We start from the raw sequence: 144179 nt of genomic DNA, 5'->3' as shown, positions 1-144179 counted from the left end.
GCGAACAAGAACAAAACCCTGTACCACCACCATCCTCCTCATAAACCTGGGCACTATATACCGATGGTGCATCCAATAAGGATGGTGTAGGTGCGGGTCTGCGACTCGTCAGCCCCGACGGCCAAGAGCTTACCTATGCGATCCGCCTTGACTTTAAAAGCACAAATAACGAGGCAGAATATGAGGCTCTACTGGCAGGGCTACGTCTGGCAGTCAAGCTCGGCGTGCAGCATTTGGAAGCACGCGTTGATTCATTGCTAGTGGCAGGGCAAGTGCGCGATGACTATGCCGCAAAAGGGGATATCATGATCCTCTACCTCGAACAAGCCTTGCAACTAAAGTCAAAATTTACTTCCTTCAATATCCGACATATCAACAGGAGTGAAAACAAACCTGCGGATGCACTATCAAAAATTGCATCCACCAGCTTCCAACACCTGGCAAAGGTGATACGCATTGAGATTCTGCAAAATCCCTCGGTACCCCTGCGCCAAGTCAATGTCATCCAGTACGGTACAACATCCTAGATGACACCAATCATTGCATACTTGCAATCAGGTGTTACTCCCGAAAGCAAATCAGAGGCACGTAAGTTGCAATACAAAGCGTGCCATTATCAAATGGGAGACGGTATCCTATACCGCAAATCATACATGGGCCCACTCCTACGCTGTGTTGATCCCCAAGATGCTACACACCTTATCAGAGAGATACACGAGGGAATATGTGGCATACACGCGGGTCCACGCATGGTAGTGGCCAAAATTATGAATGCTGGGTATTACTGGCCCGGCATGCACCTGGATGCAGTCAAAGTCTTGCGCAAGTGCTTCAATTGTCAGCGACATGCTCCCAAGACCTTGCGCCCCAAGAACAACTTGGTCCCTGTCACCACTGCATGGCCCTTCTAGAAATGGGCAATTGACGTGGTGGGACCATTTCCAGACGCACCAGGTGCGGTGAAATTTATCATAGTGGCCATGGATTACTTCACAAAATGGGTAGAGGAAAAACCACTCGCCTCGACCACCGCTATGATAACAAGGAAATTCATTTGGGAACATATCATCTGCCGTTTCGGTCTACCAATGTGCATCGTTACTGACAACAGCACCAACTTTGCTGCCGACGAGTTTCAAAAATGGCTAGAGGAACTACACATTGAACACATATTCTCCTCAGTGGCGTATCCGCAAGGGAATGGCCAAGTTGAGAGTATCAATAAAAGTTTAGTCGAAGGCATCAAAGCACGGTTGGGAACAGCCAGACGCGGCTGGGTCGATGAACTCCCAAGCATCTTATGGGCCCATAGGACAAGCCCAAAGACAAGTCACGGTGAAACACCCTTCAGCTTGGTGTATGGCTCAAAAGCGGTGATCCCCGCGGAAGTAGGTCTCCCCTCACCCAGAATGTTGGCTATCGACAAGATAGAAAACAATGCGGAACGCAGGGTTGACTTGGACCCCTTGGAAGAAAGGCGTGAAAACGCTTCCATCAACGAGGCCAAGTATAAATCCAAGCTTGAAAAGTACTACAATTCACGCGTCTGCGTTTGTACTTTCAACCCGGGAGACTACGTCCTCCGCGATAACGAAGCATCTAACGCTGAGCGCCCAGGGAAACTTGCCCCCAAGTGGGAAGGACCTTACCTCATCCAAGAAGTCCTGGGCAAAGGCGCGTATAAGCTGCAAACGTTAGAAGAAGAACCTATCGCACGCACATGGAATGCACAACAGCTTCGACGCTGTTACATGTAAGCCATGTTTTTGCATTTTCCATGTAACTGATCGGGCCGCATGCCATTTGCAAATAAATAAATGAACGATTTAATGCAATATTGTTGATTTCCTTCTATTACAAATGCATGTTCTACTTTGCGGTATCTGCAAAAACATATTGGCAAATCTTCATTCGCGATACCCACACAAAGTGGTAACCACACACAAATATTGTAATAGATTAACAACGGCAAAACGTTAAATGTCTATCTGGCTAGGTACATACATACGGTTTTCGCAAAACTTACACAATTCCTAAAAACCTTAAATGGAAGGAAAATAGGAATTGACTAATACTCATACGACAAAAGTATAGAGTATACTCAACTGCGTTTACAACGCGTAGAGTTCTGCATATACACGTTCAAACATGCAAGTAGTAAAAACACTTGTACAAATTGAACAAAAACAGTTAAACTTTATATTCAAAAAATTCTTACACCTACGCGGTGTACAAGGGGTTTACATAAAGTTCTAACATTTACATTGAGGAAACAAAAAGGCACGCAGGCCAACCTAGTCCTTCTTTGTACCGCTGGTACCAGCACCACTCGTTCCATCACCACCGGTCTCTTCCCCCTCTTCTTCATCATCATCACCGTACAACAACCGCAAACGGTCCACATAGTCTTCTACGTCCAAGCATTTTCCAAGTTCCTCAAGGGCGGAAATGGTCATATCATTGTATGTTGCAAGAGCAGCAGCAAGACGCCCTTCGGTATCCACGTCATGGAACCCGGACCTTTCATCGGTGTATTTTCCTTGGGCCAGAATATTCATATGACCGATGCAGCGGTTGTAGCCAGCTTTAAAACCAGCATCCCGAGCGCGCAGCCTAATCAGATCTACTCCAGCTGCGTTCTCAGGTGCGTCGAGAATAGCCTTAACAATCTGCAAAGCACAAGTAATAAGGTTATCACAGGCAAACCTAAACACAAGCAAAGGCATCGGATACTTACATGCCCAATACCGTGATCACGCATCCAATCGCGATCATGTTTGAGCTGATTGAATGTAGAAACAAGGCCATCTCTAGCCTCAGCAGCCTCCCTTGCCCGCACTTCAGCTTCAGTTGCGCGGGTAGTGACCTCCGCAAGCATGGTCACACGGTTCTGCACTTCAGCCTTTTGAAAACATAGAACACAAGCATCTAACGATAAACATACTTGTGAAAAGAAATCTACAAATTCAACAGCAACGGTAACTCATACCTCGAGGCCCATAACAGTCTGGCTTAAGTGGGTGCGATCAGCATTTGCTTCTTCAAGAGCCTTTGCAGCCTGGGCCCCCACCTCCTTGGCCTCTTCAAGAGCCTTTGCAGTCGCGGCCTTCTCCTTAACCAAAGCAGCATTCGCTGCCTTGACATTGTTCAGCTCCTGACGAACACGAAACAGCGTTTCATTCTGTTTGGCCCAAGATTCTTTCCAAGTCTTGCGCTCATTAGAAAGTGATTCTTTCCAACTCTTGCGCTCATCAGAAAGCAGTTTGGAAAGAGTACGAACTTGTTTAAGGCCAGCAGTTGCAGCCCACTCTTCAGTTTGCTTATACTGCTCAAAGGCAACCTTCTCCCTCTTCAGCTGCTCCGCACCCTCACGAGCAACCTTCACCAACTCTTCAGCCTCAGCCCGCAAGCGAGCAGTTTCCTCCTCGCGTCCCAGCACCTTGTAGTCTTCCATAATGGCATTCGCCATTATGGAACTCCCCACAAGCATGGAGGAGAGTTGGTTGATCCGGAGCTCACGAGGCAAAGCGCGGGCTCGATTAACTTCACACGGGGTGCCCAGACAACCCAAAATCTCCTTACAAGCAGAAGGATCAGTTGAAATATCATCCCCTTGCATAATACTCCAAGGGAAACGATGATAATTCATAGCCCGGTCCTCCGTATAGGTGTGGAAGTAGTGTTCCAATTCAGACTCTTCAGGCTGAATGGGGGGTCCTTCAAAACCCGTACCCCCAGAAGCAGAACCAGAAGCCTTCTCGGCAGCAGGAGTCTTGTGCTTTTCCGCATCAGATTTTTGCTTTTCAGCATAAGAAAACTTTAAGTTCAGATCATAAGTATCTTGCGGAGAGGTCAGATTATCAGAGGAATCAACTGTGTCAAAAATGAGCCGCAGTCTTCTTCCCAGTATCCTCTGCCTGCACAGAGGGCTCAGACACCACCTTGACAAAAGGACTGGAAAATTCTTTATTTACCCCAGCATCCGTAGCCGCGTCATGCGTGGGGGAATGAGGAGCATCAAATAAAAAAGGAGAAGTCTTGTGGTTTTGTGAACAAAGCAATAACAAACATCAATTCCAAGTTACAACAGCAAAAACGTACAAGGTTATAAGGCACTTACCAGCTGCAACCGCAGGTTTCGCCTGAGAGACAGCAGTTGTCCGTTTTATCTGTATCCTCGAACGTTTCTTCCCACCGGCTTCATCAGCCTTCTCCTCTGGTTTTCTCTTCTTCTCACCAACAGGCTTGGAACCCGCGGAGGTCCTAACTGCAGCCGCACTACCACCTAGAACACCCAAACCCTCAAGGGTGTCAGACACAACCACGTAATCGGTGTATCTGCGGAAACAAGAACGAGAGATACCTGCCGCCTGCGGCACCAAAGGACGAACAATAGTAGCCTTAGGTTTTTTTCTTCTGGCGACCCCGCACAATTTTTTCTGCATGCTTTTTCTCCGCATGCTTCTTGGGGGCACCCTTCGCCTCAAATTTGCCCAGGGCCCCAAGAATACCTGTGTTCAAATCATCAAAAGATCAAATAAGAAAGAAGAATCTCCTTTAAAAAGCGATTACGAAGGTTATGGATTATACCTTTGCCTTGCGGCAGGGGTGCATTCAGCGCCTCGCGCTTAGGAACGCGAAAGTTGTCAACAATGTCCGGGTTAAAACCTTCACCTTCCGCGCACGGAAGTAACTCAACCTTACCCGTGAAAGTCGGATCAAATATCCTCCACAGGGCAGCGTCCTCTGATAGTACACTTGCAAATTCAGTAACATACAAGGAAGTAAGGAAACCGCATAAGAGTAAAATACTTACCACCACTCTTTTCCCGCACAACGGGCCTTGCCCTCCTATCAGGCCTGGTCAACATCATCTGCAGCACCCATAGTTCCGAGTTGTCCAGTTTTTTGAATTCAATGGGTTTCAGCCTGGGAAACCACTCCACCGTCTTCGCGCTAGGAAGAGCAATATCCTCCGTAGGAATGACCTCATTCACATTCCGCAAGGTCATGTTAGCAACGACCGGGGTAGCCTTAACGTAGAAGAACTTCTTCTTCCACTTTGTGATACCCTTGGGAGGGGTCATCAGCTTGGTGCTCCCATACCGTTAACTGAAGGAAAAGAACCCGGTGTTCACCGTCAACTGGTAGAACCGCCGGAAATTTTCAACGGTAATCTCCAAACCAAGAGCACGAAAAGTGTACTCAAAATTCCTGATTCGAAACATCCCGAACGGACTCAATTGGGAGATATGAATCTGATAGTACTCCAACACTTCGGCAATGAACACCGTCAATGGCAGTCGGAGGTTGCCATCATAAAAGAAGTCAGCCCACAGGGTGAGGCATCCCGCCGGAGCGTCGGCACCGGTGTCACCTTCTTGTGGGTATGTAGCCCCAAACTCTTTGGGCATTTGAACACTAGTCATCAGGGTCTCAAACTGACCCTTTGACCACTTTAGTACTGTTAGGCCACCGCCAGGGGCACCACCATCATCTTCATTTTCTTCCGCCGCCACCGGCGACGAATGTTCAGGGTTGTCACCCTCATCATGGTGGGAATTGGATGGTTCAGCCATCAGGGAGTGTAATAAAGCAGACAGCAAACTACGTTCACAACTTGGAAACCTCACCGGAAAAGTCAAACAAATAATCGGAGAAGATGAAGAAACCCTTTTTCTCTCACCAGGAAAATTTTTTGAAATTTTTGAACAAGCGAGGGAAACCACAAACAGTTTCCCCTGATATACTCATCGCAATTAATGCGGAGGGGTAACCGAATCATCATGATCAAAAAGAACGAGTTACGCGGCGACACGTGTCCAGCGACAGTCCCGCTGACGATTACCACGTGTGCGTGGCCGCCCACGCGCCTGACAAAGGAGACGTTTACACTCCTGCTACAGTGCATTAATGACCTTGGGCAGTGCAAACGTCCTTTCCTATCAGCACATGCAGAAAATCCTACCAACCTTCACCAACTCACACGTGCGTCCAGCCACGTACGCAACAAAAAGCGACCACACTATCCAAATATAAGCGGCATGCGGTTTCTCTGGTATTCCGCACCATAACCCATACCGCATGTCATTTTTTACACACCCTCAAAAAATTGGAAAAATATATTTACACTAAGGAAAGGGGATAAATCAATATCCACATATACCCACGAGCACACGTGGAATATGCGGAGATGACACACACGAGCCCGTACATGTGTGTCAGATACTCAGAACCAGCGTTGTTCTTTAGACTGCGAAAGCCGCATCTCAGGAACAGGTAAACCGCATCACCTTGAAGTTCTTCAAGCTTCAAATCCCTCGTGTCCGGTTCACAACCACGGAGGGTACGCAAACAGTTTCTCCGTAGGGAAAAGGATAAGAATGATGCGCGACCGCACATCAGCAACCCTGACTCCTGATCCTTCAAGAGCTACATCAAAGAGAAACCTTCCTTCAAAGCGAGTCTTCTGAAAGAAACCGCAGACACTCACGAGTAGCTACGGCGGAACGCAACCCCGCAAATGGTTGCTACGGAAGAGCCACGACTAAGTCATCACGCGGATGAACAAAGCTACTTCAAGGAAAACTACTTCCCATTGAAGCGTGAAGGAAAGTGGCTACAGAACGAGTGCGAACTAGATTCCCAAACAATTAAAGAGATCTCGTAGAGCAACAAGCGAAGGAACAGTGGTAACAAGTCTGCTTATGACTTTGTTTGCCCACTTATAAGCTGGATAGAATAAACAATGGTGGGCACAGCCATGCCTATGACCATGTTTATTTTACCATTATCCAGATTCACATTGTTCGACCAAACACGGCCAACAATGACGCAAGTATTTCACATTGTTCGGCCAAACACGGCCAACAATGCCAAGCAACGAGGTAACCGCAAAGAACGTGCGGTTACTTGAGAGCTAATTGCAAGAACATGAACACCCCACAAAAAAGGGATCATCATTACATGTCTAATTGCTGAACATTGAGCTTTAGCAAAGGCACTCACAGCATTGCATCAGCTACCGCAGAGGTTACAACTAGAGTTGCGGCTACGGATATCGTCCGTCATCATTACAAAGGTTGGTTCGAAGCCTACTCTCTTCTTCATTCACCACCTCAAAGGTTGGTTCGAAGTTTATGGACATCTTCAACCACGATCTCAGAGGTTGGTTCGCCACACCAACAGGTGGCACCCAACCCTGATGACATCAGAAAAAGGTAGCCCATGCTACCAGATCAAAACCCTAGGCTGAGAATTTCGTATCAGACAAAACTTACTCACCGGTACGGAAGAGGCGTCACACGACTCTACCAGATCCCCGGCTTGATTTTCTAGAAGCAGGAGCCATCTACATGGCCTAGAATCTTCTACAACATATGCACTACCTTCTAGACACCATAGTCCAGTACTCCTCCCACATGCAACTTGCATACGGAAACAACACTAGACTGGGGGGACTTGAAGGGGTATGGTCCCAGATCTCGCGTCAACATGACCGCGAGTGACCATTACCCTTATCAAAACCCTCACTAGCTAAAGACTTATCTGTGTCCGTGCAGGCACGCGCGAACACAGAGGTCGAATCCAATCTGCCCAATGATGGAAGAGGACTTACCTGGAGTATGAGAACGGTATAACAATGCGGTGTGACACCGCATCTAGTGTATGAAAACGGTGTACGCATAGCGATGCGGCCTAGCACCGCATCCTGTGAACACTTCTATCAATACAAGGGATCTGGATAACAGCAACAGTCACCACAAGTGGCAATGCGGCCTGGCACCGCATCCCACAGTCTTTGCCAGAAGGACAACACGGGAACAACGGCAGTTACCGCAGGTAGCGATGCGGCGCGACACCGCATCCTGCCCACAAGGCAAGTGGGACTGATAGTACAGAGCAAGTGGCACCAATGACAGTCGCCTGTTAGACCACACGTAAGCAACAGACTGACACTGCAGTAGGACGTGGCTTCACCTCCATAACCGACAAGCCTGACACACCTGCATAAGGGCAGCACGTCGTCAATCTGTCCTTTCAGCTCCTCCTTCCCTCCTCGGCTATAAATACCAACCCCAAACCAGGTTTGAGGTATCTCTTCACAACTCTCTCACTACTACTACTATCACACTTTGCTTCCCAAGCAAATTACTGATTCTCACGCCGGAGAGTGGTAACAAGAGTACCCCCCACCCCATCCTCCTTGTTACGAGTCACGGTTTGTTTCCTTGTGTAGGAGATCAACCGGTGGACGATCTAGCCAGCGATCCTCGAGAGGAAGGGATTAACCCTTCTTGACGAGACCAGTGAGTTAACCCTGCCTGGTTAACCATTGTTTCATCAAGTCTCTTTCTTCTTTTGGTTATGCGAAGTTCATCAACCATTTCTTTCATCTCCCTCATCCAATACCTGACTATAACTAGATGATCAAAATCTCTCATCAAGTTACCAATAAGATACTCTCCGGTCTGCATTATCTCATATGCAACCTCTTTGGCCTTTTTATGCCCATCATTATCATCAACACTTAAATCAAATGTGTTATTTAGATCATTCGGTACCACATCTTTGGTCCATCTTCTCATAACGTACTTTTTGGGAATTTCTTTAACTTTGAACATCTTGAACACAAAGTATATATGTTTGCACAACAATCCATATTGTTCAAACCTGCGACAACTGCATGATGCAATTACATCCTCCCCCTTCTTGAAACAAACCTACATAAAAAATTGAAAACTAAAAATCAAGGAAAAAACGCACGTTGTTATGTAATAACGCATGTTATCTAGTATAGATAGTGTTACCTCTAATAAATCGTCACCGTGGGCTTTCCAATCCTTCATACTTATCTTCAAGAACGGTTCCTCGATTTTAGTCTCCATAGGAAGACACTCAGACAGTGTTCCATATAACTCTGCCTGTTGATCAGCAAAGATGGACCTGGTGTAAATTTTCATAGCATCATCCTCTAAGGAAGTTTCAGACCAGTTATCTGGGGTTGTATTTCTAGAAATATGGTCATTTTTTCGATGGTTGAATCTTTGCACGTCCATTGCACCATCAAAATGGTTAAAAAACTCGACAAGGGTAAGTTGAGAATTCGCCACCTGACAGAAAAAATGGTTTTCGCTCTCTGATCTGGAGGTGGTCCGCATGAGCCCATACATAGGCTCATGACGATAGAAAGCTAGAATCCACGAAGATCTCATGCCAAACATATCGTCAATCCATTTATTTTCGGTTAGACCGAATTCAATCATTATCAGTTTCCATTCTGTCTCAAAAGTTTCTGGCGCAATCGAATCAGTCCATACAATTTCACACATACGTCTTTTGAAGTCTTCATTGTTACACAACTCATGTCCCACCTATTAAAACAAAGGATTGGAATGAACAAAAATCATAAATCTTAATAATTATTCACGCTTAAAAAAAACCGAGTGTAGGAAATAATAACGCATGGTGAACTTTTTGTACAAGTGCATATAAAAATCAGAAATCTTTATAGTTATTACGCCGGTTGTAATAGTAATAACTCAAGTTGTAGTTGTGTCTAACCTTATCAGCAACTTTCTTCATTATGTGCCACATACATAATCTGTGCCTACTTTTATCGAACACTGCCTCGATAGCTTGTTTCATCGATGGGTCCTGATCAGTGACGACCACCTTCGGCTGCTTACCAAACGAGTCCAAAAATGATTGTAACAGCCATTTGTATGATTCAATGCTTTCGGATGCTAGCAACCCGACTCCAAGCGTCACATTCCGATAGTGGTTATCAATACCAGTAAAGGGTACAAAAACCATTTTATACATTCAAAATGATCAAATAAATTGAACCTAAAAACAACAAAATTATACAAAAAAAAAGAAGTTAAAACATTAAAGTGAATACTAACTTGATGGTTTTGAATGTAACATCAAACGATATGACGTCTCCAAACTCAGCATAGTTACGTTTGCACAAACCATCGGCCCAGAACAGGCCAGTTAATTGCTTGTTTTCATTGACTGAATGTACAAATGAATAATCAACCATAAACTGCTTTTTATCAGTCAACCTATTTATAACCATATCTGCATCATACTCTCCTATATAGCTATGTATCCTAGCTCTAAAATTCTTGCAGTCGTCTTTAGTTGCGCCAACATTTTCAAAACCTCCGTATCTTTGTCTCATTATATTGAACGCTTTCACTGGCCCAAGATTCAATGTACCAAGATCCCATATCATCTCTTCTTGTGTTTCGGACAGATGCCTATAAGCCGGTAATAAATGCATATCTTTGGGGCACACGAATGAATGATTATGCGCTTGAACAAACTTATCAACCTTATATAACACCCCATCCGTCGAACAAAGCTTAATTTAAGCTTTACACCCGGTTTGAATAGTCGGCCTCTTCCTACTTTTATATGGCTTAGACAACTTCGAATAAGGATCATCAAAAGCCATAGGTTTATACCCCTCCTTTGAACACATAAAGTATTTAGTCTTGATAATACCACCACTATGGTGTTCACCTCCTTTTCGAGCAGAGAACCCTGACTTCTTGGCATATGTCTGATAAAAAACATATGCTTGCTCTAGGGAAGTGAATTCCATTCCTATAACAGGAACACATGATGAAGCTACCTCAGGAATATACAATCTTTCATCTGCACATTTTGAAAATGACAAAAAAACACGAGCTCTAAACCAAAACACACAGACACTCATCTAGGAAATAAAAAAAATCACGCAAACAAGAAAAATCATGCATGATACCTCAAAATAATAACGCATGTAGAAAAAAACAGCCAGTACTGTATACTTCATAATAACAACGCTTGTTTGATGGAATTACACAGGTCTCATACACTATATAGCATATAAACAGGCGTGATTTATGACGCATTCATTTCAAAAAACTAATTATCAAATAATGATTCACGATCAAATACAAAACATCAGATAACAATAATTTCGTTGATTTCTGGAAAATTAAAATGATTAATTGACAACTTACTGGTCTGATCCTCTAATAGAACGTGGTTGTCTGATGTCGGATTCCTCAAATGCTCAGCAGCATCAGGAACGGCATGGAATTCAGCATCTTCAAATTCAATATCATCTGTGTTTCGTGTGTTACTGCTTTGTGGATCCATTTCAAACAATAAGTGATAGTAACCCTAATCGCACACTTATAACCACTAATTTGATACTTTGAAAATGGAAAATATTTGAAACTGATTCGAATCGTAATTATCGAGATGCAGGAGATAACGAACTCACATAATTCTCTTGATGTTAGTAAATGTCTGGATTACCTTGCCTCAAGGACGAAAAATGTCTAATTTGCCCTTAATGAGAAATCTAAATCTGTGCCACACGTTAAGATCTCGTTGTCGCGTACATGAAGTATGATTAGGGCTTTTGTACATTAGAGTGGGGTTCGGCTACAAAGTCTATTTTTCCTACAAAGTGTACAAAGTCATAAAAATCACAATTTCAGCCATAAAACACACTCAAAACCCACAAATAACAGAGTGAAGATCACTAAAACACAATATCCAAACCTTAACAGTCCATAAAAACATCAAACACACCATCATAGAACTATGAATATAAAACACAACATGATAATCAACATAAAACACACTAATATTTGTCATTCAATAATCAAAGCCTTATCATCCAAAACACAACACAACACAAAACCAACACATATGGTGTTTTAGTAATCTCCACTTTGTTATTTATGGATTTTGAGTGTGTTTTATGGCTGAAATTGTGGTGTTTTATGACTTTTTACACTTTGTAGGAAAAATGAACTTTGTAGCCAACTCTCACCCTTGTACATTATACTTTATATATATATATATATATATATATATATATATAGTGAATTGCAAATTTTGTCCTTTATCTTTATACCATTTTGCAGGCGGTGTCCTTTATCTTTAAAATTGACGAGTTTTGTACTTTAGGTTTTAAAATCCTGCACGTTATGTCCTTTGAGCCAAACTCAGTTAATTTTTTTCTGTTAAATCTGATCACTCAAGGGCAACTTAGTCTTTTTACCAATTACTTTAAAATATGTTAATAAATAAAACAAAAACAAATTTAAAAATATTACAATATATGTATATACATTTATATATAAAGAAACAACACCCTCTTTCTAGCTCTCTCTCTCTCTACCTCTCTCTAGCCACCACCAACAACCACCTCCGACCACCACCCTCAACCACCTCCGATTCCCTCTACTTCTCTCAACCGTCGCCGCCAACCATCACCACCACCCACTAACCAAATCATCTCATTTGAACAAATAAAAAATCCCCAAATCCTCAATCTTTTATTCCCACTCCAGGGGTCCGGTAACAGGGGTACGACTCAAATCGGTAGCGGGCTTAACCGGATCGCTGAGGATGTGGGCTGGTTCGGGTGTGTAGTAACACGAGACACTATAGAGGAGAGATTAGAACATACCTGATTAAAGGCGACCGCCGGTTGGATATCCGACGGCGAGAGGTAGGGGTGGGCGGTGGTAATTCAGGGCGGCGAGAAGGGTTTCCGGTATTGGAGGTGATTTGAAGGCGGAGAAGTTGGGCTGCGGAGTAGGCGGTAGTCGACGGCCGATTCCGGTGCGGATGAGGGTGCACCGACGGCTGTTGTTCAGAGTGGTGAAGAAGGCTGAGGGTGATGGTGGTGACAGGCGGCTGTTGAAGAAGTCGAAAGTGTACTCTTCAGGCAATTCCATTAGCAACTCTGTATCAGGTGTTAAATCCCACATATTCTACAAACAAAAATAAAACATTACAGTTGAATAAACTTCATCACTGTAAGAAAACCAGGCACATATATATAAAATCAGCCCTAACAAACCTCGTAGATTGTTGCTGGTGGAGACCCATCCTGTTGATTACAAGATCATTACACATTAATAATCAGAAACAAATTTTAACACATCAATGAAGCAAAATCCAAAATAAAAAACCGAAAACAGGGGACTCACATCAAGCCTGAGATTATAAACTCTGTTCATCTCTAATTTTGTTAACTTAAGACAATTTCTAAAAACACGATCATAATCATCAATAAAGCACAAATCAGCATCCCACTTTACACTTTTTTTAGGGTTAGATGTCTTTTCAGCTTGTATAGATCTATGACACTGCTCTTTCACTCTATTAGCCAACCAGAGACGGGGTGACTCGGCGGAGATGGAGGGTTGGAGAAGTGTGGTGTCGGTACGATGAAGGAGGTGCTGTGGTGTCGATGGGGTAGAAGATGGCCATTTTTTAGGGCTTGCTGAATTGAAGACTGCATTTGTTTTTTTTTTTTTGAGAGAGAGAGAGAAGAGAGAAGAGAGAGAGATTTGTTTAATTAAATATTATTATTTGTTTTTACAAAGTAGTCCTTGTATATAACTTTTTTACACAATAATCCCTGAAAAGGTGAAAAGACAAGGATACCCTCACGTGCAAAGCACATGACAATAGTTAACTGAAAAAACTAACTAGGTTAGGCCTAAAGGACATAACGTGCAGGATTTTAAAACCTAAAGTACAAAACTTGTCAATTTTAAAGATAAAGGACACCGCCTGCAAAATGGTAGAAAGATAAAGGACAAAATTTGCAATTCACTCTATATATATATATAAACGTATGAAAAAAGTTATAGGCATTTAAAAATCGTGAGTAAGTTAGATCTATGAGTCACCAATATTGGCTTTTGCTATTTTGCTATTCCCATTTGTTTCACTTGTTTTCTCTTACATTTTCTCTTACATGATTGATAGATTTGTGACCATTCAATCTCAACCATTGAATTTGCTTGATCCCAAAACTTTCTCCTATGAATTATGCCTCTTATACATATACTCACATATATAACAAAAGTAAAAATTATATGTATAATTCATATACGAATAATCGAAAATTTCAATTCTGATGAAGCGAATCGGTTGCAAATGCAAATTAGAAATTCAAAATTAATATTGGAATATAATCATCATTCCAAAAAGAAAAAAACGAATATAATCAAATCGAACTTCCAGTTTTTCCGTCCTTTAAACAATATACTTTATTTAGTCACAAACCTCCACATTGATTGGGTAGTATTTCATATACACCATACATTATACGCACGTTTTTATTTGAGTATATTTTATTCTAAATTTATATATACGTTAAATGTAGTAATTATAGAATATAACTAGTAATTTAAATATATTAGTTTTATTAGTTTATTCATTGAATAATATAATTTTAAAAAATAATATCTATAAACAGATAGAGGATCATGTACATTAATCCAGAAGTGTGAGAAGTGTATTATAACACTATATATAACACTATATAACACCATATAAACACCGTATAACTCTATGTAACACTATATAACACCATATAACACTATGTAATACTATATAACACTATATAACAAATATAACACTATATTTTGTCTGATAGCATGTCTACGATAGATGTATAGTGTTATATCTAACTTATAATAAAAGACTCCAAATAATGCCATATGGCATTCTCTTCTTCATCCTCATAAATTTTATTTATAATTATTTAATAAATTTCATATTAATATTAATAACTAATGTAGATATCATTTATTTTTATCCTTATCTTTATCTAAGATTAATAAATAACTTCAAGTTTGCAATTTAGATCCTTTATATTTTTACTTTTAACCTAAAGTTTTTCATCTTTTGTAATTTAATTCCAACTCTTTCTTATTTTCAATTTTGGTCCACCATATTTATCATCTTTCCCAAGTTTTTCGTTTCATTCTAAATTTTGTGAGTTAATGCACCGCAACGTGCGTGTGGGGTTCAACATTTTTTTCGTATATTTTTTTCCGTTTGACTGGCCCGTCGCAGCACATCTATTTTTCTCCGTTTAACAAGTTCGACCAACGCGCGTGTCCTGGATTGACTTGGTAATCTTTTTCTATGTTTTACGTTTCGGTTTAATTTCTCTGCAACGAGCGTTCGTGATTCAAAGATTTTACGTCTGTTTTTCGCTCGGCGTTATTTTTTTCGTTTTCATTTAATTTGTTTTTATGAGGTTTTCCGGTGTTGGTGGTCGTTGAGAGTAGTATAGCATTGATACTACTTGATACAGTTTTACAACAACCGCTGTAACACAGGGGCTTAATACTAGTATTGTTATAAAGTGTTACATGGTGTTACATAGTGTTATACGGTGTTTATATGGTGTTATATAGTGTTATAATACACTTCTCACACTTCTGGATTAATATACAGGATCCCTATCCTCTATAAACATATTTGATTAGGTACACATTTATAATTCAAATTAAAAAGAAGTCCCTCATGTATATATAATTTATGAGGTTGCCCCAATACTCAATATTCACACTTTGTTTTTATTATATTGTAAATCATTTCAAACTTTCAAGTCATCGGAAATTTTTGGTTTAGCGTGGAAGCCACCTCCACTTGTTCGAACGTGGTAGGGAGAGGCATAATTCATTGGTTGCTAAAGTTCACGGGTTCAAATTTGGGATGTTTTCATCTTGTGGGAATGTCGGTATTGTGATTTGGAATGATGGTTGTTTAAATGCATGGTGACGTTGGGGTAGACTGTGGCGGAGTAGGCGACCTCACAAACAAAACAAGATAGGGACTAAATTTTATTTATTTATTATTTTATTTGGGGGGGGGGGGGGAGGGGTTAACTTAGGTCTTATTTTCTAAGCTGTGAGTAGTATTATTAAGAGATTTTTTTAACCTTTGTTGGTAAAAAAGATCATTTGTACCTACAAGCAAACAATGCGGACCACATTTACAACTTTTTAAACCCACGGGACCAAAACTGTAATATATTAAAGTATAAAATAAACCCTAAAAAGTATCACCCCAAAACATATACCTATTTATCCCAAGTATATACACGATTTTTTTTAATTTCTAACCTTACTTTTTATTAACTCTAATCTATTAATGGTTCATTCCAATAGTTTAACTACGTGAAAAACATTTTTTTTCTCTTGGTTATATTTTTTTACATAATATTATTTATAATTTTTACATAAGTATTCACTTATATTTTGAGATTTATATTATCATGACTTTTACACATTATATATATTTCAAACTTTTTATCGTAATAATGATATGTATGTAACTAATCATATTTTGGATCGTAATAATGACATGTATGTAACTAATCATATTTTGGTTTATAGTTGTTGCTAAGGAAAAATAAGTGTTGTTAAGAACATAAAATTATATAAACATTAAAATAGTAGAAAAATATGTGTTTCAAAATCCTAACTGGTATCTTTGAAGAAACTAACGAATATAACTCATACCCTCGGGTATCCCTTGATACCCAACGGATAGTAACCTGACATATACTTGACGAGTGTTATGTCGCGTATGTGATAAGATTTTACAACCGGTATGAGACTAGGAGTATCAATATTCGTCCTATTGTCATCCCTAACTAGAGAAATAAGAAATAGGTGGAGCTACAAACATCATATATTTGATTCAACTTCATATTCTGTTGTTATCCAATTTGTGGCTTTGAATTGGAGAAGTACGTAAACCGTTATCATAGAAGTAAATTATCTTGGTAACTGAGTTGTGCACTTGTGCACCTCAGACCATTAGTTTGTTGACTAGAGAAGCACACACAGCTTATCCAGTTGTAGTTGATTGTCGAACTGTCGTATTAAGTTCTTGTTGATAGAAGAAGAACTGTCGCAATATTTTAAAATCCGGTTTTTATACCGTACCGGATTGAGCTCAGAAGCGGTTTAACGATGTATCAGATGGTTCAACCGGGTGTACCAGATGGTTTATCTGGTTCTACCGGACGATTCAACTGGTACTATTGGCCGGTTTGAACTGGTTTTTAAAACATTACTTCCTGAAGTTCTCTCTTTAACCGTTAAGATTAACTTTTATGTTATTATCGCAACTTGTACCGGAAAACCAATGATTCAATGGCCCTTTTCAGTTCAGTAACCAATTTTTTTTTCTATAAATATAATTAAAGCTATTTTCCTTTCGAAAAGCGAAAATTGTTATTTTCTAAAAATAACAAAATATGATTTCCAAAAAAGCCAAATTTACAACATTGCTTTATTAGAGGATTATTTGTTTAGTTTTATTTTATATTTCTATGAAATTAAAGGAGTCCACACACTTTTAGACAAATTTATGTTTGGATACAAGGAGTAATGCACACTTTTGGATAAAAGGAGTAATGCATGTACGCATCAACCACGTGCACATAACTTTAAATATCTAGAGCCATCTTGGACTTACGTTACTTGTTTTTAGAGAAAGGTTTAAAGGCCTAGAAATGTTATCAAATGAATTCTTAGGCTATAGGTTATGGTCATAACCCTTATAACTATTATGACCTTACACGTCAGTGTCATGTAACCCACCTCTAATCCACCATCCAAAATCACTACCCTAAAGGTGCGATCATGACCCAAACCACTAGCCCCTTATTTATTTTAATTTATCTTTGTCTAAAGAAAAAGGAAATGATTTGTTGAAAAATGTAAAGAAGGACCATGGTTGCCACGGTTTAATCCATGCAAACCATGGTAGATCAAGCAAGGAGGTGGTGTAGCCTTCTATTCATATTCCTAGGTATAGCCTTATTGAGCTTCTTTTAGTGGTACTAAAACTGTCTCGTGGAATTCTATGATATTAGATTTTATATTTTCGATTTTGGGATTTTAAGTATCTTTTATTATTTGCGCCATTGAGCTTTTTTTACGATTTATTGTGTCATTTTTCCTCAGTGTTGTGTTATATTTCTCGGTACTGTGTTATATTTTGCAATTTATTGTCTCTTTGACGTTTCCTAAATTTAGGAGACTTTTTAGGATAACTTTACTCTTGTTTATAATACTAGTCTTAATTTGATTTCATTGGAATAACTAAATATAGATTCTAATAATCTAAACTATGATTTAATGATCGATAGTAATTTATACTTACATTTTTTATGACACTTGTAACTTTAACTTTCGTTGCTAAGAACAACACAAATAAAATAATCATCATAAATTTACACTTTACTATTAGTAACACATTTGTTGAAAAATAAGTAAAATTGATATGAAATTAATATATTATCAGTTTAACTATAAGTTAAACTAGGTTATATGCCCGCGCGTTGCGGCGGTACTTTATTGCGGGCATTCGATCAATCTCAGTTTGGTTCGTTACACTACTGGTACGATCCATGCACTCGGTATAGAAATCAATACGTGTTTTACATCGACCGAAAACGATAAAAACGAACACCGGTGCTGACACCGATGTTGTTCGAATGGTATCGATCGGTTCATCGTCAGGTACTCGTATTGATATTCGTTTATGGTCGCATATAGAGTTGCATAAATGAAAATTATCAAAACGGGAAACAATAAAAATGAATACAGATACCGGTATCGATGTTGTTCGTTAGGGTACGATAGTGACATGGTGTTAGTTTTTCAAAAACAAAAATAACATATATAAATACAATATTAATACATATATTGTTCGGTCGATTACCGATCGGTGTGGCACGATAGCCGTCTTCAATGAAATTTATATCACAATGTTGAAAAAAAAAACAGTTTCAATTTGGTTTGGTACGATATGACACAATATACGTTATTAATAAAAATTTATATCGCGAAATTGAGTAAAAAATAAACATAGAATGCAATTTACTAAAATAATCAAATTACATGGTAAATAAAATATAATTAAAAAGTTAAAAAATTCTTTAAAAATATATTTACTATTCATGACCACTTTGAATTTGAATTAATGTTCGGATGATATTGGTTCGGTTCATCATGGTATCGGTATGGATATCGGTTTTTATTATCGCATATGAAGTTTTATAATAATTATCAAAACCGATACAATAAAAAATATGAGTTCGGTGTTAATGTATATAGAACAACTAAATATTTATAAACCATATTACATTAATTATTTTAAAATATTGTATTCATGGAGTTATGATGAATTTATCTTTTTACGTTTGAAAGGTTAAATATATATATATAATAAAAGTTGACCATCTGGTGTTAGCACAATCTATTGTGCTATAATGTTTTATTATTAAATTAGAATTAGAAATATCATTAATGGAGACTTCAAATTACAATCTATATTGTGCAATAATTGTTTATTATTAAATTCAAATTAAAAATACTGTTTATGGAGACTTCATATTAATATGTATAATAAGTAGTGTCACGGGTAGTTCATGCGGTGTGTTTATATCATGGTTTGATTCTTAGTTTAAACAAATTACACATTCGTTCATTGTTTACTCACAAGACATTTGGTCCTTGACGTCAACACATATTGGTATTTGGTCAATTATATATATATATATATATATATATATATATATATGGTTAACGAAGGACGATAAATAGTAACTTTATTTTTAAAATAATATGTAGTTTTTTTCTATTTTTATTGAATATACTATAATAGTTTATTATTATATTTACTTTTAATAACATATTTTATTTTTTTTTCTTTTTTAAAACCATATATTTCCCTTACCATTTGAAAAATTACACCGTTGGTATTTGTGGTTTCCGCCAAATTTCAATGTTGGGTACTAATAGTTTTTTGTTGCAAAATCAGGTATTAATTTTCTAATTTGTTACAATGTTGAGTACTAAAGCCAAATCTTGTCAGAATTTTGAGTACTAAGGCCAAACCTTGTTAATTTTTTTGTTAAGTCTTGCTAAAATGACTAAAATGGCCTTTAATATCTAGAGAGTCTGTTTTAATTAATTATATTTGACTAAAATAATTTAAAGTTTTATTTATATTTATATTTTTATATTTTTCTGTTTTATTTATATTTTTTTTGTAAAATTAAATTGATTTGAACTTTATTATTTATAAACTTTGAGTTTATATATAATAATATGCTAGTAAAATAAACTTTTTAACTTAATCTAAATAATATTATATATAAACTCAAAGTTTATAACTAATAAACTTCAAATCCATATAATTTTATAAAAAATATAAATAAAACGAACAAAATATAAAAAATATAAATATAAATATAAATAAAACTTCAAATTATTTTAGTCAAATATAATTAATTAAAAATAGACTCTCTATTTATTAAAGGGCATTTTAGTTATTTTATTAAGACTTAACAAAAAAAAGTTAACAAGGTTTGGCCTTAGTACTCAATATTGTGACAAATTAGAAAGTTAATACCTGATTTTGCAACAAAAAAAACTATTAGTATCCTATATTGAAATTTGACAGAAACCATAAGGACCAACGGTGTAAATTTTTTCTTAATATTTTTTTATAATTTAATTTTTTTCCTTTTTTTAAACTATATATTCCTTTACCATTTTTGGATAATTCTTTTTTTAGAACATATGTTAATTTATCAAATAATTTGATACTTCTTTAATAATTTACATTTTTAACTTTTTTTCTAAAAACTTAAGTACGTAGTTGTGCTTGATTTTTCCCTCAACATTTTTTGTTAAAAACGAAATTGTAGTCAGAATTAAATATTTATTTGGTATTATAAAACGGTACAATAATAAACTAAACCATTCTAATGGTTTGGCTTTGTAAAAAACATGCTTTATTTTCAAATCACGTTTGTTTTATATTATCATTTGTTAGGTTACGCCGCAACGCGCGACATAAAAAAACTAATATATATATATATATATATATATATATATATATATATATATATATATATATATAGTTAACGTTGGGCGATGAATAGTAACTTTATTTTTAAAATAATATATAGCTTTTTTCTATTTTTATCAAATATATTATTATAGTTTATTATTAGATTTACTTTTAATAATATATTTTAAATTTTTTTCCTTTTTTAAAACCATATATTTCCTTTACCATTTTTTAATAATTCTCTTTTTGGAGCATATATTAATTTATCAAATAATTTGATACTTCTTTAATAATTTACAATTATAACTTTTTTCTAAAAATTTAAGTACGTAGTTGTGCTTGATTTTTCTCTTAACATTCCGTTATAAGTTTTGTTAAAAAGAAGTTATACTCAAAATACAATATTTATTCGGTATCATAAGACGGTACAATGATGAACTAAACCGTTCTAATGATTTGGCTTTCTAAACAACATGCTTTATTTTCAAATCACGTTTGTTTTACATGATAATTTGCTCGATTTCATCGCAACGTGCAACGTAAAAAAAAACTACTTAATACTAAATGACTAAGATGCCTCCCTTGATGAAAAAAGAAAAAAGTTTAAAGATTTTTATACCCATCAGAGCTTACATTCATGGTATTTTTCCATTTGTTTTCTTAAGATAAATTATCCTACAAAGAATTGCATATACATACAATTAATATATAACATACGAGTGGAACCTTAGCCCGGTTGAGTTTGAGCTTAACAATTACTAACGAATAGAACTTATCTTTGGATGGATATAGAGATTTAAATAAGTTGATTTCAAACCCTATTAAGCTAAACGAATCATGTTCGAGCATAGACGAGATCGACTTTGGTTTCTAGCGTTTACAATCCAACTTCAAATGATGTATTTAGATAGCTACACCACATTGATATTTACACGATAATTCAAATGTTATATATGAGTACCAACCTCTACGTTGATGTTTGCTTCTCTTCTTAGTATGGGTGTTCAGTGAATTGAATTTGGAGTTACTCTGGTTACCTAAATCAGGTTATTCGAATATTTAACTTTTGATGCTGAATTATATATTAGATTTCGAAAAACCAGTTTTAGTTTGAAATTCGAATTCGAGTTGATTCGATTCATATATTAATTTATCGTATATACTGTTGATGAAGTACGATGAATAGTAACTTTACATTTAGAATAATATATAGCTTTTTATTATTTTTTATTTAATATATTATAATAGTTTATTATTATATTTACTTTTAATAACATATTTGAATTTTTTTCCTTTTTTAAAACCACATATTTCCTCTATCACTGTTTTAATAATTCTTTTTTTCTTTTTTCAGAATATATATTACTTTATCGATTAATTTGATACTTCTTTAATAATTACGTTTATAACTTTTTTCTAAAACCTTAAGTATATAGTTGTGCTTGATTTTTTCCTTGACATTCCGTTATAAGTTTTGTTTAAAACGAAATTGTACACAAAATAAAGTATTTATTTGGTATCATAAAACGGTACCATGATAAACTAAACCGTTTTAATGGTTTGACTTTCTAAACAACATACTTTATTTTTAAATCACGTTTCTTCTACATTATTATTTGCTCCGTTTCGCCGCAACGCGCGACGTTAAAAAAAACTAGTTCATATTAATTTTGATCGAAATTACAATAATTTGTTGTTAAATTGAAATAAAACCTAAAAATAGAATTATGATTTAAATAAATTCGGTTTTTCGAGTTTTTTCGTCCCATTTGAATATCAAACATCAATGATTTCTTTCGGCACCTACCTCCATATTGATGGGTACTTGCCATTTCATATACACCATATATAATATGCACGTTTTCTAATTGAAGAGATTTTTCTTGAGCCTAATATGCATTTATATATATTTCTTAAAAGTTGTGGGTACAAAATATGTGATCCTCCACTAACCTTTAATTATTTATTTATTTATTTTTTGTTTTTAGATGTGAAAACAATGAAATCATTAATGATAGTTTACATTCAGAAATTTTCTTAGTGTAATTCGTATATTCGTCTGAAATCTTAATTTGATCATGAATGTTTGCTTCAAATATGAAGTTTGAGAATGACCCTAGTCTCTTAGATTTTCTGTTTAATGGAAAAAAATATACATTAATCTATGACCAAGGAAACTAACATTTTAGAATAGCTCCAACTTTAAATGGATATAATTTTAATATTTTAATATTTTATTTATGAGTAAAGTCCTTTTTGAGTCTCTGTGGCTTGTGCATTTTAACTATTTTAGTCCAAAAACTAAACATTTCTTGATTTGAGTCCCTGTGGTTTGTATTTTTAACCCTTTGAATCCAAAACGCAAACCTCATCCAAATCATAGACTAAAAGGGTTGGATTCAAAGGGTTAAAAATACAAACCACAGGGACTCAAATCAAGACAAGTTTGATTTTTGGATTCAAATAGTTAAAATGCACAAACCACAGAGACTCAAAAAGGACTTTACTCTTTATTTATAAAATAAAGAAATAGTATCACAAATAGTTAGTTCATTTAGGATGGATTGGGTGGTGCGTGATATCTAACGGTGTTAACAAGCCTAGAGGCTCGAGAGCTACTCGTGAGCTTTAACGAGCCCGAGTCCAGCTCGAGCCTAAAATAGAGCTTGTTTTGTTATCGAGCCCGAGCTTGAGCATTGAATACAAAGCTCGTTTAGGCTCGCAAGCCTAAAAGGGCACAAACAAAATTTTATTTTTTTGTATATAGTACAAAGCTCATTGGCGAGCCGAACTCGAGCCGAGTTTTGGCTCGTTTAAGCGATATTGAAACGAGCTCAAGCCGAGCTTTTAGCTCGTTTAAGGATTGATGAAACAATGGTTAACCGGGCAGGATTAACACACTGGTCTCGTCAAGAAGGGTTAATCCCTTCCTCTCGAGGATCGCTGGCTAAGTCGTCCGCTGGTTGATCTACTGCACAAGGAAACAAACCGTGACTCGCAACAAGGAGGATGGGGTGTGGTGTGCTCCTTGTTACCACTCTCCGGCGTGAGAATCAGTAGTCTGCTTGGGAAGCAAAGTATGATAGTAGTAGTAGTGAGAGAGTTGTGAAGAGATACCTCAAACCTGGTTGGGGGTTGGTATTTATATCCGAGGAGTGAAGGAGGGGGTCGATGGATAGACTGACGACATGTTGCACCTTTGCAGGTGTGTCAGGCATGTCGGCTGTGGAGGTGAAGCCACGTCAGTTCAGGTGTGTCAGGCATGTCGGCTGTGGAGGTGAAGCCACGTCAGTCTGTCTCTTACGTAGACCTGACAGGCAGCTGCCATTGGTGCTACTTGCTCTGTGGTGTCAGTCCCACTTGTTGAGTGCACAGGATGAGGTGCGGGCCTCATCGCTGTTTGCGGTAACTGTAGATGTTCCCGCGTCTCACTCTTTGATCAAGAAATACGCGAGATGCGGTGCTAAGTCGCATCGTCGTCTGTGGTGACTGTTTCTGTTATCCAGCTCCCTTGTATTGATAGAAGTGTTCACTGGATGCGGTGCTAGGCCGCATCGCTGTGAATACTTCCGTTTTCATACACCAGATGCGGTGCCATGCCGCATCACTATACCGTTCTCATATTCCAGGTAAGTCCTCCTCCCTCATAAGGTTAATTGGATTCAACCACTGTGTTTGCGCGTTCCCGCACGGACACAGGTAGGTTGTTAGCTAGTGGGAGTTTTAATAAGGGTAATGGTCGCTCGCGGTCGTGCTGACGCGAGATCTGGGACCATACCCCTTCATGTCCCCCCCAGTCTAGTGTTGCTGCCATATACAAGTTGCATGTGGGAGGAGTACTGGACTATGGTGTCTAGAAGGTAGTTTGGAGTCTGGAGAAGATTCTAGACCATGTAGATGGGTTTTGCACTTCGTAAATCAAGCTGGAGAGCCGGAAGAGTCATGTGACGCCTCTTCCGTACCGGTGAAAAAGTTTCGTCTGATGCGAAATTCTCAGCCTCGGGTTTTGATATGGTAGCATAGGCTACCTGCTTCTGAGCTCATCAGGGTTGGGTGCCACCTGTTGGTGTGTTTTTTTTTGGGTAAAGGGTTTTACCCCGGTGATTCTATATATCAACAAACAAACAAGCACAAGTAGCGTGGAAATGCCCACACTAGTTCTCTCATGGGACAGCCCCCACGAGAGTAAAGTCCAGAAAAACACAAGAACTAAACCAACAAAGCAAAAGACCACTAGGCGTCGAACCAACCTTTGAGATCTTGCTGGGGGTGTCCACAAACTTCGAACCAACCTCTGAGACGGTGGTTGAAGATGTGCACAAGCTTCGAACCAACCTTTGAGGTGGTGAATTAAGAAGAGAGTGGTCTTCAGTAGTAATTGGACCTGTGATCATGATCCCTTTTGTGGGGTGTTCATGTTCTTCCAATTAGCTCTCAAGTAACCGCACGTCCTTTGCGGTTACCTCGTTGCTTGCCATTGTTGGCAACGTTTGGCTGAACAATGTTGGATACTTGCGTCATTGTTGGCCGTGTTTGGTCGAACAATGTGAATCTGGATAATGGTCAAATAAACATGGTCATAGGCATAGTTGTGCCCACCATTGTTTATTCTATCCGTCTTATAAATAGGTTAACAAAGTCATAAGCAGACTTGTTACCGCTGTTCGGTCGCTTATTGTTCGACGAGACCTCTTTATGTGAGTGGGGATCTTGTCCGCATCTGTTTCTTAGCCACTTACCTTCACGCTACAATGCCGAGGAGCTTTCCTTGAAGTAGCTTCATTCATCTGTGTGATAACTTAGCTGTGGCTCTTCCGTAGCAACCATTTGCGGAGCTATGGGTGTGTCCGCAGCGACTCATGAGTGTCTGTGGTTTTGTCACCTCATACTCGCTTGAAACGAGTGTGTTGGTCGGATGTGGCTCTTGAAGGATCAGGAGTCAGGGTTGCTGATGTGCGTTCGTGTACATTCCCCTCTTTCTTTTTGTTGAAGAAGTTGTTTATGCACCCTCTGTGGTTGTGAACCGGACAGGAGGGATTTGAAGCTTGAAGAGAATGAAGGCAATGCGGTTTACCTGTTCCTGAGATGCGGTTCAGTCCAAAGAACAACACTGGTTCTGAGTATCTGACACACCTGTATGGGCTCGTGTGTGTCATCTCCGCATATTCCACGTGTGCTCGTGGGTATGTGCGGACATGTTTATACCCCCTTAACCATGGAAAGATATAATTTTTGGCTATTTTGAGGGGTATGTAAAAAAACGACATGCGGTATGGGTTATGGTGCGGTATACCAGAGAAACCGCATGCCGCTTGTGTTTGGATAATGTTATCGCTTTTTGTTGTATACGTGGCTGAGCGCACGTGTGAGTTGGTGGAAGTTGGTGAGATTTCCTGGCATGTGCTGAAATGAAAGGACATTTGCACTGCCCGAGGTCATAAATGCACTGTAGCAGGAGTGTAAACGTCTCCTATGTCTGGCGCGTGTGCGGCCATGCGCGCGTGGTAACCGTCAGCGGAAACGTCGCTTGGCACATGATGCCGCATAATTCGCTCTTTTGGACGTGATGATTCAGTTTCCATATCGCATTTATTGCGATGAGTATATAAGGGGAAACCGTTCGTGGTTTCCCCTCACTTCGTTCAAAATTTCAAAATTTCCGGTGAGATAAAAAAGATTTCTCCGTCTTCTCCGTTAAGGTTTTCTGAAATTCCGGTGAGATTGTGTTGAGTTTTAGTACTCAGTTTCTTTTCTTTTACATCTCTTATGGCTGAACCATCAAATCCACACAATGTGGAGGGTGAAAACTCTGAACAGCAGCCGTTGGCGGGGGCTGACGAAGATGAAGATCATGATGGTGCAACCGGTGGTGGTCTACCGGTACTGAAGTGGTCAAAGGGTCCGTTTAATACCCTGATGACCAGCATACAAATGGCGGATGAGTGGGCTGCCACCTACCTACAAGAGGGTGACACTGGTGCCGATGCTCCGGCGGGATATCACTCTGTGGGCTGATTTTTTTAACGATGGCAACCTCCGATTGCCGGTGACGGTGTTTGTTGCTGAGGTGTTAGAGCACTATCATCTTCATATTTCCCAACTGAGTCCATTTGGGATGTTCCGAATCAGGAACTTCGAGTACACTTTCCGTGCCCTTGGCTTAGATGTTACTGTTGAGAATTTCCGGCGGTTCTACCAGTTGACGGTAAACACCGGCTTTTTCTCTTTCAACCAGAGGTATGGGAGCCCCAAGCTGATGACCCGTCCGAAGGGTCTTACCAAGTGGAAAAAGAGATTTTTCTACGGTAAAGCCTGTGCGGTGTATGCCAACATGACCTTTAGGAACGTGAATGTGGGTGTTACTGCGGAAGATATTGCTCTCCCTACCGCGAAGATTGTAGATTGGTTCTCTAGGCTGTGGCCTATTGAACTTAAGAAATTGGACAACAACCAGTTGTGGGTGTTGCGAATGATGCTTACCAGGCCGGATAGGAAAGCAAGGCGCGCTTTGCGGGAAAAAGAGTGGTGGTAAGCCTGTTATTCTTGTGTGTTTTCCTTGCTTCTTTATGCTTTTATTAATCTGCATGTGTTTTTTCAAAGAATGCGGTCGGCCTGTGGAGGATGTTTGAGCCAGATTTCAAGGGCAAGGTTAAGTTGGTTCCGTGCGGGGAACGGGAAGGTTTTAATTTGGAGATTGTTGGCAATTTCCGCGTTCCCCCATGTAGTGTGTTGAACGCCCCGATGCCAGAAGGCCAAGGTATCTTCTAAGATTTTCCTTTTTTCTTAAAGTTCACCCCTTGATTTGCTTGTTTGATTTTGTCGAACGTAGGTAATCTTGGGGACTTAGGGAAGTTTGAGGTGAAAACTGGCCCTAAGAAACATGTGGAGAGGAAGCAAGCCAAGAAACCCGCGCAGGGTCGCGGTAAGTGAAAGCCTGAGGGTTCTGTTACCCCTCCTTTGGTAACACAAGCCGCAGGTATCTCTCGTTCTTGTTACCGCAGATATACCGATTAGGTGGTAGTATTTGATACCCTTGAGGGTTTGGGTGTTCCAGGTGGTGGTGCGGCTGCGGGTGGGACTGCTGCGGGTTCCACACTTGCTGGTGAAAAGAGGAAAACCGAGCAGAAAGTTGTTGGTGCTACTGAGGTGAAACGTCGGAGGCTACAGGCCAAAAGGTCCACTGGTCCGATGCAAAAGAAGCCTGCGGTTATTTCTAGTAAGTGATTTATACCCTTCGCAAGTATTTGCCGTTGTGACCTGTTTAATGGTTATTGTTGCTTTGTTCGCAGAGCCGCAAGATGAAGATTTCTCTGTCTTTGACGCTCCTTCATCTCCCCTGCGTACTACGGCCGTGGATGCGGGGGTTACCAAGGAATCTTCGGAACCTTTTGTCAAGGTGGTGCCTGATCCGTCCGTGCAGGCGGAGAAGACAGTGGAGAAGGTTGCGGCCCAGATTTTTGATACTGTTGATTCTTCTAACAACCTGATCTCTCCAAATGATGCTGATGATTTGGATTTGAGGTTTTCTGATGCTGGGAAACAAAAATCTGGTGTTGAGCCGCAGAAGTCTCCCGCTGCTGAGAAGGTTTCTGGTTCTGCTTCTGGTGGTGCGAGTTATGATGGGCCTCCGATTCAGCCTGGGGAGTCTGAACTGGAGTATTATTACCGCACTTACACACAGGATCGGAGTACGAGTTATCACCGACCCCCTGGACTGTTATGCAGGGGGATGATATTTCAAACGATCCTTCTGCTTGTAGGGAGATTCTGGGTGGCCTGGGCACCCCATTTGAAGCTGATCGTGCCCGTTCCGCACCCCATGAACTTCGCATCAACCAACTTTCCACCATGCTTGTGGGAAGTTCCATAGTGGCGAATGCCATCCTGGAAGACTACATGGTGTTGGGCCGCAGGGAGGAGGAAGCTGCGCGCTTGCGAGCCGAGGCGGAGGTGTTGGTGAAGGCTGCTCGTGCGGGTGCGGAGCAGCTTGAAAAGGATAGGGCTGCTTTTGAAAAGTATAAGCAGACCGAGGAGTGGGCTGCAACTGCTGAGCTTAAACATGTTCGTACTCTTGCTAAGTTACTTTCTGATGAACGCAAGAGTTGGAAAGTATCTTGGGCCAAACAGAATGAAACATTGTTTCGCGTTCGTCAGGAGTTGACGAATGCCAAGGCAGCGAATGTTGCTTTGGGCAAGGAGAAGGCTGCGGCCGAAGCGATTGCTGTTAAAGCCGTGGAGGCAGAGGCCCGGTTGGCAAAGGCGCTTGAAGAGGCCAAAGAGGCGGGGGCCCGTGCTGCAAAGGCTCTTGAAGAGGCCAAGGAGAGGGAGGGCCGCGTTTCTAAGGCTCTTGAAGGAGCGAATGCTGATCGCACCCGTTTGAATCAGGTCGTTGGGAGCCTTCAGGTATGAGTTGCCTTTTCTGTTTGAACTTTCCTTCTGTCTTTCGTGTAGGATCGCGTTCGGCCCTGTTTGAGTCGATCAGAGAAATTCCTATCCAAATCAAGAGGCGGAAACTAATGATTTGGTGCTATTCTAGCTGGATTCACTTTAATCTTGCTGTTTTATTGATTAATAACTCGATTATACGTTCAGACAGCACTTCGACAGCACTTCGTGGCTTGTCGGAAGAAAAACACCGTAACTATGTGTTTTTAGGTTCGCTCTAAGGACCACTATATATAGACAAGGAGATCCGCTTATGTGGTCAAGACCATATAAGCGAACCTGCACTCAACCATAAAAGCGAACCTGACAAGACAAATAAGCGAACCTGACCTATACAAGGACACATGAGCGAACCTAGAACTTGTATACATGAGCGAACCTATACAAACTACTATTTCTAGGTTTCTGTGTCATGTCTGATCTGTCCAACTCTAAGACTCGATGAAAGACGTAGTCGACAGACGTAAGTGCACTAACAAACTCCCCCTCGGATGTTGACGGAGTCTTCAGTGAGAGTCTTCGAGTCTTCACAAAACGTCAATCTTCAGTCTTTATCTGTCTTCGATCTTCCTTTGAAGTATCTGTCATTTCAAGAATCCTTGTTCTCTTTCTTCATCATCACCAAACTCCTCTCTCTCAACTGTTGACACGGTGTCTTCAGACTCCCCCTCTCACACAGCTGGGATCGTAGTCTGGAATTCACAATTTCATTCTTAGATCGTAACCTGGCACTTCAGTACAGAATTGTCACCTGGCTCAAGTCCTGCACAATCTCTTCCCAACCATAAGTTTCTATTAAAAGATTAAACCTTCAAACTTTTAGAAACTTGTACCAGAAACTATATTAATGATTTTACATTCAGGATCTTTTACTGGCTCTTATCAAATACATTTACCAGCTTCACATATATTCTCCCAAACCAGTTCTTCAAGTTTAGCACTTTGAATTTCAAAAATCAGTATCTCAACACCAGTTGTCGAAAATCTTTTTGACTTTTCAAAATTTATGCTAAAACACACCAAAAATCTTTTTGAATTTTTTAATAAAAGTAAATGCATAAATGAAATATTTACAGGCAATATTTTTGTGAGTTCGTGCAAGAGGATCATATCAGTTTTGAGACAAATCACAAACACCGTTAAGCTTTAAACATATTAAGTTCTAAACAATTTACCTAGATTGTCAGTATGTTTGTCCACTGAAATTTTCACACAAATTTCAACTGATTCGAGATACGATATTAATGTTTTAGAAACTAAAACTTAATTGTGTATCACTCCACTCGAATATACTCCCGTATCCAGATCCCAAAATTCAGTCTTACAGGTGAGTATACCACAGCTGATATCTGTAAAGGGGTAATGTGCGAGGGCCGTGAGAGCTCAGGTCGATACTTCCGTATACGCAGAGAGATGACGGCTTCGACTTTAGGTGGGTCCCCTTTAGAGGATCTTTTATTACAACAGCAAAGATTATCAATTTTATTGTTTAATCAGATTGCTGAGGGCGAGCTTATGTTTCAAAGCTTTTTGCAGAAAGTATTATTCGGGGACTAGGTCAGTATTTCCATACAGCAGAAGTCCCGGGATAATACCCCAGATATCACTGAGCATAAAGACCTAGTATCTCAGAATACGGGACCTTTCAAACAATATTTCGGGGGTTACCCATATATTCAAGAATAGTTACCCACGAATTAAGTAAGTTTTAATTTAGATTTATATCTCGTTTCAATTTACTAAATGTGCGAAAATCTACTGACACATCCACAGTAAGATTGTTTATCACTTTTAAACATTACATTTCTTTAGCATGTTGTGATAGTTCACTGATGTACTATCATTTCCTCTTTTATGCAACAAAACTCATTTTTCAGTTTTATCATGTTTTTGGCTTTTTCAAATTTTCTGATGTTTTTGGATTTTCTAAAATTTCTTACTCCCCCTAAAATTCAAATACATCTAATGAAAATAGAAAACAAACTGTACAGAACATGACAACTGATATCGAAACACTTCAATTCTCCATCCGTTTGGCTTAAACAATCAGAACTCCCCCTCACAACAAACTATTTTCCCATAATGATCTCAAAACACTTAAGTTTGTTTTAATCAAAATGGTTTTTCCGGAAAATAAGTTTAGTTGTTTTTACCACTTGTAAAATTGGGGTTCAAATCATCATATTGTTTTACCAATCTTATGAATGATAGTTAATTCAAGTCCAATTCAATGACCTTGATTTAACCACTTGTAAGAGCAACTGGTTCACATTCTGAATCACTTGTAACAATCTCAAACAAATCATCATTTGTAAGATAAATTGTTAAGCATTTCAAACCTGTTTTTCAACCAATTACCAACTGTTGGTTGAATTCTCAAGGTGCCGATTCCTACTCCTCACTTACAAACCTGGGAGTTCTGGCAAGTCCTGCAAAACCTCAAACACAGATTTAGAAGGATGCCGATTCATGATCCACGATTACTAACTTGGGATCTCCGGCAAGTCAGGTTTTTTATTATTTGAAAAATATATCCACCCAAGCCTGACCTTCCTTGGGTGTAACAACATCTTCTTCATCTTCTCTTTCAACAGGCTTGTAAATACGTCCTTTGGAAGCATAAAAATCTTTGATACTTTTGGCCTTACCGTTGACCATTTGTCCAAAGATACGTTTCACATTTCCGTTGAAAGTTTTTTCAACATCAAATTTCTTCTTGTCAGAATAAAATTGATTTGAAATTTCAACTTTTCCAACTTTCTTCATAAAATTTTCAGCACGCAATGGTGGAAAATTTTCATAGTTCATTGTTGGAACTTTCCTTTCAATCTTTTTCTCAACACGTGGCTCCTCTGATTTTATGGAATCAGATTCATCACCAGAACTATTACCTGAACCTTTCACAACCCATTTTTGATTTGGCACATTATCTATTCTTCTTGAAGCACTCTTTGAACATTCTCCTTTCTTAACAGTTGAATTTTCAAAGCCAGTAAACTTCCGGGTTGACAGTTCAGTCTTCTCCACAATCTTCTCTTTCATTTTACCAGAGATTTCCTGTTTTGGCTTGAATGTCTTCGGACAATCCTTTGCCACATGACCAGCAATCTTGCACTGAAAACAGGTTCTCTTCTCAATCTTCTTCGGAACTTCATTCTTCTTCAGTTCTTCTTGCTTCTTGGCAAGGAATTCCTGATTAGACTGCTTTCTGAATGATTGTTCTTTTTCAGCTTCTGACGTTTTTCCTGAAACAAACACAGTTTTTGGTTTATACATTTTTTCATTTTTATAGTTTTTCGGTGGAACAAAACCAAGACCTTTCTTTTTGAAATTACGATTATGGTTTGGTTTCTTTTGGAAACTATAACCACAATTGTAACCCATTTTCTTGTTTATTCTCTATTGATCTCTTGAAGTGTACTGTTTAGGTTTTCAGGAAAGATGTAAATCTTTTATTTCAGAAATATTAATTTCTGTTATTTTGAATACCTTTTGAATCATTTCAAGTTTGACACTTCTTATTGGAAAACTCTCATCAGAATATAATTTGTCAGAACCTTTCAAAGTATATGCCACTTTGAATGATTCATCATTCAAATTAGATTTTGACATTAAAAATTCTTTATCATAAACCCGTTTGTCCTTTTTCAATGTTGACTTTGACGCATTGGACCCTGACTTTGACTCGGGTTTGGACTCCTTGTTTGACTCCTCATAATCATCTTTATCTAACAGCTGATCAACCACACTCTTTATTAACTTTGACTCATGATCAGTGTCGGATGATGTATACGTGACATCAATACTTTCTGGCAAGTTATCCAATGGCCCTGACTCCCATTGTAAATTGATTGCTTTATTGACTCTTTCGGAATTTGGATTTCGAGGTGAATATCCATTTTCGACCGGGGGCGGACATCTATTGTAGACCACACTTGATTTCTTACCAGAAGTTTTCATTTTTTCTTCATCTTTTGTCACAGATTTCTCTTCTTCAGACGTCTTCACTTCTTCAAACGTCTTCAAATTTTCCACTACCAGATAAATCCTGTCAACAACAAAAGAAGAACATGAGTAACTTTCTAATAACTTTTTAACTTTCTCAGTTTCTATCTTTTGTGTTGCTAGTTCCAACTCAAGATCAGCACATTTCTTGATATGAAAGTTCGCATCATCAAGCTGTCTAAGGTACGCTACTTTCAATGTATTCATAGCCACAACTTGTTCACCACTCGAATCTGTATACTTGTTGATCTCTCTGTTCATCGTATCATACAATTCTCTCAACTTGTGAATATTGTGCAACAACTCATTGTTTTGTTTGATTAACGAATCACAGTTCATGCACTTTTCTGGAACTTCAACTTGTTCTGCATCAATTTTCAGTTCAAATTCAGGAACCTCTTTGACAATTCTGCTTGATTGTAAGAACTCAGCTCTTCTCTTTTTCTCAGCTTTGGCTTCAGCTTTCAATCTCTCTTCCTCTTCTTCAAGCTTTCTTCGTCTAGCTTCAGCAGCTTCAATGACTTTCCTGGTTCTTTCTGCACATTTCAAATCATAAGCATTAGCAAAGAAAGCATTTGGAGTGTTTTTGGACATCTTTTTGGCCATAAGATCTTTATCTGGGCAAAAATCATCCCAATTGAAACCTTCAGCCAACTTCTCATCATCTTGTTCAGCAAAGTACACCTTACTGTCTTTTGGAAGATACTTTTCCTAGGTAAAATTATCATATTTGCCCTGACTAACTACACATGCTCTTTTTGAATTATCAACCACATCTCTCCCATGAGCCGTTTGTGCCTGATTCTGTGCTGGTGGTGTAATTTGATGATAAATCGCCTTTTTGTGATAATCGTTGTTTCCGAAAGGATTCTGGGCTCCGGTAGCTTCACGATTTTTGCACTCCCTCTTGAAATGCCCCTTCTCTCTGCAACGAAAACACGTAACTTTAGATTTATCAAAACCCAAAGTTGAAACGTTTGCATCACGAAAATCATCTCGGCCTGTAATTTGTTTAAACTTTTCAGCACGTCTCATCACACTAGCCATGCACCATTTTATGTCCATTAATTCCATTTCCTCAGCATCGATTTGATCGTAATCCTCTTTTGTGAGCATTGGATTACCGATCTTCCCGGCCACAAAACAACTATATGACTCTAAAATCATCCCTAACAAAGACATTTGATTTTTAGCAATCTCTTCAGTGTAATCTTGATCATTTTCAAGACTAAGCACAATGTTGCACTGAAGTTTCTACTATTCTTTGTTACAGAAATGTTCGGATCGTAAGATGAAAATCTTGTGTTGCTTGATCCTTGGGATGGCTTCTTCTCAGGAGAATCTTTAACACTGTAAGCAGTTTCGATCTTTGGAGAATATTTTGTTGAATCAGTAACACCACTTTTGTAGTACAGACTGATATCCTGTTCTCCATCGTAATTCTTCATCCTGGCTATCTTTCTCTGCTCCATCTCTTGAGCTTCCAGGTGTTTGATGAACTCTCCCAGTGTCTTATTCTTGTAATACTTTCTGTTTGATCTTAGCATCATCAGAAATGTTCCCCATGTTTCATGTGGAAGCGCATCTGCAAGTTTTTCAACCAATTCATCAGTATCTTTCTTAACACCAAGTTTTGTCATATTTCTCACCAAGTTACAATATCTATCGATAATCTGCTTGGTGTTTTCAGATTTTAAACCACGAAACAAATCAAACTCCTTTTTCATGAGAGACATCTTATTCTTGAGCATATCATCACTTCCAATAAATTTTGCTTCCAGTTCTGTCCAAATTGAATGTGCAGTTCCGTCATGTTGAAGCAGTATCAAGATATCTTCTTTTATAGCTTGCTGAAGCAGACTCACCATAAGTTTCTCGTCTCGATACTTATTTTTGTCTTCAGTACTCATCTCTCTAAGTGTTAACGGAGTACCATTTTCAACATTGTTTTTTGTGGGCCTAACATATGGCTCTTCAGTGTGTTCCCATGCATCTAGATGATAAGCCTCGACCCAGTTAGCAAACCGTTCAGACCACACATTATAGTCATCAATATCCATGAGGTTAGGTGGTTTCTGAGATGTTCCAGTTTCATTTTCAATCAAAGCACTTTGAGTCACTGACATCGGTGTTGCAAAAGCGTTATAAAATTCAGTGTCCATTGGTCAACTATCCAAAGTTCACAACAATTTTCAAACTTAGTCAAACTGTTCAAATAAGCGAAGCTGTCACAAAAGCGAACCAACCAAGTGTCTTGGAGCGAACCAGATGTATGGACCAATGAGCGAACCAGAAGAACTAATCAATGAGCGGACCAGATAAACGAACCAGTCGAGCGAATCCTGATCTAAAAATGTTGTTGGAGCGGATCTATCAGGTAGCTTGGAGCGAACCTATCAGGTAGCTTGGAATGGACCTGATTGATGATTTCGAGCGAATCTACTCAAAATCTGGAGCGGACCTATCAAAATCTGTCACTAAAAGCGAACCAAGTTTAAACTTTCGAGCGAACCTGTCTCAAATATGTAACTAAAAGCGAACCTGTCAACTTGCTGATGTCACTGTTTGAACAAATACATACGAGCGAACCCCCTAAAAATCTACTTTCTAGGTCGATTTTAGATCTGAAAACTTCAAGGGTTTACTAGTCCATGATTCCGAGTGCAGTGTGTGATTTTGAGCCGATTTTACCGTGAAAAATTTTGAAAAAGTGAAGAAAGTGTAGAAAAAGAGATGAAAGGTAGCTAAAATGGCAAGAACTCCTCTTCCTATGCTCTGATACCACTTGTAGGATCGCGTTCGGCCCTGTTTGAGTCGATCAAAGAAATTCCTATCCAGATCAAGAGGCGGAAACTAATGATTTGGTGCTATTCTAGCTGGATTCACTTTAATCTTGCTGATTTATTGATTAATAACTCGATTACACGTTCAGACAGCACTTCGACAGCACTTCGTGGCTTGTCGGAAGAAAAACACCATAACTATGTGTTTTTAGGTTCGCTCTAAGGACCACTATATATAGACAAGGAGATCCGCTTATATGGTCAAGACCATATAAACGAACCTGCACTCAACCATAAAAGCGAACCTGACAAGACAAATAAGCGAACCTGACCTATACAAGGACACATGAGCGAACCTAGAACTTGTATACATGAGAGAACCTATACAAACTATTATTTCTAGGTTTCCGTGTCATGTCTGATCTGTCCAACTCTAAGACTCGATGAAAGACGTAGTCAACAGACGTAAGTGCACTAACATTTCGAATATGTTTAGTGATTTTGTACATACTGTGTTTCTTGCTTTTGAAAGGCTGAGGTGCAGACACGCGAGGCCCAGCTTGCGGAGATTACTGCCCGCGTGACTGTAGCTGAAAAGCGGGCTAACGAGGCTGTCGAGGCTAGAGATGGGCTTACCTCTTCGTTTAACCAGCTTGAGGCCGTCTGTGAGTGGATGCGGTGTCATGGTATTGCACATGTAAGTATCTGGTGCCTTTGTATTTATTTGGGTTAGCACGTGATAATCTTATTGCTTTTTTGTTGCAGATTGTTAAAGCTATCATGGATGCCCCTGAGACCGCAACTGGTATCGACTTGATTAAGCAGCGTGTCCGGGATGCTGGTTTTAAAGCTGGTTATAACCGCTGCATCGGCCATATAAACATCTTGTCTAAAGGCGGCTACACTAATGAACGGTCCAGGTTTCGTGATGTGGACACCAAAGCGCTTCTCGAGGCGCCTTGTGCATCGTTTTATGACATGTCTATCTCTGCTGTTGAGAAGCTTGATGAATGCTTTGTTGGTGCATTCATCTGTCGTCTTCGTCTTATATCGAGTCTCAGTTTCGTTGCAATTCGAATCAAGGATTATGTCATCATCTTTGATGATGACATCACTAGAGTGACATCATCATTGCATCATGTTCACAAGAAGTCAAAATAGAATGTGAAAATATTGAATATCGTTTGAGATGATGACCGTTTGAAAGGTCCAATTAGATGGTTCCGTTTGAAGTGACTTCCATTTGAATATGTCATTCATTTGAAGATGTTGACCGTTTAAGGGGTTTCAAACGGAAGGGATTGTAGTATAAATAACTTTCAAAAGATGTCATTTTTAACGAACAGGCCAAGTGACACCTAGGTGCTGCCGGTATTTCCTCTGATTGTAAACATTGTTATTTCAATATACAAGAGGTTTAAAGTGAATTTCTAGCTGTTTTCACATCCGTTTCTTAGTTTCCGCCTCTGAAACGGACTAGAGCTCTTCCGACCGACTCATTCAGGTCGAAATCGATCCTACAATCAATATTGCAAAATCTCATTTTTCTCTTGAAAGTTTTCATTTCTATTTTGCAGATCGCTTGGAGAAACTGAAGGAGAAAAGAGCTGCTAAAGAACAACAAAAGAAATCTGAAGACGATGTTCAGAATGTTGAAAGTGTTGCTGAGAAGATGGCTGAAGATGAGAAAGTAATTGAAGCTGAGGAAGTGAAAGAAGAAGAAAAAGTGATAGAAGTGGTGAAAACAATCGAGGTTGAGAAGATTGTTGAAGTCGTCAAGCCTTGCATGAAATGTTTGGAAGGTTGCAAGGAATGTGTAGCAAAAGACGACATCATTGCTGAGTATGAGAATAAGAAGAAGGAGCAGTTATTGTTCAACCTCAACTATGTGAAAGAATCATATGATGTCTTGAACAAAACAGTAACTAGCCTCCAAAAGACAAATTCTGAGAGAGAACAAGCTCTTACGATGATGAATGCTGTAATGATGACAAAGCAAAAAGCAATCAACTTTTACATCGAAGAGAGTGCTAAATGGAAGCAAGAGTTGGAGACAGAAAAGATCGAGAATGAGAGAATTAGACGTTTATTACAGAGTTATTCTAGTTCTGATTATCTCATTGATCGTATTTACCCAACTGTTGCAGGAATGGAAGCTTTTCAAGACGAGAAGCCAAAGAAGAAGAAAGATTGTGGTAAGAAACCGACTGTTAGCTATAACAAATGTCCGCCGCCAATTTGGGAAGGGTATTCTCCTAGAAAACCAAATGAGGAGCAACTTGAGAAAGCAGTCAATATAAAGCTAAAAACCGACACAACTGACGTTTTACCAGATAACATTGATGTCACGTTTACCTCGTCCGATATCGATCATGAGTCTGAGTTAATTAAAAAGATGGTCGATCAGGTGTTGGATACTGATGAGGAGTCCGAGTCAAAATCTGGGTCTGAAGGGTCAAATTCGTCAGTCAACAGTGAAAATTCGTCGGTTATCAAAAGCGAGTTTGAATGATGAAACATTCGAAGTAGTTTATACTTTGAATGATTCTGACAAATTATATTACAACAAAGAGTTTCCAATAAGAAGTGTTCGTTTTGACATGATCAAAAAGGTTTTCAAAATGACAGAAATCAATATTTCTGAAATAAAAGATTTAAATCAAAAAGGTAACAACTTCTTGGATATATAGGTAACCCCTGAAATCTTGTTTGAAAGATCCCTTATTCTGAGATACTAGGTCTTTATGCTTAGTGATATCTGGGGTATTATCCCGGGACTTCTGCTGTATGGAAGTACTGACCTAGTCCCCGGATAATGCTTTCCGCAAAAGCTTGAAACATAGCTTCGCCCTCAGCATGCCGATGAAACAATAAAATTGATAGTCGCTGCTGTTGTAACAAAAGATCCTCTAAAGGGGACACACCAAAATTCGAAGCCGTCATCTCTCTGCGTATATGGAAGTATCGACCTGAGCTCCACGGCCCTCACATCTAACCCCTTTACAGATATCATCTGTGGTATACTCACCTGTAAGACTGAATATTGGGATCTGGATACGGGAGTATATTCAAGTGGTGGGACACGCGGATAAGTTCAAGTGTTTAAGACATTAATATCGTATCTCGGATCAGTTGAACGTTGTATGAAAATTTAAGTGGACCAGTATACTGACAATCTAGGTAAATTGTTTAGAACTTAAAATGAAATCAAGCTTAACGGTGTTGGTGATTTGTCTCATAAACTGATATGATCCTCTTACACAAACTCACAAAAATAGTGTATGTAAATATTTCTTCTCTGCATTTCATTTCTTTACATTGAAAAATCCAAAAAGATTTTAGTGTGTTTTAGCATAAATTTTTTGAAAAATTAAAAAAGGATTTTCGATAACTGATATTGAAAAGTTGATATTCAAAATTCCGGGTGCTAAACATGATGAACAGATGGTTTGGGAGAGTGTGTTGTTTTAAAAAAATGATATATCTTCAAGTGGTTCATCAAAGATTAACATTGTAAAATCATTCTTTGAATGTATAATGTCTGCGAGTGATTCATTAGATGATGAGATTATTTTTACATGTTATCATCAGAAAATTTATTGTGAGGTAGAGGATGTGCAGATTTCTAAGAGATAGAAAGCCAGATTCCGATACCTGGAGACTTTGTGATTACAACATGCCAGACTGCGATCCCAGCATATCGAAAGGGGGAGTCTGAAGACATCCGATTAGAGATTGTTCGTGAGGAGTCTGTTGATGCTGATAAAAAGAGAAGAGAAAGATTTGAGGGTTCAGACTGATAAAGACTGAAGACGTTGAAGACTCGACACTTAAGACTCGTCAACATCTGAGGGGGAGTCTGTTGGTGCATTCATCTATTGTCTTCGTCTTATATCGAGTCTCCGTTTCGTTGCGGTCCGAATCAAGGATTATGTCATCATCTTTGATGATGACATCACTAGAGTGACATCATCATTGCATCATGTTCACAAGAAGTCAAAATAGAATGTGAAAATATTGAATATCGTTTGAGATGATGACCGTTTGAAAGGTCCAATTAGATGGTTCCGTTTGAAGTGACTTCCGTTTGAATATGTCATTCATTTGAAGATGTTGACCGTTTGAGGGGTTTCAAATGGAAGGGATTGTAGTATAAATAGCTTTCAAACGATGTCATTTGTAACGAACAGGCCAAGTGATACTGAGGTGCTGCTGGTATTTCCTCTGATTGTAAACATTGTTATTTCAATATACAAGAGGTTTAAAGTGAATTTCTAGCTGTTTTCACATCCGTTTCTTAGTTTCCGCCTCTGAAACGGACTAGAGCTCTTCCGACCGACTCATTCAGGTCGAAATCGATCCTACATGCTTAGAGGCGGCAGACTATGTATAGCGCTTGCGGGTGTTATATGCTGATGCAGAAGAGTTGGAAGAGGAAAATACTGCTGGTGACGGCCAAGATGGCGCGGGTACCAGTGGTACAAAATAGGACTAGGTTGGCCTGCGTGCCCTTTTTTGTTTTCCTCTTTGTAGATGTTGGAACTTTATGTAAATCCGTTGTGCACCACGTGGGTGCATGAATTTTTTGAATATAAAGTTTAACTATTCTTGCTCAATCTGTACAAGTGTTTTTACTTCTTGCATGTTTGAACGTGTGTATGCAGAACTCTACCCGTTGTGAACGGGGTTGAGTATACTCTATACCTCTGTCGTATGAGTATTAGTCAATTCCATTGTTTGCCCTGTTAGGGTTTAGGAATTGTGTAAGTTTTGTAAAAACCCGTGTGTGCATCCGGCCGGATAGACACTTAATGTTTTGCCTTTGCTGGCCTATTACAATATTTGTGTGTGGTTCGCACTTTGTGTGGGTAACGCGAATGAAGATTTTGCCATTCTGTTTTTGCGGATACCGCAAAGTGGAACACGCATTTGTAATAGTAGTAACAAACAATATTGCATTAAATCGCTCGTTTATTTATTTGCAAAAGGCCTGCGGCCAGATAGGATACATGGAAATGTAAAGAACATGGCTTACATGTAGCAGCGTCGAAGCTGTTGTGCATTCCATGTGCGTGCGATAGTTTCGCCTTCTAACGTTTGTAGTTTATACGCGCCTTTGCCCAAGACCTCTTTGATGAGATAGGGTCCTTCCCACTTGGGGGCAAGTTTTCCTGGGCGCTCAGCGTTAGAGGCTTCGTTATCGCGAAGGAAGTAGTCTCCCGGGTTAAATGTACAAACCCGCACACGTGAATTGTAGTATTTTTCAAGCTTGGTTTTGTACTTAGCCTCGTTGATGGCAGAGTTTTCGCGCCTTTCTTCTAGGAGGCCCAAGTCAAGTCTGCGTGCTTCATTGTTGGCTATTTTGTTGATAGCCAACATTCGAGGTGAAGGAAGACCTACTTTCGCGGGGATTACCGCTTCTGAGCCATAGACCAGGCTGAAGGGTGTCTCCCCGTTGCTTGTTTTTGGGCTTGTTCGGTGAACCCATAAGATGCTTGGGAGTTCATCAACCCAGCCGCGCCTGGCTGTTCCTAACCTTGCTTTGATGCCTTCGACTAAACTTTTATTGATACTCTCAACTTGGCCATTCCCTTGCGGGTGTGCCATGGAGGAGAATATGTGTTCAATATGTAGTTCTTCTAGCCATTTTTGAAATTCGTCAGCAGCAAAGTTGGTGCCGTTATCGGTAACGATGCACATTGGTAGACCGAAACGGCAGATGATGTATTCCAAAATGAATTTCTCGTTATCATAGCAGTGGTTGAGGCAAATGGTTTTGCCTCTACCCATTTTGTGAAGTAATCGACAGCTACTATGATAAATTTGACCGCACCTGGTGCTTCTGGGAAAGGTCCGACCACGTCTATTGCCCGTTTCTGAAAGGGCCATGCGGTGGTGACCGAGATCAAGTTGTTCTTGGGGCGCAAGGTCTTGGGGGCATGCCGCTGACAATTAATACACTTGCGCAATTCTTTGACGACATCCAGGTGCATGCCGGGCCAGTAATACCCAGCATTCATGATTTTAGCCACTACCATGCGTGGCCCTGCGTGTATGCCACACATTCCCTCGTGTATCTCTCTGATGAGGTATGTGGCATCTTGGGGGTCGACGCAGCGTAGGAGTGGGCCCAGGTATGATTTACGGTATAGGATACCGTCTCCCATTTGATAATGGCACGCTTTGTATTGCAACTTACGTGCCTCTGACTTACTTTCGGGTGTCACACCTGATTGCAAGTATGCAATGATTGGTGTCATCCAGGATGTTGTGCCGTACTGGATGACATTGACTTGGCACAGGGGTACTGAGGGATTCTGCAGAATTTCAATGCGTATCTCCTTTGCCAAGTGCTAGAAGCTGGTGGATGCGAGTTTTGACAGTGCATCCGCGGATTTGTTTTCACTTCTGTTGATATGACGGATATTGAAGGAAGTGAATTTTGATTTTAGTTGCAAGGCTGGCTCGAGGTTGAGGATCATGATATCCCCTTTTGCGGTATAGTCACCGCGCACCTGCCCTTCAACTAACAAGGAGTCGACGTGTGCTTCCAGATGTTGTACGCCGAGCTTGACTGCTAGACGTAGCCCTGCCAATAGAGCCTCATACTCTACCTCGTTATTTGTGCTTTTGAAATCAAGGCAGATTGCATAGGTAAGATCTTGGCCGTCGGGGCTGACGAGTCGCAGACCTGCGCCCGCACCTTCTTCGTTGGACGCACCATCGGTAAAAAGTGCCCATATTTCTGAAGAAGGTGGTGGTGGTGCAGTGTTTTGTTCTTCTTCGCATTCTTGGATGCGATTTGCCGGTACCTCGGCGACGAAATCTGCCAGGACCTGGCCTTTGATTGCGGGGCGCGGCTTGTAGTTTAGCATGAGTGCACCCAGCTCAATTGCCCATTTTGCTAACCTCCCAGAGATGTCAGGTTTGGATAGGATCAGGCCGATCCTGTAGTTGGTTAACACCGTGATGACGTGATTTGCGAAGTAGCGTCGCAACCGTCTTGATGCGTGTACTAGTGCTAGTACCAACTTTTCCATTATTGAATATCTTGTTTCTGGGTCTTTGAGCATCTTGCTAATGTAGTAGATGGGTGTTTGAACTCCCTCCCGCTCCACTATTAGTACCGCACCCACCGCATTCTCTACGGCGGATAGGTATAATATAAGTGGTTCACCTTTGCGTGGTGCAGTTAGAGTTGGGAGTTGTATCAAACACTCTTTCATTTCTCGGAAAGCACTTTCAGCCTCTGCGGTCCATTGGAATTGTTCTTTCTTTAGACAATGCCGCAGGGTCTTGATGAAAGAATTAGACTTAGCTGCATGGTTGGCTAAGAATCTGTTTAGTACGGCTAGCCTGCCGGCTAGTCGTTGCATCTCTTTCATTGTTGAAGGCGATGGCATGTGCTCGATCGCCTGAACTTTTTCCGGGTTTACCTTGAATCCATCTTTGGCTACGATGAATCCAAGGAATTTGCCTTCTTCCATTCCAAACGAGCATTTCCCTGGATTGAGCTTCATATTGACGCTTCGTAGAGTTTGGAATGTTCTTTCGATATCAGTGAGCAAGGTATCCTCTTCCATGCTCATGATGACTAGGTCGTCCATCTAGATTTCGACACTTTTGCTGATTTGCCCGCGGAAAGTGTCGTTCATCAGTTTTTGATAGGTTGCGCCCGCGTGCGCAACCCAAACGACATTTTTGTATAGCAGTAATTTCCGGTAGGGGTGCGGAATGCCGTTTTGTCTTCATCCTCGATTGCCATCTGTACCTGGTGGTAGCCTTTGTAGCAATCGAGGAAACATTTCATCCTCGATTGCCATCTGTACATGGAGGTTATTGACCTTTTCGTCGATTTCTGGAAGTGCGTAACAATCCTTGGGACAGGCTTTGTTGAGGTCTTTATAATCGACGCACATGCGCCAGCCCCCGGATGGTTTTTCTACCATGACTGGGTTGGACAACCAAGTCTGGTACTTGACTTCCCGCAGGATGCCTGCGGAGAGCAGTTCTTCGACCTGCTCATGCATCGCCTGGTTTTTTGCGGATCCATGGTGGCGTTGGCCTTGGATCACCGGCTTGATACCTGGCAAGGTATTCAAAAAATGTTGCGCGATTTCGCGTGGGACCCCAGTCATGTCTGCGGGTGCCCACGCAAAAATATCTTGGTTCCTGAAGAGAAGCTGCTTCAGGTGCGCTATGGTGTTGGGGGACAAAGCGTGGCCCAACGTGACCTTTTGTTCTGGGTATCTTGCGTTGAGGACCCATTTTTCCGGTTGGTTGTTGGGGGTCGGCCTTGCTATCTTGGTCGGACGCAGTTCCTCCGACGTCATAACTTCCCGGCATGCATAGATTATCGCGACCCCTGTTTCGGTTGGGAAACCGATTGAAGAATGGGGTACGGACGTAATCATGTTGAAGTCACCTTGGGATTCTCTCCCAAGGGGCACATCATATTTGGAAGTATGAGGTAAAACCATGAAGTTTACCTCTTCTATTCGTGTGTGCCTTCTGCTGGTGAGGCGCACAGGAAAAGTAATTTGGCCAAGGGGAAAGACAGTTTCCCCTGCGAACCCAGCCAACGGGTAATCTACTGCTTGCAACCAATTTTTGTCTTCTTGATCGAACTGGTTGAGGCACTGCTCATATATGATATCAGAAGTACTACCCGGGTCGATGAACAATCACTCGGTGCAGTAATGAGCTAGTTGGCCTGTAATAACGACGGCGCGCCTGTCGCGCGGACCGCCTCGGACTTTTGGGAAAACGACTTGCTCGTCTTTCCAGTCATTGTCCGGTCTTCTCGCCGCCTTGCGCGGCCTTCCTTTGCCTCCGTTAATCATATGGGTTGAGGCCACATGCATGGTCCTCTTCCCTGAGGAGGTGCCCTCGCCATGGGGGGTGATGCGTTTGGTGGTTTTTTGCCCACCGGGCAACAGGTGTTGCAGCTTCCCCTCCTTTAGGGCTCGCTCAATCTCCAGTCGGAGACTGATGCAGTTGTTTGTTGTATGGCCCTGGTCCTTGTGATACTCACAATAAAGGGTGAGATCTTGATTTTTCTTGGACTTCATTGGTTGGGCCGGTCGCAGGTACTGCGCGTCTGTGAGAAGGACTTCGCTTGGCGACTTGGTGATCTCGGTCCAGTTGCGGTCCCGAGATTCTTTCTTTGACGCCCGGTTGTCCCGTTGGGCGTTAATTGTTGCCCTTGCGTCAAACTGGTTGGTATGCGGGAAATATGGTTTGGGATCGCTGCCGCGATTCCCTGTGTCCCGGTTGCGCTTATTGTTGCGCTTGTGCTCGTAGCGGGAGGTTTGACCTTCCGCTTGGGACTGTGCCTTTGCGAGATGCGATTTAAGGGACCGTTGAGTTTGGGCGTATGTCTTGACCGCAGCCATGACATCTTCCCATTTTTTTGGTAAGCCCTCCTTGCCGGAGATGGTCATAACCATCTGCTCGTCTCTGACGGCTTTGATGAAGTGGTTACGTGCCATTTGATCGACCACGTCACCTATCTCTAGGCATTCTTTGTTGTATCGGACGACGAATGCTTCAAGAGATTCGTCGTCCTTGCGCCAGATATTCATGACGTCCATCGAATCACGTTCGTGACGTCGCTGCTGGCTGAAATGCGCGAGGAACTTTGCATGCAAGTCCTCAAATGAGGTCAGTGATCCTACTGGCAAAGAATCGAACCAAGCCCTGGCCAGACCTGTGAGGGTCTGGGGGAAAAAATGACACCAGGTGGGCTCGTCCCAGTGGCCGTTGCACCCTGCACCCATAAAAATGTTCATGTGATCGTCCGGGTCGGACGAACCATTGTATTTCCCTATGTTAACTGGGAATTTTGTGGTGGTAACATAGGCGTGGGCTATTTTTGGGGCAAATTTGGAGTTTTCTGCCGCAGCCTTTGGCCTGTAGGGTCGGCTCTCGGGGCGCTTTGCAGCGCGGAGGTATGTGTTTCGGGGATGAGTGGGAGGAGAATAGTTGCGTCCTCCCGGTCTGCTACTAGTGGCATGAGATTGCCCGCAATATGTATGGTCGTCCGGGTCGGTACAGACATATCATTCTTGATGGGACTGCGGTCCCAGCCGGCTTTGGATGCCGGAGCCGTGGTGGGCTGTGGATTGCCGCCGGTTATCGCCTTGAGGGCCCAAGCGGCTATGTACTGTGCCTCTGGCGCGAGACCCATATGAGGAGTCGTCCTCATCAATTGTGCGGACCTCATAGTAAGAGGATCCGCGGTCCTCCCGCCTGCTTCGGGAGGCTGGGCGTGAAGGAACCCTGCCGTCATATTGTAAAATACGACCCGCAGGGGTATGTGGTGCCGGGGTAGGCCCGACTTGTACTTGTGCTTCCGCACAAGCTCGATTGTATGTTGCGGCCAGCAGGGCTGCCTGCTGGTCATACCAGGCATGAGGATTCGTGTCTGGAAGGATCACAGATGCGTACTGTGAGAGATCGTGTCCAAACTTAAGGGATGCGCTCCCTTGCGTTGATGTGCTAATGTGGACAGGATTTGGGATTGGAGAAGTGATCCTCGCAGTCCCTGAGTTGGTGGGGTTTAGGTTATCCCCAGCAGTGTTATTCAGACGATCAGACATGATCTTTTGAGAGGGAGAGGGATGGTAAAAAAGTGCTAAGAGTAGCGGTGGGCGCCAATGATGAAACAATGGATAACCGGGCAGAGTTAACACACTGGTCTCGTCAAGAAGGGTTAATCCCTTCCTCTCGAGGATCGCTGGCTAAGTCGTCCGCTGGTTGATCTCCTGCACAAGGAAACAAACCGTGACTCGCAACAAGGAGGATGGGGTGGGGGGGAGGGGGTGCTCCTTGTTACCACTCTCTGGCATGAGAATCAGTAGTCTGCTTGGGAAGCAAAGTATGATAGTAGTAGTGAGAGAGTTGTGAAGAGATACCTCAAACCTGGTTTGGGGTTGGTATTTATAGCCGAGGAGTGAAGGAGGAGGTGGATGGATAGACTGACGACATGCTGCACCTTTGCAGGTGTGTCAGGCATGTCGGCTGTGGAGGTGAAGCCACGTCAGTTCAGGTGTGTCAGGCATGTCAGCTGTGGAGGTGAAGCCACGTCAGTCTGTCGCTTACGTAGACCTGACAGGCGGCTGCCATTGGTGCTACTTGCTCTGTGGTGTCAGTCCCACTTGCTGAGTGCACAGGATGCGGTGCGGGCCGCATCGCTGTTTGCGGTAACTGTTGATGTTCCCGCGTCTCACTCTTTGATCAAGAAATACGCGAGATGCGGTGCCAAGCCGCATCGTCGTCTGTGGTGACTGTTGCTGTTATCCAGCTCCCTTGTATTGATAGAAGTGTTCACTGGATGCGGTGCTAGGCCGCATCACTGTGAATACTTCTGTTTTCATACACCAGATGCGGTGCCATGCCGCATCACTATACCGTTCTCATATTCCAGGTAAGTCCTCCTCCCTCATAAGGCAGATTGGATTCAACCACTGTGTTTGCGCGTTCCCGCACGGACACAGGTAGGTTGTTAGCTAGCGGGGGTTTTGATAAGGGTAATGGTCACTCGCGGTCGTGCTGACGCGAGATCTGGGACCATACCCCTTCAAGGATGTTCTCAAAATAGCCCGAGTGGAGTCAAGCCGAGCTCGAGCTTTGGGTCTTACTCGCGAGCCAAGTTCGAGCTCAAATAAGTAAGCTCGAACCGAGCCGAGCTCGAGCTTCAGAAAAACATAATGAGCCGAGCTCGAGCCCAGTCGAGCTCGGGCTCGGCCCGGCTCATTTACACCCCTAGTGATATCACCCCGTTATGTTGTGTGACATCATGATACACCGTCGCAAAGGGTGTATGTGATGGAGGAAAATCGTGAGGGTGGTTACGACGTGATGGTTCGTGTTGTGTGTGTGGGTTTGACTTTGATGTTAAAGTATTAAGTTGTGATTGGGTGTCATATTTATTTTAGAATGTGATGACTATTACAAATATGATAAGTGAAATGTGATGAAATATGATGGAATGAGCTATCAAACGGTAACTGGGTGTGATAGTGTAATGAGTGATGAAATTTGATGACTATCCTTTCCACCCGTAGTGGGTTTAGGTTTGAAAAATTACACATTAGGTCTTTGTCTTCCTGTTTACTCGGGTAAAACATTTAGTCATTACGACATAAATCTCGTGTTACTGTTTATAAAATAAGTAAAATGCCCCTTTATTAAGAAAATAAAATGTATAAATAAAAATAAAAACCAATCAAATCACACAAATACACATTACACAATCAGAAGATTGTGTTGAATTATTGATATTTGATTTGTTGAGTAAGATGGAACTGGTGATTTATCAAAAAACTAATTATACAATGTGCTATTATACTTTCCTTTATTAGAGTTCAAGTGTTCAAATTTAATATCTTTTTACCTTGTGGGAACGTTGATGGCTGTGATTTGGTATTCTTTGAAGTATTGTGGTTAGGGATGATGGTTGTTTGAATGCATGGTGATGTTGAGGCAGATGGTGGCGGTGTTGACGACCTCACAAACAAACCAAAACAGGACAAATAATTTTAGGTCTTATTTTTTAAGTGACGAGTATAATAGTCATTTAACTTCTATCTAAAATATGATAATTTATTAACGTTTGTAAGTATTAGGATCATTTTTTAACTGCAAGCAAACAATGTGGATCAAATGTGTAATTTTGCAAACCTAGGGAACATAATATTAGTATCGATATATCATAAGAACTATCCATGCAATACCACACAAGTATAAATTATTTTTGTAAATTATCTATTTTTTATGGGTGTACATATTCAGACACCTTATTCCTTAAATCCACACCCTTCTATACAAGGCGTATAGGTTTGCTTTTCCCGACCGGCTTCTGCACCTCGTACAACGTCACATCAGTCAACTTATACGGGGAGTCTAGCCCTGTACGAGGGGTCAATACGAAGGTACTTAGACGCCTCGTATAGGTCTATACGAGGCGTCTTGGACTGACCGATTTGACTATGATGAGACTATGCCCGACATGACTTAAAGGCATACGGGGAGTAAAGACCTATACGAGGCGTCTTTAGCTCACATAAAATGCAACCTACAGTGCGTTCTTGGTCCACATCCGAGCATTCAACAAACAAACACTCACATTCTGTTTCTTCTTTTATTTGTCTTTGCGTTATTATCATCCCGGAGTGTTGAAATGTCATCATATTGGGACGGCAACTATATCTTCGGGCAGTATTCTAGCGAAAAGTGGGGGCACGAAAGCGTTCCGGTAACAGTTATTAGCGTAAATGTTTTAATTACTTGTTGTTTTAGTTTATTATTTACTAATGATGATACGGTTGTCTATTTTGGAGGAGTCTGGCGTTCCCGATTCTAATGAGCAAGAGGAGGTTGTGTCTAGTATACAAGGAAAACAAAACAGCCCGTTTCTAGATTTGAACAAGCATCCTCCTGTTGATGAAACAGCCCCTGTATACGGAGGAGACGGTGGATACGGAGGAGACGGTGGATACGGAGGAGACGGTGGATACGGAGGACACGGTGGATACGGAGGACACGGTGGATACGGAGGAGACGGTGGATACGGAGGAGACGGTGGATACGGAGGAGACCGTGGATACGGAGGAGACGGTGGATACGGAGGAGACAGTGGATATGGTGGATACGGTGGATACGGGGGATACGGTGGATACGGAGGAGACGGTGATCATCAGCAATTCATTTCCCCGGGCACTCCTTACGTTCATCAAAACAATTCGGACGTTGGAGGATATGGTGGTTATGGTGGATATGGTAGATATGGTGGTGAAGCACCTCCCATTCTGGACAGTCTGTACTTAAAAAAGACGGTATAAATTACTATTTTATTATTAATATTTTTATTATTTTTATTATTATTATTATTATTATTATTATTATTATTATTATTATTATTATATTATTATTATTATTATTATTATATTATTATTATTATTATTATTATTATTATTGTCGATGTTACAGGTTTTCAACTCCTTAGATGAACTAAAGAAACGGATACAAGAAATAGCAAATGCGGATGGTTTTGTTATTGTCACCCGTCGATCAAAGAAAATCGGGGGAAGAACCGGGAGGGTATGGCTTGAATGTGATCGTGGTGGTGAGCACCAGAGTACAGCAACACTTAGAAAAGCTGGAAGCAAAAAAACCGGTTGCCCGTTTTACCTGCTGGCTGTCCGAAACCACCCGTATGAAACATGGGAGATAAAAGACGGAACAATTGAACATAACCACGAACTTTGTGAGGACCTGTCGGCCCACGCGTTTGTGCGAAGGTTTACTCCAAGCGAAATGAAACTGATCGAGCAGCTGACAGCTCAAAACATGGAGCCGCGCAAAATATTTCAAACGATAAGGAAGCAGGACCCCGACAGGTTTCATGTTCAGAAAGACGTTCAAAACGTTGTAGCGAAGATTAGAGCCGAACAAAGACAAGGATTGACTCCCATGCAGTCACTAGAAAATGTGCTGATAAACAACGACTTTATTTACGAGACACGGGAAGAACCCGGAACAGAGATCGTAACAGAGATCTTCTTTCTTCATCAGGACTCAAGAGTCATGTGGCGTGCATTCCCCCACGTCATGATGATCGATGCAACGTACAAGACAAACATATACAATATGCCCTTTATCCAGATTGTTGGTATGACGCCTACCAACAAATCGTTTATTATCGCGCATGCCGTTGTTAGTAAAGAACGGGGTGATAACTTTGTGTGGGTGCTTGAGAGGGTTAAGTCAATGTTGGATGAATGTATGGAGCCACGTGTGATTTTAACGGATAGAGACCTAGCCCTTATGGGCGCGTGTGCTAAAGTATTTCCAGACGCCTCCAGGCTTCTTTGCAGGTGGCACATACAACAGAATGTTATGAAGCACTGCAAGGGTGCCTTCACAGACGACGACTGGAAGAAATTTATGTCATTCTGGGGGACATTGATTGAGTCTCCATCCATACCCATCTACGACTACCACTTGCGCAACATGCGAAAGCGACTTGTGGAGTGCAAACGTGCTAGTAAGTTTTTCGAATAACATACGACTCACCTATGCAAATTTTATTAAATTATTTTTACTTTTAGGAGTCTTCAAATACGTGTACGATAACTGGCTAAAAGACTATAAGGAGATGTTTGTCTTTGCGTGGACTGATAAGAGGCGCAACTTTGGTAATCGTACTACAAACAGAGTTGAGAGCCAACATGCCAACTTAAAGAGATACGTCGAAGATAGGAGCTCGCTGGACCGTATAGTTGGTTGTGTCCGGGATATAGTTGAGACACAGTTCGGTGAAATAAGGAAGACTTTTCGAGAAAGCATCGAAAAAACAATGAAACACCACAAACACCCAATGTTTCAACACCTACTTGGAAAAGTATCCCACAAAGCCCTTGACTTGTTGCATGGAGAGGCAATTAGGAAGCTAGATGTCTTGGAGCGCTTTAATTCATCATGTGGTTGCCAAATGTGGCACAGCTGTGGGTTGCCCTGTGCTTGTAGGATAGAAAAGTACATGCGTGAAGGTAATAATTGTTGAACGTACAACACTTGTGTGATATATTTCCTTTTTTCATTTTACTTAAACAATATTGTTTTTAACCGTGCAGAGCGTCCGATTCAACTCGAAGACATAGACGTCTTCTGGCGGAAACTTAACTTCCAAAGTTGTAAATTGATAGACGACTCCCTTGACGTGGTCGAAGAGCTAGATGTTGTTAGACAACAATTACAGTCGCACCCCCCAGCTCAGCAAAAAAGCCTGCTTTCAAAGATTAAAGCGGTGTTGACTCCAACGAAATCTACCAAGAAACCACCGGTTGTCCAACAAAATACTCGTGGCCGACCAACAACAAAGCAGGTACAAGAAAGGTTGGACGAGGCCTCTCGTATAGATGAAGAATTGAGGAGAAGCTCCTTCGGTGATGCAAACACGTGCTTTGAAGGTTCACGACAAAGTAAGTACGATAAACCTCGCCACAGCTCGTACGTTCCGTCTCAGGCCTCACAACAGTCGGTTATAAGGTCCCAAAAACCCAAAGCGACCCTAAGCCGTTCAACGAGTTCTAAGAAGAAAGAGACACGAGATGATCACGGTTTTCCTTTAATCATTGGGGACGAGTACGTGGGAATCATCGAACGGTTTAAGTCTGACATTCCGCCAGTGTTCCATCCGTACGTCTCGTGCATACGAGATGTGATGCCGGACGGTCATTGTGGGTTTCGGTCTGTGGCTGTGGGCTTAGGGATGGATCAGAGTTCATGGGGGCTTATTAGGAGGGACCTTGTCCAAGAAATGGATCAGAACGAATCGATCTGGTTCCCAATATTTGAAGCATGGGCTGATGGTTATTTTTACACGCATCGTCAGGGCCTAATTTGGGATTCAGTGGCCGGTTGTGGGGAGAATCACTGGATGGACTTCCCCTTTGCAGGACTTCTTATTGCACGAACGTACGGTATCGGGGTGCACCTGTTAACGACAACCATGGGTGCGAGTTCCACTTACTTCCCAATACTAAGTCCTCCGGCTAATCAACAACCATTATTCATAACGCTTACACATGTTAACGAGAACCACTTCATACATGTTAAGCTGGAAGGGGATTATCCTATGCCACCAGCACACGGGCTATGGTTGACCCACCGAAGACCCCATACAGAACAATGGGAAGATATGTACTTGCCACGTCTAGAATGGTATACATCGATAATGAATCCTCGGCCAAGATCAAACCCCAGTCTTAATTACATAGATAGTTACACGGAAGAATGATTTTTGTAATTAATAGTATTTTATTGTAATTAATAGAATTTTATTTTAATTAATAGTATTTTATTGTAATTAATAGTATTTTTTTGTAATTAATAGTATTTTTTGTAATTAATAGTATTTTTTGTAATTAATACTATTTTTTTGTAATTAATAGTATTTTTTTGTTATTAATACTATTTTTTTGTAATTAATAGTATTTTTTTGTAATTAATAGTGTTTTTCTATAATTTTCTACAAAAAATACAACTGTACGACTCGTACAGAACTAGACCCCTCGTATATTGTTGCACAAAAGACCATTTAGCCCCTGATATGCCCCCAATCTAGGCTTATTTCAGGGGCTAAAAAGTAATTTCACTTAAACCAGACGCCTCGTATAGGACTATACTGAGCGTCTACTAGAGCGGGTTTTTGAAAATTTAAATTTTGAATATCTGAATTTCAAAATTTGACTTTTTTGAAAATGGACGCTTCGTATAGACCTGTACGAGGCGTCTATTTGAGCGGTAACAATTCTTTTCTTTTAAATTTGAATTTTGAAAATATTTTTGGTTAATTACTATTTTACCCCTGTTTAGACCCCAGTATAGCCATTTAGCAGGGGCTCAAAGGTAATTTCAAGCCTGTACGATGCGTACAGGTCTGTACGAGGAGTACAACTAAGGCGGTTACTTTATCACCTTTTCGTTTTTTAATTATTAAAAAGTATTATTAAATGACCATTTTGCCCCTGTATAGCCCTCCGTATAGCCTTTTTTCAGGGGCAAAATGGTAATTAACCATTCCAGAAATATCTTTTTGGTTCTGTTAATTACCATTTTGCCCCTGAAAAAGGCTATACGGAGGGCTAAACAGGGGCAAAATGGTCATTTAACAAAAAGAATAGACGCCTCGTATAGATCTATACGAGGCGTCTAGGCTTCGTATAACACAGGGGGGGGGGGGCCTAGACGACACAGATCACACACCCAAACAAAAAACACACACATACGCTGCTGCTTGATCTATACGCGTCGGACGTATTTTCAACCGTATTTTTGAAGAATCGAAGCATCACCGGTACGTATTTCATCCCGTAGTTAAGTATTTTTGTCTCGTTTATGCCTTTAGACCGTAGGTTTGCCCTAAAATTTGAATTTTGTTGGGTTTTGGGGGTTTGAGTATGAGGATGATGATGAACTTGTAGAACAGGACGCCGAGTATAGCCCTATACGAGGGCTATACGAGGGTCTGAATTTTTTTTTTATTATTATTGTTATTATTGTTTATTGTTATTATTATTATTATTATTAATTATTATTATTGTTATTATTATTATTATTTATTAATTATATTATTAAATATTATTATTATTATTATTTATTAATTATTATATTATTATTATTATTATTTATTAATTATTATTATTAAAAACATTATTATTATTGTTATTTATTATTTATTAATTATTATTATATTATTATTACTATATTATTATTATTAATATTATTATTGTTATTAAATATTATTATTATTATTATTTATTAATTATTATTATTAAAAACATTATTATTATTGTTATTTATTATTTATTAATTATTATTATATTATTATTATATTATTATTATTATTATTATTATTATTATTATTATTATTATTATTTATTTACTTATTTATTTATTATTGTTTTATTTATTATTGTTTGTATACGTATACATTATTTATTATGGAGGACGATCTGATACCGGGCGATGACATTCACATAGAGCCGGTTCAGCAGGGTCCACGACGGAGACAGCGACCGCCTGTGGATACGCTGCAGGGGCATCCATATCTTGAGTTTCCCGACGGCACTGACGCCGCCCGTCATTGCCAGAAGCTTAGGAGGATGCACGTTGGATCGCATGCATCGATCGACTGGGATGCGATGGAGGAGATTGCTGAGACGCCGAGAGTGCGTCGGTTTATACCTATCGATTCGCCGTGGCATCGTCTTTTTGATTTGGCGCACACGCCGACCTACAGGGAGCTGCTGGTCGAGTTCCTTTCGTCATTCACATTTCACCCTCCTGGGGAGCCAGTGCCGCTTCCGTACCCAGGTGCTCCCCATCCGCCTGAGGTTTCTTTCAGGCTTGCTGGCGTTATGCGTTCGATGACGCTAGCACAGTTTGCGGTGCATTGTGGTTTATACATGCAGGAGGAGATCGAGACTGAGATTTACACAGCGGGGCTAGTGGTGGTTGAAAAACCCACTCTTGTAGGGTTTTGGCAGGTGATTGCGGGGGCGGATCATTGGGAGCACGAAAAGTCGAAGGGGAGGGTGTCGTTTGTTAGGGACCCACTATACAGGTATGTACGTTTATTATTGCAATTATTGTGATTATATGCACTGTTTATTAATCTCTGTTTTTGTATTTCGCTAACACTATCTGCAGGTATCTGCACCATTTGCTCGCCACTTCTATTTCAGCGCGCGGCTACAGCCGTGAGTGGTGTACGACCACAGATCTTTTTTCCTTTACTGTTTGTTGTATAGGAGGCCGTGCGCGCTAGCACACGGTCTAGCCCAGTACTTCGCCTCCGGCCATCACCGGCAGGAGCGCGGATTTTTGTATGGCGGGGCGTACGTGACCGTCATTGCCCGTTCATTGGGCCTCGTACCACACCAGGACCCACATCTACGGACGCCGGCCATCATGCCGACGCGGATGGGTATGCAGTCGCTATGGGGGATGAGGGTTATCAAGAGGTTCCCCGTTGGCCCGCGGTTTAAAAACCGCGAAGGGGGCGTATGGACAGAGCAGGCCTTACCAGAGCATTTCGAGCCCGTTCATCCTCCTGCAGATCCTGCTGATGTAGTGCCCGTGGAGGACCCTCCGGAGGATCTAGACGGTGCAGCGGAGCCACAGCCACCGCCACCTGCCGGGGCACCTCAGTTTCCACGTCACGTTATTCGAGGTCGTGCCCCAGGAGCTGCGCTACATCCGGATGTACGAGCCAGGCTTGACAGGCTCGACGATTTGGTAGGTTGGCTGGTACGGGCGGAGCAGGATAGACGAGAGAGTGAGGGATTACCCCCGATACCGCTTCCACCGGTTCGAGCACCACATCAGGAGCACCAGCCGCAGCAGCAGCATCAGGATTCAGATTCGGATTTGGATGCATAGACATGTTGTTGTTTTTATTGTTATTATGGATGTACAAACTTATCTTATATATTTTTGTTATGGATGTAAACAGTTATCTTATATATGTCATATTTATGTTTGTTTTCAGTTATTCGGTTACTTAATGATTGTTGTCTTAAATTTAGATAATACGGAAACAATATAACCCCCTGAATATAATACGGAAACAATATTTGAAAGAAATAAAATTTTAATCGAAAGAATAATATTTAAAAAAGTAAAATGTTAAAAACAATATAATATTTAATCAATATAATATATTTAAAGAGCCGATTTTTAAAATAGTTGATTTAATCGATATAAAACAAAAACTTTTTTAAACTTTTTATAGTGTAAAAAAAAAAAAAAAAACAAAACTTTTTTAAAAACCAAAAAAGAACGATTTTTAAAGGCAAATAGTTAATTTTTAAAAAACAAAAACTTTTTATAGTGTAAAAAAGAAAAAAAACTTTTTTTAAAACCAAAAAAAATTTCAACAAAAAAACACATCTTCAAAAACTATCCAAAAAACCATACCAAAACCCATCAAAACACCCCTCATTTCAGCCAAAAAAAAAACCAAACATGGACGCCTCGTATAGCCTTATACCCTGCGTATAGGGTTCCTTAAACAACGTGCCTGACACCCTCTGAGACCCCATCGAATTCAGTGCATGTACGCCTCGTATAGAGCTATACGAGGCGTCTAGGTTTCAAAAAGTGTGAAAATAGGCGCAGGAGGTGTCCAAATAGATCCAGCCTTTTTTATTTATTTAAAGATTCCACATTCTTTTGACGAGCTCACCCGTTCTAATTTGTATCTAACTAGTGCTATTAAACCCTGATGTTTTGGGGGGATATAGTGAGAATTCAGTTGATATCGCAAAATGTAGCTCTGAACATCAAAATGTAACGACGATAAAGTACGTCATAATTTAAACACACTGTGATCCTACACCAGTATCAACGATACAAATAAAATTAACATCGAAATGCCAACTAAAATAAGCATGTTATTCATTTCGAAATATAAAATAATCCATGAACATGAGATATCACAATGTAAAATTATTTTAGCATCTCCATCAAGGTATAGCAAGAACAAGAAATATGGTGATTTTCAATATTGTAATTGGACCATACTAAAATTTGAGAATATAAGTTAAAACCAAAAAAAATCACTACAAGAACAGGGTACCTTTAGCGGCGACGGGAGTCGCCGGTATTGACCACTTTTGTCGCCGCTATTGACCATTAGCGGCGACATGTCGCCGGTAAAGAATCGCCGGTATTGCTGGGCCGGTATTGACCTGTTGTCGCCGGTATTAGTTGCTGTCGCCGGTATTGACCTGCCAGTTTTAGCGGCGACAGTTGTCGTCGCTAAAGGTGTCGCCGGTATTAACCTTCGTCGGTAAAGGTTGAAAAGCAATAGCGGCGACACGTGTCGCCGCTAAAAGTCTGTTTTTTTTAATACAGCAGCTGTATATACAGCTGCCCAGCCAGTTTTACGGCCGAAAAAACAAAACCTGCCTATTTTCAAACAACGCACGCATACGCCATGAACATTATCAACATATACTAAAGGTAATATACTTAAAAACTACGTTTAAGTCGTACATTATATCCTGCAACGTTTAATTAAATCCAAAGCATACATTAAAAACAAGTCACTCATCGTCATCGTTATCGTTGGGTTCATCGTCGGATTCATTATCGAATAAGTTGTCAGAATCGTAGTCTTTTGACTTTCCTTTTCCTTGTGAAGCAAGATAGTTGTTAAGTTGGTTCAAAAATGACGGGGTTTGGAACAAGCTGTTAACAAAATCCTACAAAAATAGATAGCAAAACGTATATTAGCATATTAATTAACGCTACCAACATATATTTAACAAGGAAACATGCGTTCGTTTGTCATTTTATAATTAACCCTCACCGCTCCATTCACTTGTCGCGTGTTGTATGTTCCGCTGTATTTTACGAAGATGATTAAATATATATGTGTATATATATATATATATTTGTTATAGAAAATAATACTTAAAAGAAATACTTACGTAATTTTGTTCAGCAACCGGATCAACCCAATTCCCTTGATTGTCCGTGTGGGTTTTAGCATACGTAGGTACCCAATCTATATCCTGTTTAACATTAAACTTAGATTAGACATTAAATAAACAAAAGCTTACACACACGCACACATACATAAAACATTACATTTTTATAGGCGGTGCTACCGTACGAAGATGTCCCCCCACGGTATGGGAATTGTTGTTTCTCGCGTACTAGTGTGTTGGCCTTGCTTCTTTTAATATATTTTTCTTCCCGGAAACCTTCGATGGTTCTCAACCAGTTATCACAGGGCATATCCGGGGGATGGAATGCCCTTGCACTCTCAAGATCATTGTAACCTCCCTTGCTCTTAAATAATTTTTTAGCATCGTGCTTGCGGTCAGAGTACCGCTTCATAAGCACAACCCTAATGCCACCCGTCAAGTTTTTGGCCTCTATATCACGTTCCACTTCATCAAAATTGAAATTTTCCTACAAATTAAATAAAAATGTTAAAATATCATATATAAATTAGATTTGCATGTGCTTAAATATTTGATAAAACTAAAAACTGCATAAATAAATAAAAAAGATAATAGGAATATAAGTTAAAACTAAAAAAAACATGGGTAAATATAGATTAAAAGTTGAAACTGCAGAAAAAAAAAAAACAGTTGATGTCTTTTTTGCATCTGTCATTGGTAGAGGTCGGACACTATTAAACCTTCAACTCCTGATATAAACTATATAGTAGATGATCCTGTACATTAATCCAGAAGTGTGAGAAGTGTATTATAACACTATATATAACACTATATAACACCGTATAACAATATATAACACCATATAACACTATGTAACACTATATACTATATAACAAATATAACACTATAGTTTGTCTGATAGCATGTCTATGATAGATGTATTAGCGTTATATATTGTTATATAGTGTCATATAGTGTTAGATAGTGTTATATGGTGTTATATGGTGTTACATAGTGTTATACGGTGTTTATATGGTGTTATATAGTGTTATATATAATGTTATAATACACTTCTCACACTTCGAGATTAATGTACACTATCCCTACCCTATAAACTATAAAGGGTATAAAAATGGTTGTGAGTGGAGGAGAGAGAAAATGTTACTGTTCGTCTGTATATTTGGAGGGACACTGTTCACCCAGTATAATTTTTTTAATATATATTGAAAGTGGTTGTGAGTGAAGGAGAGAGAAAAATGTAATGATAATATTATTTAATTGAAAATGAGAGAGAAAAAATATTTGTTTTTAGTGAAAATATATTGATATAAGAGTTGTTTTTAAGTGAAATGTATGTATAATTTGATAGATTGGATGAGAATGCTCTTATATATAATAAAAGCATACGAAATCAAAGAATAGTAAATGAGTAAAAAATAATCCACGAACATCGAACATGAGATATAACAACGTAAAATTATTGTAGCAACTCCGTCAATATTTAACACTCCCGGAAGAACAACAAAATAAATTGATGATTTTCAATATTTTGATTGGACCATGCTAAATTTGCAAAATATAGTTTAAATTAAAAAATGGGTAAACATAAGTTAAAACTAAAACCTGAAAAAAAGGACATAGTAGGAATATAAGAAAACTGGGTATATATATAAATTTAATATATTATAATCTAATTCTAATAAAAAACTCCAACTAATGCTACATGGCATTTTGTTATTCAAAATTCCAAGTAATGCCACATGGCATTTTTTTAAATCATTAATAATATTATTTAATTAATATCTAATTCTAACTAGGATTTAAACCTCGCGCGCGCTTCGCGGCGCGCAAGCGGTCAAAATAATTACTGTGTTCAAAACTCGATAACATTTATGTTCCATTTGTGCAAAACATGAACTCCATACATAAAAGTATAAACCGTTGCCTGTCCACTTGATCATCATCATCCGACATTGTCGCACCCGTTCCTTCAACCATCATCATCATCAAACAACATGAACAAATATCAAACCGAAATCCAAACCAACAAAGCCACAAAACCTGTGAAGCTCTTTAACGACTGCTCGATCTGCCAACACGCGATAACAGTTTCCATAGCGTGAACACGGACATGTTGTTGCAGTTGCTCTTTAAAAGAACAAAGCAACAGAACATAATGAGTCTGCATTATAGCACAAATAAAAAAAATCAATCAGTTTCATTTTCAAACCATAACAAAAGAACAAACTCGCAATCTTTTACTCGTACCATGAATTGATCAAGCTCCTTATCATCACCAAGATTACCACCCTGCCCACCGAGACCCGAATACTTCGCGACAACATGCTGTGACTGCGCCAGCTGTGCATCGATCCTGGGCAGCTGATCCACGGGAGTCGCTGTATGAAAAAGAAGATATGTATATACACACAATTATATAATGAGATAAATGAAAAAAAAAGAAGCGAAATGAATATTTGCGTACAAAATTAGTAAAAATTCACCTTTTCACTAAAATTTGGAACAAATTATTCAATGTGTTACTTTCTATGCGTTGTAGAACCATGCTTTAAATCACTGGACTCATTTTTCTGTATGTAATTTGGTCGAAATGCAGCCTGTTATATATAATTTGGTCTCTGCTGGGTTCACCCCCTTTTAGTTTCGTTTATTAGTAATTCGCTAAAGGGCGTCAATTAACTCCTTAACTATAACTATATGCAAGGCTACACATCCTTATCCACAAAAGGCAGCCAAAAATGGTTGTATAGAAAATATACTCCAAATTTGTTATATTTTATATCTGTATTTATAATTTTAATAACATTTTCTTTAACTTTATGGCAGTTCTATTACCACTTCATATATAACTAAAGCATATATATTAATATATATGTTTTCTTGAATCGTGAATTTGTGCTATGAAATAAATCATAGGTTGTTAATAAGATCAAAATAAATAAATAAATAAAATAAAAGATAGCGCCTATTAAGAAAAAAGCTCACTTTCTGAATTGCCTACGCCTGAAAATTAAAGCCATTTAAGTCCATGGGTGTTTTTAACTCCATTTATTTATAATCTAGTACCATGTGTATAGTCTTATTTTACAACCTTTATTCTACTTCTCTAATTAAAAAGGTTATAATTTTGAAATAGGGAAGCTAATAAAAAAGAGTCATATTTTTTTTTGAAAAACCATAAAAAGATATACTTTATTAAAAGTGTGTTTAATAAATAAATAAATAACACGTTTTTACTTTATAAGCCTATATATTTGACCAAAGTGCATTTTATAAACAAATAAATAGCACGCTTTTACTTTATAAGTATACTAGATTAGTTACCCGTGTGATACAATATTAGTAGGTGTTTTGAATAAAACTACATGACACATTGATTAAGAAAAATACAAAATTGTAATTAGAATTAATACTTACAAATAGAACAAATGTAATAGTCATTCATAACCCTCTAAACACATCTTTTTATACAACATTTGTTGTTTTATTCGTGACACTACAATCTTTATCTAAATTCAATGAGTGATGGCTTGTGAGTGATAAATGGATGTGAGGGGTGTGAGGGTTTATTGGTGGGTGTTGTGAGTGATGACCATTGTCACTAAAAAAAGTTGTGAGTGATGGAAAAATGGTTGATGACATGGCGGAATTTGATTGTGTGTTATGAGTGATGAGTGAGTGCTAGGTGATGACCACCCCCACCCCTTATCAGTTCGCCTCTTTTTGTGACTTTTCAGGGTATCCAGAGCGAGCTCATCATTATATCTCATCAACGATTTCCGTTAGTTCTTCCTTTCGATTATGCCATCAGCGATACTAATCAGCGATACTTGTTCGTTTTTCTGAATGATTTTGATTTTTTCGTTCAGTCGTTCACGATTCGTCTCCGCTTATCTGCACATTGTGTTGTTCGACCAGAATTTAGGGTTCATCTTTGTCTTACTTTGTATTTTTGGCTCTTTTATTCAAATGCTGCAATTATATATGTAGAATGAAAGGATCGCGACTGTATTGACACAGGTGGTTTTACAGATATATACATTTCCCATGAAGAATTGTGGTTCATATATGTTCAAAAAAGCTACTCAGAAAATTATATGGAATTTGATCTTCACTAGATAAACATTTTATTAAATAGCAGAACAAATCAAGAGGAATTAACAGAATAAGAACCACTGGTATGCTTTGGAATAAGCAATGTATTCTCATAAAAATATTCAAGCTTATAATATACCATCACAATTTTTAACAGCTTTCATATTTTTATTAGGCTGGATCTATTTGGACACCTCCTGCGCCTATTTTCACACTTTTTGAAACCTAGACGCCTCGTATAGCTCTATACGAGGCGTACATGCACTGAATTCGATGGGGTCTCAGAGGGTGTCAGGCACGTTGTTTAAGGAACCCTATACGCAGGGTATAGGGCTATACGAGGCGTCCATGTTTGGTTTTTTTTTTGGCTGAAATGAGGGGTGTTTTGGTGGGTTTTGGTATGGTTTTTTGGATAGTTTTTGAAGATGTGTTTTTTTGTTGAAATTTTTTTTGGTTTTAAAAAAAGTTTTTTTTTCTTTTTTACACTATAAAAAGTTTTTTTTTTTTAAAAATTAACTATTTGCCTTTAAAAATCGTTCTTTTTTGGTTTTTAAAAAAGTTTTGTTTTTTTTTTGTTTTTTACACTATAAAAAGTTTAAAAAAGTTTTTGTTTTATATCGATTAAATCAACTATTTTAAAAATCGGCTCTTTAAATATATTATATTGATTAAATATTATATTGTTTTTAACATTTTACTTTTTTAAATATTATTCTTTCGATTAAAATTTTATTTCTTTCAAATATTGTTTCCGTATTATATTCAGGGGGTTATATTGTTTCCGTATTATCTAAATTTAAGATAACAATCATTAAGTAACCGAATAACTGAAAACAAACATAAATATGACATATATAAGATAACTGTTTACATCCATAACAAAAATATATAAGATAAGTTTGTACATCCATAATAACAATAAAAACAACAACAGGTCTATGCATCCAAATCCGAATCTGAATCCTGATGCTGCTGCTGCGGCTGGTGCTCCTGATGTGGTGCTCGAACCGGTGGAAGCGGTATCGGGGGTAATCCCTCTCTCTCTCGTCTATCCTGCTCCGCCCGTACCAGCCAACCTACCAAATCGTCGAGCCTGTCAAGCCTGGCTCGTACATCCGGATGTAGCGCAGCTCCTGGGGCACGACCTCGAATAACGTGACGTGGAAACTGAGGTGCCCCGGCAGGTGGCGGTGGCTGTGGCTCCGCTGCACCGTCTAGATCCTCCGGAGGGTCCTCCACGGGCACTACATCAGCAGGATCTGCAGGAGGATGAACGGGCTCGAAATGCTCTGGTAAGGCCTGCTCTGTCCATACGCCCCCTTCGCGGTTTTTAAACCGCGGGCCAACGGGGAACCTCTTGATAACCCTCATCCCCCATAGCGACTGCATACCCATCCGCGTCGGCATGATGGCCGGCGTCCGTAGATGTGGGTCCTGGTGTGGTACGAGGCCCAATGAACGGGCAATGACGGTCACGTACGCCCCGCCATACAAAAATCCGCGCTCCTGCCGGTGATGGCCGGAGGCGAAGTACTGGGCTAGACCGTGTGCTAGCGCGCACGGCCTCCTATACAACAAACAGTAAAGGAAAAAAAGATCTGTGGTCGTACACCACTCACGGCTGTAGCCGCGCGCTAAAATAGAAGTGGCGAGCAAATGGTGCAGATACCTGCAGATAGTGTTAGCGAAATACAAAAACAGAGATTAATAAACCGTGCATATAATCACAATAATTGCAATAATAAACGTACATACCTGTATAGTGGGTCCCTAACAAACGACACCCTCCCCTTCGACTTTTCGTGCTCCCAATGATCCGCCCCCGCAATCACCTGCCAAAACCCTACAAGAGTGGGTTTTTCAACCACCACTAGCCCCGTTGTGTAAATCTCAGTCTCGATCTCCTCCTGCATGTATAAACCACAATGCACCGCAAACTGTGCTAGCGTCATCGAACGCATAACGCCAGCAAGCCTGAAAGAAACCTCAGGCGGATGGGGAGCACCTGGGTACGGAAGCGGCACTGGCTCCCCAGGAGGGTGAAATGTGAATGACGAAAGGAACTCGACCAGCAGCTCCCTGTAGGTCGGCGTGTGCGCCAAATCAAAAAGACGATGCCACGGCGAATCGATAGGTATAAACCGACGCACTCTCGGCGTCTCAGCAATCTCCTCCATCGCATCCCAGTCGATCGATGCATGCGATCCAACGTGCATCCTCCTAAGCTTCTGGCAATGACGGGCGGCGTCAGTGCCGTCGGGAAACTCAAGATATGGATGCCCCTGCAGCGTATCCACAGGCGGTCGCTGTCTCCGTCGTGGACCCTGCTGAACCGGCTCTATGTGAATGTCATCGCCCGGTATCAGATCGTCCTCCATAATAAATACTGTATACGTATACAAACAATAATAAATAAAACAATAATAAATAAATAAGTAAATAAATAATAATAATAATAATAATAATAATAATATAATAATAATATAATAATAATATAATAATAATTAATAAATAATAAATAACAATAATAATAATGTTTTTAATAATAATAATTAATAAATAATAATAATAATAATATTTAATAACAATAATAATATTAATAATAATAATAATAATATAATAATAATATAATAATAATTAATAAATAATAAATAACAATAATAATAATGTTTTTAATAATAATAATTAATAAATAATAATAATAATATAATAATTAATAAATAATAATAATAATATTTAATAATATAATTAATAAATAATAATAATAATAACAATAATAATAATTAATAATAATAATAATAACAATAAACAATAATAACAATAATAAAAAAAAAATTCAGACCCTCGTATAGCCCTCGTATAGGGCTATACTCGGCGTCCTGTTCTACAAGTTCATCATCATCCTCATACTCAAACCCCCAAAACCCAACAAAATTCAAATTTTAGGGCAAACCTACGGTCTAAAGGCATAAACGAGACAAAAATACTTAACTACGGGATGAAATACGTACCGGTGATGCTTCGATTCTTCAAAAATACGGTTGAAAATACGTCCGACGCGTATAGATCAAGCAGCAGCGTATGTGTGTGTTTTTTGTTTGGGTGTGTGATCTGTGTCGTCTAGGCCCCCCCCCCTGTGTTATACGAAGCCTAGACGCCTCGTATAGATCTATACGAGGCGTCTATTCTTTTTGTTAAATGACCATTTTGCCCCTGTTTAGCCCTCCGTATAGCCTTTTTTCAGGGGCAAAATGGTAATTAACCAAACCAAAAAGATATTTCTGGAATGGTTAATTACCATTTTGCCCCTGAAAAAAGGCTATACGGAGGGCTATACAGGGGCAAAATGGTCATTTAATAATACTTTTTAATAATTAAAAAAGGAAAAGGTGATAAAGTAACCGCCTTAGTTGTACTCCTCGTACAGACCTGTACGCATCGTACAGGCTTGAAATTACCTTTGAGCCCCTGCTAAATGGCTATACTGGGGTCTAAACAGGGGTAAAATAGTAATTAACCAAAAATATTTTCAAAATTCAAATTTAAAAGAAAAGAATTGTTACCGCTCAAATAGACGCCTCGTACAGGTCTATACGAAGCGTCCATTTTCAAAAAATTCAAATTTTGAAATTCAGATATTCAAAATTTAAATTTTCAAAAACCCGCTCTAGTAGACGCTCAGTATAGTCCTATACGAGGCGTCTGGTTTAAGTGAAATTACTTTTTAGCCCCTGAAATAAGCCTAGATTGGGGGCATATCAGGGGCTAAATGGTCTTTTGTGCAACAATATACGAGGGGTCTAGTTCTGTACGAGTCGTACAGTTGTATTTTTTGTAGAAAATTATAGAAAAACACTATTAATTACAAAAAAATACTATTAATTACAAAAAATAGTATTAATAACAAAAAATACTATTAATTACAAAAAAATAGTATTAATTACAAAAAAATACTATTAATTACAAAAAGAAAATACTATTAATTACAATAAAATACTATTAATTAAAATAAAATTCTATTAATTACAATAAAATACTATTAATTACAAAAATCATTCTTCCGTGTAACTATCTATGTAATTAAGACTGGGGTTTGATCTTGGCCGAGGATTCATTATCGATGTATACCATTCTAGACGTGGCAAGTACATATCTTCCCATTGTTCTGTATGGGGTCTTCGGTGGGTCAACCATAGCCCGTGTGCTGGTGGCATAGGATAATCCCCTTCCAGCTTAACATGTATGAAGTGGTTCTCGTTAACATGTGTAAGCGTTATGAATAATGGTTGTTGATTAGCCGGAGGACTTAGTATTGGGAAGTAAGTGGAACTCGCACCCAGGGTTGTCGTTAACAGGTGCACCCCGATACCGTACGTTTGTGCAATAAGAAGTCCTGCAAAGGGGAAGTCCATCCAGTGATTCTCCCCACAACCGGCCACTGAATCCCAAATTAGGCCCTGACGATGCGTGTAAAAATAACCATCAGCCCATGCTTCAAATATTGCGAACCAGATCGATTCGTTCTGATCCATTTCTTGGACAAGGTCCCTCCTAATAAGCCCCCATGAACTCTGATCCATCCCTAAGCCCACAGCCACAGACCGAAACCCACAATGACCGTCCGGCATCACATCTCGTATGCACGAGACGTACGGATGGAACACTGGCGGAATGTCAGACTTAAACCGTTCGATGATTCCCACGTACTCGTCCCCAATGATTAAAGGAAAACCGTGATCATCTCGTGTCTCTTTCTTCTTAGAACTCTTTGAACGGCTTAGGGTCGCTTTGGGTTTTTGGGACCTTATAACCGACTGTTGTGAGGCCTGAGACGGAACGTACGAGCTGTGGCGAGGTTTATCGTACTTACTTTGTCGTGAACCTTCAAAGCACGTGTTTGCATCACCGAAGGAGCTTCTCCTCAATTCTTCATCTATACGAGAGGCCTCGTCCAACCTTTCTTGTACCTGCTTTGTTGTTGGTCGGCCACGAGTATTTTGTTGGACAACCGGTGGTTTCTTGGTAGATTTCGTTGGAGTCAACACCGCTTTAATCTTTGAAAGCAGGCTTTTTTGCTGAGCTGGGGGGTGCGACTGTAATTGTTGTCTAACAACATCTAGCTCTTCGACCACGTCAAGGGAGTCGTCTATCAATTTACAACTTTGGAAGTTAAGTTTCCGCCAGAAGACGTCTATGTCTTCGAGTTGAATCGGACGCTCTGCACGGTTAAAAACAATATTGTTTAAGTAAAATGAAAAAAGGAAATATATCACACAAGTGTTGTACGTTCAACAATTATTACCTTCACGCATGTACTTTTCTATCCTACAAGCACAGGGCAACCCACAGCTGTGCCACATTTGGCAACCACATGATGAATTAAAGCGCTCCAAGACATCTAGCTTCCTAATTGCCTCTCCATGCAACAAGTCAAGGGCTTTGTGGGATACTTTTCCAAGTAGGTGTTGAAACATCAGGTGTTTGTGGTGTTTCATTGTTTTTTCGATGCTTTCTCGAAAAGTCTTCCTTATTTCACCGAACTGTGTCTCAACTATATCCCGGACACAACCAACTATACGGTCCAGCGAGCTCCTATCTTCGACGTATCTCTTTAAGTTGGCATGTTGGCTCTCAACTCTGTTTGTAGTACGATTACCAAAGTTGCGCCTCTTATCAGTCCACGCAAAGACAAACATCTCCTTATAGTCTTTTAGCCAGTTATCGTACACGTATTTGAAGACTCCTAAAAAGTAAAAATAATTTAATAAAATTTGCATAGGTGAGTCGTATGTTATTAGAAAAACTTACTAGCACGTTTGCACTCCCACAAGTCGCTTTCGCATGTTGCGCAAGTGGTAGTCGTAGATGGGTATGGATGGAGACTCAATCAATGTCCCCCAGAATGACATAAATTTCTTCCAGTCGTCGTCTGTGAAGGCACCCTTGCAGTGCTTCATAACATTCTGTTGTATGTGCCACCTGCAAAGAAGCCTGGAGGCGTCTGGAAATACTTTAGCACACGCGCCCATAAGGGCTAGGTCTCTATCCGTTAAAATCACACGTGGCTCCATACATTCATCCAACATTGACTTAACCCTCTCAAGCACCCACACAAAGTTATCACCCCGTTCTTTACTAACAACGGCATGCGCGATAATAAACGATTTGTTGGTAGGCGTCATACCAACAATCTGGATAAAGGGCATATTGTATATGTTTGTCTTGTACGTTGCATCGATCATCATGACGTGGGGGAATGCACGCCACATGACTCTCGAGTCCTGATGAAGAAAGAAGATCTCTGTTACGATCTCTGTTCCGGGTTCTTCCCGTGTCTCGTAAATAAAGTCGTTGTTTATCAGCACATTTTCTAGTGACTGCATGGGAGTCAATCCTTGTCTTTGTTCGGCTCTAATCTTCGCTACAACGTTTTGAACGTCTTTCTGAACATGAAACCTGTCGGGGTCCTGCTTCCTTATCGTTTGAAATATTTTGCGCGGCTCCATGTTTTGAGCTGTCAGCTGCTCGATTAGTTTCATTTCGCTTGAAGTAAACCTTCGCACAAACGCGTGGGCCGACAGGTCCTCACAAAGTTCATGGTTATGTTCAATTGTTCCGTCTTTTATCTCCCAGGTTTCATACGGGTGGTTTCGGACAGCCAGCAGGTAAAACGGGCAACCGGTTTTTTTGCTTCCAGCTTTTCTAAGTGTTGCTGTACTCTGGTGCTCACCACCACGATCACATTCAAGCCATACCCTCCCGGTTCTTCCCCCGATTTTCTTTGATCGACGGGTGACAATAACGAAACCATCCGCATTTGCTATTTCTTGTATCCGTTTCTTTAGTTCATCTAAGGAGTTGAAAACCTGTAACATCGACAATATTAATAATAATAATAATAATAATAATAATAATAATAATATAATAATAATAATAATAATAAAAATAATAATAAAAATATTAATAATAAAATAGTAATTTATACCGTCTTTTTTAAGTACAGACTGTCCAGAATGGGAGGTGCTTCACCACCATATCTACCATATCCACCATAACCACCATATCCTCCAACGTCCGAATTGTTTTGATGAACGTAAGGAGTGCCCGGGGAAATGAATTGCTGATGATGACCGTCTCCTCCGTATCCACCGTATCCCCCGTATCCACCGTATCCACCGTATCCACCATATCCACTGTCTCCTCCGTATCCACCGTCTCCTCCGTATCCACGGTCTCCTCCGTATCCACCGTCTCCTCCGTATCCACCGTCTCCTCCGTATCCACCGTGTCCTCCGTATCCACCGTGTCCTCCGTATCCACCGTCTCCTCCGTATCCACCGTCTCCTCCGTATCCACCGTCTCCTCCGTATACAGGGGCTGTTTCATCAACAGGAGGATGCTTGTTCAAATCTAGAAACGGGCTGTTTTGTTTTCCTTGTATACTAGACACAACCTCCTCTTGCTCATTAGAATCGGGAACGCCAGACTCCTCCAAAATAGACAACCGTATCATCATTAGTAAATAATAAACTAAAACAACAAGTAATTAAAACATTTACGCTAATAACTGTTACCGGAACGCTTTCGTGCCCCCACTTTTCGCTAGAATACTGCCCGAAGATATAGTTGCCGTCCCAATATGATGACATTTCAACACTCCGGGATGATAATAACGCAAAGACAAATAAAAGAAGAAACAGAATGTGAGTGTTTGTTTGTTGAATGCTCGGATGTGGACCAAGAACGCACTGTAGGTTGCATTTTATGTGAGCTAAAGACGCCTCGTATAGGTCTTTACTCCCCGTATGCCTTTAAGTCATGTCGGGCATAGTCTCATCATAGTCAAATCGGTCAGTCCAAGACGCCTCGTATAGACCTATACGAGGCGTCTAAGTACCTTCGTATTGACCCCTCGTACAGGGCTAGACTCCCCGTATAAGTTGACTGATGTGACGTTGTACGAGGTGCAGAAGCCGGTCGGGAAAAGCAAACCTATACGCCTCGTATATGGCTATACGAGGCGTCTAGAAGGGTGTGGATTTAGGGAATAAGGTGTCTGAATATGTACACCCTATTATTATCAGAATGCATAAGATGAAATTGATATGGATGACCAGTTTAAAGAAGATTGCAATATAGATGAAACTCGTATATTTAGATGATTATCTTACTTGTGTTGATTAACATGATTTGATCAAATAAAAAGAATTAATAAGTTGGTCAAAAAATAAGAAAAAAGACCATGCTGTATAGACTGAGAAAGAAAAAAATATTAATTGGATAATAAATAAAAAGAATTTTTTTTAATAATATGTTAGTGAAAAATTTATAATAGTTAATTGAATAACAAAGAAAATAATTAATAATATATCAGTTAGAAGAAAGATAAATAAAAGAACACCCATTTTAGTAAATACTTTTTAAATCACCTATTTTGATAAATAACTTTCTCAACTACACCTTTTTGAAAAAAAAAAAAACTCAATTTCATAGATGCTAGTCAACAACTTGGTATATACTTTACCAAGTTAGTTAAAATAAGATATTTATTTAATGGGACATTGTTTTAACGAAATTTAATGTATAATTTCACTTGTAATTTCTGGTAGTGAAAATAACAAAATACGTAAATGATGGGTTACAATACAAAATGCATATTTAATTTCTAAAAAAGTCAAATTTATAATATTGCCTTATCTGGGTGATTATTTGTGTAAGAGTTAATTACTGTTTTCGTCCCTGAGGTTTGTCAAAAATAACGGTTTCAGTCCATTAGTTTAAAAATTGCGATTTCAGTCCATTAGTTTCATTTTCGTAACCATTTCAGTCCACTAACTTAACTCCATCCATTTATTTTGTTAACTTTGAGTTAACTAACTAATTCAGGGACGGTTTGCGTCAGTTTTAGAAACACAGGGACTTAAGTGTAAACTCTAAAACATTAAAAAACAAAAAAAATAGTAAATTCCAAAAAATCAAAAAAATTCCAAAAAAACCAAACAAATTCCAAAAAAATCTAAAAAATAATAAAAATTCTAAAAAATCATAAAAATTATAAAAAATTCTAAAAAATCCAAAAAATCCGTTTCAGCGCGAACTGTTTCGAACCCGAACTGTTTCGAGCTTAACCATTTCGACGCGAACCGTTTCGACCCGAACCGTTTCGAGTTGAACCGTCCGTACCGTTTCGACGCGAACCGTTTCAACCGTACCGTTTCGAGCCGAACCGTTTCGACCCGTACCCTTTCGAAGCCGAACCGTTTCGAGCTGAACCGTTTCGAAGCCGAACCGTTTCAAGCTGTACCGTTTCGAACCGAACCGTGCCGTTTCGAACCGAACCGTTTCGAGCTGAACCGTTTCGAACCGAACCGTGCCGTATCGAACCGAACCGTTTCAAGCTGTACCGTTTCGACGCGAACCGTGCCGTATCGAACCGAAACGGTTCGGCTTCGAAACGGTACGGCTTCGAAACGGTTCGGGTCGAAACGGTACGGTTCGATACGGTTCAGCTCGAAACGGTTCGGTTCGATACGGCACGGTTCGGTTCGAAACGGTTCAGCTCGAAACGGTTCGGTTCGAAACGGCACGGTTCGGTTCGAAACGGTACGACTTGAAACGGTTCGGCTTCGAAACGGTACGGGTCGAAACGGTTCGGTTCGAAACGGTACGGGTCGAAACGGTTCGGCTCGAAACGGTACGGGTCGAAACGGTTCGCGTCGAAACGGTTCAGCTCGAAACGGTTCGGGTCGAAACGGTACGGACGGTTCAGCTCGAAACGGTTCGGGTTCGAAACAGTTTGCGCCGAAACGGATTTTTTGGATTTTTTAGATTTTTTTAGAATTTTTATGATTTTTTAGAATTTTTATTATTTTTTAGAATTTTTTGGAATTTGTTTGGTTTTTTGGAATTTTTTTGATTTTTTGGAATTTACTATTTTTTTGTTTTAATATTTTAGAGTTTACACTTAAGTCCCTGTGTTTCTAAAACTGACGCAAACCGTCCCTGAATTAGTTAGTTAACTCAAAGTTAACAAAATAAATGGATGGAGTTAAGTTAGTGGACTGAAATGGTTACGAAAATGAAACTAATGGACTGAATTCGCAATTTTTAAACTAATGGACTGAAACTGTTATTTTTGACAAACCTCAAGGACGAAAATAGTAATTAACTCTTTGTGTAATTTACTCTTCTTTATTTTTTCTTTTTTTTTTTATTTTTGAGGTTAAAAAGCCATTCTTTAGATGAAATAATAATAGGATAAGTCGTACGTAAAATGCATGCATAAACCACGTGTATAAAACTAAAAGAATCTAGGGCCCTCTTGAACTTACAATCAATAAGACTGTCTCCAATGCGTCTTTCCCATCCCGCCCGAAATCCACCTCAGCCACGCCCGAATCCGTCCTTGCGTTGGAGGCCATTGTCCGATGGCCGCCTGAAAAGAAAAGTCCGTGATTTTGGGCGTGGTTTTTCTCGGTTATTGAGCCGAGTTTCAGAAAAAATAAGAATAAACAAATACATTATATAGGGACTACTGCATGAGAGGAGTTCTGATGAAGGAAGACTTGCGAATTGTGAATGATCGGAATTTTTTTTTACTTAACTTTGGAAAGTGGAAACCTAACCAGAGCGGCTCTTCAATATCAGTACGATTATTGGAGAAGATAACCTAATTATCTAATAAGTATGAATTGGGCTTTTTTATAATTTATAGCCCGATACGTTAAAATATTTCTAAAGATTAGAACAAAGCCCATAGTCACACAATCACGCGTACAAATGGGTCAAACATTAAAAATGTGTTTGACCATTTATTCTTTTAATTTTAATTATTTTACTTGATATAAAACAACCAACATTGTTTTGTTTAATTTAACTTGCCAGCCTATATAGTTATGGTCTACCTTAAAATTTTATATACACAAATAATATTTACCAAATCGACTATATAAAAATTAAGCAATTTCAATATTATGTTTATATTTTTTTTTATTATTCAAATCCTTACTTCTATTAATTTATTTTAAAGAAAAAAACAAATGATGTGGAAAATATAAGGATGTGTAAGGATGTTTGTATGGTTGGAGAAGAAATTGGAAGGTTTTAAGGATTTGTAAGGATTCTAAGGATTTTTAAGGATTTACAAGGATATGATGTGGCAGCTGACTAGGCAGCTAAGGACGCCTAAGAACACCCTTAGCATTGGAGATAGTCTAACTATCCGTCATAGACTCATAGTATGGATATTTATATCTATTTAAAAAATTAAAAAATATTAATTTTCTAAAATGTCATCATGCTGCCTATATAAGTACCAATGCCTGCCTCATCTCCTTCACCACAAATCTAGCACAAACAGAAAACTAGGTTGTATAACAACAATGGCTTCGCATCTGACCACCGTGGTTCTCCTATCGGTTCTGCTCTTCGGATTTACCTACGCCGTTGATTTCGATTACTTCACGTTGGTTCTTCAATGGCCTGCAACTGCCTGCGAAATAAATTCCAAAACATGCTGTCCTTACAATGGTTGTTGCCCAGGGTAATAAATAATCTATGTTTGAAGCACATAAATTTGTCATTAACTCAAGCAGATAGATATTTTTATTTATTTTCACTAAGTTGCATACTTGCATTCTGAATATGATGATTAAAAACTTGTATTTTCTTATGTTTTCCAGAGGAAGTCCTCCACCAGGATTCACAATCAGTAAGTTTTCTGTACAAATATTGCGCACCCTTTTAGACAATGAACACGCGTTTAACCTCTATGCCGTGCTACAGGATCACTATGGCCCGATTACAATGACGGAACATATCCAGAATGTTGTGAAGGTGCTCCTTATAATGAGAACTCGGTATATATTCCATTACTATGATACGTGCAATATTTTCGAGTTTTCTGTTATCATCCATCAACCTGTTTTCTTTACAAACTTTCCAATTTGTAGCTTTCATCATTGAGTGATGCTATGACCAAGTATTGGACGATACTAAATTGCAAAATGTCATCATCATGCACCCAAAAGAGACCATTTTGGGCTCATCAGGTGGATTTTAGCTATGATTTTGTTTTATTTTACCAACTGATCATAACTAAACTAAGAAACTAACAACACTTCGCCTTGTTTTTTCGTGCTCGGATTTGGTTCGTGTCGATTATCAGTGGGGTATGCATCTTTGCTCCAGCTGCAGTATTCATTTTCTTTATATGACATTTGTTTTCTAAGTATTTTAACTGGATTCACTTTATTTGCAGAGAAACATGGTACATGTGCCACCTCAGTAGTAGGCGACCAACAAGGGTATTTCCTGACAACCCTTCAATTGTATTTGAAGTATAATGTCACGGTAAGTTATTTTTTTAGTTTTTATCTTTGTATTTTGTGAATTTTAACTGCTTCTCAGGCTAGAATTTAATTATATATAGCATCCAAAAATCAGCCTATCATTTATTTTCACATGTCTATTATTAGAACTTTAGAAGATATTATTTTTCTTCCCATTTATTAACACATCTTAAGTATCTCCTGTTTTCAGGACGTTCTTATACAAGCAAAAATTAAACCTTCAAATTCAAAGACATACCCATCAGCTAGCATTATTTCTGCTATTGAAGATGCTTTCGATACAACACCTCAGTTGACCTGCAACGATGATACTGTATACCAAGTCCGTTTGTGTTTTGACAAGGAATTTAAGGTTTATCACTATCTTCTTCTTTCCTTCTTTTTGTGTGTAATAGATTTTTATAATAAACCCATAATCTGTAGATTGTTATACACTATTTTTATTTATTATTATTTGATGTATAGTTTATTGAATTTTAAGGCCTGCTTCATCGTAATGACTTCTGATATTAATCACTTCTAATTATGGTGTATAAATATTTTTGTAGGTTCGAGAGTGTGTAGGAGAAAGCAACAAATGTCCTCAATATGTCAGATTACCAAAATTTGCATTCAGAAGTAAGCTTACTCTTATGTGCTCATATCAGCTTTTCTTGTACAATATATATGTGAACAAATATAAAAGATCTTTAAATGCATCATAAAAGTATAAATTGCTACCCTAAGGGAGGCAAAATGGATGGGTCACACGGGTTGGGTAATATGTCAAAAAAGTGTAACATTTTGGTACGGGTAGGTGCGTCGGGGCATGTCTAATAAGGTTGATTAGAAACACCTTTCATAAATAATTTGTTTTGTGTTAAATATGATTACAAAAGTTATATATATACCCATAATATGGTTAATGATATTAGCTTCATATGTATGTTATTATACATCATATATATGTTTTTTTACTAATCCCGCCTTTTGTTTTCCATTTGTAGATGTCACCACGAGTACTGAGGATTGGTTGATGTCTACTATTAAATCAGTTGTTTGATGAATGCATTTCAAACCCTTACCTTTGCATGGCTGATTTCCTATGTTTAAATAAGTCAAGGAGGCAGTGAGAGTACCTCGATTGATATACCTTTGTGTGTCTTGGTGTTCTGTTTAGTGGTTGTAGACTGCCATTTTAGCATTTTACGTTGAATAATAAGTCAATGAGATAGTGAGAGTACCTCCATTGATGTACCTTTGTATTTGTTGGTGTTCTATTTTTCTAATTATATTCCAAGTTACATATACAAAATTACAAGATGGTTATTAGTATAGATATACGCCTTCACTATTTCCACAACCCTAAAATCTTATTTTGTACCATTAGGTCTATACGACCCGTATAGTGTTAAACGGGTCGTGTAGACAAATGATGAACAAATCCAAATGTCAGGGAATGTTTCCTTTATCTTTACCCATACGGGTCGTATAGCATTATAAAGGTCGTATAACATTATACGGGTCGTATAGATAAAAAAAATTACGCCAACGTATACGTATAACATCATAGGGGTCATATAGGGCTATACGCCCCGTATAAAATACATATTATATATGCATCGTATACGACCCGTATAGAGGTATCAAAACAAGATATTAAGCTGCATCTTTATTAACTCAGATAAATTCTTTACAAGCAGGGGCGCAACTTTGAAGGGACCGTGGGGGGGGGGGGCACCCGCCAATATTTGGGTTAGAAGTGGAATATTTACGACTTTTCGTCCGAAAATGTTAAAATTATATAAGTCTGCCCATGCCAATTATTTTGCCTAGGTGAGGATTTCCCCACTTCAAAGATGAGTGTATACCAATGTAATGAATTTTGCTAGTAACCCGTTTAAAGGATTCGTTGGCTTTAAATAAAAAGAAGAAGAATGTAGGCATAGATAGGAACGACACCCTAAATCGTTTTAAATTTTGATTTAAAAAACAAAACTAAATTACAAAAAGTGAAGACGAAGAGACTTGAATCCGCGGTCCACCATCTAGAAGATGGAGCCTTAGGCCATGGGGCATGGGGCGGGGGTTTGGGTGTGGGTTGGGGGAAAACGCCTAAGGCACCACCCCGAGTGGGCTTGGGTTTGGGGCGTGGCACTTGGGGCTTGGGTTTCAAGCCAGGCGTGGGGCGGGGGAGCAAGGTGACATGGCGGTTGCTGAGTGGCCCATTCAAAGTAGCCGTTGGGCTAGCCGTTGGGGGCTAGTTTAAAAAAAAAATCTTTTTTCCTTTATATATACTTACAACATTTAACATTTTTCTCACACAATATCAAACACATAAAACACAATATTACCATGAGTTCTTCAAGTTATAGTGAATCGTCATCATCATCTGACGATGGTGCGGAAATATTTCTACAAACGATCGCGGCGGTGGTGCAAGCTATCGTGGAAGACGAAGACGATGAGGAAGAGACTCAACAACCTAAACGGAGGAGGTACATCGCTCGTGAACGGCACACCGTTAACGATTTGTTGCTAAGCGATTACTTCTCAGCGGAACCTAAGTATGATGAAAAAATGTTTAAGCGTCGTCTTCGTATGAGTAGAAACTTATTTTTAAGAATATCTAGAGATCTTGAGGAGAAATATGATTATTTCCAACAAAAACCCGATGTAACCGGGTAATTAGGATTTAGTACGTGGCAAAAGGTCACGGCCGCACTTAGGCAGTTAGCGTACGGCAATTGTTCGGAAATTATGGATGACTATTTAAAAATGTCTGCACGTGTAGCTAGAGAAACTCTTCACAACTTTTGTTCGTGTATTCTAGAACTTTATACGAAAAGATATTTGAGAAAGCCCTCCTTCAATGACATGCAACAAATATTGGATCGTCACGCTGATTATCATGGGCTACCCGGGATGCTAGGTAGTTTAGATTGTATTGTCACACCCCCAAAATCCACACGCGGAGTATCACCGCTTGGAGGCGTGACTGACCAGGATCAAGCCACCAATCATATAGAACAATGTTAATAGTAAAAGTAAATGTAATTTAACCAAACCAATCCATATGAAAGGTGTTCAACACGTAAGTATAAAATCAACGTTTAGCGGAAGCATATAAGTAAAAGCCCAACATAAATAAAGTATGTAATGTCATAATGTTTAAATCAAGCGTTCACGATCCTTGTCCACAACGATCGCGCCTCCCAGTGCAAGCTCCAGGTATACCTAACGACCTGCAAGGCATGTACCAGAGAGTCAACAACTAGTTGAGCGAGTTCACAGAAAGTAAGTTCATAATAGTAAGTTCGTTTGTAACGTGTGGCTGATAACATGTTCTATTGGTGGGGGCTTCCCATAGTTGCATATACACTAGACTATCTGTAACCATAAGTGTTCTTCTTACCGAGAACAGTAGTACGTACAAAGTTTACGTAGGTTTTACGTAAGTGTCCTTCACAACCAAGGACAGGGGTACGCGGGGGTTTACGTAGGTTTTACGTAAGTGCCTGACACAACCCGAGGCAGTAGTGAGTATAAGTTTACGTAGGTTTTACGTAAGTGTCCTTCGCAACCTGAGGACAGTGACGTGTACAAGTATACGTAGGTTTTACGTATGTATCCTGCGCATCCGAGGACGATGGTAGATAGTCTAGTAACAGTGTAAGTACAAATCTACTCCTTCAATCCCATTCCCAACCCCGGGAATCCCATGCCTTGGTAAGAGTGTGAACTCACCTTGGTTTGCTCGGTATGTTATTGCTTCTAATGTAATAAATGATTAGGTCCGTTACACACGACCTAAGGTACATTGCACATAAACTCGATGTGAGTGTTTACGTTCAATTAGGGTTTACAACTCCTTAATGTCCAAACAACGGTGATTCCGTGTGATAATCGTGTACAGAATAACGTGACATAGATTGTTCATACACACAGTATCATACAGTCATATACAGTAGCATATAGTAGCAGGTTGTAATGTACAAAAACATACAGAAACATACAGAAACATACAGTAGGCTCTAACACTGGTGTTTACAAGTAAACTCGGTTCAGACATTACTTTGTAAAGTTCGGATTATATATAACATATGTAATTCGGACCACCATGAAAGCATAAAACTCAGACAAGGCATCAAGGCATAAAAGTTCGGACAATATATAGCAAGCAAAGTCGGACCATGGATAACAAGCAAAAGTCGGTCAACACACAATCTCAAAAAGTCGGACAACATACAAATCCCAAAAGTCGGACAACATACAAATCTCAAAAGTCGGACATATCATATCACATAAAGTTCGGACTCCATGTTTTAATACAAAACTCAGACAAGCATCCCTTAACAAACTCGGACCTAAACCATCTAAACAAGAATTCGGACCTTTATATTCTCCTAACAAAGTCGGACTATGCCAATCATTCATCAAAGTCGGACTTTGTGTCCAAATTACAAAAGTCGGACCCCCATATGTATAAAGTTCGGAACATCCAACATATATAAAGTTCGGACCATCTAATATGTTATAATATTCGGACCATCTAACATGTTATAAAATTCGGACCATCTAACATGTTATAAAATTCGGACACTTCATATATGTTACAAAAGTTCGGATCATACAATCAATCATGCGAATGTTCATGTTCAATGTAACAGTTACGTTCTTCGATCCAGAAACCCTAATTTCCTACATTGGCCAGTGCTGTAATCCAATTAACAATCAAAAGTTCTAACATCTCATGCATCTTAACATCAGGCAAATGATTACACAACTAATCATAACCAGTTCACAATAATCAGAATCAATCAATAAACACAGAACTATTATGTGAAGAACTAGGGTTTTTGCATGAATCAAACAATCAATGTTTAACAACAAATAACCATTAAACAATTACCTTGGATTGATTCTAGATAAAGAGAGGGATCAAGAGTGATGATTGAGAGCTTGTGCCAATGATGAAGAAGATGATTGTAGGAGAGGAGAGGAGGATGTGAAAGTACGTATACTGATTTTTGTGAGATGATTAGTGAAGGGATTAGGGTTAAGAGTTGTTAAGATTTCACTAACTACTCTACTCACCCCTAAGTATCATCTTTTACATAAAACACCCATCACAATATAATTTACAGTTTCATCACCAAGTTCATGTATTTGTCAAATCGTTAACACATAACCATGCACAATCACAATACACTTTATTGAACCAAAACGTATACACTTACAAAGCAAACCAATTGTGCAAGCGAACAACTAAACAAACAGTGAACGTGCAATAAATGCGAATGTGGAATCTCGGAAACTCGAGTTGTCACATTATCCCCAACTTGAAAGAAATTTCGTCTCGAAATTTAGCATGCGGTTACTGAGGAAGCTAGGTAAGTTGCATCGTTTACTGGTTTTCCTGGGGTGTCACATCATCCCCCCGTTGATTTGGAATTTCATCCCGAAATTCTGTAGTAGCTTCAGCCTCAGTAGTGGTTGCACGGTTTTCGAATAACTGGGGATACTTGAGTTTCATTTGGTCTTCTCGTTCCCAGGTGAACTCTGGGCCATGACGGGAGTTCCAAAGAACTCGTACAAGAGGTATTAGTGTGCTTGAGGACCTTAACATCCCGGTCTGTGATTTCAACTGGTTCCTCGACGAACTGCAACCGCTCGTCGATAGTGAGTTCCTTCAAAGGAACTATGAGGATCTCATCTGACAGACACTTCTTCAGATTCGACACATGGAAAACATTGTAAACTGCACCGAGTTCAGCTGGTAGGTTCAGTTTGTAGGCCACTTTGCCTATTTTCTCGATGATTTCGAATGGTCCAACATACCGCGGATTTAGTTTGCCTCGTATGCCAAAACGAACCACACCTTCCAGGGTGAGACTTTGAGTAGCACTCGATCCCCAACTTGGAATTCGAGCGGTTTCCTGCTCTTATCAGCGTAACTTTTCTGACGGTCACGAGCTGCCGCCATGCGTTGTCGTATCTGTGCAATTCGTTCAGTAGCATCAACTACAAGTTCCAGATCTGTGATTTGACTATCCCCCACCTCTGCCCAACAGAGAGGTGACCGCCATTTACGTCCGTACAATGCCTCGAATGGAGCGGCTTGAATGCTGGTGTGGTAACTGTTATTGTACGAAAACTCCACTAAAGGGAGATGTTTTTCCTAGCTGTTGCCGAAATCGATAACACATGCGCGAAGCATGTCTTCTAGGGTTTGAATCGTGCGCTCAGACTGCCCATCCGTCTGAGGGTGATAAGCTGTGCTCATGTCTAATCGAGAACCAAAAGATTTGTGCATTGCTTGCCATAGTTCTGAAGTGAATCGTGCATCCCGATCCGAAATAATAGAGGTTGGCACTCCGTGCCTTGAAACAACTTCCTTAAGATATATGTCTGTGAGGGTGGAGAACTTATCCGTTTCCTTAATAGCCAGGAAGTGAGCAGACTTTGTGAGTCGATCCACGATCACCCAAATAGTATCATTTCCACGCTGGGATCTAGGCAGGCCAGTAACGAAACCCATGGAAATTTCCTCCCATTTCCACAGCGGTATCTTTGGTTGCTGAAGTAGGCCTGATGGTTTCTGATATTCAACTTTGACCCTTGCACAGGTCAAACATTTGCTGACGTAGGTTGCGATGAGAGCTTTCATGCTTGGCCACCAATACGTAGTTTTAAGACCGTGGCACATCTTATCCGAACCTGGATGTACCGAGTAGCGAGACTTGTGCGCTTCATCCATCACAAGCTCTCGTAAACCGCCATATAGTGGGACCCAAATACGCCCCGTTACATAGTAGGCGCCGTCTTCCTTTTGTTCTAATCGCTGCCTTGAACCGCGTAAGACTTCAGCCTTGACATTTTCTGGTTTCAATGCTTCAACCTGAGCATCTCGTATCTGTGCAGGAAGACTAGACTGAATAGTGAGCTGCAGGGCTCATACACACCTAGGTGTAGTATCTTTTCGACTGAGGGCATCAGCCACAACATTGGCTTTGCCTGGATGGTACTTGATGGCACATTCGTAATCGTTCAGTAGCTCGACCCATCGACGTTGCTGCATGTTCAATTCCTTCTGCTTGGAGATATGCTCGAGACTCCTATGATCGGTGTAAATAGTGCACTTGGTACCGTATAGGTAGTGTCGCCATATCTTAAGCGCGAAAACAACAGCTCCCAGCTCTAAATCGTGCGTCGTGTAATTCCGTTCATGAACTTTAAGTTGCCACGAAGCGTAGGCAATAACTTTATCCCTTTGCATCAATACACAACCAAGACCCTGAATCGACGCGTCGCAATAAACCACAAAATCGTCCGTGCCCTCTGGCAATGAAAGAATAGGTGCGCTGCATAGTCTATCCTTTAAGTGCTGAAAAGAGGTTTCCTGGGGATTACCCCAACGATAGGTGACACCCTTCTGCGTCAGTAGAGTAAGTGGTTGCGCAATCTTTGAGAAGTCTTTAATAAATCGCCTGTAATAACCCGCCAAACCCAAGAATTGGCGTATTTCCGTTGGTGTACGCGGTGCAGGCCAGTTCCTGATCGAATCTACCTTGGATGGACCAACATGAATCCCATCCTTGTTTACCACATGGCCTAGAAAGTGGACTTCACGAAGCCAGAAGTCGCATTTTGAAAACCTGGCGTACAGTTGTTCCTTTCGAAGAAGTTCCAAGATAAGACGCAGGTGCTGCTCGTGTTCCTCCTGACTCTTGGAGTAGATCAAGATGTCGTCGATGAAAACAATCACCGAAGGACCGGTTTTGACGCCGTTCGATTGCGTAACGTACGTTCTACGTGCGGAAACCGTGAACGTGCATGACCGAACACACAATAACGTACTACTAACGTGATTTTATTGAAAGATACGACTTGTACGGTACAAAAACCACGTTTACAACTACTTTCTCTCTCTAGACTTTCTCTCTCTAAACTTGAATCACCAAGATCTCTAAAATGGAGAAAAGTCTTCCTTAACTCTTAAAGTAATGACATCACAATCCTATTTATAGGCCTTGGAATTAATGAGACTTCTCATTAATTACCAAAACGCCACCTTACTAATTCTAACTAGTAACATCTTCAAGTCTTGATTTCTTCGGTTTCTTGCTACTGCTTGGATTGACGAAGGCGATAGACATTCGTGCACTAACGATCTCCCCCTTGGATATTGTCGCAGTCAATCCGTAGTGAAACTCGTAGCGACTTGTCTCTCTCTCTCTCTCTTGAGTCATCTTGCTTGAACAGAATCCCGATGGATCTGTCTTCAGCTTCCATTGCTCTTTCTTCAGGTTCTTCAGGCTCCCCCTTTCGTCAAGCTTCTGTGCTTTTGGGATCGACGCCTGGCTTTCCGTATCAACAAATCAGAAACCTGCACATCTCAAACTCTCTATTACAAACCAATAAAGTTGTGATTCAACTTAATGAATCAACTAAACATTTGAGACTTTTCACATTTAAAACTTTTCAAAATTTTAAACATTCCAAATTCTGATTCAATTTACTGAATCATCTTAAACATTTCAAACCAATTAACCAACCTGTCTATTCATCTTGCTTAGCCTTTGAGATTTTGAATATCAGCTTTTCACCATCAGTTGTCGAAAATCTTTTTGGATTTTTCATACTATGAAACATAAATGCAATAACAGAAATTAAACGAAGAAATGAAATATGTACAAACATATTTTTGTGAGTTTGTGCAAGAGGATCATATCAGTTTTTGAGACATATCACCAACACCGTTAAGCTTTGAACATTGTAAGCTATAAACAATTTACCTAGATTGTCAGATATATCTTTACACAAAGTTTAGCTGATTCGAGATACTAGATTAATATTTTAGATACTTAAACTTATTCGAGTGTCCCATCACTTGAATATACTCCCGTATCCAGATTCAAATATTCAACTTACAAACTTAATTGAGTGTCCCATTTCAGAATATACTCCCGTATCCAGATCTCAATATTCAGAATTACAGGTAAGTATACTAAGATGATATTTGTAAAGGGTTAGATTTGAAATCATGAGAGCTCAGGTCAGAACTACCGTTCAGCAGAGAGATCATGATTTGTGTCCCCTTTAGAGGATCTTTTTACAAAAACAACAAGAATGATCAATTTTATTGTCTCATTTTGCTGAGGGCTTATGCTGTGTTTCAAGCATTTGCAGCAAGTATTATCCAAGGACTAGGTCAGAACTTCCATTCAGCAGAAGTCCCGGGATAATACCCCAGATATCACTGAGTATAAACAAACCTAGTATTTCAGAAAGAGAAACCTTTCAAACGAGATTTCGGGGTTACCCATATATCCGTGAAATGTTACCCACAAAATAAGAAAGTTTGACATCTTATAGAATCTTTCAAACGAGATTTCGGGGGTTACCCATATATCCAAGAGATGTTCCCCATGAGATAAGCAAGTTTGACGTTTTATGTTTATATCTCGAAAACAATCTACTGAATGTGTAAAAATTTACTAACAAATCCATAATAAAATTGTTTATCACATTTAACATTCCATATCTTTAGCGTGCTGTGATAGTCTACTGATGTACTATCATTTCCTCTTTTATGCAACAAAAACTCATTTTTGACTTTTTCAATGTTTTTGACATTTTCAAATTTTCTAAATTTTTTAAAATTTTTCTCCCCCTAAAATCAAAATATGTTTCAATTTTGATTTTCTGAGAAAATTTGAAACAAACTGTACAAACTTGACAACATGATGAGAATCACTTCAATTCTCCATACACTTGGCGTAAACAATCAGAACTCCCCCTGATAACAAACTATTTTCCCATTATGATTTCAAAACACTTAAGTTTGTTTTAATCAAAATGGTTTTTCCGGAAAATTAGTTTGGTGTGTCAATTCATAAACTCGGGGTTTCATCACCTTGTTTTTCAAATTACCACTTGAAGGAAAGATGAATCAAGTACAACTTAATGTCCCTGATTTATCTTTTGAAAGACGAAAATTCACCAGAGTGAAATTTCTCAAGAAATGTGCCGATTCATGTTCCACGCTTACCAACCTGGGAACTCCGGCAAGTCAGGTTTTTCTATTTGAATAGTTCCACCCAAGCCTGACTGTCCTTGGGTGATTTTGAATTCTTGTTCAACAATGGTGGAAAATTTGCATCATCCATTGTCAAACCTGAATTCTCAGATTTTACCTCAACAAATGGCTCTTCTGGTTTCGACACACCAGAATCATTGCCTGCACATGGCTTATCTGACTTCAACACGTCAGATTCATCGCCGACCATTTTCTTCTTCTTCTTTTCTTCTTTCGTCCTCAGATTTGTATCTGATGAATTCATCTTGCTTGACTTTGCAGTCGAGTGAGTTGATTCATCAGAACTCTTATTCGAACTGTCCGGTGAACTCGAGGACAAAATCTTCTCCAGATATTCTCTGGCCTTCTTCCTCTTCTTTCGCAGTTTGTCTTTTTGCCCTTGAGAAAACTTCACTTTCTTTTCTTGAACTTTAGGTTCTTGAACCTTCTGTTCTTTGGGCTTGACATTGACTGATTTCTTTGCCAACTTCTGAGAATTAACCCTCAATCTTTCACTTGATTTCCTTGGGCAATCTCTGGCAATGTGACCTCTGATTTGACAATTATAGCATCTTCTAGATTCAAACTTCCTTTTCTGGCAGTTAACAGCAATGTGTCCTTGATAACCGCATCTGTAACACACTCTGTTATCGTACCAATCACCATTGTCACACCAAACGCTTAGATCAAAGCACTGTTTGGCTTGGTGATACTCTTTCCTCCTCTTGATTGCTGAATTTGACTTTTGAGCACTGTGGTCAAACCTGCACCACTTATTACCAACAATTTTTGAGTTTTCATTTTTCAATTTTTGTGATTTTAGATTGCGATTGGATGATCGATCTGATGAGCTTTTATTTTCTTTTTGTACAATTTTCTCAGTTTTAATTTTTTGTTTCTGTTCCACTTTCTTCTTCAAAGGTTTTTGCTTTGAGCATTCACCTATTTCAGTAGATTGCAAAACAGTATTTTTGAATTTTTCTTTTAATTCTAAAAACAATTTTTGTTTTTCAATTTTTTCTTTTTCATCATCAAATTTCTCATCACAATCTTCAACTTTGACATTGTCAAAGTTTGTGACATCGTCACTTATTGGAATAGAATTGATCGGTTTTGGGCATGAAATATTCACATACGCTGAAGAAGTCACAAAACCTTTCAATTTATTTTCAAGCTCACTGATTTTCTTTCGAGCTTGCTCACTTTCCTTTTCAAGTTGGATAATCTTTTGAAGATGAGAATTTATCATTTTTTGCTTTTCGATGTTATTTTTACTAAACACATCTTCTAGAATTTTTATTTGACTTTGAAATTCTTTTTCCATTTTTAATTTTTCATTTTCTAAATTTTGTTTTCGATTTTTCAAAACATTTTCTGAATTTTTAAGATTTTTGTTTTCTAATGTCAAACTCTCTAAATCCCTCAAGAGTTTGGCATTTTCAGATTTCAGATTTTCACAGTTTGAGCACTTCTCGATCGTTTTTACAGATTCAGCTTTCTTCTCCACCTTGATAGCTGAAATTTCTTTAACCTGCTCCTCTTCCTCTCGAACATTTTCCTCAGATTTGAACTCTACTTTATCAGTTGCTGCTTTATTCTTTCGGAGTTCAAGTTCTAGTTCTTCAATCTTCTCGATAAACAAGCCCAAAGTCACGTCTAAATATATCTTCTTCAAATCTGACAAATACGTTTTCCACATATCACCCGGTAAAGCATTTCCCAATTTGTTAACCCATTCCTCATTAGTCTTGGTTATCTTCAATCTCTCCATCTCCCAATACAACTCGACATACCTTTTGATCAATTCTTCAGTTGATTCTCCCTTGATACCTGTAAAATTTTCAAACTTGTTCAGTGTAGTATAAATTTCAGAATTCATCTTTGGTATCAAAAGATTCACAATGACGAATTCTCAATCAATAATGAAGTTCAGACAAACAAATGACTATCCGATTGAATATCAAAGATTAGGTGATAACGGATCGAGTGAGGATTCTCTCGGGTGAGGATCCTATTCTTGACAAATCACCTTGGATTTCCTGCAAACAATCAAGTAAATGATCAAATCAAAACAGATTGAATACGTAACAGTGTGTTGATGATCCCACTCTAAGACTCGTTGTCGAAGATTCGTCGATTCAATCCAAAATTGTTCGGATAAAATCTCTAAATGAATAGGCTGTGATACACTGATGGGCTTAGAATGATTTGAGCCGAGAATTAATCACCACAAACACTTAACACCACTAAGCCCACAAACACTTAATCACCACAAAAATTGGGCCAAATTTTTAGTGGATCGGTGATACGTATTATAATGTGTATGGGCCGACAATAATCACAAATACCACTTGTTGATTGGGCCACAAAAGGTAGTGGGGCGGTTGTAACAAAGGGCTGGGATTGGGCCGAAGATTGGTTGTAAGAATGGGCGGCAATTATCAATCAACTAGTGGACAAACAACAACTATGATAATGTGAACACTTTATTGGGTGGCAACATTGATTGGCTACGATTAGAGGTGGACAAGATAATGTGAACACTTTGAGCTTCACAATTAGCCGACAACTATGGGGCTGTGCACATGAGCCTTAAACTATAATTGTTCAAATTATAGTGGGATTGGACCAAATATATCCACTAAACTTTACAAACGGGCGGTGCAATATCAAACTTTACAAATTGGATCAGAATGCTGATACGGCCAAAAAAAATTAGTGGGTCGGTGCTATATATGTTTAAACAATGATTGGGCCGCTTTAACACTTCACGTGCATATAATAACAACACCAGCCGACAAAAACACCACTAATCTATTTTGATTGAGCCTTCACTGTGATTGGGCCTAACACTTTTAATGGGCGGCACCTCAGTAGTCAACAACAACACATGGGCTTTTCTTAATAGTGACTGATAAACAATCAATTAATGAGCCGCTGAATACTGATCTCTGATTGGGCCAACGTGAGTTAATGGGTCGGTGCACATGGGTTTACAATCACACAACAACAGACAACTATAAGTGTAATTTCAGTGACCGACAATTTGATTTTAATGTTCTTTGATTGGGCCGCTTGTTTCGTGAGTCTTTTTAGTGGGGCGGTGCAAAACAATAACCTGCCGACAACCTGTAATGATCAGACAATCACGTGAAGAAGATGACAAAAGAGCGAACCACTATGAAAACTTATAAGCGGACCACTGATGACATTATGAGCGGATCTGTTTGTCATATAAGCGGATCAATAACCTGATTTGGAGCGGATATGTTTGTCAAATAAGCGGATCAATAATGTGATTTGGAGCGGATCTGTTTAAAACCACTTGGAGCGAACCACAATGTTAACACTAATGAGCGAACCTGTTTTCTAAGCATATAAGCGAACCTATGATACCAAATAAGCAAACCTGTTTGATCTTTGACGCGAATTAGAACCGAAAAACCTTGATTTCTCCTAAACGGCTAGGAGATTTGAACTGAAACTTGGTAAGGTTGCAATTAAATGATTTTCGCACAATATGCTAGAAATTCAGACGAATCGGACCGTGAAAACACATTCAATTTGACGAATTTCCGTAAAAAAACGTGAGAAATAAGTAGAAGATGATGAAATTGATGAAATCGGATCTGAATCGGCTGAAATCTGGTACGAAAACGATGTGTTTGATCGTGCAATCGAGCTCCTAGCTCTGATACCACTTGTAGGACCAGTTTTGACGCCGTTCGATTGCGTAACGTACGTTCTACGTGCGGAAACCGTGAACGTGCGTGACCGAACACACAATAACGTACTACTAACGTGATTTTATTGAAAGATACGACTTGTACGGTACAAAAACCACGTTTGCAACTACTTTCTCTCTCTACACTTTCTCTCTCTAAACTTGAATCACCAAGATCTCTAAAATGGAGAAAAGTCTTCCTTAACTCTTAAAGTAATGACATCACAATCCTATTTATAGGCCTTGGAATTAATGAGACTTCTCATTAATTACCAAAACGCCACCTTACTAATTCTAACTAGTAACATCTTCAAGTCTTGATTTCTTCGGTTTCTTCGGTTTCTTGCTACTGCTTGGATTGACGAAGGCGATAGACATTCGTGCACTAACAATCACGAACTTGTCTAAATAAGGCTTGCACACCCTGTTCATAAGGTCCATAAAAACTGCAGGCGCGTTCGTTAGCCCGAATGGCATAACTAGAAACTCGTAGTGGCCGTAGCGAGTTCTGAAAGCTGTTTTAGAGACGTCCTCATCCCGAACTCTCAGCTGATGATAACCTGACCTCAGATCAATCTTGGAGTAATAGCTCGACCCTTGCAACTGGTCGAATAAGTCGTCAATATGAGGAAGAGGATAACGGTTCTTCACTGTGACCTTGTTCAGTTCCCGGTAATCGATGCACATGCGGAAGGTACTGTCCTTCTTTTTCACAAATAACACTGGATCTCCCCAAGGCGAAGAGCTAGGACGAATAAAGCCCTTATCCAAGAGCTCTTGCAGTTGCTTTGACAAAGTTCAGTTGGAGCTAAATGATACGGTGCGCGGGCTATTGGTGCTGCTCCAGGAGCTAGTTCAATCTGGAATTCGACCTGGCGATGAGGCGGTAGACCAGGTAAATCTTCAGGAAACACTTGAGGAAAATCGCGTACAACTGGAATATCCTCTATTCTTTTCTCTTTCGTTGATGCATCAGTAACAAGTGCTAAAATGGCAGTGTGACCCTTTCGCAAACATTTCTGAGCCTTCAGGAAGGAGATGATGCCAACCACAGCACCACTCTTGTCGCCTTGAACTTCGAGAGGTTCTTTACCAGATCGGGGAATACGAATGATCTTCTCCTTACATAGGATCTCTGCTTGCTGTTTGGATAACCAGTCCATACCAATGACGATGTCGAAACTACCCAGAACTATAAAAATGAGGTCGATGGAGAAAGTCTGACTAGCGAGGATAAGATTACAACCCTGAACTATGTGTGTGGCCTCTAGACTTTTACCGTTAGCTAACTCTACGACATGTTTGGTGTATAAGGGAATTGGTGCACGTTTTAACATTTGACTGACTTTAAGAGACACATGACTTGTATCCGCACCCGAATCAAACAATACAGTAACATAAAAGTCTTCAAGGAGAAACTTACCCATAACCACATTGGGATCATTCCTGGCATCACCCTGCCCCAGCACAAATGCACGACCCCTAGCGCCGTTGTTCCCATCATTGTTGTTTCCCCCATTATTGTTGTTCCCATTGCCTTGGTTATTGTTGTTGTTGTTGTTCTGGTTTCGGTTTAACTGTGGGCAGTGTCTTTTGAAGTGACCTTCAGCGCCACAATGAAAACATCCCTTGTTGCCCTGTTGCTGATTCTGCGGTGTTTGCTGCTGCTGCTGATTCTGATTCGCAGGCCGCGGGCTCCTACAATCCTTGGCCTCATGACCCATCTTGAGGCACCTCTGACAGCGACCCTTGTTTCACTGGCCACTATGATGCCTGTTACTGTTGTTGCACCTTGGGAGGTTCCCTCGATAACCACCCTGCCTGTGACTGCCCGAAGATTGCTGACTAGGGCTCTGATAGTTGTCAGACTTTTGCTGCTGCACCTGAGACTGAACTGAAACTGAACCTTTGCTGGAATCCCCCTCCCATTTTCTCTTGTTGTCACTGGGGGTAGCAGGAGTAGCAGAAGTGGTAGCGGTAGCAGTAGCGCTGATACGTTTTGGCAGCATGTTCTGTTCCACTGCCTGATCCGTGAGGCGATGAGCTAGACGTTGAACATCCAGGATGTTGTTATGGTTAGCCGATGTCATGTGGCTCTGAATCTCTGGTGCCAGCCCTTTAAGATACAATTCGATACGCCTAACAGGTGGGTCCACCATAGTTGGACACAGGACGGCCAGCTCGTTTGACCGTTTGGTATATGCCTCGATCTCCGACCCTGTCATTTTCAAATTGAAGAACTCCACCTCTAACTTGTGGATGTCATCTCGTGAGCAGTACTCTCGCTTAATCAGCTCTTTGAAATCATTCCAAGGGGTGGCGTTAGCAGCTGCCAACCTTAAACTCTGAACTTGCGCGTTCCACCAAGTTAGCACAATTCCTTCAAGAGTACCAGTGGCATATTTCACCCTACGAGCCTCAGGGCATTCACACATCTCAAATACCGACTCGATCTTTTCGAACCAATAGAGGAGTCCAACCGCTCCTTCAGTGCCACTAAACGTGCTAGGACGACAGTCCATGAAGTTCTTGAAAGTGCAAACAGGTTACTGAGCGGGTTGACCTCCTGCGTGTGCAGCTGCAAGTGCCGCAGCAACTTGTTCGTTGATAAGAGCCGTCAACTGGGCTTGTGTCAAGTTAATACGTCCAACCATGATCTTCATAGCAAATGCAACATAAGTGAGAGAGGTTCGCGAATAGTGCGATGACAGAAGAGAGTAAGCACACAAGTGTTCTCAAGCAATAACGAATAGTAAACAATGTAATCTAAGCATACCACGAGCAAAGTTCTATGTAATTCTAGCATGTAGGCAATAAACATAAACCTTATTACCTAGGATGGTGAGTCTTGCACGTGGAGCGAGGCGTCGTTGTGGATCATTGAGCACTGTACTGGTTATAGTCTGGTTTTAATAAAACGCTTTTCCCTTATTAAAACCGAGTTCTCTATAACCAATGGCTCTGATACCAATCTGTCACACCCCCAAAATCCACACGCGGAGTATCACCGGTTGGAGGCATGACTAACCAGGATCAAGCCACCAATCATATAGAACATTGTAAATAGTAAAAGTAAATGTAATTTAACCAAACCAATCCATATGAAAGGTGTTCAACACGTAAGTATAAAATCAACGTTTAACGGAAGCATATAAGTAAAAGCCCAACATAAATAAAGTATGTAATGTCATAATGTCTAAATCAAGCGTTCACGATCCTTGTCCACAACGATCGCGCCTCCCAATGCAAGCTCCAGGTATACCTAACGACCTGCAAGGCATGTAACAGAGAGTCAACAACTAGTTAAGCGAGTTCACAGAAAGTAAGTTCATAATAGTAAGTTCGTTTGAAACGTGTGGCTCTACTGGGCCGATAGTATGTTCTATTGGTGGGGGCTTCCCATAGTTGCATATACACTAGACTATTTGCAACCATAAGTGTTTTTCTTACCGAGAACAGTAGTACGTACAAAGTTTACGTAGGTTTTACGTAAGTGTCCTTCACAGCCGAGGACAGGGGTACGCGGGGGTTTACGTAGGTTTTACGTAAGTGCATGACACAACCCGAGGCAGTAGTGAGTATAAGTTTACGTAGGTTTTACGTAAGTGTCCTTCACAACCTAAGGACAGTGACGTGTACAAGTATACGTAGGTTTTACGTATGTATCCTGCGCATCCGAGGACGATGGTAGATAGTCTAGTAACAGTGTAATTACAAATCTATTCCTTCAATCCCATTCCCAACCCCGGGAATCCCATGCCTTGGTAAGAGTGTGAACTCACCTTGGTTTGCTCGGTATGTTATTGTTTCTAATGTAATAAATGATTAGGTCCGTTACACACGACCTAAGGTACATTGCACATAAACTCGATGTGAGTGTTTACGTTCAATCAGGGTTTACAACTCCTTAATGTCCAAACAACGGTGATTCCGTGTGATAATCGTGTACAGAATAACGTGACATAGATTGTTCATACACACAGTATCATACAGTCATATACAATAGCATACAGTAGCAGGTTGTAATGTACAGAAACATACAGAAACATACAGTAGTCTCTGACACTGGTGTTTACAAGTAAACTCGGTTCATACATTACTTTGTAAAGTTCAGATTATATATAACATATGTAATTTAGACCACCATCAAAGCATAAAACTCAGACAAGGCATCAAGGCATAAAAGTTCAGACAATATATAGCAAGCAAAAGTCGGACCATGGATAACAAGCAAAAGTCGGTCAACATACAATCTCAAAATGTCAGACAACATACAAATCCCAAAAGTCGGACAACATACAAATCTTAAAAGTCGGACATATCATATCACATAAAGTTCGGAGTCCATGTTTTAATACAAAACTCAGATAAGCATCCCTTAACAAACTCGGACCTAAACCATCTAAACAAGAAGTCGGACCTCTATATTCTCCTAACAAAGTCGGACCATGCCAATCATTCATCAAAGTCGGACTTTGTGTCCAAATTACAAAAGTCGGACCCCCATATGTATAAAGTTCGGAACATCCAACATATATAAAGTTCGGACCATCTAATATGTTATAATATTCGGACCATCTAACATGTTATAAAATTCGGACCATCTAACATGTTATAAAATTCGGACACTTCATATATGTTACAAAAGTTCGGATCATACAATCAATCATGCGAATGTTCATGTTCAATGTAACCGTTACGTTCTTCGATCCAGAAACCCTAATTTCCTACATTGGCCAGTGCTGTAATCCAATTAACAATCAACAGTTCTAACATCTCATGCATCTTAACATCAGGCAAATGATTACACAACTAATCATAACCATTTCACAATAATCAGAATCAATCAATAAACACAGAACTATTATGTGAAGAACTAGGGTTTTTGCATGAATCAAACAATCAATGTTTAACAACAAATAACCATTAAACAATTACCTTGGATTGATTCTAGATAAACAGAGGGATCAAGAGTGGTGATTGAGAGCTTGTGCCAATGATGAAGAAGATGATTGTAGAAGAGGAGAGGAGGATGTGAAAGTACGTATACTGATTTTTGTGAGATGATTAGTGAAGGGGATTAGGGTTAAGAGTTGTTAAGATTTCACTAACTACTCTACTCATCCCTAAGTATCATCTTTTACATAAAACACCCATCACAGTATAATTTACAGTTTCATCACCAAGTTCATGTATTTGTCAAATCTTTAACACATAGCCATGCACAATCACAATACACTTTATTGAACCAAAACATATACAGTTACAAAGCAAACCAATTGTGCAAGCGAACAACTAAACAAATAGTGAACGTGCAATAAATGCGAAAATGGAATCTCAGAAACCCGAGTTGTCAAATGTATGAAATGGCCCTGGGAACTTTGTCCTACCCAATGGCAAGGCGCTCACACTAGTGGATTTCACGGGGTGCCAGCCATCATGCTTGAAGCGGTTGCGTCCCAAGATCTTTGGATATGGCATGCGTTCTTTGGTATGCCAGGTTCACATAATGATATTATCATCATAAACCACTCGCCTCTTTTCAATGATCGGGTAAATGGTATAGGACCCAAAGGAACTTTCTTTGTAAACGGGATTGAGTATATGTACGGGTACTACCTAGTTGATGGGATTTACCCAGAGTGGGGGGTTTTCGTAAAATCATTCACAAGACACGGTACCTCAGATCCAAAGAGATTAAAGTTTAACAGGGTCCAGATGGCTGCACGTAAAGACGTCGAGCGAGCATTCAGTGTTTTGAAGAAAAGGTGGAGAATATTGGCAATGCCTTGTCGACTATGGGACAAGGATCAAATTGGAAACGTGATGTACACATGTATCATTCTTCACAACATGATTTTGGAGGATGAAGGTAGAGCGGTCGTAACCTACTATGATGATAACGACCCCCAACCAGGTAACGTAACAGACTAAGATAAAGCGGCAAATGAATTTTTAATAAAGTCAAGGGATATACATCAGAACCTTCGAGCTGATTTGGTGGAACATGTTTCAACGATTCCTGGGTTCGAAACCGACGAAGATGACGAAGAATGACTGTTTTTTATTTTGATAATTATTATGTATGTTTATGTATTTTAAAAAAAAATATGTATGTTTATTTTTTATGTAGTTATAAATATAAATATATATTAAAAAAATGTTGATGTGGCTATGCCACCCGCCCAGCCACGCCCAACCCAAGCCCCAACCGTACCCCTTGAAAACTTGGCTTTGGGTTGAGAATATTCAAGATCCACGTGTCACCAAATACCCAACCCAAGCCCCACCATACCCCATAGTCTTAGCCAATGGAGCAATTCCTAATTCTTGTTTTTGGTTTCATCTTTTATCCTTTTATGGTCCATATAATTTTATATACAATCTTTATTAAAATTTCGAAAACAAACTATGTAGCTCCACCCTAAATTTAACAAAGTCCTAGCAAAATCAAGAACTACATATTTTATAAGGTAAACTTTTGAAGTTAAAATTGACCAACCAAAGTAAGCTTGGTAAAGGAAAGTCAATTTTGGTTAGTTAAAAACATAGTTAATCAAATTTAATACATCAATACCAAATGTTAGGAAACTTTATTGTATTTTTGTTTAGAATAGTTTAAGTTACTTAGAAATAATTCCGTCAACACGAACCGACCGACGAACGTCCCAGAAGTACTAAATATGAAGACCGAGAAAGAAAAAAAATCAAGCTTCTAATTCTTTGATTAAAGATCACGATAAGGTTACAAGACTTCAAAATGATAGCGGGACATTATAGAGTTTACAAGATACAAAGTCAAAAAATTGTGTTAATAAGATAATATATCTTATTAACACATTAAATATCTTTTCTATGGAAAGACTTTCATAAGAAAAAGAAAAGGATTTCTAATGAATGATTCAAGAAAAAGCATTTCTGATGAAAAGAAATCTTTTCTTTTCTTTCATAAGAAAAATGAATCTTTTCTTTATGGAAAAAGCTTTTCATCAGAAACGATATATTATCTCAAAGTGAAGATTTCATCGGAAAGGAACAAGTTGGTGACAAAAATAAAGATAAGCCACATGCAAATGGATGGACACACATACCAACTTCTCTCATCAACCAATCACATTTGAGATAGGATCATGAAATTCTCTATAAATACATAATTCCTACGAAGGAATTATGTGTGTCTTGTGTAGTTATATTTCAATATAGAGTCTTTCATGTGAGTTTAGCCCCTAGATTGGCCCAGGGGGTGACATTTAGATTCAAGTTTATTTTCGGATTGACCCCTTCTTCTTTGTTTGATTCCGCCAAAGAAAGACTAATTCTTATGTTCATAGAACGATTCATTTATTTTATAAGAATTAATCATTGAAGAAATATCACTCTCACTGTCTCTATTTTTATTCTTTGAATGTTTATATACTTCACAAACACCCGTCTCAATGAGAGAAGAAAGTTACACCATTCGAACAGGGCCGCCAAAGGGGACCAACAATTGGTATTAGAGCAGATTGGATAAATTATTTCCAAGATCCCTTTCTCCTGTATGAGAGACGTATATTCATGATCTGCCAAAGGTAAAAAGAAATATTTTTTGCAGATCTAAATAAAAAAAAATAAAGTATGTAGTACAGTTATTATTTTTTTTTCTGTTATTTTCATTACTTTTACTATTGCTTTTATTACTATTATTACTATTAATATTATCTCTATTATTGTTTTTTCTTTCTAGTATAAAAAGAAGTGTAGAAAAAGGATATAAAAACACAAAAAAGGAGTTAACCAAAGATAAATGAACATTAGTTTATCAGAAAGAAAAATTTTGACATCTAAAAAGAAAGTTTCTGGTAAAAGAAAGTTTATTCATATCTTATCTAATGAAATAACTCCAAATTCTGGTTAGTTAATATTCAAAAAAAAAAAAAAAAGAATGATAATGGTTAAAAGAGATTAAAAAAAACTATGTGAAACTTTAGAAAACATACTCATGACTATCATCTTTTAAAAAGTTTTCACAAAATATTCTTTGAAGAAAAGAACATGTGCTTAGACTTTCACCGGAAAAATATGTGTAAGTAATATCTCTTTTCTTTACTTATTCCACCTCATCTCAAAAAAAAAAAAATTCAGATTTTCTGATGCGTTCGTCAGATTTTCTGATGATTAATCTGACGATTTCTGATCCTTTCGTCAAATTTTCTGATGAAAAAAATTATCAGAAAAGACTATTCTGATGGATCTGATGATATTTCTGATGCATTTATCAGATTTTCTGATTAAAAAATTATCAGAAAAGGCTATTATGATGGATCTGATGATATTTCTGATGAATTTATCAGATTTTCTGCTTAAAAAAAATTATCAGATTTTCTGATTATTTCATCAGAATCTATCAGATTCCATAAGAAATTCTGTTAAAAAAAAAACCTCGACAATTCAAGATCATTTTTATAGCCGTGCATGATTCGTTATTTTTTGAAACCTCATCAATCGATAACCTAAACACTTATCCTATATTGGATAGAAGATACATAATCCTATGTTGTGGGGATACAAGATATAATGCTTATATTTAGTTGGAATTATAAATCGAGGTGAAGAATTATAACAACAAACGAAATATAATCAAATGATCATCCATAAAAAGTCGGACGTTTGCCAAATAAACTTTCATGCCAATATGCTGAAGATACAGTCAACGAATATCACTAAACAGGTGCCTACATGATAACGTGACAAGAAGAAAGAAAGATACATCTTCAGCAAGTTTATTTGTTATTTCTAAGTATAAATGCATTGTTTGTATTTTCAACAACAAATAGGGGGTGACTATTAGGAAACTTTATTGGATTTGTTGTTAAAAATAGTTTAAGTTACTTAGAAATAATTCCGTCAACACGAACCGACCGACGAACCATCCCAGAAGCACTAAATATGAAGACCGAGAAAGAAAAAAAATCAAGCTTCTAATTCTTTGAATAAATATCACGACAAGGTTACAAGACTTCAAAATGATAGCGGACATTATGGAGTTTACAAGATACAAAGTCAAAGAATTGTGTTAATAAGACAATATATCTTATTAACACATTAATTATCTTTTCTATGGAAAGGCTTTCATAAGAAAAAGAAAAGGATTTCTAATGAATGATTCAAGAAAAAGTATTTCTGATGAAAAGGAATCTTTTCTTTTCTTTCATAAGAAAAATAAATCTTTTCTTCATACATTATCTCAAAGTGAAGATTTCATCAGAAAGGAACAAGTTGGTGACAAAAATAAAGATAAGCCACATGCAAATGGATGGGCACACATACCAACTTCTCTCATCAACCAATCACATTTGAGATAGGATCATGAAATTCTCTACAAATACATAATTCCTACTAAGGAATTATGTGTGTCTTGTGTAGTTATATTTCAATATAGAGTCTTTCATGTGAGTTTACCCCCTGGTTTGGCCCAAGGGGTGCCATTTAGATTCGAGTTTATTCTCAGATCGACCCCTTCTTCTTTGTTTAATTCCACCAAACAAAGATTAATTCTTATGTTCATAGAACGATTCATTTATTTTATAAGAATTAATCATTGAAGTAAATATCACTCTCACTATCTCTATTAATATTCTTTGAATGGTTATATACTTCACAAACACCCGTCTCAACGAGAGAAGAAAGTTACACCATTCGAACAAGGCCGCCAAATTGGACCAACACCAAATATTACCCTAAAGAGGTCCGTCATAACATATTAAACGCTATAATACAACTTGTTAAGACATATATAACTCATCCTTTCTTATTTTTCTTCCTCACAAACACCTCTCACGCCTTACTTTTGTAGATAAGAAACATCTTGGCAAAAAAAAAACAGAATTCTTAAGAGTCATGTTGCACATAGGTATGGCAATAGGCCAGACTTAGGTCAGGTATGGGTAATCCAAAATCCATACTCGGTTGTAAAACTGTCTCTGATACCGGGCTCAATACCCATGGGTATATGTCGGGTAATTACCCGTCAGGTATCTAGGTATCTGGTATACCCATTTCTTTAAAATACTTGTTGAGATTTTCAAATATATTTTTTACCTACCATATACTCTAATACTCATATATATATATATATATATATATATATATATATATATATATATATATATATATATATATATATATATATATATATATATATATATATATATATATATATAATGAAAACCACCTCGAGTTGTAAGAACCGCGAGAACTACACCCCACGGAGCGCCGTTCGCCATGATTTTTTTTTTACAAATAGATGTGTATATTATAAACACAGCCGTAAAAAATCATGGCGAACGGCGTTCCGTGGGGTGTAGTTTTTTACACCACAAGTTTGGTGAAAAAAAAGAAAAAAGAAAAAAAATTAAAAAACACCAAACTTGTGGTGTAAAAAACTACACCCCACGGAGCGCCGTTCGCCATGATTTTTTACGGCTGTGTTTATAATACACACATCTACTTGTAAAAAAAAAATCATGACGAACGGCGCTCCGTGGGGTGTAGTTCTCGCGGTTCTTACAACTCGGGGTGGTTTTCATTCTAGCAGCCCCTTATATATATATATATATATATAGGGAGCCGCTAGAATTATAGCCACAACTTGACCAACAGGATAAGCATTTGGGTGAAGGGATCAAGTCGTTTTGTTCAACTAGATCTGTGACCCGACCCGTTTTGTGCGGTGGTTGATGTCATGATGAGCTCCTGCAAGGAGTATTTTGTGAATTACTAGATTTCGGTGGTTAATATCATGTTTTGATTTTTTTTAATCTTGTTTTGAGTTCTGGATCTTGTGTATTTTGATGTTCCATCTGGTTTTTGTTTTGATCTGTTAGAATGGGCAAACCAGGTGGTGGGCAAAGGCGGTGCCGGTAGTACAACAGGTGGTGGGTGGTGGGTAGAGGTGGTGCTGGATTTGGGTTTTCGACGGTTTTCGGAGGCAATGGTGGCGGTGAAAGGTGGAGAAATCATAGAACAACAACTAACTAATAGGAAGAACGAAACTTACGGTCCAACTTTTCACCAACACCAAGAACTTCCTGCACGTTGTGAGTCATTATTTGGTGTACTTCATAAAGCTCATCATTCAACTTAGCAATATTCCTTTGAGTTCTAATGTCCTGGTACAGTTTCTTAGTCCTCTGTATAAATGTATCTATTGAAAAAAAGAATGCGTTAATCAACTAGAATGTTAATTACCCGTAAACAAAAATCAAAAGAGGTAACATCTACAAAAAAATGTGTTTTCGACAGTTTTCTACCAAAAAGAATGTGTTTTCGACGGATTGGGGCGGTGATGATGCAAAAACAAAAACGCATATTTTGATGACGATGGCGCGGCAAGTATGGTGGAGGGTAGGTTTTTGAACGTGCAACCCCACTTTGCAGCCTTTGATTATCGGAAAAAATCTGAGCCAAACCCCGTTTTTTCAAGAATCCACTCATTGTTTTGATTTTTGTTTGTTTGGTTTATATTTTTTTTCCAGTCGATGATGATAGCAAACTATCTGAGACGCTTACTGAGTTGCGATTTCTGGTTGCGTTCTTTCTGCGTAAAAATATTAAAAAAAAAAGCTAAAACCGTAAACTTTTTAACGTAAAACATAAATTTTTAACGTAAAACGTAAATTTTTAACGTAAAACGTAATTTTTTTAACGTAAAACGTAAAAAGTTTAACGTAAAATGTAGAAACGTAAAAAGTTTAACGTAAAATGTAAAAACGTAAAAACGTAAAAAGTTTAACGTAAAGGTAAAACGTAAAAACGTAAAAACGTAAAACGTAAAAAGTTTAACGTAAAATGTAAAACGTAAAAAGTTTAACGTAAAAACGTAAAACGTAAAAAGTTTTAAGTAAAACGTAAAAAGTTTAACGTAAAACTTAAAACGTAAAAAGTTTAACGTAAAACTTAAAACGTAAAAAGTTTAAAAAGCTTAACGTAAAACGTAATACGTAAATTTTAACGTAAAACGTAAAAATGTAAACGTAAAAAGTTTAAAAAGTTTGACGTAAAAACGTAAATTTTTTAACGTAAAACATAAAACGTAAAGTTTTTAACATAAAACGCAGAAATTTTCCAAGTAAAACGTAAAACTTTTTGTACGTAACTTTTAAAACGTAAAAAACCGTGTGATAAAACGACGCCTAAACAAGGGGCGTGAATGCGGCCCATAAGAACGCCGCGAAAAAAACGGGACGTAAAAAACGCCGCGTTAAAATGGGACGTAAAAAACGCCGCGTTAAAAAACGACGTTTGAAAAAGCCGAGCGTAAAAAACGGCGTGCAAAAACGACCCGTTAAAAAACGATGCGTGAATAAGCCGGGCGTAAAAACTGAAAACGTAATTTTTTAACGTAAAACGGAAAAATTGAATTTTTTAATGCAAAACGTACTATTTTTAACGAAATGACAGCGCGTTAAAAAACGACGCCTGTAAAAGCCGGCCGTAAAAACGGAGCGTTAAAAAAAACGGCTCTTCAAAACTTTTTTTTTTAAACAAATCTTAAAAAAAATTATTATAAAAATCTGATTTCAAAAAATTATATAACAAAAAAATTTGTTTCTTAATAGAAAATAAATTAAGACAAAAAAGTAATTAATGAATAAGACAAAAAGACAATTAAAAATAATATATATAAAAAGACAAAAAAAAAACCAATTTGACTTATATACCCTTTAACAATAAAATATTAAAAACATAATAAGACAAAAAAGTTTTAATATTAATTTTAACTACTTTTAATTTTGTCCATCCATCTACTTGATATAATTGCTAGAAAGTGGTTCTCGTGGGTCTTACAACTGGAGGTGGTTTTCATTTTAGCGATCCCCTATATATATATATATATATATATATATATATATATATATATATATATATATATATATATATATATAGGGTAAGGTTCATGCGAGAACCACCCTTATTGCGAGAACCGCGAGAACCAGTGTGAACGGGTGGCATTATTGTAATTACATGGAAAACTTAAAAACACCCGCTTCCTTCGTTAAGTTACAAATATCAACGGACGTCAAATAGAAAATAAAATACACACCAAATAACATCTCACGTCCGATAAAGTCACAGCGATTCATACGAACAATCCACTCTAATCCATTCTTCGAAGGCGATTTATACGAAAAAATATTCTTCAGAGAGATTTATACGAAAAATCGATCCTGTACGCTCAACAATATCACAAATCTGTCATACAAATCGCCGTATCGTCATACATCCGAGGAATTAGGGCTAATTTGAAAGAATTCGTCGATTTTTGATGCACAATTAGGGATAATCTGCACAACTAGGGCTAATCGGAATAGCGATTCATCACAATTCATCAATCGTCGGAAATCAAGCGCCAATCCACTATTTTGTAAGTGTATTCGATTAAGTTAATACGACTGTTATTATTAGACTCATATTGTAAGTGTAATCGATTATGCTAACACGACCGCACTAGTTTGCAAGTGTATTCGATCATGTTAATATGCCTGTTATCATTAGATTCATACCTGTATTATTAAGAACTGTGTTTCATATAATGGATGTTATACAAATGATGATGATATACAAGTGACTTTGATATGTTCAACTTATTAGATTCATGCCTGTATTAGTTTTATATAACCGATGTTATACACATGATGATGTTATACAAAATGCGTTTGATATGCTCGGCAACACGAAGTTCGAATTGATACATTTATAATCTAAGTTTGTTTCTAAGTTAATGCACATGTGCATAATTATCAACACATATGTAGTTTGTTTGATTTATTTAACATAATATTAAGGTAAGTTTGTGTAATGAACATTTGTGCAATTGTGCATTACTCGTCGCCAGTGTACACAGAACCGTGTATCAAGGTGTTTCACATACACGTGCACATGTGCATAGTGTACACAGAACCGTATATCAAGGTGTTTCACATATACGTGCGCATGTGCATAGTGTACACAGAACCGTATATCAAGGTGTTTCACATACACGTGCACATGTGCATATTTGTTTTTTTTATTTCGGCATTATGTAATTAAAAACGACACTATCATAATTAATAATAGAACATGATCATAAAGTAACATTGTGAGAAATACAGATACGTAGTGTTAAATATAGAAGTATCAAGTACATATGTATATATATATATATGCACATGTGCATATGTTGATATGCATGTGTGTACATGTTATTATGCACATGTGCATATATTAATATGCGATTGTACATATGTTAAAAAACGCATATGTGCATATTTTGTATGTCGACGATTATAACGACTATACATGTGTACATATTTTTTATATGTGCATATGTTGATATGCACATGTGCATATTTTGTATGCTTATGATTATAATGACACATATGTGCATATGTTGTTGCATTGATGAATGAATCATAAATTAGTTGATGAATGTATCATAAATTAATGTTGATACACACGTTACTTGTAGATAATCAATGGAGAAAACGCAAAAGAAAGTAACATTTTTACTGAGGTCAAGAGATGAAGGATCAACATGGATGCCTGACGCGGCTGAAGACGAATACAAGAACGATAAGCCAAAAGGTTATAGTTTGTTAGTTATATAGTTTTTTTTTATTGTTATTTTAGAGTATGGGTACATGCACATGTGCATGAATGTTTTTAAAATTATTTTTTTATTGTTTAACCGTTACAAATTGAACTGTAGGCATATTGAAAAGGAAGAACAGAACGAAATCTGAGGATGTCAGTACAAGGAAAAGTAAACGAAAACATAACGAAACAACTGAAGACGTCGAAGGAGATAAAGGTGTTGAAGGAGTCCATACCAGGAATGAAGGAGCTCGTACTAGGAATACAAGGTCCGTAAAATCAAAAAGCACGCCAGCGGGAAACAACGAGGTGGATATGGAAGATGTTGATGGTATGTGTTATTAAAATAATTAACCATAATTTAAAATGCATATGCGATTATTTAAAATGCATATGTGATTTATTGATGTAATTTTAAAATGCATATGTGCTTTTTAAAATGCATTTGTGATTCTTTGAAATGCATTTGTGATTTATTGGTGCACAAATGTGGGTTTTATAATTATTTTGTTTTTAATTGTCTGCACATGTGCATCGTAATGATTTATTAAAAAGAAAATGTAATGCATTATAAAACAGAAACTAACAGAAAACTACAATGCATTATTAAACAGAAACGAAGAACCGATCAGTTATAACGACGAATAAGACAGTAGACAGAACGGAAAAAAAGCCAGTGATTCAAAGATCTTTTCGGGCAGTCAAATGGCGTTCCATACGTACACGTTTATCACCACATCAACTTCTGAGGGGGGTAAATGCAATGTCAAACAAACAGAAGCAGACAGTACAAAACATGGGGTTCGGGAGTATATTAAAGATCAAAACAGACAGCATACCAGGAAGACTGGCACATTTTGTAGTAGATCATTTTAACCAAAGAGACATGGTGATTAAGCTGAGTGTAGGTAATATAGAGGTCAACGAAAATGTAGTAAGCGGGTTGTTAGGATTAAGAAACGGTGGGGTTGTGCTGAATTATCAAAGAAAAGAGAGCAAAAAAGGGAGAATTAAGGACAAAACAAAGAAAAGTGAAAAGAATGAGGAAACCAAAAAGCACGACGATGAAGAACAAGTGAACGTAGTTAAAGGGACAAAGAAAGTGAAAAAAAAGAAAGGGAAAACACGCAAAAAGAAAGAGGTAAAAGGTGAAGAGGATTTAAAAGGCAAAGCAATCGATATAAACGAAGAAGAAGGAGACGACAAAGATGAAAGTCGTGGGACATATGCCATGTGGACCCATTTGTACGAAGGGTGTCCAATGACACCAAGTAGGATAGTTGAAAGAATAGTATGTAATCAAGATGACGACGGGGTATTTTTCAAATACGATTTTTTAGCGTTGTTTATGAACACGATGGTAGAGACAAAGAAAGATGGGACGTGTAGAACCGATTTTCTCGAGTGTTTAAACGAAAACATCGCCTTGGAAAACGTGAATTGGTGCAAATTTATATGCGACACAATCAAGAACAACAAGGACGGTTGGCAGCGAGACAGCAAGTCCATATATTTCAATGGCGCGCTCACCATTATGGTGGTAAGTTAACTGTCATGTTTGTAAATTGTATAACGTATTATTATTATTATTTTGTTTATATAATTTTGTAATGTATGGTGATAATGCACATGTGCAGTTGATATACGTGGACCAAACCTTATGCGGACATATAAATTCAGTTCGCACAACAAGTCCGTTGTCGTTTTGGACAAAGGACATGTTGAGTATTAGGGAAAAATACGAGATAAAAAATGGGGGGTTTGGGAAAGGATTGTTACGAGAAGGATATATGGAGGATATACTTTCAGGCAGTGTTTCATTAAAAGGGGACGGATCAGGGGCACATGTGACAGATGTTAAAGGGGTTGGTGTCGATGTCCATGTCAAAGACGTAGATAGGGGAGTAGATGATGAGGGTTCTGTCAAGTCGGATGATAACGGCAAAATTCAACCAGAGTCATTTGAGGTATGTATAATAGTTATGATAATTTGAGAATGCACATGTGCATAATTGGTTATAACGAATAATGATATTTATGAAAAAAAATGCACATATGCATTAGTATAATAAAAAAAGGTGGATACAAATATTACGTAATAAATAATAGTTAAAATAAAGTTGATGCACATAAGAAAAAATGCACATGTGCACAATGGTTTGGTGGTGTCATTAAAGTTAGTAATTGCACTAGTTTTATATAATGCACGTGTGCATAATGAATATAAATAATTCGTAACATGTAACGAATATAACAAATAACTATTAGATTGTACATATTAGTTTTATTACATTTACACGTGCTCGTATTCAGGAACATATTGGATTAATCAAACAGTTGATGGACGAGACATTGAGGACGAAAGCATCGTTAGATAAAAAGTTGGATGAAGCATGTTTAAAATATCCAAACAACGAGAATGTGATAAAGCTTGTTAGGCAGTATGACAAAGCGTTTAGCGGCGAACATAAGATGTCAAAACTGATAACTGTTACGGGTACAGCTGATAGTAGCAAAAAAGACAAAGAGTACACCATGACGGGTCATGTGGAAGGAGTGAAAGGATCGATGGAAGGGGCGGGTAAGCTGGCAGAAACGTTGACGGATGCGGACAGAGGTGTCGTTGACGAACAAGGGGAGGGAAAACCGCATGATGAAAAGGAAGTGGATTTTTCGATACCAAGTTTCATGTTGTTACCACAAAGTTCACAAAGCTCGCCAAGTCTAGAAGCCGAACCAAGTGTGCATGGGAATGCTATTGAAATGAATGAACCACTGAACGACGATGAGAAACTGATATGGCAATACTTGTTGACGGTTATGGACGATAAACGATGGTAAGTATAATTACGAACGTTGTGGTTTTATTACATGATTTGTATTGACGTTATGACAAATTGAGGTACAAACTTGTGTTATAGGGGAGAAAGTAATAAAAAAGGCGATAGAAAGAATGATGACGATGACATAGACGTCCAAGATGAGTTGACGGAGGTGAAGTGGACATTCAAGTAAGTTACATATGCATTACGACTGCTATTACTTGTAATATTAATGTTATCATTGTTAAGATTCATATTATTATGTTTGGTTGATGCACGTGTGCATATACAATTATGCATTATGACATACGGACACCATATGTCATATTAGTTATATTATTATAAAATATTGATCAGAATGCATGTTATATGTTTGATGCACATGTGCATAAAAAAAAAACTAATGAAACGTATGTGACGTATGCAGCAACTATATATTTGAAACTCAACATGGATTGTCGACCAGAGCGTTTTGGATAAACACACTTGAAGAAGGAAAGTGGGTCTCTCAGAACGTAATAGATTGCTGGGCTGCACTGTTGAACTATACGGAGAAGAAAGAAAAACCGTCAGGGAAAAGGAGGTTATGGTGCTATACCACAACAATCGTAAGTGTGTCATAAATTATGATTAAAAACAATTGTGAATACGTTAAATATTTTTTTTGTGCATGACGTGTATTGATGTAATATGTGCAGCCAGAGTTTATGCTAAAGGCGAAACAAACAGAAAAAAGGGCGTATGCAACAATAACATCACACCTGAAAGAGGTAGTTGAGTGTGACAACGAGCTGCTGAAGTTGAGAGATTTCAACATTATAATTGTACCAATGATTGAAAGAAAACACTTCTACATAATTTGTTTTGATTTGGATAACGCAACGGTTGAAGTGGTTGATAACATGCATGAAAGCTTCGCGTACTACAAGATGACATCAGGGAAAGGAACAAGTTTTAGAAGTTTAGGATCGCCTTCTAAAGTGGTAAGTATGTATTTTATATTTAGTGTTATAATTGTGAATAATTATATTGATTTATGACAATATATTTATGCATTGCAGAAACATTACGTTGTTGAGTATTTGAAGCATGTCGGACACCCAGCGGCATCACGCATGGTGAACGCAAGTGTGACAAGAAAGAGGCTGGGATGGGAAACAACTGACAATTTTATTGACTGCGGTGTGTTCACAATGCGACACATGGAAGCGTATAAAGGCAGTGACGTTAGCTTTGAATGTGGTTTTAGTACCAATAAAGCCGTTCAGAAGATGCAGCTGAAAAATTTGAGAATGAAAATTGCGACAAAGCTGCTGCTGTCAGACGTAAACGTATACAAAGAAACCGTTATGGAGACGGCAAAAGAGATGATAAATGGAATGAGAGATGAAAGGGTGTTGAAGCTGTTAAACGAAGAGGCATCGAAACAAGAACAATGTTGGAGGATGCTTAGCAAATGGAAAACAGATCAGAAATAAGCCGTGTGTGTAGGTTACAACTTATTTCACATTTCATGTTGGTTGTTGTTTGGTTATACATTTTACGCGATTGGTTGGTTAGACGTGGGTAATTGTTGTTGTGGTGCGGGTTGATAACAGTAGGTACTTGGTTAACTTCTTAGTTGACAATTGCTATGTGTACTGGTTGATTTGACATGCATATGTGCATGGCTAGACAGTTTATGTTCTAATACTTCACGTTCTATGTTTGGTTTACATCAGTTGTTACTTAGTTGATAGTTAATTAGTTATTAATTGATAATAAATTAGTAGATAGTTGGATTATGTTATGGTCGATTTGATATGCACGTGTGCAGTGATATGGTTGAATAACCCATATGCACATGTGCATAAAGTGGTATAAATGCATGTTATTAGTTAAACATTTATATGTTTGTTAAAATGTGTAATGTTACATCGATTAATAAAATAAATGTTGATTAATAAAATAAATGACCTGTATGCACATGTGCATACAGTAGGTGCGTAAAAGTGATAAAACACACGGGTCAAAGTTAAATTTTGTATACTTTGTTACATTTGTGTATATTTAACAATTTTTTTTTTAATTTTTATTAGTAAAAGTACAATGTTAAGCAATATTATATATATATAAACAAGTAGTTAAAAACGGTATATACAACTTCTAAATACATATGCACATGTGCATATGACAAGTTAAGAATCAATATCAACACTAATATCAACACTGTAAGTCAAATGGGTACTAAAATAGACATTGGTATTCATAATTAGATAAGTCTGGTAACCATAAGTTGTAATACATAATACGTTAATTCAAGAATCACGATCTATAATCAAGAATCACGAGCTATGTTGGATGGTTTGCGACGTCTAGTTGAACGCCTAAGGCTCTGATCATGTTCAAAAGACTGTTCAGGTGCACGCCTAACATTTGTCCGATCGGGTACTAGATCGGGTACTACGGGGGGGTTTTGCATGGAGACAGGGTGTTCAGATGCATCGTAGTCAGAAGAATCATAATCATCGATATCATCATTGGTGTCATCGTCGGTGTCGTCGAGATCAACACGAGTACCGTCGGAATCGGAATCGGAATTAGACGAAGACGAGGCGGGTAGTCCGGCGGCAATAGCAGCGGCACGTTTAGCTGCTTGTGCAGCAAGTTTGGCAGCTTTGATTTTCTCGCAGTTTCGAGATTCGTGGTCAAACACGTACTTGTTGCATTTGTTGCATAAGCGGGCGGCTTTTTGTCGTTTACCGGCCTTCTTCCGTTTATCTTTAATGTTTTGACCACCGGGACCGATCCGTTGTTTTTTGGTCCCACAACCTTTGTTTCTAATACCTTGCGGAGGATGGACACTTGTGCTTAGATTTGAAGGTATGTTTAAGATGTCACTGATGTTTGCAGTTTTTTGAACGGAACGAGGCTGAGGCTCACACGGGAACAATTCAAATACGCGGTTTCTGATGCGTTTGATCTCGGAAGACAATGAACGTAGCTGATCAGGATTGCGTCTGAGTCGGTTCGTGCATTGAGTGACTAAATCCATTATTTCGTTGTGGATGACAGCAAACTCACTGTTGTTAGATGAGTATATGTTAGATACGCTATGAACAGCTGACGGGAGTGCGTCTCGTTTCCAACGTGAAATGATGTAGTGGGACGGTATCCGTTCAATTTGGTGGTAACGGAATATACAAAATACATGTCGACATAGGTATCCAATACGAGTGAACCCAAGACACGTACAGCTTACTGTTTGTTCAGGTACATTGAGCGACACCTGCACATGTGCAAACATATATGATAAATAGAATAAATACACGAAAGGTAATAGGAGCAAGTGAAAAATTTATAATGTACAATTGAATAAGTTCAATGTATATTAAAACAATTGATTCAAATACATTCAAATACACTGACTCAAAAAAATACATTGTTTGATATATGAATAAGTGAATGACATAAGATAAAATTTGACACATGCACATGTGCATAAAAAAATTAGTCAAATAGATAGTTATAATGGATGTAACATAAGACAAGTTAATCAAACAGACGGTTATAATAGATATAACATGACAAAATTTGATATATGCACATGTGCATAAAAAAAATAATCAAATAGACATTAGAGAGTTATAAGTCATAATAGATATACTAAGTTATAATATATATACTAATGTTAATATGTAGCAATGGTATATTGGGGTAAGGACATACCTCGAATTCGTTGACATAAGACATGTTTGATTTACAGTGACGAACAGTGTAATTTTTTACGTCCATCGTCCCAGGACGTTCAATCGGCATGCAATGGAACATTCCCATGTATATTTCTTTTCGAACTTCAAGAAACATGGACCATGTATATGTTTCGGACGCGTGTGCCTCTATGCGAAGACCGGTAGACAAGCGAGGGGTCGACATGTCGCTTTTAAATTCAAGATCTCGTTGTGTGTGCCGTTGAGCATCGATACTGGTTTCAAAACACATTAAAAATTGGACCAGTGTGTTAGTTTCTGACGAGTTGACTTTAAAACGCGCATTTGAGCTCTCACATCTTGACGTAGTCTTCATCAAGCAACACATCGGTATCTCTCTAAAATAACAAGGGACCCACTCATGACGTATAGCAAACATCTCACAAAGCCACGGATGATTGTCAAGGTGATATTCATCCATTAACACATGCCATCGTTCTTCGAATGTTTGTGGCGTGATGAATAGATTCCACACAAGCTTATGTATTGACGAACGAAGAGTGGTATTATCAAGGATGTCGTTTGAAATCTGTAGATGAGGAAACATGAATAATAAAAAGTTGGATTATTTAATCACATTATACGGTTTATTTGGAAGCATGTTAATATTAAAAAATATAGTGTTTACCTTGGACGGAAGTTTTCTCATTATGTGCCACATGCACAAACGATGGATAGAGGTTGTGAAAACAGTTGATACAGCTTGTTTCATTGGCGCGTCTTGGTCAGTGAGAACAAAAATTGGTTGTTTCTTATGTGCAGCCAGAAAGGTGTTTAGTAGCCATGTATACGACTCTATAGTCTCGTCATATAACATGCCGGCGCCAAAGATAACACATTTTTTGTGATGATCAACTCCGGTGAATGGCACAAAAATCATTTTATATCTGCAAATAAAACATATGATATTAAAAAATTATTAATAAATAAAACATATGAAAAAGTATGGCATCTTACTTGTTGGTGTCATATGTAGCGTCGAATGCACACACATCACCAAAAGCCTCGTAGTTTCGCAGTGATACGAAATCAGCCCAAAAGAAAGATCGCAACTCATTGTCAACTATGACACAATCAAAATAGAAATCATTAAGATTGGTAACTCGAGACCTCATGGTATGTAAGAGGATATCAGCATCGCGTTCACCGATGAATGCACGTATGTCTCGAGAGCAATTTTTGAAATCTTCTGTCGTGCCACGAACATTTTGAGGTCCACCTTTAAGTGATGCTTGAATGTTATGTGCAACAGTTGGGCCGATTTTGTTAAGACTAACTTTGTGGATGAACTGTTGCTCCTCAAATCCAAGTTTTCTGTTTTGTTTTAACATGTTGGCATGATCGCTACTAATCATGCAATGATTGTGCGCGGCAATGAAACCATATATTGTGTATTGTTCGGTAGCACGATCATATCTCACTTTGATACGCGCACGACACCCGGAGACTGTGAATCGACTTCGCCTGCGTTGTTTCTTGGATTTATCGTATATGGTTGGAGCATTTTTGGATGGAGCATTGGGGTCAGTTTCTGGGACCCGTGGTTGACCTTCTCTAGAACATAATATATATCTATGAGTGCATATTTTCATGTTAGGATTGTCATGATATTTTTTGTTCTTTGACGTGCCAATACGTGTAGAAAACCCAGACTGTGTAGCATACGTGTTGTACATCATGACAATATCTTCCCAGTGAGTAAATGTACTGGGTACAACAGGAAGGTATCTAGCGTCAACTTGGGGTACCCAATACGGGGTGCCATTAGGTGTAGCATGTATGGAAGTTGTAATTGTTCCTGTAAGATATATTTAATAAATTAAAAAACAGGGAGAAATTATTGATAAATTAAAAAAAGTGACATAATGTTATACAGACGAATAGTATGATGGTAGTTAATATGCACATGTGCATTGGCAGTTAATGTACAAAAAAAGTTATTTTGTTTTTTTTTTTTTTTTGTTACAATCATAATGCACAGTTGCATAAATTTGCATTGCGACGTAATTTGAGTTATGATGCATAATTTGTAATATAAGGCAATTAACACAATGAACGTGTGCATATAACATTGAGTATTCATAATGTACATCACAAAAACAATTGTAAATGTGCAGTTGATACAATGCACATGTGCATGAAATATCGAATAATCATAATGTACGATATAAAACAGTTGTGAACAATATAAAACAGTTGTGAACATAATACAAATAAGTATATAGTTGAACAAGTCACATTTTTCATAAAATTGACATAAAATACCTTTAGTTTCAAACCGGATGAATTGCAAGTTTTGATGATCTGTGCTTGTAGGTGCTGTACCGGTAGATGTGGTGTTACCAGTAGAAGTGGTGTCAACTGATAACGATTGATCGAGTAAATTAGCAGTATCAGAGCCTACATTGCCTGATGAAGTAAACATTGAATCCAACGTTTGTATTTCAAACCCATGAAGGGTGTGTCGACTTGCAATTGGGTTTGCAGCAGGTAAGGTAACTGGGTTTGCAGCAGGTAAGGTATTGATATCAGACGGGCTAACAGCAGAAATAGGGTTGACATTGGTATCAGACGGGCCGCAAATACCAGAATCGAGATGTGGATTATATGCAGGAGATGTTGTATGATGATCATCAGATGCCGTAGGTTCAACTCCAACACGAGAAGAGTCAGACGACGCCATTTGTGATCGAAATCGGAATCCAACCGTCGTAATCAGTATCCCAATCGAATCCCCCGTAAGATCGCCGCCGTGAAACTCACCGCCATAGTTTGTCGTCGCCCCGTCGCCGATCAAGCAAAATCTCCAGCGAAACCCTAGATTGGAAACCCTAAATCTTCAAAGACGATAGACGACAGTGAACAGGGGAAGGGAGCGCGTGTTTTTTATTGATTGTCAATTAATTACAAGTTTGCCATGTGTTCACATTGGTTCTCGCGGTTCTCGCAATAAAGGGTGGTTCCTAACGGATCTTTATCCTATATATATATATATATAAGTGTAAGTATATGGAGAAAACCAATTTTAGTGAGAAAACTTAGCAAACTAGAATATGTGGTCCACATTCACCCACATCACCTCATCCATACCCATCCTTTAAGGGTATTTTGGTCTTTTTGTTTCTTTCTTTGAAGATTGTGCTTTGTACTTTTCACCAACCATCACATTTCCCCACATCCCCACTTGATTATAGCCAACCCATCATCCATCACCTTTTGTACTTCTTATCATCCATCATATTTTTCAAAACTCCATTGTTCTCTTCTTCAACCATTGAAATCTGAAGATCGAAGATCGAAGCCATCCCTTCCAACCTTTGAAATATGAAGATCGAAGCCACCATCAATGCTCTGCCACCATCAAAGCTCTCAAAGATCGAAGATCAAAGCCACCATCCCTTCCAACCTTGAAATCTGAAGATCGAAGCCACCATTGAAGATCGAAGCCACCATCAAAGCTCTCAAAGAAAAGGAAGCTCGGTGTCATTTTAATCACATCTTTGTTTCTGTTTTTTAGAGAGAGAAAGCTAATGTTTTGGAAGGAGAGATAACAATTTTCATGTTGTTCACCTAGACACCAAGAACACACGCACAAGTGTGTGAGAGAGAAACAGGTTTAAAGATCTTACTTTTGTTAATTTATGTAATTTGTTTAGATTTATACTTTGTATAACGTTTGGTAGATTTAAAATCAGAGCTAGTTTGTTTATTTTATTTTTTAAATCAAGATCTATAAGAAATTTTTGTATGTTGTATTTCTCTCTTCAAAGTGTATTGATTTTTTTATGAAGATTAAAGTTAAATTTCTAAATTGTTTGTCCAGCGATTTTGAGTTAATGATTGCTTTTAGTTGGATTTTTGTGTGTGTGTGTGTGTGGGGGGGGGGGATGTGGGTGAGCTGGGTTTTTTTTAAGGTTTGTGAATTGGATTTGGTTTAATTTGTGTTCTAGTTTTGTTTAAATTCAGCATCATCATTGATGGTAGATAATTAGTTTGAAAATCCATAATTATTACGATGTATGTTTCATATTTCTTTGTTTTTTAGTTGTTTTTTTTGAATAAATTCACTCCGATATTACATTTTCATTACCTTTAGAAAGTTCATAATTTAATCGGATATCGGTTTTGTTTTACAAATAGAAATTCGTGTTTTTTACTGGCATAATTTGTTACATATGTTACATTTCTATCAGCTACATTTATGCGAAGAGTATATTGATATTTTTTACGAAGATTAATGTTGACTTTCTAAATTGTTTGTACAGAGTATATTGTTATTTTTACGAAGATTAATGCTAAAATTTCTAAACTGTTTGTCATATATGTTGTAACACGTGTTACACTGCGGGTTACATATGTTGTATATAGGGTGTTACATGTGTTACACCCAGTATATGAGACCAGCTTATTGTTTTTTTTAGATTGGCTGTTAAATGTTAAAACGTACAAACTTCATAATTTATTCGGAATATCTCGTTTATTTTACAAATAAAAAGTCGTGTTTTTTTTGTGGGATAATTAGCTACATATGTAGTAACAACATTATGCAAGTTACTTATAGATACCCCAACCCTTTTTTGGACACAAAGGGGGGGTGCACATATGTAACACATGTTTGTAACATGTGTTACACTAGAGAGGTAACACATGTATAGCCACGTTACACATGTTACATAGAAGATTAATAAGTTTTAACTATAGAATATTTAATATTGATGTACTTGTTTTGTTCATAGGTGGAAAGATGTTTTGTGTTCAAGATGAAGATGGTTATCAAGAAGCGAAACCCGCGGAAGGATTACAACGCATCATCAGGTTTTCGTGGTGACGATGGTGTTGTTGTGAAGGCAATTTTTAGAAGACCATTTTTAGAAGCATTACAACTATTGATATAAAATTTATTTTTATTTTCATTGTTAGTATGCCAATATTTGGATGAATACGGATGTTGTTGTGAAGGCAATTTTTTTTTTGGATGCAACAACTATATGTAACATGTGTAACCTTGACGTTGTAACACATGTAACACCTATATGTAATATGTGTAAGATTGCTATACATGTGTTACATATATACCCATATTGTAACATATGTTATAAACATGTGTTACATATGTCAGCCCCTTTGGTGTCAATTTAAACTTAGCAAAATTACATATGTAACAACATTACATCATCCAAAATGTCATATCAATGAACAAACAAGTAATATATGTAACTATAAGTATATGAGACTAGTGTAACAAATTAAAGGGACAAACGATACACTTCATGTTACATAAGTACCTAGACTTGTTATTAACAATGTTATTAGTAGATAAAAAAACTGCATTAACGTATATTTTTCACATTGAACCCAGCTTTTTGGTTATAAGCCTTACACATGGCAAGAAGTTCTTCCAGTGTGACGTATGATTTAACAATACTAGGATGATATTGCTCGTTGACATTCAGTGTCCACAATTTAGTGCCATTAGAATACTAGTAAATATGGTAACGTGGAGTATGTTCTATATCATCTGTGGACATAGGGACGGATGTTAGTATAAGTTTACGTGTGTTATGAACGTTGTAATACGTTTAGCACCCTAGGGTAACAAAAAAAGATCACACGTGACACTTGTCGTGATGTTACACATCTTAATTGTGTGTGCACATGTAACATCTTCTCTACAATGTATGTAACATCCTTAAAAGTTGTGTTCCTACTCTGCTTTATATTTTGTAAGTACTTATAGGTAAACATGTTTTAAAGATACAACCTGTAAAATGTGTTACACCAAAATGTTACACAAGTGTTTCCAGTTTTACACATGTTACATCTTCTGTAACTCTGCTTTATACATTGCAAGTGTTTCCTGTTTCCAGATTAAACATGTTTTAAAGATACAACCTGTAACATGTAAGTACTTATAGGTAAACATGTTTTAAAGATACAGTCGTATCACCTTACAAGTTATATGTTTTACTGACAAACGCCATTTCACACATGTTACACACTATAGAGCGAAACAACAGTATTGAACGTTGCTACACATTTCCCATTCTATCGTAACATGTGTAACCTTTTTGGGGGTATCAATGTTGTAGGTTTATACAGACTTAAATATATACAAATGATCCAAAAATGATCATACATGTGTTACCCTCTAGTGTAACATAAGTTACAAACATGTCTTACATATGTGCAACCCCGATTTTTGGTAACAAAGGGGTTGAACATATGTAACACATGTTTGTAACATGTGTTACACTGGAGGGTAACTTCTGTACAACGTCAAAGGTACCCACCACCTGCCCTTCATCGACTTCTTGTTCCCATTCTTCATCGGTTTCTCCATCTACCTTCTTTCGTTATCGTTCTGTTTCTTTATCGTTCTGCTTTCGCTTATTAGCCAGCTTACCCGTCACGGACCTGGTCATTCTCCTCACTCCTGCAAATACAACCGCCATAGTAAATACATAATAGCACAAGTAATATTTCCGGAGTTATTTGTAAAATAAATGAGATATTCCGAATAAATTATGAAGTTTATATATTTTAACATTTAACAGCCAATCTTAAAAAAAACATTTTAACATTTAAACTTACTATTACATTAAGTAAAAACCTTTTGTAACACGTAACAAACCTAACACGTGTTGCATTGGATGTATCTTCAAGCTGAAGATGAGATAATAAAAAGGAAAATGCACAACACTAAAAAAGTTGTAACACGTGTTACAACGGTTGTTTTAAGAACTTTCAAATAAACAAGTGTTGCGAAGTGGATGTTTTTAAATAACTGTTTAAATCAACGTAATAGAGATGTGTAAGTAGGTAATTTCCTTTTGTAACACGTGTTACATTGGATGTATCTTTACATTGAAGATGGGATTATAACACGTGTTACAACGGTTGTTTTAAGAACTTTCAAATAAACAAGTGTTACACCGTGGATGTTTTAAAAAAACTGTTTTTCATCCATTTGTAATAGAGACGTGCAAGTAGGTAAAAACCTGTTCTAACACGTGTTACATATGTGCAGCCCCGATTTTTGGTAACAAAGAGGTTGAACATATGTAACACATGTTTGTAACATGTGTTACACTGGAGGGTAACTTCTGTACAACATCAAAGGTACCCTCCAGTGTAACACACGTTACAAACATGTGTTACATATGTGTAGCTCCTTTTTATGTCCAAGAAAGGGCTGGTTTTAACATAAGTAACACGTGTAACATTATTACAACATATGTAGCTAATTATGCCAGCAAGACATTTCAACTAACAACCCATTTAAAATAACATTTCAACCCATTTAAAAAGATATAGATTTGTAAACACATAATGTTTTGTTAGGTTTCTTCCCAGTCCCAGTCCTGCCCAAGAAATGAAAAACACAAATATTAGTAGTCAGCAAAAGAGTACTTGCTAAGATGAGGATACAACAATTACCATTCACGATTTCAATATCCACTCATATCAAAACAAAATGTGTAACACAATGTATGCACCATATATTGTCCGAAAGTGTAACATATGTTACAACATACAGGACAAACAGTTTAGAATCTAGCTGGCAGAAATGTAACATACGTAACTAGTTATGCCTGCAAAAATTTGAAACAGTTAACACTAATTATAAAAAAAAGAACAACTTAACCAACAACATTTTGAAACCTTTACTGTAACAATTATGGATTTTCAAACTAATTATCTATCAATAATTGGGATGCCCAATTTAAACAAAAAACAGAAAACAAAATAAAGCAAATCCAATTTATAAAACCTAACACAAACCCAACCCATAAATTATTGGTCAACAAACTGAAAATATCAAAAAACTAAAAATCATTTTAACATAAAAACAAAAACCTGCAAAATACATGAACATTTACCCATTACTAGAACACTTTGAGCACACAAAAAGTTATTGACAACCTTTTTAACAAAAAAATCAAGTGTGTTCTTGCAATTAGTAGAACACTAACCGGATTTAGACCCGTCTGATGAACACGATGAAGATCTTCAAAAATGATTCTCTCACACACACTTGTGTGTGTGTGTTCTTGGCGTTCTAACAACTTTCTCTCTCTAAAAACCCATGAACCAAATGATTTCTGACCTGCTTCTCTCTCACACACTTGTGTGTGTTCTTGGTCTTGGTGTTCTAATAACTTTCTCTCTCTAGAAACACATGCAACCGAATGATTCAGGCCTGCTTCTTTCTCACACACTTGTGCGTGTGTTCTTGGTGTTCTTCATGAACACGAAGGGGTTTTAACAATAACGATTCTCTCACACACACTTGTGTGTGTTCTTGGTGATTGAAACATGAAGAAAGAGAAAGGATGAGAGAAGGGATGATGATGATGGTGAATGCACAGAAGTTTTTTTGAATTCTCAAAGAAAAGAAGAAAGAAGAAAGAGAAACAATGATGATGGTGATGGTGACAACAATAAATAAGAGAGAGAATGAAGGTTTGAGAGAAAAAGAGAGAAATGGGAGTCTTGGTTATAGGTAATTGTGCTTCTCTCTCCTTTTCATATCATGCATGTCTAATCAATATGAATATAATATATAAAATGTCATAATATCATAGGTAATTTTACCCATATGCCCTTGAAGTACCTTTTTGACTTTACCACTCTATTTAATTTAATTCAAAAATGCTTCAAATTTTATGAGCCATTGGATGATCATGATCAATGGTCTAGATTGGGTTTCCTAGGTTTTCTTAGTAGAAATAAGTTTTCTGTAGATCCATGCCCTATATATATATATATATATATATATATATATATATATATATATATATATATATATATATATAGGGGAAGGTTTAAATGAAAACCACTAGTTATTGTGAAAACTCGAAAACTAATTAAAAAAAGGCAAAAAAACATACAATTTTTTTTGCAAACCAAATTTCGCAGGTTTTTAATATAAAAAAAAAATTGTGTAGTGCACATGTGTACTACTACACATGTGTATGTGTACTACACATGTGTATTATTACACATGTGCACTAGACAATTTTTTTTTTTGAAAAAAAGTTTTTTTTATATATAAAAACTAGCGATTTTTATAAAAAAAGTTGAAAGAAAAAATTGTGTTTTTAGGCTTTTTTTAGTTAGTTTTCGAGTTTTCACAATAAAAGTGGTTTTCATTTGAACCATCCTATATATATATATATATATATATATATGGGAATGTTCAAATGAAAACCACTAGTTATCGTGAATGGTTACAAAATGAAACCGACGGGAATACGTGGAAAGTGAATGGCCATAGTGAATGGCCACCGAGAGGGAGGAAACTCCTCTCGAAGTGCCCCTCGCAACACCGTAGAGAGCCTTGAGTGAAAACTCAAGTGTAGAGTTTGTATATTTAGTTTTGGTATTCGTTTCGTATTTTTTGGGTCACTGATGATTGTTTTTCATAGTTTTTGTTTTATGTTTTTGTGTCGTTTCGTATTTTGCAGGAATTCATTACCGTCACGGAGCAGGAATCTACGAAGAATTCGAGTTTAAGGTAAGTTTTCATGTCTCAAAGGGGTTTAGGAATCATTTGGGATGATTTAGGTAATTATACAAATTTTTTTAAGGCATGGAAGGCTTTAAAATTAAGAAACTTTATGTTGTCAAGTGGGTCTCGCGTGTCTCGCGAGACATACGGACAAGGGTATTGCGCCTCATCAAACATCGATCGATTGAACTGGACCAAAACTGCTAACACCGCGGGGCGCGCTAGGGGTGACTAAATGCCTCGTGGCCGCGAGACTTATAAAAAACTCGTGAAATCAGGTCCTTATCCCCAAATCAGCTCAAACCTTGACCTAATTCTTCTTCTTATTTCGACGGCGACCACATATCAACACCTACCACCACTGATTTCTTCCGTTAATCACCACCATTCTACTCAAAATCACCACCATAACATTCTCACACCATCTACATCCAAAATCTTCCATCAAGCTCTCATTTTTTCACCATTTTTCAAGAACTTTTCAAGGGTTTTTAAGCTTGAGCGGAATTTCTTAATTTTTACTGCTTAGATAGACGAAAAGGTATGTTTTTTCTGCAACTTCTTGTACATTTGAGTCTTTGTATTTTAGTTTTTAGTAGTCCGGTACATGTTTAGGTGTCGATTCTTGTTTGTGTCCAGTTTTAATTTGTTTCTAAGGATGTTTGAGGGTGCTGTTGGGATGGTTTGGGTTATGATTACTGAATGCAGGATGCGGAAGGGATGGTTTGGGTATATGATGGTTATATTTTGCGGGATGGTCTCGGGTTGGGTGTTTTTGGTGTATTCGGACATTGAGGTTAAGGTTCGGTTGGGTTGTCAATGGTAAAAATATGAGTTTTGAGCAGAATATTAACCCATTTAAAAAGATTTAAACAAACGGGAGTCTTTTTAATCCAAACTACGGTATTGACACGTTAAAGTTTTGATCTAGGGGTTGACTCGGGACTTAATGTCGGAATATTTTAGGCACTTTGGTATTACTTGAGGATAATTAAAGTGCAAGGAGGTGGTAGTGTACATTGAGTCTAGCTTTAGGAGTCGGTCTAGTTCGTGTCTAGTCTTGTGTCCGTTGTGTCTTTTGACACTTGTTCGAGTCATAGGTCATGTCTTGGGTTTTGTTTTGCTTTAAATGGATTAAGGACTACTCGCCCATACTCAATCTCCTTTCGGGCGAGGTTCGGTTTAAAATTGATATTTTTCAAACGGTCACCCAAATATACTTTGTAGATTCTGTTTTTCGGTAGCGCTGCGAAGGAAATGCTAAACGGTCGTTTTTTCATTTACTTTGAAAAAAAATTAGAATATTCAAAAAAAAATTAAAAAATCAAAAATACCAAAAATAGTTTGTGTTGCTAATGATTTTCCTCGTTTTGTTCTACTTGATAGAATTTTTTTACGGGGTGTCAGGTGAACGATCATCGAGTGGGGCAGCCGGTAAAAGTAGAAGAGGGCCACCACAAAGGCCGAAAGGGGACCCGACAATACAACAATATACGCTAGATTTCGGGAAACAAAAAAATCAGATATCTTACAGCTGATGTTATTCCTCACGGGAGGAGTACTAGGATCAGGGATAGTCCGTTGTTATAGTTTAAGTTGGATACGACGGAGTATCAGAGGTTGGGTGATTTGATACAGGTCGATTTGTTACCGTTTAGGAGGATAGATTGGGAGTTATTAGATCATATCGATCAGCGAGATAGGATAGAGTTCTTACTGGGAGACAAGTTTAGGGCTGCTTTAGATTGTGATGCCAGCCTATACAAAGAGTTGACTTTAAATTTCATGCTATGTTTCAGTATAGCCAAGGCAATTATGGGCAGTATAATGCGGTGTCATTCTCTTTAGGCAGACATGTTTATGAGATGAGTATGCCTCAGTTTGCGGTTGCGACACAACTATATACACAAGAAGAGGTACAGTCACCGGCATTTGTTTCGAGTCTACGGTGTGTATTTGCAAAGCAGCATCATCATAGTTTACTAAAGGGGGATCTAGCAAGGTTTTGGAGTACGACATCCACCGTTCCGTTTTTGGCCAATTTGGTAGCGTCTGATATTACTGATCCAGTTTCTAGGTTTATAGACAAGATTTTGACGACTACTTTAGTGAGTTGAGCGTCGGGTCAAAATAAAGTGAACCAAGTGGAGTTGTTTTGTCTCATGTGCATGGTAGACCAGAGGCTGGCGAACGTAGCTAGTGTGTTAGCGTGGTCAATGAAGCGTATATGGAGGGGTGGACCGGGGGCGAGTATTTATTGTGGCTCGTATGTTACAAAGTTGGCTGAGAGTTTAGGTGTGTTTGCTAGGTATGAGGCTAGGTTTATGAGAGAGGGACCGGTCCCATGTTTGAAGGCTTCAAGTATCTTGACATTGATCGAGCCTAATGGCTGGGAACCAGTTAGGCTTGGTCCACAGGTTGAGCCACCACTTGGTACAAATGCGGCAACGGCTATGCAAGCTGGGATTCCGACCCGTTATCAGAGGCCCATGACCAGGGCTGAGCTCCCTGGTAGGCAATATCCTCTGGCACAGCCTCGACCGGATCCATTTACTTTAGACTCTCTTTATGATCGTATGGAGGCAGGATTTGGTCAGCTGCACGGTTACATGGAGGAGCAGTATAAGATGGTTAGGCAGTTGATGGATGAGAGTAGGAGGAGTCATGAGGCGGATCAGAGACGACTAGAGGACGGAATGAGATACATGATGGAAAATATGAACATGGGAGTTCCGTCCTATTTTCAGCAGTCAGCTCAGCTCAGCTGGGACCAAGTGGCATGAAGGATGTGCAGCAATATCAGAGTTTTGGTGGTGATGAAGAAGAAGACTAGTGGGGGGATGCACCAACAGTGTTAGGAGCTATATCTTTTTATTTTCTATTTATGTTGTTTTTATTCTCTCTGGTCTGTACTGTTATACTTCGATACTGGTTCGTTGGGATGATTTGGTTGGGGGTTTGGATGTTGAACTCTATTTTGCTATATTAGTATGTGTTTGGTTCGTTATGGTTATTGTTTAGGTGAGTTATAGCTGCTTCCATTCGTGTGTGAGAGTCGAGGTATTGTTTGCTGAGCAAGTTCGGTATGGAGGGCATTTTTGGAATTGACTGGCACTTTGACAGTCTTGCAAAATTACCAGCTAAGTCTTTTCCAATGTATATTTTTATATATTAATATATTTCTTTCTGCTTTTATTTTTGTTTATTTTGGAGTCGTGTTTCCTGTAAGATCCTTAGTCCAATTATACGATTATTATATAAATTTCAACTATAATAGTATATTTACAGTTAACCATACACTAAAAATACAGGTTCGTCAAAATATTTTAAGAAATAAAACATTTCTACATTTTATAAAACATTTGCCGTTTAAAACATGACGACGAATCATTTCGCGAAAGCTTTGTTCTTTATGTGTTCGGTTCTTCGTTGAGCTTGATCGTTCTCCGGTAACTCAATTAGTACCTACATTTCATAAAACACGAAATGAGTTAGTCATATAGCGCTTAAAACATGTCTAACAAGTTCGTAGCTGCATTTTAACAACCAGCACACTTTTGCAGTCATTTAGGTTGGTCGCGGGGCGCGAATGAGATGGATCTTAGCCTCCGTGGGCCGCGAGGGCTCTAGTTTAACCCCTTTCTAAAGAATGTTCACCCATCAGTAGGAATGTTCATTAAATAGTAGTAGTGTTCACTGAACAATAGGGGTTTTTACTGAATAGTAGGAGTTTTCACTGTACAGTAAGATTGTTCGCTGTACAGTAGGAATTTTCCAAATTATTCGACCCGTTCATGCATTTATCAAACAAACAAGTTTGTTTGACCACTATTTCTCATGAACCTATTAAATTCAATAATGTTTATCATATTAGGTTCCAATCACGGGTTCATATACATTATTAAACCCATTTTCGCTCATATGCTTATTTTGACCCGTTAAGGGTATTTAAGCATATTTTAAGCACAAATCACTTTCATTCACTTCTAATTTCATATGTCCACATTTTTATCAAATGATCTCCCATCACAACTATATTTGTGGTGGATTCAATGTGGTGATCTATATAATTCGAGTTTTACTCCTCGGATTGTTAATTTACAGCAAAGACTCATATAGAGCCATTTGACCAAAAATTTACATCTTTCGCTTTTTATACTTATTCTAAGTATTTACTTAATCATAAACCTTGTTTCAAAATAACATTTAAATGTCATTTGTTCAATTATGCTTACAAGGGCGTTTTGGTCCATTTTAGCCTTTCATTTACGATGAAAGACTTTTGAAAGCATGTTTGACCAAAATTCTTCTTTTTTAACTATGAATTTGTTTGGAAAGTCATTATGCTTTTTCAAACGCAATGTCTACTATTTGAAACATTCGGTTTACATACTAAAGTAACCAAATGTCTATTTTTACTTTATTCAACACTCATTGAACCTTACGTTCTAAATGAGTGTCAACCTATTACACATACTTGGCTCGGATCAATATATTGACCCGTTTTTCCTACCCTTCTTTTATAACCGCTAATTCATAGCGATGCTAATATCCATTTGATATTTACTCCTGAAATAATATAACTCGACAATAGTCATTAGTCGATATTGTCAAAAGGTAATATCTTCACCTTTTAACCCGTTTAGTCTAAGTGACTGAATTTATAGGAGAGATGATGTTTATTACTATCTCGTCTACATGACTCGCTCTGGTTTACACCGTACGGTCATTTTTCTTATAAATCATTTATTGACTCTTTTGATCCATTATAAGGTACGCTATAAAGTGTCTTTCACAACTAACGGTAATCGTCAACGAGTGATCGAATTATCGTTTAACCTTTATTATTTGTATTAGTTTACCTTATAAGGTAATTATTTAAAGCTCGTTATTTATTAGTCCTTTCATGACTAAATAACCGTGTTAGCTCTTTTTAACCATTAAACATGGTTTATCTTTATTGTCTTTTGTTCCGAACCGCACATGTCGTGTCGGAACATCGGAATTCAAACAAGACTTTATATTATTCAGAACCTATAAAATCAATAGGTATTAAATAAATAGAGTGTAAGCTCTATTTACCTAGCATCCAGATTATGCTTTTCTGTCATTCTTGCTTTGTTTGACCCGCTTCCTTCCGAAGCTTTCACCTAGCTTGTCAAGCGTCAAACTATCAGTGTAAGTTGTAAGATGGTTAGATTAGTCATAATCATTCACGACTATTCAATCCTACGACTCTTATGTTGAATTTATCATTCGATCATACCGTTGGTCAGTTTGACCTTTGAAAAGTCAACTGCCTATTTGACAAAAATAATTACACGATTTTTCATTATACGATAAGCATCCTTATTAGGCTACCGTTTTAACTACTTATTTAACCAAGTTTATGTAATCGAATTTCATCAATATAACACAACTTAGTTCATTTTTAACACATAATGATATCATACATCATTCAATATGAATATATCATTGATTTTTCATCTTATCATACTAAACTCACTACTTAGCAAGTATGATTTTATACTCAAACACACACTTTGTTCAAGTATTTCCTGATTACTATCATGTATGATGATTCTAATCATAATTATATCATCAAATTCATCATATGATTAATACCCACTTATCCTAGTGTGGTAAATCATCAAATCATTCAAATTATATCATCATATGTATAATTTTCACTTAGGGTTTGGTTCCTAAGCATGTATACATCACTAATTCAATCATAGCTTCAATAATTCCTTCATAATTCGCGATTATGATGTTTATCCAAATTTCACAACTTCACAAATCATCAAAATTTGACATACCTTATGATCTCCTAGCTTGGGTGATCATTAATTCACGTTCAATTGTGAATTTGAGCTTCAATTGAGCCTTCAATTTGATGATTTTGTGATGATTAGGGTTTTGGGTTTCATGGGGCTTTCTCCTGTGTTCGAACAGAACACCTTCAACACACACTAAATGTGTGTTTTAGGTTTTGATTTTCTTTTATAATTAAACTTTCAAGTTTATCCTCTTTGGCCCCTCTTGTTTGGTTAGTTTATTAAGTAGGCCACAACCCACTTAATTTCTAACAATATTCCCAATTATTAACTAGGTTAAACATTTCTAGTTAATTTGGTGAGTTTGGAAAGATTTATGTCTAAGTTTATCTTAAGTCCCCTCAACTCGAGCTTTTATAAACTTTATTTTCTCAAAAGCATTCTTTTCCATTTTTATTAAATATTAGGTTTAGTATATAAATCCTAATATTTCCCGGGTTAATTTTACCACTAATGGTACTTTACCCGTCTTTTATTATTAACATTGTTTGATTACCAAGCCCGTTTTCGGGGTGTTACATTTCCGTTCTTGCATTAGGGACAATGCAAACTTTAAGTGTGGGGATGGGACACTTGAGTCGTAGTGTTAGTTTAGTTAGTTGAGTCGGTTTTAATTTAAAAAAAAAACCTAAAAATCCAAAAAAAATTGAAAAATCAGGAAATGTCTCTTGTTTTAGAAGTTTGCAAATAAAGATGGAAAATGATAGAAAACTCGGGTATGCTTGGGTTTGAATTAATAATAATATAAGTCTAAAAAATTTTACCTCGTGTCTAGCTTGGGATATGTGAGTAGGTTCGATCCGGTTTCTAGGTTCCTTTGATATTAATATACCTTAATTGTTAGTTTACTAGTGGGTGCTCATCTAGGAGAAGTAGGAAGCCAAAACTGCCAATAATAGTGTAATGGATGCCGTTATAAGCTACAACTGTTAGAATTTTTTATCAAAGGAAAAAATTTAATAAATAAAGCTAGATTGATATAAAAACGAGATTTATGTAATCTTTATTGGGGATGGTGACTCTGATTTAGATTGCCTCTAGGTTAAGTTAAAAGGAAAAATGCAAAAACTACTGACGCTCACGTTGTCGATCTCGGGGATGGTGACTCTGGTTGAAACAACCTTTGGGTTAGGTATGCAAAGTCTAGTGCTCAAAAGTAAGAAAAAAAGAGAGAAAAAATATTTGATGTTAAATTCTTTTGATTTTGGTATAAAACGGTTAGGAAACGGTCAATTGATTTGTTCCTTTTGTTTCATGAACTTGAGGCGGGGTTAGGTGAAACTACGGCTTTTAGTGTGAGACCCTAGGTAGATTGACTAAACTTAAACATAAATTGCATGATAAGGGCTTGGAACCGGGTTTGGGTTTAAGTGGACACATATACTTGCAATCGACGTTAACATGAGTTTTAAGTTTAATAAGCAATCTAGATTTTGAACCCGAGTATTTTATCTGATTCTGATTCCATTTCCATTTCCACAATTCTTTTTCAGGGACGAAAAAATGTAAAGTGTGAGGATATTTGATGTATTGTAAAATACATCTATTATTCTTGTATAGTTTGTGCGTTTTTCATTAGAATTAGTTTCGGTTTTAGTTAGCATGTACATACTTTGATTCGTTTGTGTTTTACAGGTCTTGGTTAATGAAAGTAGCTGAAAAGGGTAGAAAGTGAGCCAAAATCTGAGAAAACCAAGTGTCGGAAGGTGAACGGGAGCTCGAGAGATGAAACGGTGAGAAAAATAAAGTTTTAAGGGGTTTTCATGGGGCGCGACAATATCAAAGTAGTGTTTCGCGGGTAGCCAAAGACCCTTTTGACTCGTTGACTAAATATGAAGCGTCGAGGGGCGCGAGAGTATCCCCTTAGTCTGTCGCCGGCCATGAAAGGGGTTAAAAGCAGCGAATTTCGTGAAATTAAGGGTTTAAGGGTTAAAAGCAATTTTGAGCACTGGTTTAGCACGGTTTTGAAGGCAATCGAGCATAGGAATCGTTTGGTTGGAGTCGAAAGCTTAAAGCTTAAAGATCGAAGATTTACGAGTTTTATCTTCCCGGTTCATCCTGTTTCTTATTTTTCTCTTCTACTATGATGAATTCTCTATTTAGAACCTTTATTTTACTGTTTTTAATCATGTTTCTTGGCTAAACACTTAAAGCTGCTTAGGTTGTGATGAACAATTGATTAAGGTTTGGATTTTTATTGGATGTTAATGTGTTTATGGATTTATCTTGAAGAGTTAAGAACTTTGGCAGTTTGATTTGGTGTGTATGTGTATCTTTACATGTTCTATTGATTGATTATTTGTTTCACATAGATTCTGATGAATGTCTTTCATATAACGAGTTTATGTTGATTATCGGGTCCTTTGGGGTTTTAGGTAATCATATGGTGAATTGGCCAATAAACCATAGAAAAAATTTTCATGTTTTAATTTGGTTAGAGATTCTACTATTTGATCACTGTAAGGTGCTAGGTTATTGATATGTCTAGATTGGTAAATTGTTAGAACTAGGTCTTTGTAAGAAGCCGGTTTTAGTTTCCTTACCAAATCATTGTTTATTAAACCAAATCAAGTTCCTTAGTTGCCTTAGACTTTCAACTGTGAGGTAAGTTAATTTAGCATTTAAAGAGTATTACTTTGTCTCTAGATTAGGTGAATTTCGTTTGTTTTTATTAAACTACTTTTAGCACATCATACCACAACCTTGATCAGAAAAGTCTGGAGCAAAAAAATTAGTCGCTCGTTTCTACTGATAACGTTGCGACACGTGACATTTAGATGTTAGAAGTGTCCAAACCGGAACAAAACCACAAATCTATTGAGCATCTAGAGGGACACACGTTTGTAAAAAGACTTTATCCCAACAAACACAAATTGGTGGAGCAGCTGATAGCTCAAAACATGGAGCCACGCAACATTTGTCAAACACTAAGGAAACAAGACCCGGAGAGCGTCCATATTCGGAAAGACGTACAACATGCAATGCAGAAGATTAGAGCCTCACAAAAAGTAGGAAAGACTCCCATTCGTACACCGGAAAGCCTACCGTTATCTTAAAATTTCATTTACAACACTTGGGAGGAACCCGGAACAGATGTCGTACTATAGATTTTCTTTGGTCATCCCTACTCGTATGATACGTGGCGTGCATTCTCGCATGTTGTTAATCGACGCAACGTACAAAACAAACATGTACAACATGACATTAGTCTAGGTTATGGGTTTGACGTCGACCAGCTTGTCGTTTTCTATCGCCCATGCGGTCATTTGTAAAAATCATAAAGATAACTTCGTATAGGTGCTCGAAAGGATCAAGTCAATTTTTGATGACTGTATGGAGCTGTGTGTGATTTTAACGGAAAGAGACCAGGCCCTAACGAACATGTGTGCTAAAGTATTCATGAACACGTCTAGGTATCTATGCAGGTTTCACATACATCAGGATATTTAAGACACCGGAAGTAAGGCCTTACGAACGAAGACTGTGAGAAATTTACTAGTTTTTTGGTCAATATTGTGTGATTCTCCTACAAAAGACGTATACAACTACAAATTGAACAATCTGTATGAGTGACTTATGGTTAGCAACCGTGAAATTAAGTGGGTTTTTTTTTTTTTTTTTACAATATGATTCTCATCTTCCTTATTACAAACACCTGTACATTAGATTTATTTTTATATTTTTCAAGAGTCTTTAACTATGTGAGGGAAAACTTGTTAAGACCTCACAAAGAAATGTTTGTATTTGCATGGACTAGTAAGATTCTCAACTTTGTTGAACAATATTGTGTGAGTCTCCTACAAAAGACATATACAACTACAAATTGAACAATCTGTATGAGTGACTTATGGTTGGCAACCGTAAAAGTAAGTGGTTTTTTTTTTGCAATATGATTCTCATCTTCCTTATTACATACTCCTATACATTAGATTTATTATTATATTTTTCAAGAGTCTTTAACTATGTGATAGATAACTTGTTAAGACCTCATAAAGAAATGTTTGTATTTGCATGGACTAATAAGAGTTTCAACTTTGTTTAGTGTACCACCAACAAAGTTGAGAGCTAGCATACCGCTTTAAAGATACACATTCAATGTAGTAAGAGCTTGTTGGACTGACTAGTGTAGCATGGCATCCAAATAGTTGAAACACATGTGATAGTAATATGGAAAAGTGTCCAAGAAAGCATTGAAGTAACAATGAACCACCATAGACTACCATTGTTTTTCTTGGAATTGGGTGTTCAATTATCGATTATTTAACGTTGCTCATATGTTACGATCCAATGCGTTACACTTTGAACGACCAACAAAGAATAATGTTTAATTGTGAAGCATTATGTATCACAAGAGGGAATTAATTCTGGAGAAAGGGAATTTGATGAAATACTAGGAAATATCAAATGTTTGCAAAGCAATTAATTTGTGAAAATCATTTGTGTCATTTAAAGGGTTAAACAAATATTAATTTATTATTTAGATAATAAATTAGAGAGGTCATTTTATTTGGAATAAAATAACAAAACTTTTGACTAAAACGAGGAATAATTATTATTGGATAATAATTATTGAGAGTTACTTTTATTATATAATAATAAAACAAAGTCAAATGGTTGACTTGACAAAAGTAATTAGTCAAAGGTTAATTACTTGAACGGAAAGAGAATTATATATGTGCTAAAATGTATTTATTGTTTCTTTAAATAGGAGGTTAGGCCTAAACCTTAATTACAGAGTTGTGACAGAAAACCTGAACACACAAAGAAACCTAACAACTTCCCTCTCCCTTTCCTCCTGCATCCGTCAGGCACCACCACCATCGTCGCGCCACCTCAAACGTCCTACACCGTATTTCGTATTTTTTAATGTTATTACCAGGTCCTTATTATTTTTTATTATCATTATTGCATGCGTATACCGTATTTCGTTTTTCAAGATGGACAAGGAGATAGAGGGCCAGATTGAGCAGCAACCGACGCCTCAGAAGAAGGCCCCGCCGGATCCATTTTGGGGTCACCCGTACTTAGAGTTTCCACCTGACTCGACTTCCACACGACATTGCGAGAAGCTTCAGAGGATGCGCATCAGACAACACTATGTGGTTAACTAGGCGGTACTAGAGAGCATCCGTGACGCGACTAGAGGCCGTGAGCTCATTTCGTAGGATTCGCTGTGGGTTCGTCATTTTGAATTATCTTATTTGTCATCCTTCAGAGAGATCTTGGTCGAGGTTTTGTCGTCTTTCTGATTTCAACCTTGTACTGTCACACCCTGGCTTTACGGAAGCGTGGGTTTATTTGGTGTGACTTCTTAATACCATAGCTTAATCACAACAAAGCTATATGCAAATAAAACCATGATGTTCATCCATTGATTCAAGTCTTAAAAGTAAAATAAGACAACATTGTTTAAAGTCGACACATGCAATCAGTTACAACCCAACAAAATAAAAACATTGTTCGAATGACACAACCACAGACATGAAATAAACACAACTTAAGACTTGTGACTCGTCCAGGTAAAAGCCACAACCCCTAAACTTGGATGACATCACCCTTCTTACGCAGCTTGAAAACATAGCATACCTCGCCAGATCCCTAATTCCCTGAAATACATGTAAGTTGAAAAATCAACAAAAATGTTGAGCGAGTTCATGTAAAGTGAGTATGTAAAACCTTTGTAAGTATAAAAAAATCCCTGGTATGTAGCAAATAAGGAAATAAAGAGATCACCAATGGTTTGCAAGGCCATTGATATGTGTGAAGTGCAGTAGGAAGACTCAAACCTAGCAGATTTTTGTGTCGGTCTCAAAGTCACCCCGAGGTCCGTTCTGTTGGGCCAGGAGTTGGGCTCGCTACACCCAGATAGATCTACCGCAAATGACCCTCGGTGCTACAATGAGGATTAATGGCCTCCAGTTTCAGCCTACTCACTCACATGATCTAAGTAGTAACCCTCCTTACGCTAACCATACCATGTAAAAAGTATTGGTAATCATAGTAACATGTATTTCACCCCCGAAGAATAAAAACTGAAAACAGTTAAGAGAAAAGGGGGACATGAACTCACAGAAGTGTGTCTCGAAATAGTAACTCCCAATCAACCTGCTACGTGACGACCTACACGTACTAACCTCTATTAGACGGAAGGCCGTGCCTTGGCTTAAGGTTTAACGTTTTTGGGAAATAGTTAGACAACTATTTCGTAATTACACTTCTTAATTATTTTGTATAAATATTCATTCCCAAGGATGGGGGTTTTAATACATGTGCGTTTTTATAATTCTAAAAATTATATTATTAAGTCTCACTTAATAAAATATATTTTTATTCATTTGTCGAAAATATTCTATCTCCAAAATATACCTATTTTTTGCCAAAAATATTATATTTTATTCCATACAATTTCCAAAATAATACTTTTATCACAATACGCATTTAAGAGTATTTTTCCGAAAATACATAAGTTACATTTAAAGTTCGGGTGGTAATAATAATACCGGTGTAACTTAGATATTTATTTGTGAAGGCGTTGGTATTATTTTGGAGGTCGTAACTTCATGATATTTTCCAGGTTATATTATTTTTACTCTAAAAATAGTATACATATAGTTCGCAAAATAATCATAAAATCACACAAGCGTCTTACTATGAAATATATATTCTAAATATATATTTAACAAGATTTATTTATGAAAATCTACCTCCGACATTTGGAAATTTTGTAACAAAAATCATGGCGAATTTTATTTGGAAACACAAGTTAAAAATATATTCATAACACTTGTCACAAAATATTTCCAAGTGTTATTTTTTGGAAAAATTTTGCCAGAGTTTCATCTGTAACTGGAGGTGGCCACGCTTACAAGCGTATCATTTTCTTTTCAAAATTCAATCAACAACTTTTCAACCATCAATATTCAATATTCAACATGAAACTAGTCAAAAATAAGTATAAATCGCAAACACATGAACTTGTAAGTTGTGTAAAATTATGTAGTCACCTTCCAACATTTTTAGTAGGTCTTTCTATCTTTCAAAATAAAATCGGTTTCTTGAAAAACTTTATTTTTAAAGAAAATGTAACTTTACTACTTCTAGTCCGAAAATTACGAAATTTATTCCTTTGTTAAACCTTTTGTCAGACAAGTGTTTACACACTTGTTTAGTCACTAAAATACCTTTAGTTCATGAAAGATTCGGCTTTTAAACATGACTTGTATCTTACACTTGGTTCTTCCGAAAAACCACTTGTAGATCTTTAGATCTACTAGTTTAGAACTCCATTTTACAAGAAAAATCACTTTTACACAAGTTCATGTTCATGTGTGGAAGGGTTCATCATCTTGTTACTTTTACACTTAACATATTGCTAGTTCATGTTCCATGAACATGATCTAGCATGGTTAGATGACGATCCGTTCCACTACTAGCCACTAACAACATAAAATAATCATTTATAAACAAGATTCACATGATTTACACCACTAGTTACTCTTTATCCATCAAGTTTATCTTTCATTCAAGACTTTATGTTTTGATCTTTAGTGTTCTTGATTTTTATCCGTTAAACCTCTTATTAACCATTTTAAACATGAACAAGAGAGTGATTAGAAGCACTTACAACTAGCTCAAGGCTAGGGAAGAATCAAAGCGAAAACAAGGTGGATAAAAGCAACGTAGTGAGGTTCTTGAGATTCCGAAAGCATCGGGACTCCTTGTATGATCTCTTGCACCTTGGGATGTAAGTGGAATAGCAAGATCAAACTTGAATGATGGGTGGATGATGGATGTTGGTTTCGGCCGATTACACCAAGGAGGGGGAGAGAGAGCAATGTTTTGTTTAAGTGTTTTGTGTAAATGAAATGTGTGATCTCATGAACATTCTTATAGACCATCCAATCTTATTGTCCATTATATAATGTGTAACCTTGATACTAGACATACTCAAATAAAATATTCAAAGATGTGAGGGGTGTGTCCCACATGGGGGAACCAATCGGTTGGGGGGGGGTATAGTTGGATTTGAATGGATAGTTAAGTGTTTGGTTTGTTTAGTTAGGAATTCAAGTTAGTTACTAGTGTGTTATGTAATATAACGGGTGTTAGGGTGTTCGGGGACCCTAACTAGCTCAGAAAAGCAAAAACAATGTTACTGACAATATTTTTATGTTCCGGGTAAAGTCTGGTTGTTCGGTTGGATGTTAATCCGTTAAAGTGCTAATTAAGCATTTAGAGTGTCTTTAATATTATTTTTAGTGACACAATGAATTCCCGACAGTTTGGAAAGTGTCTAGTATTATTTTCCCGTGTTTTTGCACTAAATTTTGTAATAAAGTGCAGGATTTTGTAGTTAAAGCATGTTTTAGGCACATCCGGTCACTATAACTATCACCTAGTGACGCAGTTTTACAATCCTCACCTCCCTACACTCCCTACTAGTGTAGTGATATATTCCCGGCTCATACTGGCCTTAGAGACAGTGTCTGTCTAGTGCTGGCTATGTCAGCATGTTTACTGGGTTATCCGTTCATTGTGCTACTGTGCTTTTGTGCATCAAGTTTGTCACTATAGTTCTGTGTAATAAATGGAGTGACAGTAATAAAGTATGATGCAGGTATGTGTATGTACCAGAAATCAAGAAGCAGTTTATTCACAACTGTAAGCAAGCACAGTAATTAAGCATTAATTAAATATTAATTAGTTCGTACGGATACCTGATTTGGTGAGGGTTGTCACATTCTCCCCCCGTTAAGAAAATTTTGTCCCAAAATTTTAGGCTCTGCTTCTAGCTGCAGGGGTCTTGGGAAATAAGTGGGGGTACTTCTCTTTCATTCGGTCCTCACGCTCCCAGGTGTATCCTGGACCATGTCTTGCATTCCAACGAACTTTGACGAGTTTGACACTGCTCCTGCGGGTTTTGTTGATCTTCCAATCTGTAACCTCAACCGATTCTTCAACAAAATGGAACGTGTCGTCAATATGAATCTCGTCTGTGGGAATGACAACAGTTTCTTGCGTTGGACTCTTTTTCAGATTTGATACATGAAATGTATCGTGAACACCATTAAGCTCGGCAGGTAAGTCCAACTTGTATGCTACGAAACCAATTCTATCCAGAATCTTGAATGGACCAATATATAGCGGATTTAACTTTCCACGCTTCCCGAAGCGTGCCACACCCTTCCACGGTGATACTTTCAACAATACAATGTCACCTACCTCAAATTCCAGAGGTTTCCTTCTTCTATCCGCATAGAATTTTTGTCGATCGCGAGCTGCCTTGATGCGATCTCGGATCTGTGCAATCTTATCTGTGGTTTCCTGGACCACATCAGGACCAACCAATTGTCTATCACCAACATCAGACCAACAAAGCGGTGATCTGCACTTACGGCCATATAGAGCTTCAAATGGCGCGGCTCCAATACTGGTGTGGTAGCTGTTGTTGTACGAAAATTCGGCCAATGGTAAATGTTCATCCCAGCTACCACCCAAATCCATAACACATGCTCTCAGCATATCTTCCATGGTCTGAATTGTTCTCTCGCTATGGCCATCAGTTTGCGGGTGAAACGCAGTGCTCAGATTCAACTGAGATCCGAATGCTTCTTGGAAAGACTGTCAAATCCTTGACACAACTCTTCCGTCTCTATCAGAGATGATCGAGAGAGGCACTCCATGACGTGCAACGATCTCTCTCATGTAAATTTCGGCCAATTTGCTCGTATTATCTTTCTCTCTGATGGGTAAGAAATGCGCAGATTTCGTTAATCGGTCCACTATTACCCAAATAGTGTCATGACCTCTTGGCGTTCTTGGCAACTTCGTTATAAAATCCATTGAAATTTGTTCCCATTTCCACTTGGGAATCTCAGGTTGTTGCAGAAGTCCCGAAGGCTTCTGGTATTCAGCTTTGACCTTGGCGCACGTCAAACACTTGCTAACATAAACAGCAACATCGCCTTTCATCCTAGGCCACCAATAGTAATCCTTAAGATCCTGGTACATCTTATCCGCTCCTGGATGGATAGAATACCGTGATTTGTGAGCTTCATCAAAGATAACCTTTCTGAAACCACCAAACAGAGGAATCCAAATTCTTTTCATGAAACATAGCATTCCTTCCTCCTTTTGCACTAATTGCTTCTCCATCCCACGGAGATCTTCCTCTTCAATGTTCCTTTCATTCAGAGCCTATTTCTGAGCGGCACGAATACGCAGGGAAAGATCTGTTTGGATAATCATCTCCAAAGCCCTAACCCTTCTGGGCTTGATTCTTTCCTTTCGACTTAGGGCGTCGGCGACCACATTCGCCTTCCCTGGATGATACTTCATCTCGCAGTCGTAATCGTTTAATAATTCGACCCAGCGTCTTTGTCTCATATTTAGCTCTTTCTGGTCGAATATGTGCTGCAGACTTTTATGATCTGTAAAGATTGTACACTTTGTACCATATAAATAATGTCTCCAAATTTTCAACGCAAAAATCATTGCGCCTAGCTCCAAATCATGCATGGTATAATTCTTTTCATGAACCTTCAACTAACGTGACGCGTAAGCTATAACCTTCTGGCGTTGCATCAACACGCAACCCAAACCTTGACGTGAGGCGTCACAATATACCACGAAATCATCAGTTCCCTCTGGCAGCACTAAGATCGGCGCATTGCAGAGTTTGTCTTTCAACAGCTGAAACGCTTCTTCCTGTTTGATTCCCTAATCAAACTTCTTATCCTTCTGCGTGAGGAGTGTTAGTGGTTGAGCGATTTTTGAAAAATCCTCAATAAACCTTCGATAATACCCAGCCAATCCTAAGAATTGACGAATCTCAGTTGGCGTCTTTGGAGTCTCCCAATTCTTGATCGCTTCGATCTTTGTGGGGTCCACATGGATCCCATCTCCATTAACCACGTGTCCAAGAAATTGGACTTCGCGCAACCAAAATTCGCACTTTGAGAATTTGGCATACAACTTTTCCTTATTCAGCAATTCCAAAATAGCTCTTAAATGTTGTTCGTGCTCGTCCTTTGTCTTTGAGTAAATCAGAATGTCGTCGATAAACACGATCACAAACTTATCCACGTATGGCTTGCAGACTCGGTTCATTAGGTCCATGAAAACTGCAGGTGCGTTCGTCAACCCAAACGGCATGACTAGGAACTCGTAATGTCCGTAGCAAGTTCGAAAAGCGGTCTTCGGGATATTTTCCTCTTGTATTCTCAGCTAATGATAACCTGATCGCAAATCAATCTTCGAGTAGTAGCTTGAACCTTGCAACTGGTCAAATAAATCATCAATCCTTGGTAGAGGATATCTATTCTTGATAGTCAACTTGTTCAACTCCCGGTAGTCAATGCACATACGAAAACTACCGTCTTTCTTCTTGACAAACAGAACTGGAGCTCCCCAAGGTGAGAAGCTTGGTCTGATGAATCCTTTGTCTAGCAACTCTTGGAGTTGTGTCGACAATTCCTGCATCTCAGACGGGGCAAGTCGATAAGGTGCCTTAGCTACAGGCGCGACGCCTGGAACTAAGTCAATGCGGAACTCCACTTGCCTTTGGGGTGGCAATCCTGGCAAGTCTTCCGGAAAGACTTCAGGATATTCCCTCACGACAGGGATGTCTTCGATTCTCGGCTCAGCAGCTTTCTTATCCACGATGTGTGCCAAGAAGGCGGCACAACCCTTCTGTAAGCATTATCGAGCTTTTAAGCAGCTGATGATTCTTAGAGGTGTATCGCGCTTTTCTCCATGAACTACGATCGTTTCTCCATCTTCGGTTGGGATTCGAATGATCTTTTCGCGACAAATAATCTCAGCCTTGTTGCTCGATAGCCAATCCATCCCTACTACCACGTCGAAGCTTCCCAACTTTACTGGTAGTAGATCCAAAGTAAACTCACGCTCTCCCAACTCGATTACACAACTTTTAACAACTTCATTGGCTTCAACCAGCTTTTCATTAGCCAGTTCAATTCAGTACGGGATATCTAATTTACTAGCGGCTAACCCAAGCATATTCTTAAATTCTAATGACACGAAGCTATAATCGGCACCAGTATCGAACAAAACGGATGCAAAGTGTTGGTTTATAGGGAACGTACCAGTAACAACATTGGGATCCTGGCGCGCTTCCCTCGCCTCGATGTTAAACACTCTTCTGCGGGCTTGATTCAATCCTGGGCAGTCCCTCTTAAAGTGCCCAATGTCACCGCAGTTAAAACAGCCCAATTTTTTACCATTACCTCCTCCGTTCCCAGCTTGATTGTTGTTTTGATTTCGATTCGCGTCCCCAGCTTGATTTGCAGTGTTCCCTCGGTTTCCATTGCCTCTATTATTCCCTTGTGGACGATTTCCATTACCACCACGGTTATTTTTCCTATTACCAAAACCTCCTTGGCCTCCCCGGCCAGCACTAGCCCAGCAATTATCCTTCAAGTGGCCAACCTTTCCACAAGCTTCACATACTTTTCGCCCACACCGGCCAGAAGGATGACGTTGGCAGGAGTTACACTTGGGTAGTGAACCCATATAACCTTTTCCTTTCTTCCCAGCACCGGTTGCAGCTTGGACCGGTGTGCTTGATTCTCCTTTCTTGCCAACACTGCTTGTACCTTGTTTGAAGTTTGAGAACTTCCTTTTGTTCTCTCTAGATGACTCTACGTGAGTCTCCTTCTTCTTTGGCTCAACATTTGAAAACTTGTTTAAGCGGATGGCTTCCTCAGTAAGAGTCATGCTCAGATCGATGGCCTCTGTGATTATCACAGGCTTGGAAGTAGTGACCATACTCATGATCTGGGGAGCTAAACCCCAAATAAAGCGCTCGATTCACTTGAATTCTGGTGTAACCATATAAGGTACCACATGTGACAGATCGTGGAATCTCTGAACATATTCCGCGATTTTGGGACCTTCCATTTTCAAATGCCAGAATTCCGTTTCCAGCTTCTGAATCTCCGCACGAGAGCAGTACTTTCTTCGCATAAGCTCTTTCAGCTCATTCCATGTCATCGCATAAGTTGTGGCTTCACCAAGAGTTTGCAGTTGTAAGTTCCACCAGGACAGGGCTCCATCCAAAAATAGCCCAGAAATGTAGGTAACTTGATGTTCTAGAGCGTACTTGCTCATTCGAAGAACAGACTCAGTCTTTTCGGGCCATCTGACAAATGCAACAGCACCTCCGGTGCCGTTGAAGTTTACGGGCTTGCAGTCAAGGAACTGCTTGTAAGTGCACCCTGCACATACATTAGAATATACAAATGGTATTAGCGGACGTGCTAAAAATATCCAATTGCATCGTAGTATGCCTCAAACGACTTAACATTACCATGAGGTGGATTGTTATTGCCGGTGTTGTTCGAATTACTTCCACTGGTTCCTCCTTGCGAGGCTGCATACTGCGCAACGGCGGCAGCAATGATTTGTTGAAGCTCTACCTCGTTGGTAGGCATGCGCATCTGGCGTCTTGGAGGCATCTTGTTAGGACCGGTTTTGACTCCGAAACGATTGCGAAACGTACGTATAACGTGCGGAATCTGTACACGAACGCGACCTAACACACGTGACGTAATATAAACGTGATTCTATTTATCAAATCTGAAAACGTACAAGAACTTGAATCACGATGTCACTTTCTCTCTCTAGTTTCTCTCTCTAGCTCTAGAAACCTCCAAGTGACAAATGTAGCAAAAGTTCTAAATGAGAACCCTAAATGTTCTATTTATAGGCCAAGGGGTTTAATGAGAAATCTCATTAATTACAGTTATGCCACCTTGCCTTTTTGACTAAGTAACACTAATATAACAATATAAATCTTGTATTCTTCTGTTTCTGCTACAGACTAGATTGACGGAGGCGATAGACAGATAATGCACTAACAGACTCCCCCTTGGATATTGTCGCAGTCAATCTCGTAGCGTCTTGTCTTTCTCTTTTTATGAGTCTTCTTGAATCTTTAACACGTCTTGATCAACGTAGACTCTCTCTTGTTTGAACAGAATCCCCGTGGATCTGTTTTTAGCTTCAGCTCCCCCTTTCGGTAAACTCTTCACTTCATCAGGCTCCCCCTTTCGTCAAGCTTCCGTGCTTTTGGGATCGACACCTGGCTTTCCAGTTACAAGCTCTTCCAGGAACGATACCTGGCTCTTTGCACGCTTCCGTTTGCGTTGAGCTCGTCTTCAGACTCCCCCTTAGACTCGGCTTTCGAGATCGTAGTCTGGAATAACATCTACAACACTCAAACATTTATAAGTAACAATGTTTTGAACATTCAATTTTCAGAAATCGTAATCTGACAATATTCAACTCTTTAAATCACTCCCCCTATCAACAATCTTTATAGATTTGGCAATGTTAAAGAATCCAACTCCCTCACAGTTAATCATCCAAGTTCAAGTTAATGACCTCGGAGATATCACAGACTGTTTTTGAAAATTTTTGATTTTAAATCAAGTACCAAATTAATGAACTTGTTTTATTTTCAGAAACACAATCAGCTTACTTAGATTTTGAAACTCAGCAACTCAGACATCGGTTGTCGAAACTAACGCAGAAATCAAAATCTTTTTGTATTTTCTGAAAATATAAAGCAGTAAAGAAATATATACAAACATATTTACAAACAATATTTTTGTTTTAAGTATGCGACAGAGGATTATATCAGTTTTTGACAACTTACTAGTACCGTTAAGCTTTAATTCATACTCAGAATTAAACAATTCACATAGACTGTTTCTAAATTCTCACATAATTTTCAATCTATTCAGGATACTATTTAGATGTCTTATGAACTTAGCTCATTCATGTGTCCCACCTTTGAATATACTCCCGTATCCAGAATCTCAATATTAAGACACACAGGTGATTGTACTAAAATGATGTCTGTACATAATTTAGGACATGCGGAAACTGAGGGATCTCAGGTCGATACTTCCGTATGCGCAGAGAGATATTAGTTTCGACTTTGGTATGTCCCCTTTAGAGGATCTTTTAGCTACAACAGATGATTATCAATTTTATTGTCTAATCAACTGAGGGCTAATGCTATGTTTCAAGCATTTGAGGCAAAGTATTATCCAAGGACTAGGTCAGAACTTCCGTTCAGCAGAAGTCCCGGAATAATACCCCAGACATCAAATAGTAGAAAAACCTAGTATATCAGAATATGAAACCTTTCAAACGAGATTTCAGGGGTTACCTATATATCCAAATAGTGTTCCCCACGAATTTCACAAGTTTGAAATTTTAGGTTTATATCCCGAATAAATCTACTAAATGTGTGAAAATCTATCAACACATCATCAGTAAAGCTGTTTAAAAACTTTATACTATACAAATCTTTAGCGTACAGTAACTGTCTACTGATGTACTATCATTTCCTCTTTTTACACAACACCTCAAAATTTTTGAATTTTATCATGTTTTTGTATTTTTCAAATTTCTAATGTTTTTGTATTTTCTGACAATTTTTCTCCCCCTAAAATGCAAAACCATTAAAGAAATTTGACAAACCAATACTGATAGCGTTGTCTCGCCATCCATGTTCTACTAATCATGCACTGAATTACACTAAAACAGCAATTACCCCCATGATTTACAACCCATTGATTTTGACAGTTAGAAAACCGTTTTTCAATCTGTGACAGTAATCATGTTTGTTCAGCCGTGAGGGTTTCGGCGTATTCAATCAACACATATTTTTAGTTTTTCTATTTTTCACAAAAATTAAAAACAAACATATTTTTGGTTTTTCAAATGTTAACAAACTAAAACATATTTTTGGTTTTTAATTTTCTAGTTTTTAGAGTTTTTGAAATATTGTTTATTTATGTACAGAAAACACATAAACTCCCTGTTTCAACCAACACAGGGTCCAGCAGCAGCCTCCTCCTCTTGTTGTGTCAGGCTGCTCCAACTTTGAATCTCACAATCTTCAGTATTCTTGAGCACCTGCACATTCAACTAATTCAATTACTTGAACAATTTAGCTCAGGTATGTTTGACCTTAGGCATCTCAACACAATAATTGTCATTCAATGCTTGAAATTCATTGTCATTTTTCACAAAAACTTTCTCAATTTTAACTTCCGCTTTCTCATCTTTTACCGAATCAACATGTTTCTTAACATTCCATGTTTGACCTTTTGGTGTACCACGTTTGTAAAAATGTGATTCTTTTTGAACACTTTGGTTTTGAACAACATTTTTTGGTTTCCAAAACTCTTGGGGTTTTGTCATATCAACTGATGTTTTCCAACCTTGTGTTGTTCTGAATCTGGGTGTGTGAGAATTCCAGGTCTGTCTTGAATTAAACCTGTTTAAGTTTGATTTCCAATTTTGATTCGAAGCAAACTTGTTTGTGTTGTACCTCCAAGTTTGTTTTGAATCAAATCTGGTTGACCTTTGTCTCACATTCTCAGATTTTTGTTTCTCAGCATCAATCTTCTTGTTGTCAACATCCACAGGTTTTAGATTTGGACACTTGCGTGCAAGATGTCCTTTTTGATCACATTTGAAACATGTTCTCATGGACACATCTTTGACCTATGGTTGTTGCTTTCTCTTTTGTGCCTCAAACTCAGCATTAGACTGTCTCATTTTGAGTTCTTTCTCTTCAGCTAAATTGTTTCCTTGAACAAAACTCAATTTAGCCTGATAATTTGGCACTTCATTTTTCTTTCGATTCTGTTTCTTCTTATAACCCAACCCAGCCTTCATGTTTTTCTATTTGACACCCGGTTTGTTATAAAAAGTTTTGTGACCTTTACCAGCAAACTTTGAAATCTCAGATTTTTCAATCTCAACCATTTTGAAAACCTGATCAACCTTTTCAGAAATCACATTCTGAATCGGGAATACAACATCTAAGAATAATTTGTTCGATCCAATCATGGTATAAACCAATCCCTTTGAATCATCATTCAAATTTTTCTTGGATTTTGTGTTTTTCAGATATCCATCATGAAAATTTCCTTCATTTTCATCTTGTGATTCAGTTTTACCTGTATCAACCAACTCTTCATGAAAAACGCTTTCAACAACCTTACAAACCACCTCCGAATCACTGAGATCATCAGATTTGGTATAAGTCACATCGATGTTATCGGGTAACTGATCAACCATGTTGATTACTTTTTCCACTTTTTCGCCATCATAGAATGTATAATTATTCTCCAATGGTGGTGGAACTTGATGGTATTCAGACCCTATTCCCTTTTTGTTCTTTTCAGACTCTTTCTCATCGGGTGTGATGTTGAAAATACGTTCCAGAATATATGAAGATGAATGATAGCTTTGCAATTTATTGACCAACTTTTCTTTGTCTGCCAATTCTTGTTTAAGCTTAGCAACATCATCAATATATTGGTTTAACACTCTTTGTTTATCTTCAAACCTAGCTTCAAGAAATTTAGTGTTTCTTTGACAAGCACACAATCTATCATCTAGACTTTTGACTTTACTTTTTAAAGTTTCATATGCTTCTTTTACAGTTTCATATGACAATTTCATTACATCATATTCTTTTTGCAACTCTTGAATTTTGATGTCTTTTGGAACACATTCGTTGCAATCAGCTGAACACTTTTCTTTTAATTTCTTGTTTTATGTTTCAAGATCATCACATTTTAATTTCAATTTTTCATTTTCTTGTTTCAAAAACTTTTCATTTTCAATCATCTCATGACATTTTTCTTTGAAATTTTTTTCTATTTTAGTGAATTCAGTGTCTCTGTTGTTGAGTTTTTCATCTTTCTCAATACAAGAACTGCACGTTTCCATGCATTTCTGGCATTGATGTTCAGCTACATTATCAATTTTATCAGAAGTATCAGTTTGAATAATTACCTCAGTGACTGGCACTGTGGTTTCCTCTGCTTTCTGAATCTGATCTTCCTCAACGACTTGCGTTTTCTCTTCAACAACTTCCTCGGCTTTCCCTTCAACCTTCTTCACTTCATTCACCATCTTCTCACTCTCAGTCACAATTTCTTCAACTGTCTTCTTCTTTTGCTTCTTCAGACTAGCAAATATCACCTTTCTAATACCTTCTTCAACCTGCTCTTTGTACCTCGGAATCTCCCTAAGGCCTTTGCACCAAACACTCACAGTAGGTATTGCCGCAACTAATGCATCAAGGTCAACCGTCTTCGGATCAACCGTCGGGTTTTCTTGAGGATCAACATAGCATTCTTTTTCTTTGCTCCACCTGCCTGCTCGTGTTGCTTCTTTGTAAGCATCATAAACATCATCCAATCTCAGGCGTGCATGTCTTTCTTCACGAGTAAGTGTTATTTCAGTAGTCATCGCCTTAACTTCCACTTCAGCAACCTCTTTGTCATGTTGACTCCAATCATAACCTTCATCATCATAGATGATTAAACCAGGTGATTTTGCCTCTATCAACCCCTCTTTCCAATCAAGATTTTGAACCATAGATTCATAATCATCATCTATACTATCCACATTTTGATCACAAAATGACAAAGCAGCTCTCTTTTCTTTGGATGATACTCCATCAATTTGCTTTCTGATTGGCTGATCAGTGTTCTTGTGATATATTGCCTTTTTGTGATAATCCTCACGAAACGGATTTACACTTTCATCAGCTCTGTTTTTTGGACATTCTCTTTTGAAGTGTCCCTTTCCTTACATTTGAAGCAAGTTACTTTGTTCTTGTCAAAACCCATCTTCGTTTCAGGTCCTTCCAAACATCTTCTACCACTGATCTCCATGAATCGTTGTGCTCTTCGAATGACACTTGCCATGCACCAACGAATATCCATGAGTTCCATTTCTTCTGGATCCACCTGATCGTAATCCTCTTTCGTCATGTTAGGATTTCCGATCTTTCCTGCGATTAACCCTTCGTAAGATACCAGAATGGAGGCTAGAAAGCTCATATGCTGTTGAGCAAATTCATTGTTCAGCAATGGAGAATTCTTCCAATCAAGATTGGAATTTGAATTTGACGATTCAGATGCAGACGATGCATGATATCCTAGATCATAACTTGAAGATGTATTCTTTGGTGACTCATTTGTCTTTTCTGCCATAAAACCCGTTTTGATTCTTGGAGACTCATTGATTCTTGAAGACTCATTGTTTTGTAACAACCCTCTTCGATAGTACAAACCAACATTTTGTTGATAGTTAGAACTTGACATCTTGTTTTGTTTTTGAATCAACAGTTCATGCCCCTCTATCTTCTCTATCAATTGATCCAAAGTCAGTTTGTCAAAATTAGCATCATTTTTCAACACAATCACATATGTTTTCCAATCATCTTCATGAGGTAAAGCTTCAACCAGTTTATTTACCATCTCTTCTCTTTCTTTGTTAATTTCGAATCTCTCCAGCTCAATCTTTAAGTGACAGAAACGTTCAATCATTTGACAAACTGTTTCATTCTTCATGCAGCTAAACATGTCAAACTCCTTTTTCAACAATGAAATTTTGTTTTTCTTGATATCTTTCCC

General features: G+C 38.3%; 10 protein-coding genes and 1 long non-coding RNA gene across 12 annotated transcripts; 7 read left to right on the top strand and 4 right to left on the bottom strand.

The window, feature by feature from the left end:
• Positions 1 to 10003: 10003 nt before the first annotated feature.
• Positions 10004 to 11476, bottom strand: LOC110871355 (protein FAR1-RELATED SEQUENCE 11-like). Its single transcript, XM_022120162.2, has 2 exons — positions 11019 to 11476; positions 10004 to 10668 (listed from the first exon to the last, which is right to left on the bottom strand). The coding sequence occupies exons 1-2, from the start codon at positions 11155 to 11157 to the stop codon at positions 10379 to 10381; spliced, it is 429 nt and encodes a 142-aa protein (XP_021975854.1). The 5' UTR covers positions 11158 to 11476; the 3' UTR covers positions 10004 to 10378.
• Positions 11477 to 11976: 500 nt separating this feature from the next.
• Positions 11977 to 13325, bottom strand: LOC110871354. Its single transcript, XM_022120161.2, has 3 exons — positions 13011 to 13325; positions 12881 to 12910; positions 11977 to 12791 (listed from the first exon to the last, which is right to left on the bottom strand). The coding sequence occupies exons 1-3, from the start codon at positions 13038 to 13040 to the stop codon at positions 12489 to 12491; spliced, it is 363 nt and encodes a 120-aa protein (XP_021975853.1). The 5' UTR covers positions 13041 to 13325; the 3' UTR covers positions 11977 to 12488.
• A 37715-nt stretch (positions 13326 to 51040) lies between these two features.
• On the top strand, positions 51041 to 52740 carry LOC110873458. Its single transcript, XM_022122397.2, has 2 exons — positions 51041 to 51490; positions 51575 to 52740. Exons 1-2 carry the CDS (start codon positions 51097 to 51099, stop codon positions 52738 to 52740), a joined length of 1560 nt encoding a protein of 519 aa, XP_021978089.2. The 5' UTR covers positions 51041 to 51096.
• A 1705-nt stretch (positions 52741 to 54445) lies between these two features.
• Positions 54446 to 55993, top strand: LOC110873457. Its single transcript, XM_022122396.2, has 2 exons — positions 54446 to 55068; positions 55155 to 55993. Exons 1-2 carry the CDS (start codon positions 54446 to 54448, stop codon positions 55270 to 55272), a joined length of 741 nt encoding a protein of 246 aa, XP_021978088.1. The 3' UTR covers positions 55273 to 55993.
• Positions 55994 to 62861: 6868 nt separating this feature from the next.
• LOC118480902 lies at positions 62862 to 64436 on the bottom strand. Its single transcript, XM_035975883.1, has 2 exons — positions 63791 to 64436; positions 62862 to 63704 (listed from the first exon to the last, which is right to left on the bottom strand). The coding sequence occupies exons 1-2, from the start codon at positions 64411 to 64413 to the stop codon at positions 62972 to 62974; spliced, it is 1356 nt and encodes a 451-aa protein (XP_035831776.1). The 5' UTR covers positions 64414 to 64436; the 3' UTR covers positions 62862 to 62971.
• Positions 64437 to 66087: 1651 nt separating this feature from the next.
• On the bottom strand, positions 66088 to 67530 carry LOC110870366. The gene is made up of 2 exons (XM_022119552.2): positions 67338 to 67530; positions 66088 to 67253 (listed from the first exon to the last, which is right to left on the bottom strand). Exons 1-2 carry the CDS (start codon positions 67528 to 67530, stop codon positions 66088 to 66090), a joined length of 1359 nt encoding a protein of 452 aa, XP_021975244.2.
• Positions 67531 to 73320: 5790 nt separating this feature from the next.
• On the top strand, positions 73321 to 75681 carry LOC110873456 (ribonuclease 2). Its single transcript, XM_022122395.2, has 9 exons — positions 73321 to 73577; positions 73717 to 73745; positions 73820 to 73893; positions 73987 to 74085; positions 74202 to 74205; positions 74295 to 74386; positions 74576 to 74737; positions 74934 to 75003; positions 75372 to 75681. The coding sequence occupies exons 1-9, from the start codon at positions 73324 to 73326 to the stop codon at positions 75425 to 75427; spliced, it is 840 nt and encodes a 279-aa protein (XP_021978087.2). The 5' UTR covers positions 73321 to 73323; the 3' UTR covers positions 75428 to 75681.
• A 25461-nt stretch (positions 75682 to 101142) lies between these two features.
• LOC118481010 lies at positions 101143 to 104776 on the top strand. Its single transcript, XM_035976081.1, has 5 exons — positions 101143 to 101574; positions 102658 to 102773; positions 102898 to 103113; positions 103397 to 104322; positions 104420 to 104776. Exons 2-5 carry the CDS (start codon positions 102665 to 102667, stop codon positions 104774 to 104776), a joined length of 1608 nt encoding a protein of 535 aa, XP_035831974.1. The 5' UTR covers positions 101143 to 101574; positions 102658 to 102664.
• A 331-nt stretch (positions 104777 to 105107) lies between these two features.
• On the top strand, positions 105108 to 107219 carry LOC118480901. The gene is made up of 5 exons (XM_035975882.1): positions 105108 to 105619; positions 105704 to 105793; positions 106032 to 106212; positions 106303 to 106587; positions 106666 to 107219. The coding sequence occupies exons 1-5, from the start codon at positions 105123 to 105125 to the stop codon at positions 107080 to 107082; spliced, it is 1470 nt and encodes a 489-aa protein (XP_035831775.1). The 5' UTR covers positions 105108 to 105122; the 3' UTR covers positions 107083 to 107219.
• Positions 107220 to 112537: 5318 nt separating this feature from the next.
• On the top strand, positions 112538 to 114316 carry LOC118480900. Its single transcript, XR_004864203.1, has 2 exons — positions 112538 to 112967; positions 114090 to 114316. It is a non-coding gene; the product is annotated as an uncharacterized LOC118480900 (long non-coding RNA).
• Positions 114317 to 119059: 4743 nt separating this feature from the next.
• Positions 119060 to 122059, top strand: LOC110873455. Of its 2 annotated transcripts, none has more exons than XM_022122393.2 (2): positions 119060 to 119405; positions 120272 to 122059. In XM_022122393.2, the coding sequence occupies exon 2, from the start codon at positions 121027 to 121029 to the stop codon at positions 121645 to 121647; it is 621 nt and encodes a 206-aa protein (XP_021978085.1). In that variant the 5' UTR covers positions 119060 to 119405; positions 120272 to 121026; the 3' UTR covers positions 121648 to 122059. The 2 variants fall into 2 exon arrangements, with proteins under 2 accessions (XP_021978085.1, XP_021978084.1); XM_022122392.2 differs by having other exon boundaries at positions 120251 to 122059.
• The last annotated feature ends 22120 nt before the right edge of the window (positions 122060 to 144179 follow it).

This window comes from Helianthus annuus, chromosome 8 (assembly GCF_002127325.2).
Source record: "Helianthus annuus cultivar XRQ/B chromosome 8, HanXRQr2.0-SUNRISE, whole genome shotgun sequence".
Lineage (NCBI taxonomy): Eukaryota > Viridiplantae > Streptophyta > Magnoliopsida > Asterales > Asteraceae > Helianthus > Helianthus annuus.
The sequence above is the reverse complement of the archived record's forward strand: the minus strand, read 5'-3'. Positions and strand labels throughout refer to the sequence as shown.

Coding starts and splice junctions, on each gene's coding strand:
- LOC110871355 (XM_022120162.2), bottom strand. CDS start 11,157: ATGGATCCACAAAGCAGTAACACACGAAACACAGATGATATTGAATTT. Junction 10,669..11,018: donor TCTATTAGAGGATCAGACCA/GTAAGTTGTCAA, acceptor CAAAATGTGCAG/ATGAAAGATTGTATATTCCT.
- LOC110873455 (XM_022122393.2), top strand. CDS start 121,027: ATGTGCATGGTAGACCAGAGGCTGGCGAACGTAGCTAGTGTGTTAGCG.
- LOC118480902 (XM_035975883.1), bottom strand. CDS start 64,413: ATGGAGGACGATCTGATACCGGGCGATGACATTCACATAGAGCCGGTT. Junction 63,705..63,790: donor GTTAGGGACCCACTATACAG/GTATGTACGTTT, acceptor CACTATCTGCAG/GTATCTGCACCATTTGCTCG.
- LOC110870366 (XM_022119552.2), bottom strand. CDS start 67,530: ATGAAACACCACAAACACCTGATGTTTCAACACCTACTTGGAAAAGTA. Junction 67,254..67,337: donor AGAAAAGTACATGCGTGAAG/GTAATAATTGTT, acceptor TTAACCGTGCAG/AGCGTCCGATTCAACTCGAA.
- LOC110873457 (XM_022122396.2), top strand. CDS start 54,446: ATGGAGGACGATCTGATACCGGGCGATGACATTCACATAGAGCCGGTT. Junction 55,069..55,154: donor GTTAGGGACCCACTATACAG/GTATGTACGTTT, acceptor CACTATCTGCAG/GTATCTGCACCATTTGCTCG.
- LOC118481010 (XM_035976081.1), top strand. CDS start 102,665: ATGGAGAAAACGCAAAAGAAAGTAACATTTTTACTGAGGTCAAGAGAT. Junction 102,774..102,897: donor CAAGAACGATAAGCCAAAAG/GTTATAGTTTGT, acceptor ATTGAACTGTAG/GCATATTGAAAAGGAAGAAC. Junction 104,323..104,419: donor GCGCGCTCACCATTATGGTG/GTAAGTTAACTG, acceptor GCACATGTGCAG/TTGATATACGTGGACCAAAC.
- LOC110873458 (XM_022122397.2), top strand. CDS start 51,097: ATGTTTGTCTTTGCGTGGACTGATAAGAGGCGCAACTTTGGTAATCGT. Junction 51,491..51,574: donor AGAAAAGTACATGCGTGAAG/GTAATAATTGTT, acceptor TTAACCGTGCAG/AGCGTCCGATTCAACTCGAA.
- LOC110871354 (XM_022120161.2), bottom strand. CDS start 13,040: ATGAACAGAGTTTATAATCTCAGGCTTGAT. Junction 12,911..13,010: donor TTTATAATCTCAGGCTTGAT/GTGAGTCCCCTG, acceptor TGTAATCAACAG/GATGGGTCTCCACCAGCAAC. Junction 12,792..12,880: donor CACCAGCAACAATCTACGAG/GTTTGTTAGGGC, acceptor TTTTGTTTGTAG/AATATGTGGGATTTAACACC.
- LOC110873456 (XM_022122395.2), top strand. CDS start 73,324: ATGTCATCATGCTGCCTATATAAGTACCAATGCCTGCCTCATCTCCTT. Junction 73,894..73,986: donor CTCCTTATAATGAGAACTCG/GTATATATTCCA, acceptor TCCAATTTGTAG/CTTTCATCATTGAGTGATGC. Junction 75,004..75,371: donor ACCAAAATTTGCATTCAGAA/GTAAGCTTACTC, acceptor TTCCATTTGTAG/ATGTCACCACGAGTACTGAG.
- LOC118480901 (XM_035975882.1), top strand. CDS start 105,123: ATGGACGAGACATTGAGGACGAAAGCATCGTTAGATAAAAAGTTGGAT. Junction 105,620..105,703: donor GTTATGGACGATAAACGATG/GTAAGTATAATT, acceptor CTTGTGTTATAG/GGGAGAAAGTAATAAAAAAG. Junction 106,588..106,665: donor TAGGATCGCCTTCTAAAGTG/GTAAGTATGTAT, acceptor TATGCATTGCAG/AAACATTACGTTGTTGAGTA.